Source organism: Primulina eburnea, chromosome 10, assembly GCF_022965805.1.
Source record: "Primulina eburnea isolate SZY01 chromosome 10, ASM2296580v1, whole genome shotgun sequence".
Taxonomy (NCBI): Eukaryota; Viridiplantae; Streptophyta; class Magnoliopsida; order Lamiales; family Gesneriaceae; genus Primulina; species Primulina eburnea.
This window is the reverse complement of record NC_133110.1, coordinates 7,219,605-7,339,131: the sequence shown is the minus strand read 5'-3', so window position 1 is coordinate 7,339,131 and position 119,527 is coordinate 7,219,605. Positions and strand designations below refer to the sequence as shown.

General features: G+C 36.0%; 9 protein-coding genes and 1 long non-coding RNA gene across 14 annotated transcripts; 5 read left to right on the top strand and 5 right to left on the bottom strand.

Moving 5' to 3' along the window:
• Positions 1 to 2,264: 2,264 nt before the first annotated feature.
• LOC140842842 (uncharacterized) lies at positions 2,265 to 13,820 on the top strand. The gene is made up of 3 exons (XM_073211034.1): positions 2,265 to 2,415; positions 9,949 to 11,362; positions 12,032 to 13,820. Exons 1-3 carry the CDS (start codon positions 2,265 to 2,267, stop codon positions 13,818 to 13,820), a joined length of 3,354 nt encoding a protein of 1,117 aa, XP_073067135.1.
• A 23,834-nt stretch (positions 13,821 to 37,654) lies between these two features.
• On the top strand, positions 37,655 to 40,566 carry LOC140802994 (uncharacterized). The gene has a single exon (XM_073158661.1). It carries the CDS (start codon positions 37,824 to 37,826, stop codon positions 40,350 to 40,352), a length of 2,529 nt encoding a protein of 842 aa, XP_073014762.1. The 5' UTR covers positions 37,655 to 37,823; the 3' UTR covers positions 40,353 to 40,566.
• A 613-nt stretch (positions 40,567 to 41,179) lies between these two features.
• Positions 41,180 to 43,768, bottom strand: LOC140802993 (uncharacterized). The gene is made up of 2 exons (XM_073158660.1): positions 43,421 to 43,768; positions 41,180 to 41,462 (listed from the first exon to the last, which is right to left on the bottom strand). Exons 1-2 carry the CDS (start codon positions 43,608 to 43,610, stop codon positions 41,341 to 41,343), a joined length of 312 nt encoding a protein of 103 aa, XP_073014761.1. The 5' UTR covers positions 43,611 to 43,768; the 3' UTR covers positions 41,180 to 41,340.
• An 8,001-nt stretch (positions 43,769 to 51,769) lies between these two features.
• On the top strand, positions 51,770 to 55,361 carry LOC140802992 (protein trichome birefringence-like 5). Its single transcript, XM_073158658.1, has 5 exons — positions 51,770 to 52,564; positions 53,696 to 53,888; positions 54,040 to 54,233; positions 54,424 to 54,579; positions 54,831 to 55,361. The coding sequence occupies exons 1-5, from the start codon at positions 51,825 to 51,827 to the stop codon at positions 55,168 to 55,170; spliced, it is 1,623 nt and encodes a 540-aa protein (XP_073014759.1). The 5' UTR covers positions 51,770 to 51,824; the 3' UTR covers positions 55,171 to 55,361.
• A 543-nt stretch (positions 55,362 to 55,904) lies between these two features.
• Positions 55,905 to 62,130, top strand: LOC140802991 (nucleotide-sugar uncharacterized transporter 2-like). 3 transcript variants are annotated; one of them, XM_073158657.1, is made up of 7 exons: positions 55,905 to 56,258; positions 58,236 to 58,387; positions 58,475 to 58,683; positions 58,796 to 58,857; positions 60,515 to 60,596; positions 60,694 to 60,864; positions 61,674 to 62,130. In XM_073158657.1, the coding sequence occupies exons 1-7, from the start codon at positions 56,186 to 56,188 to the stop codon at positions 61,960 to 61,962; spliced, it is 1,038 nt and encodes a 345-aa protein (XP_073014758.1). In that variant the 5' UTR covers positions 55,905 to 56,185; the 3' UTR covers positions 61,963 to 62,130. The 3 variants fall into 3 exon arrangements, with proteins under 3 accessions (XP_073014758.1, XP_073014757.1, XP_073014756.1); XM_073158656.1 differs by having other exon boundaries at positions 55,908 to 56,258; positions 58,240 to 58,387; positions 58,764 to 58,857; positions 60,430 to 60,596; XM_073158655.1 differs by having other exon boundaries at positions 55,908 to 56,258; positions 58,764 to 58,857; positions 60,430 to 60,596.
• Positions 62,131 to 65,477: 3,347 nt separating this feature from the next.
• LOC140803820 (homeobox-leucine zipper protein HOX15-like) lies at positions 65,478 to 67,113 on the bottom strand. The gene is made up of 3 exons (XM_073159691.1): positions 66,540 to 67,113; positions 66,073 to 66,152; positions 65,478 to 65,888 (listed from the first exon to the last, which is right to left on the bottom strand). The coding sequence occupies exons 1-3, from the start codon at positions 66,903 to 66,905 to the stop codon at positions 65,612 to 65,614; spliced, it is 723 nt and encodes a 240-aa protein (XP_073015792.1). The 5' UTR covers positions 66,906 to 67,113; the 3' UTR covers positions 65,478 to 65,611.
• Positions 67,114 to 78,991: 11,878 nt separating this feature from the next.
• LOC140802989 (protein LSD1-like) lies at positions 78,992 to 89,500 on the bottom strand. Of its 3 annotated transcripts, none has more exons than XM_073158653.1 (7): positions 89,344 to 89,500; positions 89,017 to 89,207; positions 81,164 to 81,274; positions 80,087 to 80,196; positions 79,808 to 79,888; positions 79,495 to 79,566; positions 78,992 to 79,405 (listed from the first exon to the last, which is right to left on the bottom strand). In XM_073158653.1, the coding sequence occupies exons 2-7, from the start codon at positions 89,126 to 89,128 to the stop codon at positions 79,364 to 79,366; spliced, it is 528 nt and encodes a 175-aa protein (XP_073014754.1). In that variant the 5' UTR covers positions 89,129 to 89,207; positions 89,344 to 89,500; the 3' UTR covers positions 78,992 to 79,363. The 3 variants fall into 3 exon arrangements, with proteins under 3 accessions (XP_073014754.1, XP_073014755.1, XP_073014753.1); XM_073158654.1 differs by having other exon boundaries at positions 89,285 to 89,491; XM_073158652.1 differs by having other exon boundaries at positions 89,017 to 89,491.
• A 4,601-nt stretch (positions 89,501 to 94,101) lies between these two features.
• LOC140802988 (uncharacterized) lies at positions 94,102 to 97,143 on the top strand. The gene is made up of 6 exons (XM_073158651.1): positions 94,102 to 94,435; positions 94,676 to 94,758; positions 95,163 to 95,324; positions 96,035 to 96,145; positions 96,481 to 96,547; positions 96,619 to 97,143. The coding sequence occupies exons 1-6, from the start codon at positions 94,318 to 94,320 to the stop codon at positions 96,894 to 96,896; spliced, it is 819 nt and encodes a 272-aa protein (XP_073014752.1). The 5' UTR covers positions 94,102 to 94,317; the 3' UTR covers positions 96,897 to 97,143.
• A 652-nt stretch (positions 97,144 to 97,795) lies between these two features.
• Positions 97,796 to 98,986, bottom strand: LOC140803780 (uncharacterized). The gene is made up of 3 exons (XR_012111927.1): positions 98,856 to 98,986; positions 97,945 to 98,769; positions 97,796 to 97,876 (listed from the first exon to the last, which is right to left on the bottom strand). It is a non-coding gene; the product is annotated as an uncharacterized lncRNA (long non-coding RNA).
• Positions 98,987 to 99,093: 107 nt separating this feature from the next.
• On the bottom strand, positions 99,094 to 101,144 carry LOC140842841 (villin-4-like). Its single transcript, XM_073211033.1, has 6 exons — positions 101,115 to 101,144; positions 100,761 to 100,898; positions 100,181 to 100,249; positions 99,859 to 100,095; positions 99,573 to 99,773; positions 99,094 to 99,141 (listed from the first exon to the last, which is right to left on the bottom strand). Exons 1-6 carry the CDS (start codon positions 101,142 to 101,144, stop codon positions 99,094 to 99,096), a joined length of 723 nt encoding a protein of 240 aa, XP_073067134.1.
• Positions 101,145 to 119,527: the final 18,383 nt, after the last annotated feature.

The window sequence follows — 119,527 nt, the reverse complement described above, 5'->3', positions numbered from 1 at the left end:
AAAAAGATTTGTTACGATTGGATTTTGAATCAGAAATCTCATTTCAAACTTAAGATCTTAATATTTGATGTGTTATAAGATATCGACGATGGTCATTGACTTTAAATGTTTTTTGAATGATATATAAGAGTAGGTTTTTGTGAGATGGTCTCACGAATCTTTATATGTGAGACGGGTCAACCCTATCGATATTCACAATAAAAAAATAATACTCTTAGCATAAAAAACAATATTTTTTCATGGATGACCCAAATAAGAGACTTGTCTCGCAAAATACGACCCGTTAGACCGTCTCATACAAGTTTTTGTCGATATATAATTAAGAGGGGTTGGTTGGTCCTTTTTTTTTTCTCCAATTATTACAATAAATCAAAAAAAAAAATATCAAACAGTCATCGTCGATTGTTTCTCTCCGAAGAACAAGCTATATTATGAAATAAATAAATATTATAATATGGGTTTTTCATTGTTTACATTTATAGATTCTTGTACATAATTCAAAACTTTTTTTTGCTTGTAATTTAAAACTTTTTGACTATCTTGTATGATTCATTATGTGTTGACACATAAAAAACCAAAATGTTAAGGAGCTCGATTCCTCGTATCAAGTTAAGTCCGATGCTTTATCTAATACATAATCAAAATAGCTGAGTTGCGGGTTCTTAATGTTAAGAGTTCGATTCCTCGTATCAAGTTAAGTCCGATTGTTTTTAATTTATTAAAAGATGATGCAATCTCTATTTTACTTATTGTATCTCAAGGCCAAGAACTCTTGATGAGAAAATCGTTGTTTATATATATATATATATATATATATATATATATATATATATATATATATATATATATATATATATATATTTATATCATTGGACCCATGATGGGATAGGATACACTTGGAAAATTAAGAGTCGACGTTGAATAAAGAAGACTTTCATTTTCAAGGCTTTCCCACTGACCCAGTTATTTGAAAATGCATGTGTTTCTATTCCTTCATTTCGACACCAATATCACCATTAATCAAAAGTGTATATTTTGTATCTCTAAATAGTCATTGCTGGAAGCCCAAGGAAGCAAGTCACCGTAAATATTTGCAACTTGTATCAAATAATGTTATTTCGGCATTCGCCAGACCTATTTTTATAGGGCGTCTCTCAGTTGTAACAAATTTTTTACTATGGATAGTTGCCGGAATCTCATTTTCTCAGATCCAACTTTGACCGGAACCGATCAAGTTACGGGCCTTCAAGCTACACCCCTGCTAGACCCCATGGCAGTTCATACATTACCATAGAAAAAACATTACCATATACAAATAAGAAACGATTTCAGAATGGAATGCCATATTAGTTGATAGTAACCTTTTCTTGGCCCAATTGAACAGTAAAAGATTGGATTCAATAAATCTTGTCCCCCAAGATATCAGGTACGTCCTATAAATATCAAGTTCCAAAGTTAAAAAAAAAATGGTCTCCAATATTTTTCAGAGCCTACCGAAAGCAGTTGCAAAAATTACTGTCTTTGCAAAGACAAAATCTGAGCAAAGAAGGTAAATTATATTTTTGGTATTGTAGTTTGCAATTTTTTCACTTTTGATCATGTTAACGATAAGTTTGCATTTTTAGTCTTGTAACTTATATATATATTTGATAATGCTCAGATGAATATGCATTTTTAGTTATGTAACATGCATGTTTGTTTCATTTTTGGTCTTTTTAACGATGTATTTACAATTATAGTATTGTAACTGACATGATTTTTTCATTTTTTTTCCTCTTTATTAATCGGATTCCCCGTATATTTTCTTTCTAAAAAATTCACGAGAAGTTTTCAACTATGACCGCTCACAAAACCAAGATCTACGTGCAATGCTGCGGCAACAACAGCAAAGATCTCTGCCATCTCTAAAGTGGTAGATGAAACAGCACAAACGTATATGGTATCACATAAATGGTAACACAAGAAAAATAATTTGATTTTTAATTAATCAGAGGACCACGCAGTCGTTAGTTCTTATTAAAAGTGCTAAATAGAAATACGTTTATTAGTATATGGTTTATACGCTTTCTTTCCTTAAGATTGTATATAAGGACATTTCGTCAGTTAATCCGAGTGAGACATTTTGCTCCACTTCTCTGTTTTTTTGTTCTCGTTTATTTTCTAATATGGTATCAGAGCAAAACTCTCGCATTCGCGCGATTCTTCTTGGTTAATCGTGTCGATTAACTCGATCGTTGCTGGATCTGCCTTCTTTGATGCACTTAATGGCGAGGGGAAATCAATCGCAGCCTCCACCTCAAGGTTCAAGTTCAAATGCTGTAGGAAACAAAGTGCTCTTCGAAGATTCGAGTAGTCAATACTACCTGCAGAATGGTGATCATCCTGGATTGGTGCTGGTTTCTCATTTACTTACAGGTAATAATTACAATACCTGGAATAGGGCGATGTCGATGGCTTTTGAAGAACCTAAAGGGGGGGTGAATAGGTTCTTTTAGGCCCTTTAGCGTTTTAAAACGAGTTTGCAAAAATTGCAAGCGGAAGACTTGAGGGACAATCACAAATAAAATGAATGCGTAAAGTAAGTGCGTAAAATAAATGCGTAGTAAAGTAAATGCGTAAAGTAAAGAGGGATAGAGATGTTTATGGAAGTTCGACGAAGAATCGTCTACGTCTCCCCTTCTCGATGAGGATCGAGGTATCACTATATCGACTTGGCTTTAGGAGCTCCAAGCTAGCTTTTACAACCACGCCTCGATGCGTCTACTTGGCCTTGAGGGCTCCAAGGATAGCCACGAACTTTACAACCCACTCGAGAGTATTACTCTTTTTCTACAACTCTTTTGATATTACAACTCTTTTAATCAACGCACACAAGAGATAGTAGAAAGCTTTGTAAGAGACAAGAGAGAGTGGAGTGGGATGATTGAAAATGCATCCTCAAAGGCCTATTTATACTAGTCTTGGACGCCAAGGTTCGGATCTTCTGTTTATGCTTCGGAACGTCCGATGTGATTGAAATCAATTTGCGTAATTCTGGGATGACTTCGGATCGTCCGTTCTTGACTTCGTAGGGTCCGAACATATGCTTCGGAGGGACCGATCCAGCTTCGTGTCTTCCGAACAGTTCTTTCAGACAGTGTATGACAGCTTCGGAAGGTCCGAACTCAAGTTCGTACCGTCCGAACATTCCCGCGTTTCCAGAGATTTGAAATCTTCAACACTTCGTAGCGTCCGATCATGTCCTTCGTAGCGTCCGAAATCTTACTCAATCAACAGTCAGATCAATTTGTCTCCGCATTCAAGTGATTTGATTGCTTGTGTTCGGAACGTCCGATCACGTCTTCGGACCGTCCGAACTGGCTCCTCGCAGCTTCCGAACAGCTTCCACTTTGCTTCTGATCGGCACCTTTTCGGAACGTCCGAATCAACTTCGGATCTTCCGAACGTAACTTTGTTCTTAGTTTCCTGCATGCCTCAATATAAAACATTAGTACATTTTTAAGCCAAGTTTTGGTATCATCAAAACAAAAACTTTGGGATATGTTACAGCATTAAAAACATTAATCTCATCCTCGAGATTTGTATGCGTTTAAGGCGTAACAATCTCCCCCTTTTTGATGATCACAAAACTTGGTTAAAAATTGAGAAACAATAATCAACATAATCTAAATTATTATTAAATAACTCCCCCTTAATCAAATAACAAGTCTAAGAGGTTGAATTAAGGCGAATTTATTTAATAACCATTTAAAAGCAATTTTAACCAAATAAATTCTCCCCCTTTTTGTGATAAGCAAAAAGACATAAGCATAAAGAGAGACAAATAAACAGGTAAAATATCCACTAATAAATGCAAGTCTTTTATACAATGATGCATAAAGATAAAATAAACAAAAATAACAAAAACATAATCTAAGAATCCGCATCCCGCGACTCTCTATGTCTCCTCATCTCAGCCTCGATGGAATGTTGAGCCATAATTATGGATAAATACAATTAATTTGTATTATCCGACATTATAATGCTCACATTAATAATACTCCCCCTCAATTTAACAAACATGTACGAGAGTATTCGACTAGTGTTTACAACTCAATCATGCCAAGTTCACCACGCAAACGAGTAAAAGTAGATTCATCTAGTGGTTTTGTAAAAATATCAGCAATTTGATTCTTGGTGTCAACATAGTGAAGTTCAACATCATTTTGCTCAATGTGATCACGAATGAAATGATGTCGAATGTCAATATGTTTAGTACGAGAATGTTGAACTGGATTCTTTGTTAGACATATGGTGCTTGTATTATCACAAAAGATTGGAATTTTTGAAAAAGTAACACCATAGTCGAGTAATTGATACTTCATCCAAAGAATTTGTGCACAACAACTACCGGCAGCCATATACTCGGCCTCGGTCGTTGAAAGTGCAACACAGTTTTGCTTTTTAGAAAACCATGACACCAAGCAATTTCCCAAAAAGAAACAAGTTCCACTAGTGCTCTTTCTATCCACCTTATATCCTCCAAAGTCGGCATCACAGTAAGCTTTTAAATCGAAAAATGAGTTCTTAGAATACCATAATCCGAGATTTGGAGTATTTGAAAGATATTTGAAAATGCGTTTTAAGGCGAATAAGTGTGATTCCTTTGGACATGATTGAAATCGTGCACACAAGCAAACACTAAACATAATGTCAGGTCTACTAGCAGTCGCATAGAGTAGGGAGCCAATCATGCTACGAAATAACTTTTGGTCAACAGGTTTACCTCCCTCATCTTTGTCGAGTCTGACTGTCGTGCTCATAGGTGTGGATGAGGCTTTGGAAGACTCCATCCCAAACTTTTTTAGCATCTCCTTGATGTACTTCCCTTGGTTGACAAAGAAACCATCCTTGCATTGCTTGATTTGGAGACCAAGGAAGTAGTTGAGTTCGCCCATCATGCTCATCTCAAAGTGATCCTGCATAAGCTTAGAAAAATCTCTACACAAGTGTTCATTAGTAGCACCAAAAATAATATCATCTACATATATTTGTACTATCAGCAAATCATTATTTTTAGTCAAGGTAAATAAGGTAATATCAACTTTACCCCTACAAAAACCATTAGACAGCAAAAAGGTAGATAATTTCTCATACCAAGCTCTAGGAGCTTGTTTCAAACCATACAAAGCCTTATCAAGTTTATACACATAATCAGATAAGTGCACATCTTCAAAACCAATAGGTTGCTCAACATACACTTCTTCTTTCAAATCACCATTAAGAAAAGCACTTTTAACATCCATTTGAAACAATTTAAAGTCTCTAGAGCAAGCAAAAGCAAGTAGCATGCGAATGGATTCTAGTCTAGCAACAGGGGCATAAGTCTCATCATAATCAATTCCCTCTTCTTGACTATATCCTTTAGCTACTAGCCTAGCTTTATTTCTAGTGATTGTACCATGCTCATCTAACTTGTTCCTAAATACCCATTTAGTTCCTATGACAGGTCTATCAGTGGGTCTAGGTACAAGATTCCAAACTTTATTCCTTCTAAATTCATTTAGTTCATCTTGCATAGCAATAATCCAAGAATCATCAAGTAAAGCTTCTTCTATGTTCTTAGGCTCTATGTGAGAAAGAAAAGCAAGATAATTGCACATATTAGAAGAGCGAGTAGATACTCCCTTCGATGGGCTACCAATGATGAGGTCCATGGGATGATCCTTGTGTGTAGTCCACTCCTTCGGAAGAGGTGCGTCCTCTTGATCTTTAGGAACATCATCTAGGCTTGTGGACTCCAACTTTTCGCCAAGGATATCTATATCATCATCATCAGAAACAACAGTTCTAGGCAAGCAAGGGTTAGTTTCATCAAATATGACATGAATAGATTCTTCAACTAGTAAAGTACGTTTATTAAAGACTCTATATGCTTTGCTAGAAGTAGAGTAACCAAGAAAGATACCTTTGTCCGATTTAGCATCGAATTTACCCAGGTTGTCCTTACCATTGTTGTGGATGAAGCATTTTGATCCAAAAGCGCGGAAGTAAGAAATGTTAGGCTTTCTCCCTCTCCATAGTTCGTATGGAGTTTTCTTGAGAATTGGCCTTATTGATACGCGATTGATGATGTAACAAGCAGAACTCATTGCTTCAGCCCAAAAATATTTTGGTAGAGAATGCTCACATAGCATGGTCCTTGCAATCTCTACTAGGGTCCTATTCTTCCTCTCAACGACACCGTTTTGTTGAGGAGTTCTAGGACAAGAAAAGTTGTGACCAATGCCTTTGCTTTGACAAAAAATTGAAAAATTTTCATTTTGAAATTCCGTTCCGTGGTCACTACGGATTTGTTTGATCAAAAGATTTTTCTCATTTTCAACCTTTTTGACAAAAATTTTGAAATGATCAAAGGCATCATTTTTGTGGGCTAAAAACAATGTCCAAGTAAAACGTGAAAAATCATCTACAATGACAAAAGCATAAGATTTTCCTCCTAGACTAGTTGTCCTCGAGGGACCACATAAATCTAGGTGAAGTAATTCAAGGGGCATAGAAGTGGATACAAAATTTTTATTTTTAAAAGATTCCTTTGTGTGTTTACCAAGTTGACAAGCATCACAAAAAGAATCTAATTTTAAATTCAGCTTTGGCATTCCGGAAACTAGGTCAAGTTTTAAAAGTTTTTCTATGGTGCTCATCCCAACATGACCAAGTCGTCTATGCCAAAGAATGTTGTCATCAACATTTAATGTTACAAGGCTTTTTATTTTTGAAAAAGATGAAATCTTTAAATCGACCTTGTAAACATTTTCACTTCTATAACCTTTGAAACTAATGGTTTTGTCAGTTGTGAGTGATACAGTGCAATCGTGTGGTGTGAATTTGACTTCATAACCCCTATCGCACAATTGACTAATGCTTAGGAGGTTATGTTTAAGCCCTTTCACAAGAAGTACATCATCAATAATAGTAGAGTTAGATATACCGATTGAGCCAATGCCTTCTATGATCCCTTTGCTGTTGTCTCCGAAGGTCACCGATCCCTTTTCTTTTGGTCGAATGGATTGTAGCAGCTTCTTTTCTCCCGTCATGTGTCGAGAGCATCCACTGTCAAGATACCAAGTGCTCGATGACTTGTCTCCCCTTTGTCCCTACAAGGTTGAGATACAGTTTGATAGTTGGTACCCGTTTCTTTGGGTCCTTTGGGGTTAGTAGTAGTTGGGGATTTGGGGATCCATTTCCAATAACTATTCTTGTTGTGTTGGTGTCTAAGTTTCTTGCATTTAGGTCTTATGTGGCCTATCTTACAACAGTAAGTGCATGTTGGTGGTGTTCTTGGTTTTGCCTTTGCGATAAGACTAGCGAAGTTGACTGATTTCTTTTCATATCCTAGACCTCCTTTGTCGAAGTTACACCTTTGCATGCTCAAGAGGTTTTCTAGTTTACCGCTACTCACATTGAACTTGTTGAAGGCTTTCTCTAAGTCTCTTAGGTTTGTCTTGAGCTTAGTGTTGTCATGCATCCTAGCTTCTAGTTCAGTTTTAAGTTGCTTATTCTCATTTCTAAGTGACTTAGCCTTATTGTACATACTAGTGTAAGCGGAGAGTAATTCATCGTAAGAGGGTACCTCGTCGTCATCCGAGTCGGTCAGATGATCTTCCTTCGCCATGAAGCATAGGGTAGACTCCTCTTCGTTGTCGCTGTCGCTCCACGTGGCTAGAAGGGCCTTTTTCTTGTCTTTGCTGGCCTTCTTCTTGGAGGGACACTCGTTTGCATAGTGACCCTTTTGTTGACAGTTGTAGCAGGTCACTTCCTTCTCAAACTTTTTGTCTTTCTTGTTGAAGTTGGAACTTCGCATGAATCTTTTGAACTTTCTAGTGAGGAGTGCCATTTCTTCATCGTCGCTATCTTCAAGTTGACTGGTCAAGGCGATCCCTTTCGCCTTTACTTTATCGTCATCTTTCTTTGTCTCCTTCCGGGTAGATACTTCAAGTTCATGGGTCTTTAGGGTCCCATGAAGTTGATCAAGGTCGTAGGATGCCGCATCTCCCTTGTTGGATTCAATGATAGCCGTGCGCTTTGCATCCCATTCCGCCGGTAATGCTCGAAGAGCTCTCCTCCACACTTGTTTAGTTGGGTAGTTCTCACCAAGTTGGGCAAGCTTATTGATGATTTGGGTGAGCCGCCGGAACATGGTGTCGATATCCTCCTTGGGTTCCATCTCAAAGGTCTCGTACTTGAGTTGGAGAAGGTCTATCTTCGTTTCTTTGACTTGATTGGTTCCCTCGTGGCAAATCTCCAATTTGTCCCAAATCTCTTTGGCGGAGGTGCAAGCCGAGATTCGGTTGTATTCATTCATATCTAGAGAACAATGAAGAATATTCATAGCTTTAGCATTTTGAGAGATAAGTTTCATATCGTCCTTAGTGAAGTCATCCATTCCCTTAGGAATTTCCTTATTATCCACCGTTTTCATGGGGATATAGGGACCTTTCACCGTTATTTTCCAAAGGTCGTAATCGACGGATTGGATGTATAGAGATATTCTATTTTTCCAATATCCGTAATTAGTACCATTGAAAAGAGGGGGACGATTTGTGGATTGTCCTTGGGCATACTCGCTTGCTAGATTGGCCATTTAAAAGATTTTGAAAAACCTGGCTCTGATACTACTTGAAGAACCTAAAGGGGGGGTGAATAGGTTCTTTTAGGCCCTTTAGCGTTTTAAAACGAGTTTGCAAAAATTGCAAGCGGAAGACTTGAGGGACAATCACAAATAAAATGAATGCGTAAAGTAAGTGCGTAAAATAAATGCGTAGTAAAGTAAATGCGTAAAGTAAAGAGGGATAGAGATGTTTATGGAAGTTCGACGAAGAATCGTCTACGTCTCCCCTTCTCGATGAGGATCGAGGTATCACTATATCGACTTGGCTTTAGGAGCTCCAAGCTAGCTTTTACAACCACGCCTCGATGCGTCTACTTGGCCTTGAGGGCTCCAAGGATAGCCACGAACTTTACAACCCACTCGAGAGTATTACTCTTTTTCTACAACTCTTTTGATATTACAACTCTTTTAATCAACGCACACAAGAGATAGTAGAAAGCTTTGTAAGAGACAAGAGAGAGTGGAGTGGGATGATTGAAAATGCATCCTCAAAGGCCTATTTATACTAGTCTTGGACGCCAAGGTTCGGATCTTCTGTTTATGCTTCGGAACGTCCGATGTGATTGAAATCAATTTGCGTAATTCTGGGATGACTTCAGATCGTCCGTTCTTGACTTCGTAGGGTCCGAACATATGCTTCGGAGGGACCGATCCAGCTTCGTGTCTTCCGAACAGTTCTTTCAGACAGTGTATGACAGCTTCGGAAGGTCCGAACTCAAGTTCGTACCGTCCGAACATTCCCGCGTTTCCAGAGATTTGAAATCTTCAACACTTCGTAGCGTCCGATCATGTCCTTCGTAGCGTCCGAAATCTTACTCAATCAACAGTCAGATCAATTTGTCTCCGCATTCAAGTGATTTGATTGCTTGTGTTCGGAACGTCCGATCACGTCTTCGGACCGTCCGAACTGGCTCCTCGCAGCTTCCGAACAGCTTCCACTTTGCTTCTGATCGGCACCTTTTCGGAACGTCCGAATCAACTTCGGATCTTCCGAACGTAACTTTGTTCTTAGTTTCCTGCATGCCTCAATATAAAACATTAGTACATTTTTAAGCCAAGTTTTGGTATCATCAAAACAAAAACTTTGGGATATGTTACAGCATTAAAAACATTAATCTCATCCTCGAGATTTGTATGCGTTTAAGGCGTAACAGCTTTGACTGCCAAAAATAAATTTTCATTTGTTGATGGCACACATTTGCGCCCTGCAACTGATGATTTGCTTTATGGAGCCTGGGTTCGATGCAATAGCATGGTGATTTCTTGGATTTTGAATTCTGTAAACCGAGAAATTGCAGATAGTCTGTTGTATATGTCTGCGGCTTATGAGATCTGGAAAGATCTACGAGATCGATTTCATCAAAGTAATGCGCCAAGAATTTTTCAGCTTAAAAAGCGTTTGAATGAGTTACAACAAGGATCGATGGATATCAGTTCATATTATACCAGGATGAGAACTTTGTGGGATGAGTTGAAGGATTTTCAGCCAATTTCTGTGTGTAATTGTGGTTCAATGAAGGAATGGTTGAATTATCACAACCAGGAGTGTGTAATGCAGTTTTTGATGGGTTTAAATGAGTCATATGCTCAGATTCGTGCTCAAATTCTGATGATGGAACCATTTCCGATAATCTCCAAGACATTTTCTTTGGTAATTCAGGAAGAAAGACAGAGGTCCATACATCATGATACTCCTGCAAGTTCATATGATCAGTCTTTGGCCATGGCTGCTGTACGAGGCACTTCTAATTTTAAAGGATATAAATCTGATAGGCCTGTATGCTCCCACTGTAACTTTCCCTATCACACTGTTGACAAATGCTACAAGCTACATGGATATCCTCCGAGTCATCCAAGATATAAACAGAAACAGAGTGAAGGGAAAGCTCAAGATCATCAAACTCGAATTACTTCTGACACTCAGGTGCCCAAAGCGGGAGAGGTTTTAAGTCAAGATCATTGTCGACAGCTTATTGCATTCTTAAGCTCACAAATTCAGCTTGGCCATGACAACACTTCGGTTTCACAACAACAGTCCAACACTTCTGCACCATGTTTCACTGGTACTTTGCACTCTACTCCCATCATTTCCTCTTCTTGGATCATAGACACAGGAGCCACACATCATATTTGTTGTGCATTAGGCCTTTTCTGCACTTTGAAGTTTTTTATTTCCAATGTCACGTTGCCAAATGGTTCAATGGTTCCTTCTACACACATAGGCTCAGTTAAGCTATCTTCTGATTTGACCCTGGAAAATGTTCTATATGTTCCTCATTTCAAGTTTAACTTGCTGTCTATTAGTTCCTTAACCAAACAAATTTCTTGTTCAGTTACTTTTCTCTCTGATTCTTGTCAAATTCAGGTTCTCAACCAGAGCAAGATGATTGGGATGGGTAAAAGAATGGGTGATTTGTATATCTTCAGTCCTCTTCCAGTTTTATCCACAGTGTGTAATGTTTCTTCCTCAAAGTCTAGTCTTTGGCATTATAGAATGGGACATGCTTCTTTTCCACAATTATCTGTATTGGGGAAAACTTTAGGGACTGATTTTATTCATAATAATGTTTCATTGGATTGTACAGTTTGTCTCTTGTCAAAACAGAAAAGATTGCCATTTAATTCCAATAACTCATTGTCCAAATATTCTTTTGATTTGATTCACATTGACATTTGGGGTCCTTTTAATCCTTTAAGTGTTGATGGTTTCAAGTTTTTTTTTCACAATTGTTGATGATCATTCTCGTTACACTTGGGTTTATTTACTCAAGTCCAAATCAGATGTGTTACACATTTTCCCATCTTACTGTCAAATGATTCATACCCAATTTGGAAAACGAGTAAAATCTGTTCGTTCAGATAATGCCCCTGAACTTCGATTCTCTGAATTTTTCAAAAAGGAAGGGATTGTTTCGTATCATTCTTGTGTTGAAAGACCACAACAGAACTCTGTTGTGGAAAGGAAACATCAACACATTCTAAATGTTGCTCGGTCCCTATTATTTCAATCTCATATTCCTTTGGTCTATTGGAGTGAGTGTATTCTTACATCGGTTTATCTTATTAACCGAACACCAACTCCTCTTCTCTCAAATAAGACTCCTTTTGAACGGCTCCTTCATAAAAGTCCTTCTTATTCTCATCTGAAGGTATTTGGTTGCTTGTGCTATGGTTCAACAATTTTAAGCACTCGTACCAAATTCTCTCCTAGAGCAATTAAGTCCGTCTTTCTTGGTTATCCTCCTGGATATAAAGCATACAAATTACTTAATCTTGTTACCCATGAGGTTTATATTTCCAGGGATGTCATTTTTCATGAGAACACTTCCCTTTTCCCGATGATTCTTTTTCTTCTTTGCCTTCTGATTTTTTTTCTCCTAGTGTCTTGCCAACACAGAAGCTTCCTTCACAGCCTTTACATACTCCCTTGCCCACTTCCAGTATTGATGTTGATGCTCGTCCACATCGGTTTACTTCTAAACCATTTCATCTCAATGATTATCACTGTTATACCACCACTTCTCATTCTTCCTCTACATCTCATCCTTTATCCATTGTCCTCGGCACTCACAAGCTTTCCTCTTCATACCGAGCCTTTGTCCATAACATTTCTTCTATTGTTGAACCACATTCCTTCTCCCAGGCTGTTGTGCAACCAGAGTGGCGTCAAGCCATGGATGCTGAATTACAGGCTTTGGAGAGCAATAAAACTTGGTCTATTGTTTCCTTGCCACCCAATAAGCGAGCCGTTGGTTGTCGTTGGGTGTATAAGGCCAAGTTTCGGGCTGATGGAACACTAGAACGGTATAAGGCGCGATTAGTTGCTAAAGGATATACGCAACAGGAGGGGATAGATTACTTTGAAACATTCTCCCCAGTTGCAAAAATTGTCACGGTTAGAACACTCCTAGCACTGGCAGCCGTTCATGGTTGGTTTCTTACTCAGCTTGATGTTAACAATGCTTTTCTTCATGGTGAATTGGCTGAAGAGGTCTACATGTTGTTGCCTCCGGGGTATCACAGTAAGGGGGTGATTTTACCCACAAATGCAGTTTGTAAACTGCACAAGTCTTTATATGGGCTCAAGCAGGCCTCACGCCAATGGTTCTCAAAATTTTCATCTACTTTACTCACTATTGGCTTCATTCAGTCACATGCCGATAGTTCTTTGTTCATTCGTTCACAAGGCAATGTGTTTCTAGCATTATTAGTTTATGTGGATGATATTGTTATAGCAACAAATGATGAGAAGGAAGCTGTGGACTTGAAAATATTTCTGGACAGCCATTTTAAATTGAAGGACTTGGGAAACTTGAAGTATTTTTTGGGAATTGAAGTTGCAAGGTCTTCTCGTGGCATTTCTATTTGCCAACGACATTATGCACTGCAACTACTCACAGAGGCGGGTCTTTTGGGTTGTAAATCTCGTTCAACACCTCTAGACACAAATCTGAAATTAAATGATGAAGATGGTGATCTGTTAACTGACCCTTTCTTGTACCGAAAGCTAATGGGCAAGCTTCTGTATTTGACCATCACAAGGCCTGATTTGGCTTACTCAGTTAACAAGCTAAGCCAGTATGTGTCTAAGCCACGAGGTCCACATTTACAAGCTGTATATTCTGTGCTCAAGTATGTTAAAGGGTCAGTTGGTCAGGGTCTCTTTTATAGTGCATCCACCACACTTAAACTTAGTTTCTTCTCGGATTCAGATTGGGCATCTTGCCAAGATACTCGGCGTTCAGTCTCTGGCTATTGTGTTCTCCTGGGTAAGTCATTAATATCATGGAAATCCAAGAAGCAACAGACTGTTTCCAGATCCTCTGCTGAAGCGGAGTATCGATCGACGGCCAATGCTACTTGTGAGGTGATTTGGCTACGATCTTTATTAACTGATTTCCAAGTTCCTTGTGATGAACCTGCTGTGTTATTCTGTGACAACCAGTCAGCTATTCACATTGCGTCCAACCCGGTGTTTCATGAACGAACGAAGCACATTGAGATTGATTGTCACATTGTGAGGGAGAAGCTTCAATGTGGACTCATTAAGATCTTGTATCTGTCAACTGTTTTGCAACTAGCAGACCTCTTCACCAAGTCTTTGCTTCCATCCAGATTTCGTATGCTGCTGTCCAAGATGGGCATTAACAACATCCATGCTCCATCTTGAGGGGGTGTATTAAAAGTGCTAAATAGAAATACGTTTATTAGTATATGGTTTATACGCTTTCTTTCCTTAAGATTGTATATAAGGACATTTCGTCAGTTAATCCGAGTGAGACATTTTGCTCCACTTCTCTGTTTTTTTGTTCTCGTTTATTTTCTAATAGTTCTCATTCTCTTCCTTCAAGAGTTGGTACAATATCCTATTAATAAATTCATCCTGCTCTTGTGCCACTAGATTGCAAAGTTTGTAATTGTTCGAAGTGTTCAATAAAAATCTTTTTGTCCTTTCTTTCTACAACGAGTTTCCAAAGTTCACAAGTACTGCTGTACTCTCTGTAAGCCCTTGGGATAAACGGGAACAAGGTTGGAGGCTTATCAATTCAGAGCCGTACCTGTGTTGAAGGGAGCCTGAAACGAAAATTGAAAAACGGGCCTTCTTGTTACAGTAATAAATATAAAATTCAATTTGCAAATAACAAATATATCTATACATATATATATATATATATATATATATATATATATATATATATATATATATATTATATATATATATGTATTATATTATATATAAAAGTGTGAATCAAGGTCAAAGTTTTTCTATTGTGTATTGCCAACTTTGTCCTTAGTTTGTACATACAGGAGAAATTTAGTGATGATGTTTATGTCAAATCAGTTATTATGATAAGGACAAAACTGTCAAACTACATTTATGTTAGATAATGATCAAGTTGCCAAAAAAGCTGAAACTTTAAAATTCTTTGATTTTTGTTTTCTTGTAGATGAATTGAACAAAATTTTTTACAAAAAATATTAATTTGAAAAGATTGAAATACCAAAATATATTGGTTTTATTTGTTTATAGATGAAGTGAAAAAGAATTTTTTCACAAAAACTTAATTTGTAGTTTTTTTCACAAAAAAAGTTAATATGCAGAAGATTAAAATAACAAAATTCTTTTGTTTTATTTGCTTGTAAATAAAGTGAAAATATTTTTTCCACAAAAACTTAATTTGTATAACTGTCACGCCCCGAGACCGGGGTTAGTCGACACCGGCGTTGTTCAACAATCACATAATCGCCAAACAACAAGCCTCGTAGTTCAGTATAAACCAAAACCAGTCTATTTCATAATTAACTCAAAATAATCTTGTCTTACAGTGATAAATTCCAAAACGAAATAAAATGTGCGGAAGCGATATACAACTTGAATCGAAACTTAGGAAGAACATAAGTAAGAAATCTTCATATCTCGAAACTTCATCTCCAACTCCAAAACACGTCTTATTCATCCTTGTCTACTTGATCTTCATTCTCATCTGGGGAGAAATGTAAGGGGTGAGTGTTTGGGAAACACTCAGCAAGTGGGGGCCGATCGATTACCACAAATACATATAAATATAATTTAAAACCCTTATTGCAACTGATTTTTTTCAAAACGTAGTATCTCATATCAGATCAGAATCGGAATTGAAATGCAAAACAGAGATTATCAGACAATTCAGAACAGAACGAATCAGAAAAAATGAAAACACTGTTATTCATCTCGTTATCCATGGTCAAATTATCCCCAATATGTTAGTCCTCTAAGGGGTGAGGCCAAAACACAGTTTTATACCCACTGATGGGGGCCAAACACAGTTTTATACCCACTGATGAGGGCCGAAACACAGTTTTATACCCACTGATGGGGGCCGAAACACAGTTTTATACCCACTGATGGGGGCCATATATAATTTACAATCGTCGTTCCATATCCCACTCGAATCATAACAGTGCACCACAAAATCAGATGTATCAAACAACATTTATCGGAATTTTTGAATGAACTCAGCAGAATCAAAGAACATCGGAAATAGAAGAACATATCGTACATCGATCGAGATTTTATAAAATATATAATAGCATTTTCCGAAAATGATTTGACACACATAGACGCATGTCATGAAATACTTATACAAAGTTTAAATTACAAAGAAATACATAGCAAAAGCCCACTTACTGTATTCTGACTGCTCAAGGAAACGTGAATGGTGAGATTGCGGCAGAGCTTCGCTACTTGAGGATGAAAGCTTCGAAAATACGGTGATGCTAGAGAGGATTTCGAGATTTGGGAGTGCAAGTTCTGAATGAAGAGTCCTCCTATTTATAGGCACGGAAAATCAGCTTACAAGGTAAGCTCTGAAGTCGCTCCACGAATGACGCTGATGGCTAATCAAATGGGTGATTGCACTAATCTCTCTCGGATGAACGTAGACTGCTTTCTTGTACAGGTTCGTGATGTATCTGGACTGTATTGCAAATTTGCTAGCTTCCTTATTGAGAAAACTTCCTTATATACAATATAATATTTCCAATTAGGTGGATATCCAGTATTAATTTACTGTGTATCTTGCACTGGATTTCGATTTCCATGTATTATTTATATTTTCAAATTTATTATAACTCGAAAATAAATTCTTATACATGTCTATATTTAATTAATTATGTGCCCAAAAATTTGGGTTCTCACATCCCTCCCTTCTTATTAGAAGTTTCGTCCTCGAAACTTGAGTCGGTTTGACTTTCAAAAAGGTAAGGATATTGCTTGCGCATTTTCTCTTCAAACTCCCAAGTAGTTTTCTCGTTCTGTGTGTTTTGACTATTGCACCTTGACGTAGGGAATGATACGTCGTCTTAGTACTTGGTCCTTGGTGTCCACAATATGAATAGAGACATCTTCATATTTCAGCTCTTCCCCCATGTTACCTTTGATCATTAGCGGTTCAATTTCCATAACATGGCTTTGGTTCGAGGTGTATTTCCTTAGTTTGGACTTGTGAAATATATTGTGGATTCTAGATATATCTGATGGCAATGCTATTCTGTAAGACAATGTGCCAATCTCTCCAGAATTTTGAATAGTCCTGCGTACCGAGATTTCACTTTTTCAGCTTTACTGAATCTAATGATTCCCTTATATAAGCTTTTTCACCCCATGTGAATTCCATTGGTCTCCTTTTAAGATCAGACTAACTCTTTTGCTAGTCTTATGCAACCTTGTGTCTATCTTTGATGATGACCATTTTTTCATTGTCTCTTGGATTAGTTCTAGCCTAGTTATGACTGTCTCCTCTATTTCTTCCATGCACAGTGATGAACGACACTTTACTTGTTGGCATACTTGTCACTTAGATATAAACTCGGTGACATCACTTTTCATTATGCTTCACTAGAAACTTACTTTCAAATCTCTGTACATCTTTGTACTACCTGGGTGGGTCGGGAATATTGACTTATGTGCCTATTACATCACTTCTTATCAAAGATTGTTGATATCTGGCACACATAATCGTCCTCTCATCCCTAGGATTCCGTCTGGGTCCACTTGAAAATCTGATGACTTTATTTTCTTGGCTTGTTCTTTGAACTTCTCTAGTGTCGTGTCTCGACTCTGATTTAACTTGACTGCTTCCCGAAGGCATGGTTGCGCGGAGAATGATGTTATGTTATCTTACCCATGTTTGAATCAAAGGATCGGCTACCTTATTTGCTTTGTTGGCGTGGTAGCTTATTGTCAAGTCACAGTCCTTGAGTAACTCTATCAACCGTCTTTGTCTCATTTTTAATTCTTTTTGAATGAACAAATATTTGAGACTTGGTGGTCAGTGAGTGAATATTTCACACTTGACATCGTAGAGATAGTGTCTCCAAATTTTCAAAGCAAAGATCACTGCTGCCAACTCGAGATCGTGAGTATGGTAGTTTTGCTCCTGTGGCTTTAGTTGACTAGCCTCTCTTCCATGAGTACGCCTCTGACATCTTCCTTTGATCCTTGTCCTCAGTAGATAATACCAACATTGGTGTAGATGCTAGCTTCTCCTTTAATGTTTGAAAGCTCTTTAACATCTCTCTCTTCAGTTGAATTCATAGTTCTTTTGTGCGAGTCTCATCAGTGATACGACTACTGAAGAGAAGCCCTCGACGAATTTCCGCTAATAGCCTGGTAATCTAAAGAAGCCTCTAATTTGGGTTCCATTCTTATGTTTCGGCTAATCTAGATTTGCCTCTAATTTCTTAGTTCCACTGATATTCCTGATTTCGATCTCACATGACCTTATTTTGAATGCTGACATTGAGGTGTCTTCTGCTCTGACCTTTAGCTGATGATAGCATGTCCTCAGGTCAAGCTTAGAGAAGATTGTAACTCCTTTACGCTGATCGACAAGACCGTATATTATTGGAAGAAGATACTTATTCCTGATTGCGATCTTATAGAGTTCTCTATAATCTATACACAATCTCATACTTTCATCTTTCTTCCATACAAATAGGACTGCAGCTCCCCAATGAGATGCACTTGACATAATATGCTTTTTGTCTAACAACTCTTAGACTTGTTCTTTTAGCTCCTTGAGTTCATCTGGAGCCATTCGGTACAGTGCATTGGAGGTTGGTGCATCATCAAGTACCGAATTTACTCGAAATCTACTTCACCATCCAAGACCATTCCAAGAAGCCTTTCTGGAAAAACGCCAGAAAATTTTCGTATTGAATATCTTCCAACTTCAGCTCATCTACTCTTGCACTTTGTTTACCATTGCTAGGTAAATTTTTTTCGCCCGATATTATGGCTTTCCAAGTCTGGAAAACAGAAAAAAATGTATTTCTGTTCCTTGGCGTTGCCATGGTACCTGATTTCTTCTTGGTTCGGGGTTCAGAGTTTGACATTCTTACTCTGGCAATCTACTATTGCATGGCTCTTAGATAATCAGTTCATCCTTAAGATGGCGTCGAAATCTATCGAAGTGAGTTGCATCAAGTTGGCACTCAATATATGCGATTGATGCTTATTTAATCTTATCTTGAAATTATCCCGATTACTATCACAAAAATTAAAACCCATATAGAATATTGAAACTTAACTCAATATCGATCTATAGCTTAAAATCCGAAATTATAACATAGTCGTTACCTCAAATAATTATTCTTTTACTAAATCTTACTTTTATCAAGATCATGAGCCTATCACAGTCTAATACAAAGGAGTTCATTAAATGTCATTCCCTTTGAATCATTCTTAGTACCATAAAAGTCAAAACTTATTGTACTATACTTTCCTTGATACCCATCAATATCTCATAACTTATTTTATTTACGTAAGGTCATAGCCTACTTGTTATCCCAAAATAATATAAATTCTTTAACCTGGAGATATTGTCTCACAAGATATTCCAAGGTTGAAGGTCCTACATATTTAAAGTTAGCGCTTAACATTCTTAATAACCCAAACTTAATACCCACACAGTTAATTGTTACTACAAAATCAACTTCTCTATTGGAATACCCAAAACTTGTGATATAGTTTTTATATCAACTTTTCTCATATTAGTTTCCATAAATAACTCATCATCCCCGAGTCAAATCTTTTATCTTAAATTATAAATTTCGGTCAACTTATCTCTTATAGGTATATTCCCAAAATAAATACAAATACTAATTGTTCTCATAATACAATTCCATAAAATTTCGACAAGTAGTTCAAGAAACACGTTGAACAGGATTTTTCGAGAAAGTTTCCAAAAGTAGAAAGTTTGGACATTGACCCATGGATAAAAATAATACGTTGAGAGAAATCTAGAACAGTTGACGGAATTAAATTCTGAGTTTTCTACGAAAAGTTATGAGTTCTACGAAACTTTCCTAAAATAACAAAAACGCAATTTCGAATATCTAAATAAAGGAATTTCGTGTTTTCAGACTATGCCTCGCAACAAGTTGTGATATTACTCGTTGGTCGTTCCGAATGGGACTGCATTGGCCGATTTTTTTAAAATTCCACCGATTTTTTTTTCCCGAATAATTTTCTTCCCCAACCGGATTATGAACCTGGCGGCTCTGATACCACTTAAATGTCACGCCCCGAGACCGGGGTTAGTCGACACCGGCGTTGTTCAACAATCACATAATCGCCAAACAACAAGCCTCGTAGTTCAGTATAAACCAAAACCAGTCTATTTCATAATTAACTCAAAATAATCTTGTCTTACAGTGATAAATTCCAAAACGAAATAAAATGTGCGGAAGCGATATACAACTTGAATCGAAACTTAGGAAGAACATAAGTAAGAAATCTTCATATCTCGAAACTTCATCTCCAACTCCAAAACACGTCTTATTCATCCTTGTCTACTTGATCTTCATTCTCATCTGGGGAGAAATATAAGGGGTGAGTGTTTGGGAAACACTCAGCAAGTGGGGGCCGATCGATTACCACAAATACATATAAATATAATTTAAAACCTTTATTGCAACTGATTTTTTTTCAAAACGTAGTATCTCATATCAGATCAGAATCGGAATTGAAATGCAAAACAAAGATTATCAGACAATTCAGAACAGAACGAATCAGAAAAAAAATGAAAACACTGTTATTCATCTCGTTATCCACGGTCAAATTATCCCCAATATGTTAGTCCTCTAAGGGGTGAGGCCAAAACACAGTTTTATACCCACTGATGGGGGCCAAACACAGTTTTATACCCACTGATGAGGGCCGAAACACAGTTTTATACCCACTGATGGGGGCCGAAACACAGTTTTATACCCACTGATGGGGGCCATATATAATTTACAATCGTCGTTCCATATCCCACTCGAATCATAACAGTGCACCACAAAATCAGATGTATCAAACAACATTTATCGGAATTTTTGAATGAACTCAGCAGAATCAAAGAACATCGGAAATAGAAGAACATATCGTACATCGATCGAGATTTTATAAAATATATAATAGCATTTTCCGAAAATGATTTGACACACATAGACGCATGTCATGAAATACTTATACAAAGTTTAAATTAATAAGATTGTATACATAGCAAAAGCCCACTTACTGTATTCTGACTGCTCAAGGAAACGTGAATGGTGAGATTGCGGCAGAGCTTCGCTACTTGAGGATGAAAGCTTCGAAAATACGGTGATGCTAGAGAGGATTTCGAGATTTGGGAGTGCAAGTTCTGAATGAAGAGTCCTCCTATTTATAGGCACGGAAAATCACCTTACAAGGTAAGCTCTGAAGTCGCTCCACGAATGACGCTGATGGCTAATCAAATGGGTGATTGCACTAATCTCTCTCGGATGAACGTAGACTGCTTTCTTGTACAGGTTCGTGACGTATCTGGACTGTATTGCAAATTTGCTAGCTTCCTTATTGAGAAAACTTCCTTATATACAATATAATATTTCCAATTAGGTGGATATCCAGTATTAATTTACTGTGTATCTTGCACTGGATTTCGATTTCCATGTATTATTTATATTTTCAAATTTATTATAACTCGAAAATAAATTCTTATACATGTCTATATTTAATTAATTATGTGCCCAAAAATTTGGGTTCTCACAATAACGATCTAATGTTAAATATATTTTATTTTACATTCATTAAGATTAATTATTTTAAAATGAAGAATTAAACTAATGAAGCCAAATAATTAAACTAATTTTCTTTTTGTTTTACCAAGGTTGGTGTTGTAATGCCCGAGATTTAATCACTGTTAATCAAGGATTATTAACTTATAATTTAACGTGATTACGAAAAGGCCACTGAGACACGATTTAAGATAATATGCGGCCATTTATTCTAAATTTTAGAATGTGTTGCCGAAGCAACACTGCACCCGCGCTCATGGTTAGACCGCACCCGCGGTCGTGCTTCGGGAAATTTTATGTATTGGTACAGTAGGGTCACCGCACCCGCGGTAAGAAACAAGACCGCACCCGCGGTCGTAGTTTCTGGAAAATGGATGTGGATCAGTACGCTGAGCGCACCCGCGGTCCGGAATGTAGCGCACCCGCGGTGCGACGTGTTTTGCGAAGGAATGGACACGTTTTGGAAATCATGCATGGTATATATATATATATATATATATATATATATATATATATATATATATATATATATATATATATATATATATATATGATAGCCATTCGTTCCTTCAGAATTAAACACCAGAAATCGAGAAAAGGGTCAGGAGAAGATTGTGGAAAATCCTTACGCCTTTTGTGGGAAATTCGTCCGTCTGATTTTGAATCCGACTTCGGTATTGAGTTCCTATCGACGTAGGCTACAACTGGACGTAAGTTTTACTACGTTTTGACATGTTTTAGAATTATGATATTGTCAGAATTGAATGGAACTCATATATGTTGTTCTTGACATATTAGACATCATAGAATCGAAGTCAGATTAAGAAACGGACTGATTATGGAATTGTTATGAATTTTTAGGGTATATTGATTTATAACAGACAGATTTGAATTGTGATTGGATCACAAATTGTATTGGATATGAGTTATGGATTGTAATTGTGATATGAGGATATTGTATTGACGGGGATATTGAAATTGTACCGTTATGCCGTTGATTTTGAATTAAATCAAGATTGATCAGATTGTTATTGATTTGAAAGGTATATTGACATGAGATTATTGATATTGTCATTGTCAGACAGACTGTGAATTCAGGACTTCGACTGAGCCAGAAACCGACGAAAGAAAGGTATAAGTCAATGTGGTATTGGGAGATCGACTTGAGTCGGTGTAGACTTGAGTTTCCCTAAATCACATACTTTACTTTATTGCATTGATTTGATTGATATACTTGTTCTCTTGAATTATAGATAGCAGGTATTAGACGAGTAATCTTGTGACAGAAGTGCCTGATAGTGGTGGGATCGCCACGGGCACATTGCACGGTGTCACAAGATAGTATAGAAATCTGGGGACGGAAGTGCCTGATAGTGGCGGGATCCCCACGGGCACATTACACGATGTCTCAAGATAAGGATATTAGCGATAGAGCTATAGTCCATGACGGTTAGGTCAGGACACCGGATGTTTGGTTATATCGAGTAAATAGGATTGGAATTCTTCTATTACGGAATTCGATATAGGAACACCGTATTTGGTTATATCGAGTAATAGGATCAGAGTTCCTTCTATTACGGAATTCGATATAGGAACACCACATTTGGAAACCGGGATCCCTAGACTAAGATTGAGTCTAGTCTGAATGATAGAGTTATGATCATTGTCGACAGTCTATGATTGTTTATGTTTCAGATTTTGATTCATATATTTGTTACCTGATTACATGCTTTATATTTGTTTATATGATTGCATGTTTCGTTGATTTATACTGGGATTTATTCTCATCGGAGTTATCCGGCTGTTGTCTTGTTTGTATGTGTACATGACAACAGGTGGGGCAGGATCAGGGTCCAGGAGATGAAGAGAGAGATCGTGATTAGAGTGGAGACTACGGACTTTGATTATGATGTATGATAGGGTTTGAACACTTGACATTAGTTGTTAAACCTTAGTTTAGTTTTAATGCATGCAGTACAGGACTTGTATTGTATTTTATAATGATATGTATATTAGTTGATTTCACTACGTTCCGCATTTTAAAAAAAAAAATTTAGACCCTGTTTTATAATTGATTAATTAGCCCCAATGATGATTAAGAACTTGATTAGCGTCCGGATCCCCACAACCATGAAGAAGGTTCGATTATTTAATTACATTTACAGAATGATACAAGAATTATCAGATATAAATATAGATAATCCTAATAATGATTTCATTGATATTTATTTTATCTATATTTCTTTATCAAAAGAAAGTCAACTAATATTGTGCAAAGCCTTGGTTTATTATGAAAATTTAACGATATAAGATTGAATAATATATTTGTATTAATTTTATCTATCTTTTCCTATTTTTAAAGGCTAGAAATTATAACAATTATTTTATGAGATATTCTTGCAATTAACGAATGATTATTTTTATAAGAGATATATATTGACAAATCATTTATAGTTTTCGTAACATTAAAAGATATATCTTTGAATGTAAATTTTTAAAATTATGATAAATAAATTTTTATAAAAATTATTCATTAATAATACTCACTACTTCTCCATAGACAATGTCAAAATTATTTGGTTTTTATTTATTTGTAGATGAAGTGAACAGATGTTTTTCACAAAAATATTTGTTTGATTGTGATTTATTTTATTTTGTAGATTTATAATTTTTTGAATGATTTTATATATGCAAGAAGTTTACCTTTAATTTGATGAGGAAATTTTTGTAAAATCAATTATTATGATGATGTCAAGATTATCAACCTACGTATGCTAGGCAAGGATCAAGTTGCCAAGAAGATTGAAACTCCAAAATTCTTTGGTTTTTATTTTCTTGTAGATAAATTGAACATATTTTTTTCCGCAAAATATTCATGTGAGAATATTAAAATACAAAAATTCATGTTATTTGTTTATAGATGAAGTGAAAATAATTTTTTCCCAAAAAAATTAGTTTGTACAATATTGAAATACCAAAATTCTTTAGTTTTATTTGGTTGTAAATATAGTGAATTTTTTCCACAAAAAAACGTGAATTTGTGTAAGGACATGATATTAAATATCCTTTATTTTGCATTAATTGAGAATGATTAATTTAAAACGACGAATTAAAATAATGAAGCCAAATAATTAAATCATGTGGGTTGGTGTTATGAAGAAGGTTCGACAGTTAATTATATTTTACAAAAATGATACGAAGCATTATTGGATATAGAAGAAAGATGACCTTATAAATATTTTGTGAGTATTTATTCTATCTATATTTCTTTATAAAAAAAATCTAACTAATATTTTTCAAAGCCTTAGTTTATTATTAAAATTTAACAATATATGATTGAATACATATAGTTTTACTAATTTTAACTAATTTTCGTCTTTGAAAAGATCAGAAACTATAACAATTACTTATTTGATGATCTTGCTATTGACGAATATGTATTTTTATAAAAGATGAATATAAGTAAATCAATTATAGTTTTATGTAATCTGAAATGACACATCTTTGAAGATAAATTTTTAAAATTATTATGAATAAATCTTTACAAAAATTATTCATTATTGCTCAATATTTCTCCTTATGATTGATAATAAGAAATATCAAAATTATTTGTTTTTATTTGCTTGTAGATGAAGTGAACATATAATTTTCACAAAATATTAAATTGAATATGATTTGTTTTATTTTGTAAATCTATAATCTTTTGAATGAGTTTATATATGCAAGAAGTTTCTCAAGATAAAAATTAATATATACAAATTTAATGCTTCCAATAATATAGTATAAATATAAAAAAAAAAATATGTTATCTTAATTTTGAATTTTTCTATTTAAATAACATATTGAATAAATATGTTATATCATTAAGAGTTGAACACTTTTTGATAAATATAATATTAATGAAATCATATTTTGTCAGTTGTCTAAAAGATAGAATAACCAAAATTCATTGGTTTTATTTGCTTGTAGATTAAGTTAAAATATTTTTTTAAAAAAAAAGAAACATACTTTGTAGAAGACTGAAATAACAAAATTCTTTGGTTTTATTTGCTTGTAGATAGAAACAAATTTTTTTTTTCTACAAAACACTTAATTTGTGTGGAGATTTGTAGAGGCATCAAATAAAGAAGAATATACATTTCTTCTCACAAAACGATTTAAGTAATTTATAATTGAAAAAATTCAAAATATAAGAAAAAATTGAACGCAAAAATATATAAGTAGAATCCGAACAACAAGAAATTAAAAAGGAAAAAAGACGATCATCAATTGTCTCAATTGTAACGATATTGAAATATAACTAATAGATGAAATATAACTAATAGAAGATGATAACAACACAAGAATAAATAATAAATATTAAGGATAATGAAAGTATTATAGGGAAAGATTTTCAGCATCAAAATTATTATAAAAAAAAGACGTCCAACAAAATAATCAAAAAATACAGATATGAAAATGCAAATGATCGATGTCGACAGCACCGTAAGATTTGCTAATGAAGATGACGAGAATATTGTTTTTTCCACAGAGAAGAAAAAACTGATGACAAAAAAAATCGTGAAAGCAATATAAATTGAAAATATAAAAGAAGAAAACATTTGACACAATAATTTAATTTAAGGTTTAGAATATATTATATATATTATATTTTTATTTTTCATAAATCGGTAACACGTGGTAAAATAAGTGGTCAACGTTATGTATTATACTTTTTTCTCTCTCAAATTTACTTTTAATAACTATTGTGATATCAATTTTATATTATATTTTCTCCAATGTCTAATTTATACAAAATTATAATATTTATTACTAACATGTTTTCCAACAATTATTAATTTATTTAGATTGTGCTTGGATAAATTGATTTCAAATTCATGGATTAGAATTATAATTTTATTGTTAACAATGAAACAATATGTCAAATCTTGAATCTACACATGACTTATTTACATATTATTATTTATATAAAGTAGAATGAATTTCAAATGACATCATTATTAGGTGGACTTGAAATATATCATAATTAACATGAAATACTACTATATAAACATGAAATGAGTGGATTTGAAGTTTACGATTTTACTTCTCTAAATAAAAAGAATACATTTGAATGTATTGAAATTCATGGATTTGAAATCCTTCCATTCAAGAATAACCTTAGATTTATAACACACAAATTTTTTAAACAAATATCTTTTGCACTCATTTTATAATACATGTAGTACAAATTATATTACATTGAATTTCCTACGGATAATGCTAAAGGTACAACCAATATATCGTAGTGCAATATTTACAACAATTATATCGTGAGATTTTGTTATTATCTAATGAGATTTTATATTTAATTTATCACGAGATTTTGATAAATGAAATTTCTGTATTATTTTTTTGTATTGTAAGAATTATTGTACAAATTTGGTTGTACATGTAGCATTACTCATTTTCTATTGACTAAAATAGCATGAAAATCATTAATCTATAATTTTTTTGTAAATTAATCTCTTCTGATCTCATTTCTTTAACAACAATTATTGATAATAGAAATGTATTTTCACTTGCGTCGTACGTGTCTTTACCTAGTACTAATAAATATATAAATACTACTCGTCTAGCTGTTTTATAGGCGAAAATATTTATCAAATTAGTGTAATCTAATTGTCGGACCATTTCTTTCTCAATTGACAACATAGCTAGCTCATTTAGTCTATCTTGCGACATTGTTGATCGAAGATAATTCTTGATTAAATTCAACTTCGAGAAGTTTCTTTATGCCGATACAACTGTTACTGGTATGGTTAACAAAATCTTATAAACAATATAAGTATTTGGAAATAAACCATGCAGTTTTGTCAAACACTGCAACATATCAATTGCTCTTTTTTCATTTGTTATATAACATCTCATGATCATCACCTCCGAACACAACTCATCACCATTAATGTCTGAATGTTCATTGTGACTCAAAATTTTTTGAACCTACATACAAGACTTTATCAAGCCAATTAAAGGCTCACTCTTTAACTTGTTCAAATTCAATAAAAACCGAAAAAACTTTTGACATTGTTTAAATTGTTCAAACCGAACTTCAAGAGAATATCGAGGTTGATCAATTATAAACAAAAAATATTCATCTCTAAAAGTCTTTTCACCTAATTGTGTCACATTATCACTATCATTTTCATCAAATTTTTTTCTTCGAAAGATGGTTCGACCCCCATTTTACTTGCCATTTGTGTAACTTCATCCATGACATTAGCAAACCTCTGTTCTCTAAACTCGTCAAAAAATTGAACAAGTCCTTGTAAAAGATCGATCGCAATATCAATATCCATTTTTTAAGATTGAATAAACTTACTCACAATATTTATTGCATGTAACAAGTTATACCAGATTATCATTCCAAGCAATAACTCAAAACTCTCAAGGTCATATAGTGCCAAGGTCGTCTCAGCATCACTCTTTGTTCTAGAATCTTCATGGTGAGAGTCATCTTCTAAGATTTCGTTCGATTCACCCAAATTGACTTCCTCATTGCCATATAAATCACCCAAATTGAATTCTTCAGTCGATTCATTTGAATTTCCAGCCTCAGACACTTCTTCATATTCATTGTGATTTTTTTTGTTCTTCAATCAACAAATTATTCACCAATTCCTCTCTTTCTGTTGTGCTAGTTCTACTAAATATTTATTAATATCTCTAGCTTGACTTTGAATTGATGACATTTCTTTTTGTTTCATTTTTCTTTTTTGAGCTCCAGACCAATATTTATGAGGCATTTTATATTTTCTTTTGTTGTATCTACAAGTGATTAAAAATGAATAATTATCAAAATTTTCAATCAACAACAAATGAAATTATGTATTAAATTTTTTAAAAACCCAAAACAAAATCAATCATTCTCAATTAACATATAAAATCAAAACAAACAGTATCACATGGAATAAAAACGTATAGTTTTGTAATTTTCATAAATTAAAGACAAGTATTTTTTGAAACAAATCACCAATCACTTACAAGTTTTAATTTCTAAAATAATATAAATAAAATTAACAAGCATCTAACCAAAATATTCCTATATTTTTAGTCTCTATAATTGTAGAAACTACAAAATCAAATAAGTCCTTTAGTCGAAATAACAAACTACAAAATCAAAGGACAAAAAATCCAAAAAATAACGAATTTCATCTTTTAAAGGTCCACACATTCAAACTCTATTCACAATTTATTTTATTTTCCTTAGACTATCCACTGATTAATTACAAAAGTTGCACATAAAATTTATATAGAACTCATAATTCAGTCATAACTATTTAAAGAATTAAAATCATGATATGTGTGCTTTAGTTATATATTTAATTAACATGATCTCTAAGCATATTACAATGCCCATATCACATGTAGTTTCATTTTCATTGATGATCATTTGGTAGATTAATCTATAAATATAAATATAAATGTGTATTTATAAAGAAGATTTGGAACAGAAATAAAGCATAATTAATGAAGAAAATTACTTATCTTCAGGCTTTAGAGAAGTACGGGACCGTAAACTTTATTTGTTGAATGGGGACAAGAATTAGAGTTGACAGAAATAAAGCATAATTAATGAAGAAAATTACTTACCTTCAGGCTTAAGAGAAGTACGGGACCGTAAACTTTATTTGTTGAATGGGGACAAAAATTAGAGTTGATATTTGGAGTGAATTAGAGAACAAATAACATATATCATACATATATATAAAAAGTTTATATATATATATATATATATATATATATATATATATATATATATTATTTTGGGCCCCTTATTGGGCCGGGCCCTGAGACAACCGCTTTGTTGGCTTCATAAGAGGTCCGTCTATGCTTATCATCTTCATGTAGTGAAGTAGGCTCTGTTCTTGCCTCGTCTGAGGATCCTGAACATCAGAAACATGTATTGTTGATGTACGGTCTACTCGAACCCAGTCGTTAAACCAACAACGACTTGTTGGTTTGTTTCCAAGGGGTTTCATCAACGGCCAAGTATTGATTTCCATGACACATTCAACCCAGTCGTTAAACCAAGAACCATTCATCTTATTCTTGCTCTTGCTTTGTCCAATGGTTGGTCGTGTCGCCAACTAAATGTCAACAATGACTTCCTCCATGGTACACTATTACAAGTTTTTAAGCAGGAATCCTGGGGGTTTGTTGCTTAACCCAAGCCAAATTTTGTGTGTCGACTTCACAATGCCATTTACAGCCTCAAACCAGGCTCGCAATTGCACAGTTCAATGAGCTAAAAGGGTTCTTGGTTACTTTCCTATGGTATTCTAAATTCCCGTTGTCACACCTCATTGTTTAACTATACATCTACTGTTACAACATACTTCCTAGTATATGTAGATGACTTGATATTTACTAGGAACATTGGTATTGAAATGGTTAGAAAAATGAGTTTCTTTGCTCATTTTGAATCGATAAAATAATTCGAACGAGTTATGTGACGAAATAAATTATTTCTCGATTATCAATTAAAGTTAATGAGAAATTAATTGAGTTTGAACTTTAACGAGTAAAAAGAATGAATCGAAGGATTATGTTGGGTGTAATAATTGTCCCTGCTTGGTAAAGCGATCGAACCGTGGTGTTTGAGTTGTTGTGCGGTTATATATATATATATATATATATATATATATATATATATATATATATATATATATATATATATATATATATATATATATATGTATAAAATGATGGCGCCATTACTTGGCCGAAACATCGTGTAATTTCACTTTAGTTAAAGGCCAAGTCCATTGATACTCGATTTAAGTGAAATGACGCATCATTTTGTGAAGATGCATGCCTTTTAATTCAAGGATTTTCATTTTCTATAAATAATACTACATTCATTTGTATTTAATACACAATTTTCTTTTATTCTCTTTTATCTCTGAGTTTAGTTTTATAAACGAATTTTTAAGCATTAAAGTTTAAAATTCAAATTTTCAAGATGTACAATCTTGAGTTTGGATTTTCTAAGCTTATACGCTTAAATTCGAACTTTTGAATTAAATTTGAGAATTGTCTTCTAGTTTTGAATTTTTTAAGCATTTGTGTTTAAATCCAAGTTTTGCAAAATTTAAACTCTTGGAATTAGATTTTTAATTTTAACGCCTAGAATTCGAAATTGAAAAATTTGTATATCATCTTGATAGCATTCTAAACATTTTCAAAGTTCTTGTGATTTTAAAATTTATAGTGCTACTATTTTGAAGCCGTAGTCATTGTATATTGGGAAACGAATTGCCAACAACTGTGAGCACCGGGGCGAGACGATATCGTTTTAAGTAAAAGAAATCAAACTCTTGTCTCGATTATTTTCTAGTAGCTATTTAATTCACTCATTTCTATCCCATGATTTCTCAAGACAAATAAAAGAACACACCAACAGAAATTCTACCGACCAACTCAGTATTGCTTCTCACATAACATGAGTACGTAGTCTTGTAGCAAAAACCAACCTGTCAGGTGCTAAAGAATGTACAACACCAACGTCTTCTTCTCAAAAACTTGTGTATACCTTCCACTAATGCTACGCAGTACCGGTAAAATATTGGTTCACTACAGTACTTATCTCTCACTAGACCGAATGTATATGTTGTTAATAGGTTAAGTCGATTTTACGCATGCTCCAACTTGCAGTTGAGGTTTTATAGATAAAACAATGTGTTGCAAAAATCACATGTTCAATGTCCTTAGCACTCACAAAATTGTTGCGACAACATTGGTACCACATATTTGTCAATCCATTCAGGAATGAAGCACATAGCCATTGACCATCACTCTATATGTGACCATGTTGCTTGAGGTCTCTTTGTTGTTTCCGGTTGAAAAAGATGACCAAATTAAATGGTCTTTGTTCGACGGGAGCTTTAATCTTTTTCCTTTTTAATTATAATTTCATATCAAAGTGTTCGAGATTAAATGTTTACAAGAACTTATTATACTTTGGAATATTTACAAGAAGATTAATCAATGTTAAACATCGGGAGAAAAGAGAAACACATCAGAGTCTTTGGGCAAACTTATGATTCAAAATAATAGGTTTTTATAAATAATCTCGGATTCCTACAACTCTCTGGAGATCTTAGAGAGATCCAAAAGACGATACAAAACTATGACAATCAGCTATACTATGTACCATATAAAATTGAAGAAATTCTTGGAATGTTAAAGAATATTTAAACAAGAACCAAACTTTAGAATAACAACCAAATTATAGTAAAATGCTCTCGAAAGGAAGGTTACCACCAAATTTTGATATTGAACCCTTACTACACCAAAAAAGGTATACCAAGGTAATGCCAAAACCTATAACCGTCGATAAAAATTATCAATCTGATTAAAAATATATCGAAAAAAAAATTAAGCTGATAACAACTATGGAAAAGATTGATCTAGAAGATCTTCAAGATCTTGCAGAAACTTTTGAGAATCTCAAGGTCCTATATCTGAAAAAACAACAAGGGGCAAACCTCCTTCCATAATATGATCATCTTCCTATGAACCACCAAGATAATATGTTGGATCTCATAATTCAAATATGAGAGGAACTCAAACAGATTTTCAAGTAGGTGGAGAAGCACAACGAGCGGGAACAAGTTCAAGGAGAAATCAAATTTTCTTGTCTTATAAGAAGTCTCTTTTAAAACAAATACCTCATTGTAGGATTATGCTTAACCTTGATGTACTGCATTTCAAAAATAGAAAAGATCTCATAGATAACTGGATATTGACTATAAGAATTGCAGAAGACACACTTGATCTCAATAAAGGAATATTCATCAAACTTTTAAAAATGAGTTTGATGGGATCAATTCAAATCGCTTGGGACATGACTTTGGTTGAAACCAAAACGTCATCCTAGCCCGAAAATATCTTTGTGAGATAGATGAGAGAATAACTACCCTATTTAAAGCATAATTTATAAAGGTAGACTATTTTACATTCAAGATACAAAGAAGAAAATGATATATACTCAAGCTCTGTAGATTTTTTAATTACATGACATCAGTTTGGTGGATGAATATATTATTTTCCTCATTAAATATAAATGAAATTCAAGGTTCGAAGAAAATATAGCAATGTGGCTTTCTTCGCCAAAATGCCAAGTCCCTGGATAGAAATGCTGATTAAGAATTATGTCACTGGCAATCCAAATACTTTGGCACAAATGACATCTTTTCTCAAAGGAAAATTGACACAATAGTGTCATATGACAACATTACAAATTAATTACATACTATTAAGGTGTATTCATAAACTCACTCATTTATATTGTAAAGAAAATGATCTTGCAACAATAATTGGAAGTAAGACACAAAAGATGAAGATGAAGAGCTTTAAATATCGTCCTTATGCCAAAAGGTGAAGAAGTGGACGTAGTTATTGGAAACTTAGAACTGAATGGTCTAGATAAAAAGTCAGATCTTACAAATCTGGACAAAGGAGTGGACCATAAAAAAATAAAATTTATCCCAAGTATCGAACTCAAATCAAAGCACAAGGGGTGCAACAAAAAATAAAACTTTCAGAAGAGCTCAAAATCGAGCTAGTGAAAGTTTTAAATATTGTAATTGATGGATATGTGGAACAAAAGGTCATATTTCAACCAACTGTCCAGAAAATGACAACAAATGAATGAAACACTTCAAAATAACTCCGGATATTGAAGAAACGGTTTATTACCAAGATCTATTTCAAGTATACTAGTTTGAAGATATTACGTCAGACGAAAGTATATATGAAAAGGAAGAAAAATCTGAAGTAAAAAAGAATCTGATAGAATAAAATCAGAATATGACTGAAGACGAGGTGTTTCGACACGAAACACATAAAGACTTGTTTATTTTCTTTAGCCCAACAATAATATCTAATAACATTGTTCAAAAGATCATGAAGAAAAATCATAGCCTACAGAGATATCAAATATTCTCTGTAGGATAGGTAGAAAAGTTCTTAAGAAATCTTGGTCTAAAAAACAGAAAGTATCATATAATCTATAAAATTTTTAGAATGGAAATGACAATCTCAATGGAACTTACAGGAAATTCGATGAAGATGCAATTAATTCTTTATGAAGAAACTAAAGAAATTAAGGAGGGACTAAAAAAACTCAAGATATAATTAGCACGAACCATCTCCTACATTCATATCAGAACAATCATAAAAGTTACTGTTAAAGAGTGAATAGATTCACCTATTAACATTTTTATATGCGATAAATGAATGGGTAATCTTCAAGATTCAATATTGGTAACAAGCTCATAGAAATATAGAATCTATGCACATGAAAAATTGTGGTATTAATTTATCTAAGAATTGTCAACAACTTAGCAAATCGAGATTTTAGCCGAGAAAAAAGGCTGATAAAAGATGGTAATAGATAGGGATGCAATCGAGTCGAGCCGAGCCGAACTCTTGAATGTTTGAGCTTGGTTCGTTTATAATCGAGCCGAGCTCGAGCTTTATTTAAAGAATATATGCATGGCTCACGAGCTTAGTCAAGCCTTTATCGAGCCTAAACAAGCTTAATAAATATGAATTATACATTTAAATTTTCATTGAATTAATTAAAAAGTAAATTATATATTTAAAGAAAAATATATTATTCTTGTTAAAATTTGTAAATTTATTATAATAAATAAATTTAATAGATTTTTCTATATATTTCATAAATAATATACAAAATCAATAAATCAAATATCAAAACTACTATTTTTTCATCTAAAAGATTACTCATGAACTTACCAACGAACATGTTCACGAGCTAACGAGCCGAATACTGTAAAGCTTGAGTTTGGTTTGTTTATCTTAATGAGACTCATTAGACGAGCTCAAACGAGCTTTTATCGAATCGAGCTTCGAATAGCTCACAAACGGTTAGGTTCGTTTACATCCCTAGTAATAGACAATATTTTATTATCTATCAAATTTTATATGTTTTATCTAATACACGTCACTCAAAATTATTTATTATAAACAAGTATATTGAAATACTAAAAATATTTGCAAAAGTTTTTAAGCAATTTATTCAAAAAGAATTGAGTTTTTTTAATACATGAAACATATATTCAGATACAAGACAAACCGATTTTACAAAGAAATCAAAGTCTTATACTGGAATAAAGAACACTATCTTTTCAAGGAGATGAAATAATAAGTCAAGGTGGGCAAAAACACATGTCCAAGAATCCCAACAAGTACTAAAAAACTTTTCGAGAATAGGAAAATTTAGATATCCAGAAGGTGAAGAGAAGTCGAAAAAGTATTTGATATTACGAAATAAAGAAATCAGTTTCCTTGTAGTACTATATACTATTTAAAATAATCAATGAGATAAACTTACCAAAGAATAATCAATATTGGTGAATTGAAAGTTCATATCAAAGGAATCCTATATAAAGAACTAGATTAATTGGTTCTTGGACTAAAGTTTCTCGATGAACACAAACATTGGAAATATCTAGAGAATGGAATGAATTTATGGTAGAGAATATAATGTGAAAAATTTAATGATCACGAGTCCATTCTTGACATACAACCCACTAGGGATATTATATAAACAATATAAAGAAAAATATTTTGCATGATTCCGAAGCGGGAATCTGTACAACAAAAAAATGAGTGTTTCAAAAAAATTAGAAAAGAATTAACTCATATTGTTGGATGAGATTTCTCCAAGAGAGTCTTTGTGGGGCCCTTAGCTCCTAATCGTTATTACAACACAATTTGATTAGGTTTAAGTAATCACAGCGGAAAACGAGTTTAAAATTTCTTTACAATGAGCCCAAAATATCTCTTCTGATATTTAAATACTAAAAATAGTATTTAAATTCAAAAACAGAAAACACGCCCACACGTAATCAAAACCAATCACATACAAACATCTCATATCCTCGGGACATGCCCCGGTATATAGATACATATACATATATACTGGGAACAAGACAAAAACATAAACCTCAGCCCAAGCTGTGGCTCCCACCAGAAGTACCCTCTCTGGTCTCCTGATATCCTGGAGTACCTGCCATTGTCCACACACAAAGACAACAACAGCCCCCCTTGGGGGTGAGCAAAGCTCCGTATGGAACAACCAATCATATATACCACAAGTATCTAAACAATGATATATGGTATGCAATGCATGTATGTCGTGGAGGTATCAGGTCAAATGCCCATCCACTGAGCACATGTCAGAATCAATCGAATTGCTATCAAATCAAATCAATGCTCGAGCTGGCACACCGGCCGATATGGGAATACACATATGACAACGTCGACGAAGCGTCGTCAATCCCACATCTCATATCCAATCATATGGGGCCACAATTGTCTATGCTTTACGGGTCATATAATACCGGCATAGCGATTGTGTTCACAAACCCCGGAATCCAATCAAATCATATCAGGGTCTCCAAGGATCATAGCTCAACGTGCATGTCATGTATCGATGTATGCATAAAATGATGTGTGTTAACAAAACATTTATTTTATACATCGATACTCCAATCTCAATGTCATGTATGCCACATCAAATCATCAAATAGGCACATAGACACGTATTCCAATCCAATCCAATCAAATCAATCCAATCATATATCATATAATACAGATACCTGTCGTATGTTACCCGGTCGCAACATACCTCAATTCTTCGTTCCAATTGATGTAGCCTGAAGATATTGATATAACACTTTATCTACATCAATAGCATATTCATTCCAATCAATAACATACTCCAAAATCATTAACATGAGTTTCAAATATCATTTGAAACTTCAAAAATTCATATCAAATCCAAATCATATCATAATTCAATTCCGACTTCGAATATACGTTTATTGTCGGTTATTCTACTACATATCAGAAATTCAACTTCAAATACATGCTATTCCAGCACCTTGATTTTTAAAGCTGCTGAAACCAGAAGAAAATTACCTCAGTAGAAGCCCTTAACGCGCAGATAACAAATATATAATTTGTTTCGCGCTTAGACAACGTCTTGAAGTCGATTTGGACGAAAGAAATCGAAAATCCCTCGACTTTCTCGAACTCTCTGTAATTAACTGACGAAGGGAAAAGAAGGAAAAAATTTATCCTTATCCCACCGCCTCTCGCGCTCGGGCGGTAGAATTCTCGCGCCCGAGCGCGAGACACTCTGCCCCCGAGTACAATTGCACCGCGCTCGGGCGGTAGGAAATTACCGCTCGGGCGCGGCATGTTCTGTCCGAGAACATGATTTACATCGCGCTCGGGCGGTAACAAACTACCGCTCGGGCGCGAAGTATTCTGCCCGAATACTCTCCAACTCAACCCTGGCGCTCGGGCGGTCATTTTCTACCGCCCGGGCGCCGCACATTCTGTACAAAATATAAAATTTGTACTAATTTGGCGTCCGGCCTTTCCAATCGAGCTCTTACAACGTCAATTCATATCCAATACTCATGGTCAAAATACACATCATATACATAATCACATATCAAATTCATTAATTATCGATAATCACATAGGATTTACGATAATACGATACACGGTCCTTACAGTCTTAATCTTACATAAAAAGATTAAGATGACATAAACATTAATCTGATGAGCATACATGCTTGGAAATAATTTCTTGTAAATTTTTAAATCCTTTACGCAAGAAAATGAGATTAGAAGATTGTTCACAACACCATGCGGTCAAAAAGTCATAGTCCAGAAACTAAGAGAGTCATTTTACAAAAAATTGACAATCTAGTTTCGCAGCGATGAAGGAAAATATCTGAATCCAAAAATGAAGGATTTTAGACAGTTTGGAGAAACAATGCTTCAATTAAGAACATATCATTATGTGTGTAATGTCTTAGTAAGCTATATTTGTTTTTTTGTGTGTGGCAATTTTCGTCTTTTTCCAACATGGTGTTGATCTGACACCAATGCAATACTAATATGATGTTAACGTTTGTAGTATCACATTATGACTACTTATAAAATGACTAAAATCGCAAAAAAAAAAAACTAGAATATACATGATTAAAACTGAAATTCGATAACATAGAAGACCAAAATTTCAAAGAAGCATGATATATCAGTACCAAAAATGTAGTTTTTTTTTTCTAATTTTAAATAGTTAAAAATAACAAAATATAAAACTAGTTATGATTATTGAATTATTTTTTATTTCCAATCTCTATGACGGAGAAAAACTAAAATTGAACATACGTATATCAACATTTCAAATTACACTTTAATTTTTCGATAATTTTTAAAATAATAATATAACTATATATATATAACTCTGATAAAAATATAATTTTTTTATAAATATAATTAATTCAAAGGATTGCTTTCATTTGTTTTTATAACTAAATAAAATTAGCGGGTGCGCTAGTTTTGAACAAGAGGAGAAGAAAAGATTTGGATGGGGTATTGTGAAGGACGAAACACCACCATAGAATAACCATTTTGCACTTAGCCTTTACAGTAACAGCTGAAACCCTCCATTCTTGCTATGTAAACCCACCAGCAAACACACAATTCACAGTGTTCAGCAATGGAAGGAACCACCCTTTTCCCCAACATACCCGCTTTAACAATCCAACCCACAAAACCAATTTCACAGCCAAGTCCTCCGCTCGTCAGATTCAACACTTCCACGCTCCCTCTCCCTCCTTTGTTACCCCAACAAAATCCTCAACAATCATCCACGCACTCACACTCCTTTCCATTTGATTCCCTCCTCCAGCACCTTCTTCACATTTCTTCTCCGGTTAAATATTCCTCGACTCAATCCCATGTAATTCTCTCTCGTAATCAAGATTCTTTGCCTGCCCGGTTCAAGAAAGATGATGGTGGTTCTGTTGCAATCCCTATACTTGGTGCAGATAGTCTGATAGATGATGGGTTGCTGGATTTTCTTCCTTTGAAGTGTAAGTTCATGCTTGAATCAATCTTGCAACAGCCCGTTTCAAGTTTGCGTTGTTTCTTTGATTCTGTTAAGTTCGAGCTGCTTCAAGATGTTGATTTGATTAGTTTACTCAAAGGGTTGGACCTTTCTGGTCATAGTGAGAAGGCGATTATGTTGTTTGAATGGGTTGTGCTTAATTTGGATGCGAGTGATGATGATTTATTAGATGATCAAGTTATTGAATTGATGGTTAAGATTCTTGGCAGGGAGTCTCGACATTTGGTTACTTCGAATTTGTTTGACGTGATTCCATTAGGAGATTTTAGGCTAGATGTTCGGGCATGGACGACTATTTTACATGCGTATTCACGTAGTGCGAAGTATGAGAAGGCGATAGCTTTATTTGGTATTATGAAGGATATAGGATCTTGTCCAACACTTGTTACTTACAATGTGATGTTGGATGTTTATGGGAAAAAGGCGCAATCTTGGGATAAAATTTTAGAGCTTTTGGATGAGATAAAGAGAGTGGGGCTTGAATTCGATGAGTTCACTTGTAGTACTGTGATATCTGCATGTGGGAGAGAAGGGTTGTTGGAGGAAGCCAAGACATTCTTTGATGATCTAAAGTTAAATGGGTATGTTCCGGGTACTGTTACCTATAATGCTTTGCTTCAAGCATTTGGGAAGGCTGGAATTTATAATGAGGCTTTGAATGTTTTTAAAGAAATGGAGGAGAATAATTGCCCTCCCGACTCGGTTACTTATAATGAACTTGTGGCTGCACATGTAAGGGCGGGCTTTCACGAGGAAGGAGCGGCTTTAATCAGCACCATGACACAAAGGGGTATAATGCCAAATGTTGTCACTTATACTACTTTGATTGATGCATATGGAAAAGCTGGAAAGGAGGACAGAGCATTGAGTTTGTTCAAATTAATGAAGGAATCTGGCTGTGTCCCTAATGTGTGTACTTATAATTCTATCCTTGCGATGCTCGGTAAGAAGTCACGAACTGAAGAGATGATGGAAATAGTAAGCAGTATGAAATCCAATGGTTGTACACCAAATCGTGTCACTTGGAACACCCTTCTTGCTTTGTGTGGCTACGGAGGGATGCACACCTATGTTAATCGTGTTTTCCAAGAGATGAAGAGTTGTGGCTTTGAGCCAGATCGAGATACTTTTAATACTCTGATAAGTGCATATGGTAGGTGTGGATCAGAAATGAATGCCGGAAAAATGTACAATGAGATGATTAAAGTGGGATATACTCCATGCATCTCCACTTATAATGCACTTCTAAATGCATTGGCTCGCAGAGGAGATTGGAGGGCTGCTGAGTCCGTCCTTCTAGACCTGAGAAAGAAGAGTTTCAAGCCCAACGGAACCTCATATTCATTGATGCTCCATTGCTACTCAAAAGGGGGAAATGTGAGAGGAATCGAAAAGATTGCTAAAGAAATTTATGATGGTCGTATATTTCCCAGCTGGATGCTTTTGAGAACTCTGATTATCACAAATTTTAAGTCTAGATCACTCTCAGGCATGGAGAGAGCATTTCAAGAATTCTTGAAAAATGGGTACAAACCTGATTTGGTGCTCTTCAATTCCATGCTTTCCATTTTTGCTCGGAACCAGATGTACGAACGAGCTCACAATATACTTCATCTGATTCAAGAAAATGGGCTGGAGCCGGATCTGGTTACCTATAACTGCTTGATGGATATGTACGCCAGGGCGGGTGACTGTTGGAGAGCACAAGAAGTCCTCAATGGACTTCAAGAATCTGGTGGGAAGCCAGATCTCGTGTCATATAACACTGTCATTAAAGGGTTTTGTAGGCAAGGGCTCATGCAGGAGGCGATGAGGACTTTTACAGAGATGACAAATAGAGGGATTCGGCCCTGTATTATCACCTTTAATACATTCATTGCTGGATTCTCTGCTCGTGGGTTTTTTGTGGAAGTGAATGAAATGATCAGTTATATGATTAAGCATAACTGCAGACCAAATGAACTAACATATAACACTGCTGTTGATGGTTATTGTAAGGCTAAAAAGTACAAAGATGCCATGGATTTCATGTCACAAATTACAGAAAAGGACACTTGTTGCGACGAGCAAATTTTGCAACGGTTAGCTGCTCGAATCAGGGAAAATATTGAATCATAATTTTCTAAGAACATTTTTCTTGAATTAATTTTGCAGGCTGATCTCTTTGCACATCTATAGAGTTTTGGCAAATATCTGCAGGCAACTTTACACTGTCCCTTTCGAAGCTTTATGTGATATACTTCTACAGAAAAGAGAGGTGATAGGCTACAATGTAATAGAATTGTAGTATGTAAAATTATTGTCATTTATGAAGTTTATTGTCATTTAATTAGAGGAGCGGCATTTGGCTGTTTTTATGCTTTTTCCATTGCCTCGTACCGTCAGAGGAAGTTCATTCCCACCAGTAGGAAAGAACATTTCTCCTTGTGCCAAAATATTATAGTACTGGATATATCTTCACTATGATTTATAGTCTATATGGTATTAACGTCTCAAATATCTTTAACTGTAAACAAAAATTAATATCTTTATATTTCACATAAAGTAGATAAAAAAATTAATTTAATGTGGTCACAATGTTTACCGAGTATATGGTATTTGTGATGGACATATCATATGCAATTCGGCAGAAACCATTTTAACATATGAACAAATTTATCGACCAAAATAATTAGATGAAACATAACCCATTATTCTAATAAAACCTCTAAAATTATATCTGTTTTGCAAGATTATTGGTTTAATTAAATAATGTTTCTCACAAACATATTAAATGTACACCCATATAGATAATTCCTTTAATGTAACAAAATTCTCACGTGGCCTCTTGTTAATAACACTACATGTACGGTCCCTAGTTGCTGTTCGATGAGCCAATCTAGTCTGTGTTTCTATATTTTTCAATGGTGTTATCCTCATTTTGAGGCTATGACTCAGTTTCTTGAGAGAAAAAAAATGATTCTTGGTATTCAGTTTAAAAGGAAACAAGTTACTCGAACGTGTAGATAATGTCCACTGCTATTTATTTACAAACACATCGACGAACATTAAAGAAACAAAGAAAATCACAGTTGAGCTTTTGAGGAAAGACTGTCCACCATCATCTCTAGACAGCAGGTATGTTGGCAAATGAAAAACCTTTGTAGCCCTTGTAAGCATAGTAGGCGATCCGTGTGTAGTAGAATCCAGGGATGAAAAGAATACCACCCAGTAGAGCGAAAAATAGCCCTGCAAACAAGTATTAGAATATTGCAAACATCGACTGGAAGCGCCATATGCAGCAAAAGAAAGATCAGTAAAGAGTAAAGATGTGCACGTCATTGCAACAAAGGGCACTAAAGCATAATATTATAACTAAAATCTATATGCAGCAAAAGAAAGATCAGTAAAGAGTAAAGATGTGCACCTCATTGCAACAAAGGGCACTAAAGCATAATATTATAACTAAAATCTAGACGTAAATAGAAAACTTTATCGCACTATATTTCTTTGACAATCCATAGAGGAACAACATGACAAATACAAATATGTTGGCCAGTACATAAAAACAAATTCTACATTACATTTTACCTTGGTGGCAAGTACATATAAACAAATAACACATTACATTTTACCTTGGTTTCACTAAGTTTATGTTCAAAGCATGTGTTTAATTCTCAAACAGCACCTTGGCATGCACTTGGACGTCGAGCTCGCACCTCCTGTGCGCCCAAGTGCATGCATTGTTAGCTTAAACATCTATAAGGCCGTTTGGACTAAGACCAATGTTAGTTCACGCAAACCAATAGAAGACAGCAAAAAGGGTACATACAATGACAAGGAGGAAGTAAACATTACTACAAAGGATAGAGCACAAAAGTTTTCATGGATTCAGCATTCTCCATTACATAGAAGAACCAGGTATATTAATTCAAGTTATAGGAAAAATCTTCTAATTTATAAGGTCGTGGACAGGAACAAAGATTATTCACTTCATTAGAGAGCTTACATGCCCAACAATCTAAGCCTCCCATATTTGTTCAATACCCTTTTTTCACCCTTAAATTCTAGTTTGCGGAAAAAATATACTTGGTACATACTTCTACATTGAGCAGGAAGTCCATCAATTGAGCCAAACTATATAGTCATGCCTAATAGTACAAGGTTCACATGGCGAAAACATCTAGTAATTAAACATAGTTTTAATAACCCCACTACGAGTTCCCAAGATTTAAGGTGTGGGGTAGCTTGAACATTATGACTAGAAGCAAGCACATCTGTCCTTCAATTTCGCACACCTTGGTCTCAAAAGTTCAAGGCACTGCAGCAAAGGGTCAAGGCATCTTCAACACCTTGAATGTAAGGATGGCGAATCTTAGATGAAATTTAAGGTGGAAATCATAGTGTTCTTTTCTAGCAATTGTTTAATCGGTTTTTTTACGAACACAAATCAATCAACTGATAATTGGAAGACTAAATGTATTTTTTTTCTTTGTTGTGTTCTACTTTAGAAATAAAGTATAGGAGATTTCTCAATTATTCAAATCATGTAAAACAATTCCATAGTTGTTTTAGTATCACTATATCTTTTTAAACCTGACACGGGGTAACTCATCAAACTTCTAAACACGAGGCTCTAGCAATTTGAAAATATCTATATCGTCGTCGTCATCCGACTGAATCTTATCTTCAATGGTCGCCAACTTAACCTTTTCACTTGTATGCCGATTGCCAATTTGAATAAAATCTATGAATCTAAGAAAAAAGCTACGAGATAGGATAAATTATGATAAAGTGAAACTTCATTATGGTTGTTCCTTTTTTAACTTCACAAACTAACCAAAGTCACAGTAAATTAGATTCAGCAGAGATAGTGTTTCTCTTAATGTATATGCAAATAAATTTCGTGTTTATTAATTAATCTTTATGTTTACTCTAACATAAATGTCACGGGTATACAGATATAATGGCATCTTGACAACAATTACTTGATTTGGCAAAGACCAGATATTACGAATAATTCAAGAATCAAGATTATCAACTCACTAAACACCAATTAATTAGCTACTGTAGGAGCCAATTGATCCAAACCCTCGAAAATATTCACCATAACAACTCCAACAGAAAACAAATCAAGTCCAAAAAAAAAAAAAAATAAACACAAGGTGACTGAATCGCAAGATGGGGAACCTCAAGAAAAAACTTACCGTGGGCTCGGTCGCCTCCAACTTCGTTGACAGCCATGACTACCCCGAGGACAATGCCTAAGGCCCCAAAAACGAGGAGAGAAACAGCAAGCGCGATCTCCTTGATCGGCGGCTTGTTATTCACAGTGTACGAGGTTCCCATCATTATGTCCTCGTCCGAAATCGAGAACGCGTGATCCACGTACGCCATCCCTTTTTCTCTACCGATCTTTAATGGGTTTCTTCAGATTCTTTGCTAGGGTTTGAGTTTGAAGAGAAGAGGTCTGGTTCGGAATAGGGGGAATCGGAGGATCCTACGCCTGTAAAAGAATCTGGGGTTGCTTCAAGGCAAAAGTGGAGTTACCAATGTTGAATACGATAACTATTTAGTTCAGATATATATAATTATTAATTAATTAATTTTGATGACTTTTTCAAATATTTTGAATTGAAAAATATGATCTTTGCTTCTAGAATCCATATTACAAATGTCATTGTAGGGATAATACCCGCTATGTGCTTGATGTTCACACAATTGACCATTTAGTCTTTTTCAGGCTGAGAGTTTAGTCTTTTTGTTTATAATTTTTTTTTTATTAAGTCTTTATCATCGTTTTACTTACCTTATATTTTTACACTTATCGAGATTACTTAAAACATAAAACTACTCATAGTTTTCATCCCACATAGTCACGAAAGATGATTCTTCTGCAACAACATTTAGCACAACTATGTACAGTTTCCTACTTCGCGATATACATTAAATAAGTTTAATTTTGAAAATAATACATGAGAGGAGAATAAAAATTGGTTATTTTATTCAAACATATATTATATTATTATGTAGTAACCTCTTATAAAATAGGAGAAACTTATTGTAGTTGTAAATATAATACACATCAACTAAAAAGACAAATATTACAAATTTATTTGAAATAAAATTGAAGAAATGATCGATGAATTCAACTTCTTTATGCCTTGTATTTATAAAAGTCTATCTAGATATGAAATTCAGACTCCAAAACTTGTAATAACTTTTGAATTATTCTTTGCCAATGGTGCTGACAATGTCTTGTAGTGGGTGTTTGAGTGGTTCATTCTTCCACTAGCTAATTGTCCAATATTTCAGTAATAAGTGAACTCGTCTTTTTGTGGTGGTTAGTCACATGTCACTTTCTTTATTTATGTCAAAGCATGGTCCAATATCTTTTGTTTTTAAGGTCTCGAAGAAAATTGTTTTTGTGTGATCTTTCACCACTTGGTCATGTCTCTGCAAGATATTTTCGATTAGTTTTTGGTCGAAAGTCTTTACGGAATTCTGGCTCCTTTGGGTTCGGCACTCTAGTAGATGCTTTATAACCATCTTTCAATATGAGTCATGTTACAGAATTTTCAGTGAGTTTCTTTGCTCTGCTCCCAGACAGCTTGTTGTTAAGATCTCGTTTCATTTCAAATATGTATTATGCAAAACTTACAGTTTTCCTGTCATAGTGTTTAATAAAAACAATCCATTTATAGAATTGTGATCAAATTTAAATGAAAAAATTTGACTTTTTTCTATCTCTGTGAGACAAACCCATAATTCTCATACTCGTCAGTGGAGATGTCATCTTCATTGAGTGATAAAAAGAGAGGTGTTTCAATTTCTAGCGGATCTTTGATGAACTTCAAAATTTTCATGTATAGTCTCCTTGTCTTGATAAAATGAAAGGCTTCGTGTGGTCATTTTCGACTGGTTCTGATGATGTACCGAAAAAATATAGTTCTAGAATATATCCCTTGACAAATAATCAATGTCTACCCATGTTCTGTGAACAAATTCCTGGATCCTCTTAGGTAGTGCTGAAATATCTGAGAAGTTGGGTGATATAGTGTAAATCGAGGCAAAAGCCCAAATTTATATCATGCTTTAATTCTTTAGGATAAGAATTTGGTTTCGTCCATATCGTAAGATATTTTCCCGTTATATCAACTTCGATTGTGGATAGATTGATACTAATTATTATTTTAATTTTTCTCAGATATGTTGATATACCAAAAATAGATAAACTCTAAATTTGTTATTTCCAACCTTATATTCCCCTTTGTCAATTTGAGATCTAAGGTTCATATCTATCTCTTATATCATTGATGTGAAGGATTGACTTGACGGCTAGAGATAAGGATCCAGAGTTTCAATTTTTACTTGAGCCAACTCATCTAAGGATGATCCCAAATTACTACTTGGGATATGGGTACTTGAATCCACTGCTACAGGTATATAGCCATGTACTCGAAAACTCTTTTTTTGAGAAGGCAGTGGTTTCTCAATAGCATCGAAGATAGGCTTTTGTAGTACAGACCATAACTGATTATAAGCCTGCAAGTAACATGTAATTCGATCAGAGACATTACTCTTATCAGCTTGTTGTAGCTCACCTGTAATTTTTGCAATTAAATGCAAGCTTGTTGAATTCGTTTTGCAGCATTTCAAAGCATCTCTCAAATGCCTCCACATTTTCATGATTGCATCAACATCATCATTGTTTATAAAAATATTTTAATGAGATTTAATAATAATAATATCGAAATTAAAATTTTGTCATAAAGCTTGTCATCTTAATAATTTCGCATTCTCGGGTTTAGATTCTATTTCTCAAGAAATCTTTTACTTTTCTGTTATCAACATTCAAAGGGAATTTCTTAGCAAGTAAAAATACTGATCATTTCTCAAAAGCATTTTTTTACTGCATATAATTCATTTTCGTTAATATGTCATCTTACGACTTCTGCATCTAAGAGTAATCAATTGGAATATCTGCATGTTTGTTCTCCCTCTGGTGAATTGTTGTCCACATGTGATCAATGATATCTCTGTATAATATCAGATCATCTTCCTCTTGTGAAATAGCAATTTTCGCGAGATTTCTTCAAATATCTTTTAGTTGGCTAAGTCTCTTACATATGAATCTTACATCATTTTTAATAATGAATTGAATATTTTCCTATGTTTTTCTAAGTTCTTAATAAACATTCTAGCAAATTTAACTATTCATAAGAAACTATGTAGTTGTTTATTTTTGTCAAGTTTATCTAGAAAATTCTATATTTTTGCACAATGTGTTATTGCAGAGTTATTCCTCACTCATCAATTTCTATTTCGATGAATTCAATATCTTTTATTGCAATGACTGTATTTTTTCAGATAAGTCTAGTCCTTTTTTCCAAATGTTTAATATTTTCATCCATATTTTTAGATGATATTAAAACATTATCAATATAAATAAACACAAAATTTAAATAATCTTTAAATATATTATCCATATTTATTTGGAATATATGAGGTGTATTAGCCTATCTCATTAGTAATACTTCCCAAATGTAATGACATTATGGTGTGGAGAAAGCTGGGAATTCTTGTTTTCTTTCTTCATCTGAATCTGACAGAATACAAGCTTACAATCAAATCTTGATATCACATATACAACTAATCAGATGATATCTGATAGGTATAAAATACACATCAAAATTCAAAATTTTATTAATCTCTTGATAATTAACAACTAATTTGGGTTTTTTTATTTTATTTTATTTCATCGTGATTTCTTACCAGAAAACCTGGACGGTTGTATAGTGATATCCTTGATTTGGTTAAATCAAGGTTTAAATGTTCATTGATAATAATCTACATTTCATTTTGATCATTTATGTTCATGGGATAGTCTTACATTTGACAAACTCATTTTTCTCGTGTTCTTTAATTTTAAGGCTAACTTGGAGTTGGTTTCTTTCCACCATACCAAAGATTTTTCATTGTAGTTCTCTTTAATCATTTTCTTGACATCTTCTAGTGACATTTTTTTTATTACTCTATATCCATCTGGTGTAGAGATATTTTGAGGAATTCTATTTCTTCTGGTTTGAGGTTTTGAATTGCTCTTAATTGGAGCATTGTTTATCCAAACAGACTAAAATATTTCATTTTTGGGTTTAGAAGTTTTCATTCATTACCATGCTTGCTGCAAAATTAGATTGACAATTTTCTATAAAATACCTATCTTAGTCTATGAACTATGACTTTGAGATCACATGATATTGTAAAAAATATTATTCTAGTCTCATTTTTTGTGCATATGATTTGAACATTTGTCGAAAATTGATTCCTAACAATATTTTAGCTCATGTACCATGAAAATAAATCAGTGGTGTTTTTAATTTGTACCAAGGTGTTTGTCTCACACCTCCGATTAGGATTTCTGCTTTCTTAACCTCTTTACATAAGATTAAGATTCGCTTTGAGAAATCTCGTCCAATTATCTGAGGTGATTCTTCTTCCAATTCTTTGGAAAGACTCCATGTTTTGCTATACATATTCCAGCTTCTGAATCTATATAAGCAACAAAGTACTCTGCTTTATTTTGTCCGCATAACATCCCTACTAGGTGTATATCGAGAATATCTCTATGGTCATTGGATTTTTCACATCCAATCTACTGCCATAAACGCAATTTTCGAGTCCATTCCAAGGTTTGTATTCCTTGAAAAACTCTAGTCCATTAACCAATTGATTTAGTTGTTTTTTTGGAATTCCTTTAATATGAACTTTCCATCCATTTATATTTATCATTCTTTGGTAAGTTCCTATTATAGGTTGTTCCAAATAGTATATGGTATTACAAAGAAATTAATTTCTCTGTCTTATAATATCGAATATTATTTCAACTTCCTTCCATCCTTCTGGACATCTAAGTTTTCCTATTGTTGAAAAAAATTTGTTACCAGTTGAATTTCTTGTACATGTATTGTTCCCTTCCCCACGTGTGACTTGTCATCGTATCTCTCTGAAAAGATATTCTCTTTGGATCTATGCAAAAACTTTGATTTCTATGTATAATTGGTTTGTCTTGGATTTGTATATCAGTGTCCTATATTAAAAACTCGTTCTTTTTGGATAAATTTTTTGAGAATTTTTTGCGAATATCGCTGAAATTTTTGTAACCTCGTTTATAATAAACAATTATGAATGTTGTGTGTTATAGAGATGAAATTTGATAGATAACATAATATGGTTTATTACATTTTTTCATTAGCCTTTTCTCTGTGAAGTTTTGATGCAACATCAACGCTCGAGTAGAATCTCAATCTGCCAAGTTGTAAACAATTTTTGGATAAATTACTCTTATAGTTTTCCCAGCACAAAGAATCTTTGTGAGGTAGTTCCTAATATTGAATCTTTAATATTATTCATTCGTTTATAGCATATATCAATGTCAATGGGTGAATATGTACAATATTTAAAAGTAGATTTTATCATAATCTGGATTGCACCGACGTGAACCCAAGACATAGTTCGTGCAACTTCTATCTTGAGTTTTTGTAATTCATCATTTATTTCTTCATAATGAATTAATTTCATCTTTATTCAGTTTTCTGTAAGCTCTATTGGGATTGTAATTTCCCTTCTAAAAGCTTTATAGATTAGATTGCGCTTTTTATTTCTTAGGTCAATTTTTTTAAGAACTTTTATATCTGTCTCGCAAAAAATCATTGATATCTTTGAGGACTATGATTTTCTTTCACGATCTTTTGGACAATGTTATTAGATATAGTTGTCTGCTAAAGAAACCAGACAAATTTTCATGTTTTTTTTTATGTCGGAACACTTCGTCTTCAGTCACATTTTGATTATGTTCCATCATATTCTTCCCGGCTCAAGATTTTTTTCTTCATATATACTTTTCATCTGAGACAATGTCCTCAAATTAGTATTCTTTGAACAAGATCTTGGTAACAAAATGTTTTTTCAATATCCAGAGTTGGTTCGAAGTGTTTTATTCCCTTCATATAATTTTCTAGATAGCTGGTCGAAATCTGACCTCTTGCTCCACAATCCAGCAATTGTAATATTTAAAATTTTCATTAGCTTGTGTGTGAACTTTTCTAGAAGTTTTCTCTGTAGGTGTAAGTCTTGTGCTTTGAGATGAGTTCGATGCTTGAGATGACATCTTAATTCTTGAATATCCACTTCTTTGCTAAGATTTTTGAGATATCACTTTTTGTCTAGACCATACTGTTCCACTTCTAGCATAAGGATGAGATCTAAAGCTCATTTTTTTTGCCTTTGTGGCTTACTTCCAATTATCGTTGGAAGATTATTTTCTTTACAATATAAAAGAGTACGTTATCGATTGTAATTCTTTTGTAATTATATCAAATGACATCGTTCTGCCAATTTTATTTTAACAAAAGAGGCTCATCCGGCTAGAGTATCTGGATTACTAGTGTCATATTATCATATTAGCATTTCTCTCCATGACTCTGCATTTTAGCGGAAATAAATTCGCATTATTATATTTTCTTTTCTCTTGAATTCCATCTATATTTAGTGAATAACATAATGTATTCATACACTAAAAATGTGTCATGTAATACAGAGCTTGAGTATAACTTTTTCATTTTTCTGTATCTTGACTGTTGAAATAATATGCATCGATAAGTTAGGCTTTAAATAAAGTAGCAATTCTTCCGGCTACCCTACTAATAGATTCTCTGGCTATAACTGAATCTTTGGTTTCTATTGAAGTCATGTCCCAAACAATTTTAACTAATCTCATATGAATCAATTCTAAAATTTTAATGAATCATTCTCTATTGAGATCAAGTGTTCTTACTGCGACTCTCATAGTCGATGTTGAATCATCTATGAAATCTTCTCTGTTTTCGAAGTCCAATAGATCAATATTAAGCATAACCCCATAAATAAATATCAATTATAAAACAAAATTCCCATATTGTTTGGTGCAAGAAAATTTGATTTCTCATTAAACTTGTTCCCGCTGGATGTGCTTTTCAACCAACCGGTAAATAATTTTGGGTCCTCTTATGTTTGTATCGTTGGATCTCACACTTTCCCTCGATGGTTTTGGTATTATACTAACTTAAGGTTGTTTCCCTAGTAGTATTCAATTTTAGATATATGAACTTTAGATTTGAAAAAAATTCCATAAGATCTTGTAGATCATCTAAACCAATCTTTTCTATAGTTCTCATCAGATTATTTTATTTCCTGAGACAGTTTTGACAAGATTGATCATTTTCTCATCGCCTGTTAAAGGTTTTTGTACCGCTTTGGCCTTCTCTCTTTGGTGTATAATGATTTAGTCCCAAAGGATAGTGACAACCTTCCTTCCAAGATCCTCTTACTAGAACTGAGTTGTTGTTCCATGGTTTGGATTCTTGTTTCATTATCCTTTAATGTTTCAAGAATTTCTTCTTGTCTTTCAAGGATTTTTTTTTTAATTTTACATGGTATATAATATAGCCAGTAGCCATAATTTTGTATCGTTTTTAGAGGAATTCAAGATTATTTTAATAACCTATAATTTAGAGGAATTCAAGACTATTTCAGTAACCTATTACTCTGAGTCATAAATTTACTTTATGATTATGATATTTTTCTCTTTACTCATGAAGTCTAACATTGATTAGATCTTCTTGTAAATATTCCAAAATATTGGAATATGTCATGTAATATTTAATCTCGAACCTAAGTTCCTATCTATAATTTTTTAGAAAATATCCTCATAAAGCATTTAATTATACAACAATAATTTTTTATGTTTGAAATACTTTTACCTATAACCTGATATTATTTTTGCTCCAATCCCCAACTCAGAGCCCAAACTTCTCCATGACAAGACGATGGATCAAATGATCAATCACAAGGCGACACACGAAAGGGTACCTATCAGTTTGCAAATCTAGAACTCTTTTTCAGAGCTTAGGTTGTCCTCTACAGAAGTCGTGCTTCGTGTCAGATCACAAGATAGAGGCTCAAAGCTCTTTATAAGCACTGATACTAGTTTCATGGTCCAATATAATAATTTCTTAATAAAATATAATAAAAGGTAATCTGAGCATTTTTTGAAAATATTTATTCTTTGAGGATCAATTGGGGTAAATTCCTTGAAATATAAATGACTAATTTGAGATAATCTAAAATTTCATAAATGTCCTAATAAATTTTTTAAAGCAAAATACATTACAAATGTAAATAAAAAATTTTAACTTCATATTTAAACTTACATCTAAATTGAACTATCGTCCCTTTTAATTCAGAGTGAGTCTCATGTGAGACCGTCTTACGGATTATAATATGTGAGACGGGTCAACCCTACCCATATTCACAATAAAAAATAATACTCTTTGCATAAAAAGTGATACTTTTTTATGGGTGACCCAAATAAAAGATCCGTCTCACAAATAATACCCGTAAGACCGTCTCACACAAATTTTTGTCTTTAATTCATCCCCCTTCCAATATACAAGCCCTATCTCATGTAATAATTAATAATAATAAAATAGAATGATTCAATAATAATAATAACGACAAAAAGGAAGAGGAGCTGAGAGGCTACGAGGATGGCTTTCTTGATTTCTTCCCCAAATGGCAACTTCCTCAACCTTTGCATTTCCTCTTAGAAGAAACCGCTATGCACTCTCCTCTGTTTCGCTATTACTTCTTCTTTTCCTCTGTCTGTTCGTCTTCAGCAGAAGAGCCCTTGAATCCAGATCATCTCTTTACGGAGAAGTTCTCTCCCAAACTCCTGTTGCTTCACTTCATCTTCCACTTCGATCCACTGCATTCCATGAGAAATTTGGTGAAATAAAGCAACCCATTTCATCAAGATCCAATCTTGACGACATCATCGATGAAAACACGCCATTTTCTTCCAGAATTTCCGACTCTGGATTTGAAGAAGGAAGCAATGAAGAAACTACAGTGCTAGCTTCGTCAGAATCTGGTTTTAATGGTGAAACTGGCCAGGAAAATACAGTTCCTGTTATTTCGGTGGAACCTCGATCTCAAGATGTTTTAGAAGGAAATTCTGAAAAGCCCATTTTGTCAAATGAGAAAACAACGATGCCCGTTTCATCAAATTCTGATCCGGAGGAGACCGTTGAATCTAACACTAAAGGTGAACAATTCATTAGCAATGCAGTGGCGGAACATTTGAAAAATTGTGATATATACAAGGGAAAATGGGTCAAAGATGAAGATTATCCACTTTACAGGCCAGGGTCTTGCCCTTATGTCGACGAAGCTTTTGATTGCCAGAGCAACGGAAGGCTTGATTCTGAGTATCTAAAATGGAGATGGAAGCCTGATGGATGTGATCTTCCAAGGTTTAGTGTCTCACAAACATTTTCTTCGAGAGATTTTTATTTAACTTTCTCTGTATTGTTATTGCACGTTAGAAACGGTATCATGGGCTGTTCCTTTTTCATAATTTTGTTCATCTGTTGACTGTGGAAATTAATACCGCTGCGCATCTTCTCGTATAATAAAGTAAGATATATTTTGTTCACCGACGTAATTAAATAGTAGTCGAAATGCAGGGAAGTAGTCAAACAAGTGGCATTAAATCTTGTTTAATGATATCAAGTTTATGCGATCAGTCACTATAATTTGTGTTGGGAATTTTGAGTTAATATTTTACTTTCTATTTATATATACCAAACATAACATTTCATGATTCCATCTTGTTGAGAAGGGAAGGTGGTGGATCACATTTTGGTTGTTGGTAATTGTTGTTGGTGAATCAACAAATTGTTGCCGAGGAAGTGATTTTACTGTTCCGAGAATACTAACTCGGCGTAATCCTTTAATTCTTAACAACCTACTTGAAAACTTTGTTCATCGAAAGCCCACGTCCATTCTCACATCTTGAAATGGTTTTTCAATTTTTAATTCAGCTCACAAATCTAAGGCAACAGCATCGAAGTGAAACTAAATCAGAACTTAAATTCCTTCAGTCTGTAGATCTTTGCAATCTGCCCTTGTTAGGTGGCCCATATGTAAGCAGATTTAGATCAACAGATTCATTTGATTATGTGAATTTCATTTTTTGTGCATTTCTGTTAAGAAAACTCGAAATTGATTTTGGAATCTGCTCATGATTGATAACCCTTAAAAATTATAGCCCTGTGACTTGCAACATTGTTTTCTCTGGAGCAATATATTTCTTTGACTATCCAGAGTATTGTTAAATGCAGGATATGGAACTTGGAATGCTGTTTGTTAAGTCTACTTTTGTTTTTCAAGGTGGTCACTTTAATTGACATGTTTCCACATGTGGTTAAAAACACTCAACCCTCATTTTTTGAATCACACGTACACAATTAGTAGCCACAATTAGTCTTTCTATCGTCAAGTTTTGAGAAATGTTATAATCTGTTTTGATTCCACAAGAACTTCTAGTTTCAGCGTCTTTTTATTGGTGTTTTCATCTTTGGTCGGCGTTCTTCTTTGTACAGATTCAATGCAACAGACTTCTTGGTGAGAATGAATGGACGGAGGCTAATGCTAGTAGGAGACTCTATGAACCGGAACCAGTTCGAATCACTCCTCTGTCTTCTACGTGACGGGCTTCCCGACAAGAACAAAATGTATGAGGTTCATGGTTACAAGATAACAAAAGGAAGAGGCTATTATATTTTCAAATTTGAGGTAGTTGCAAGAGTGGCTTTTTTCTGCTCAATTTGCTCTTAAAGAGTCCAAATGTCCAAAAACAAATTTTTCTACTAATGGCTATGGGAGATGAATCTTTCTAGTTTGGTGCAATGTTAGAAGAATCGTGAAGGTTGAAGTTCTTGTGCAGGATTACAATTGTACGGTTGAATTTGTGCGCTCACACTTCCTTGTCCGGGAAGGAATTCGTGTCAATGGACAAGGAAACTCAAATCCAACTTTATCAATAGACCGAATCGACAAGACTGCCAAACGTTGGAAGAGAGCTGACATTCTTGTGTTTAATACTGGGCACTGGTGGACCCATGGAAAGACTTCGAGAGGGTATGTAAGACAGCAACTTTTCGAGAATGAGAAGTTCCACATTCTATTTATATTTAACTTTCTTGCATGGATTCTCCATTTCATTTATCGAACTTGTAATTTATGTGGTTGGAGTAAATTTACTGTTTAATATAATCGATCCATTGGTAAAATTGATTGCTTGGATAAAATTTGGTCTGTTACATAACAGGAAAAACTACTATAAAGAAGGTGATTACGTCTATCCTCGTTTTGATGCTGTTAAAGCGTATAGAAGAGCCATCGAGACCTGGGCTAAGTGGATCAAAGAAAATGTCAGCCAAAAGAAGCTGGTGTTCTATCGTGGGTACTCATCTGCTCATTTCAGGTATCTTTTTCTGTACTCAGTTTCATCTGTCACCTGGATTCCCATAAATCAAATTGTATCATATAAAAGATTTGAGTCGTGCTGTTAACACCAATATTGCTATACAAATAATAGCACATAATATATGGTACAGTATTGTTATTCAAATAATACCACAGAATATAGATACTATAATGGAAGTGACTGCAATCAATCGTTAGCTTGTATCCAATACACAATATTTTTCATCCGCATGCATTTTTCTAAACCAGAGGTGGAGACTGGGATTCTGGTGGAACATGCAATGGTGAGACTGAACCTGTAACTCGCGGAGCCATTCTCGATAGTTATCCTCTGAAGATGAGGATTTTGGAAGAAGTCATCAACGAAATTCAAGTGCCGGTAGTTCTGCTAAACGTCTCACGTTTGACTAATTTTCGTAAAGATGGGCACCCTTCCGTTTACGGCAAAAATGTGACTGGTCAGAGGAAGGTCTCTACGAGAAGGCAAGATTGCAGTCATTGGTGTCTACCAGGAGTACCCGACGCCTGGAACGAGCTAATATACGCCACACTGGTTGCTCGTCAAACGCTTTCGAATACCCTATATTGATATCTTGGTCATAAGAAAAGGAAGCTTGGGAACTTTTGAAAGTGAAGGCATCACATTCCACATAGATTGCAGCAAGAGAAGTAAGAAGCCGAATTTCGCCTTACTTTTTTCTTCGTGTTTATTGTATTGTACGTAAAATTTTCGATAAAATATGTTCCCCTTTCGTCAAAATTCCATAATCCACCTTTCAAAGACAAATTAGCATCACCATACCATAAATGCTCGAGCTATGAGTGATTTGTCCAAGATTTTGAATTCAAATAAACTCGAGCTTCAAAGGATGAATTATTAATTGAGAATTAAATATATATAATTTTGATAAGATAAATATTTATATGAACAATTAACGTCTATATATTGGATGTACACGGAGGTTGCACGTGCCGTATAGATTTTTCAAATCTATGTAGGGGACTAAAAATAAATAAGACAAAGAAAGCAACACATGTACACTTGTTCGTAGCTTCCAATCCCATCACTCGCTTCCTCGTTCGCTACTTTTAATATTATGGCTCATGATTCTGTCGGTACGTGACTCCTGACGTATATTTCAATCTTATATAAAAAAAAAAAATAAATAAATAAATATTCATTTTTATAAATTATTTAAAAAAAATTCTATTAACTTTGTATTTTAAGTAAGTTTAATTTAATAAGGTCAATTTTTTTTTTTGAAAAAAATTAGTAATATAGTTGATAACGAATTATGGCATTTGTCAACACCACCCAAACAGGCCCTTAACCTACCTTAACACACTCAATCTCGCCGCAAGATCCTCGGACGCTCTCTCTCACACGCACTCGCACTCTCTCTAAATCTGCGTATCGCACAAAGTTTTCTTTTTTTTTGTATTTTATAATCATATTATCATGTATATCCGATAAAGAGCTGGGCTTGCGGATATGTATCCAATTAATGCATATTATCTTCTTTAATCCAGTGCTTACCCATATATATTTGGTAAGGGGAATGCTGGAATTGTGATACAGAAAGTAGCAGTTTCAGCAGAAAAAAATGTTGGGTTTTTTCGTTAGAAAAGATATAAGGAAAATTCTTAAGAGAAAGGATAGCGATGCTGGAGAAAGAGGTCAATTACTTTCACTTTCTTTTTCATTTTTTCCTTTTGATTTGGGCTGCCTCTGTTTTTTTTCCCTCTGAATTTGATATTCTGATTAAAACGTGAGCACATTTATTTTGCGATATATATTTGAAGTGTGTTTTCTTTAAGAAATCGCAAATTCCACCATTTAGTTGAAACGATGTGTTGACGATGGGAAAAAGGGTATTAACTAATCAACTCATGTTTTCATTGAAAATTTTAGTAAAAGTAACACACTGGTGAAATTTTTTTGATCCAGTATAGAAGTAGTTTTGAAATTTTTACCTTGCTTAAAGTATGCGTTTTCTTTTCCTTCTGTTTACGTGACTACTTGGCTTGGAATTTGTTTTATCTATTTCGTGAATGCTTGAGATGACTGATTTTGGAATGTAGGATTGACATAGTTCCAAGCATATGGTTTTCCGTTTGAAGCCTTGAATTGTATTTACCATTCTGAATTGTTAACAATAATGAATATTTAATTGCTTGAGAGGGGTTAAAATTTAGCAAGATTCGATTTTTTTTCTCCGTTTATTTGTTTTGATTTGGAAAAGTATCAATTTTCAATACAAAAATTACTCAAGGGAGTAAAGACAGTCGTGGATGCTAAAATATTTTGTATGATGGAATTTCTGACTAAAAAGTTGGCAGCGAACTGAAATTTGGCAGTGGATTTAACCAAACTGGTGTTTAACATGTCATTTTAGTTTAGTGGCTAGTGCTTATCTTGATGGTGTTTTTAGGAAGGTGATGATTCTGAGGATCTTCGATTGTGTTTTGGCTCTTGAAATGATTCGGGTAACCAAAATAAGGGGCCATACATTTTTCCATGCATGACGCTGAAAGCACCATATCCAAAGATGAAATTGGCATATAAAAGTAGAGTTGAAGCACCGGCATTACACATCTAAATGCTGATAATCATCCTGAGAGACTTTGAGAGACAACATTGAACTTTAAATCAGAGGAAAATCAAAACTAAAGCGTTAAGATTTTGCATAGATCCAACCTGGATCTACAAAGTCTCAGAATGGTTTACAAGTACCAGTTTTAGCCCTGTTCATGTTGTCTCGTGGACACCTTTACACTTGGCAGTCCCATTCACTTTGAGACATCTACGCTTGTTTCAGTTGTTTGCATATTCCAATCTTCCTTCTTTCACCTATCATCTAAATATAAAAAGCTTTGATCTATCTTTCGCTTCGAATTCTTATGCTAAGAGGCTATAATAAGTACTGAAATCTAATGCAACTGAAAATTTTGCCCAGGGGTAGCTGGTTTGCAACATAGCTTATTAATCCTGCGAAGGGCATGATAGAAACAAATTGACTCCGTTTTCATTTTGTATTCTGATTTTCCACTTTGGTTTATGTGATGTTATAGATCGTGCTCAAATTTATTTCACTTGGGCAAGAGTGGGATATTCCAGATTTGGATTGTTAATTTGATGCATCTCTATGGTTTTTAAAAGCTTTCTGTAATCTGTAGTATCTGTTTTCTTAGTTTTGTTATGTGTTATTTTTTCTACTCTATCCTTGCAGTCAATATCAATTTGTTTTTGTAAAATCAGTCATCATTTGTTATTTTCACCTTTCTATGAAAGGTTAGAGCATGAGCATGCATGCTGTTCAATTTTGTCTCTCTTTTATTCTTGTGTGTTTTGAGATACCATATCATGACGGACATATCCTACAATTCTTTGCTTCCTCCACTGCCAAATCTTAAAATATGGAATCTCAAGACCTGGAAATTAGGTTTAATTTGGTTTGAGTAGTTGTTATGACTCAACAGCTAACAATTTGTTGAGGCATTGCTTCTATCTATAAATCATATGTTTCAATTTTGTGTCCCAAATCTTGATTGTTTTACAACCGCCAAGGTGTTTCTTTTTTAAAATTTAAATTTATAAAGATTAGTTACCATGTTTTAAGATGCATAGCACTGATGCTTCTCCAATTCTGTTAGGTAGAGCCCTGGAGGAGTTACGGGCTTCCATGTTTAGTAAATTGCGGTCACTTACTGGGGCGAAGCGACCGCAACAATCTTTATTGGGGCCCACCATTGCACTTACGTTTAATTTCTTGGTTTCTGTCAGTATAATCTTAATGAATAAATTGGTAAGCCATATATCCCCCACACATACTTCATGCCACATGCAAATCAAATAATAATAAAGATTCTGACTATTGCTTTTTGTTTTTCAGGTTATCATAAAAGTTGGATTTAATTATCCTATTTTCTTGACTTTTATTCATTATTTCTTTAGTTGGGTGATAATGGCTCTTTTAAAAGCTCTGTCCATACTCTCGTTATCTTCTCCGCCGAAGTCAACAAAATATTTTTCATTGTTTTCTCTCGGTATTGTTATGTCGCTCTCTACCGGTCTTGCCAATGTTAGCTTAAAATATAATAGGTGAGGCGTAACGTAACTTTTGGTTTTTTTTCCTCGTGTCATCTTTACTTCTTGAATAATACAGTAGATGTATTTTCCAGTGTTGGATTTTATCAGATGGCTAAAATTGCAGTAACACCAGCTATTGTTTTAGCAGAGTTCGTGCTATTCGGGAAAAGAATCTCAGCACGGAAGGTAAAACTCTCTGGTAGTTGATCTTATTAATATTTCTTAGATCTTTTTTGATCTGGTATTTGTTTATCATATAAATTGAAATGCAAAACTTTTAAGCGACCAACATTATTATTAGTATTTTAAATTTCAACCACTGATATGACTTGAATCCAAAATTTATATTGTGATAAACTAACGGCTCTACCACTGGGTTGGTTGTTTGTTCGGTTGTTCTCAAATTAATTAAGCTATTGACCGACGATTTCAATTGGGAATAAATCTAGTAAGCGGACTAAGTCAAGTTATAGTAAATGGATGATGAGTCTAAGTATCGATCCCACAGAGACTAATATTTAGTTATTAGAATTTTTATAAGTTAACTTAAGCTAGATAAAATAAATAAAAAGATTATATATAAATTATTAATATAAACTATTAAATAAAATAATTGCAACTTAAAATGACGGATTCAAAGATCGAGGAGAGATTCAACTTCAAATAAAGAACTAAGACACATAACGATACCAAACTCTACTATGTTGACACGTGTTAAAATTCAATTAATTATTTAATTCTTGACAATGACGGTAAAATCCTCAATTTAATTATTAAACAATTCCTCGAGTTAATAAACGTATTTAAATCTAACAGCCCAATCATTTCTAATTGAATTTAATTAGATCTAAATGCATTAAATATTTGTGGAATTTCAGTTTTCACCTAAAACCGCACACTGAAACTGAATACTATTTCTAGTCAGTTTAACCATGTGCTGATGACGTCTTTGTTGCTATATTTAACCAATCATCTTCCGATTAATGATTAATCAACAAACATGTAAATAGTTGATCAGGGTATTGACAAGAAATATTAAACCAATGTCAATCAATAATTAAAACTAAAAAAAAAACATATTAAAAGTAAGCCAAATATCAAACAAAATATTGTTTGGCCTTATTGTGGTCTTAGTCTAAAGAAATTTATTCCATAAATTCAAAGCAAAAGTGAAAACTCACATTTAAATTTATAGAAGAAAACACAATAAAAAAGGAATAAGAGGCATTCTCAGTGATTTTTGGTATGTGTAGTGGTTTTCCTCCGTGTTCTTTCTTTCTATTATTGTCTTCACTGTAGTCTTCTGTTCTCTTCCTTCTCTAGCTTCCTCCCTTCACTTATGCTCCCTTTTGTTCACTTCTGTTCTCTACGTCTCTGCCTCCTCTTCTGCCATTCTCCCTCCCTCACGTCTCTGCCCTCGTCTTCTCTGTGGTCCTCTGTTCCTCCCTCCCGTTCTACTCCGTAATCTTCTCTACTTTTTTGCTTTTCTCCTTCTCCCTTCTGTGTACGCCGCCTTTTATATTTCATAATGAGCCTCATCCTTCAACTCCTTAAAGCCTATGTCAAAGTTCAAAAATTGTAGATAAGATTGTAGAGATTTTATTTATCAGCCATCACCAATATTTGTCATCATCCTGTTTATATACATGTTATTCATGTATATTTATGCATATGAAATTTGTAATTGCTGCTTAAATAAGAAAAATTGGGGCATTACGTTGGTTTTGATATGTTTGATGCTTATTACAATGTCTCTAGGTGTTTGCTCTTTCTGTCGTATCAGTTGGTGTTTCTGTGGCTACAGTAACTGATATTCAGTTTCATTTCTTCGGTGCTTGCATAGCACTAGCTTGGATTGTGCCAAGTGCAGTTAATAAAATATTGTGGTCTAATCTTCAACAACAAGAAAACTGGAATGCCCTAGCGTAAGTTATTATAGGATTTTTGAGTAAAACTGTTGATACGTTCAGAAAATGTCACTGATTGAATGTTCATGCTTGCATGCTTATGTCCTTGTGACAGGCTAATGTGGAAGACAACACCGATTACTTTGTTTTTCTTGCTGATGTTAATGCCATCACTGGACCCTCCTGGTGTCCTGTCATTTGATTGGAGCCTTCATAACTCTGCTGCCATTGGTGCTTCAGCCTTTCTTGGCTTCTTGCTTCAATGGTCTGGTGCTCTAGCACTCGGGTATGTGTTCTCTGCTTTTACAAATGGGTTGTCGCTTCTATTCTTGTAGACCATTTCTTTGCAGCTTTATAACGTTGATGCTATATTTACTTCTACAACATCTGCTGTGGCCAAACAGTTTTATTTTTTGTCCTCAACAGATTTGTTTAATTCTGAAGTAGATGACCAATAAGTTCTCGTGATTTGGTTATCATACAGTTGATTGAAGTTCTTGATTATTTTCTTGCCCACTCACGTGGAAAGAGTTGTACTAATTTATAAAAGAAAAATTATATTATTGATCTTGGAATTTGCGTTTTTTTCAGTTTTGGTTTTCTTAACAATGAATTTGGATTTTTAGTCCTATAACTTGCATTTTTTTTGGTTCTGTAACGAATGAAAATCATACAGGTTAAATGACCAAGATGAATACATTATAATAGTTAGTATGACTAAAAATAAAAATTCACTGTAATAGTACGAAAAGTGGAAAAAAGAAAGTTTAAGGATTAAAAATGAAAATTTACCGTCATTAGAACTAAAAATAAAAAATTGCAAATTACAAGACCAGATTAATAGGAATCCTCTGTGGAGCTTTAGACAGGTAAGGTGAAGAAGCAGTTGTTAAGGATTATTTCCTAGCTTCTCATGGGCTGTCTTTTTGTTCTAGTTGTCTGGACCAGAAATTGTAAAGCAACCTATGAACAGACACAGTCTTTCACTTGGGTTTATGACCAATGACCACACGGGTTCGGGTTTCGTGTTGATTTTAAAATGTCTTCGATCTGAGATTTATTGATTTTTTGTTTTTGCTCTTTCTCCTTGATCAGGGCAACTTCTGCTACGACCCACGTCGTTCTTGGACAGTTCAAAACATGTGTCATACTTCTTGGAGGGTTTCATCTTTTCGGTTCAAATCCTGGATCAACGAGCATTCTTGGAGCCGCCACGGCACTCGTCGGCATGTCTTTCTACACGTACCTCAACTTGAATTCACGGCACCAACCGGCAACCAAAATTTCTTCGAGGCAATCATCGGCATTACCAATATCAAAATCGAAGATTGGAAAAGAAAATGGTGAGAACCACCATGGAGAAGGTGGAGAGGAGCATGTGTGATGGAACTTGCATAAGAAATTGTCGAAAGCTTTTAACTAACCCTGCCGGTTTAATTATACCTTTTTCGTCCGGTTTCTAATTACTGTATCGTGTTTTTGTTTGGATTAACATTATTATATACACAAGGCTTTTAAATTCGATCTATGTAATATTTATACTATTTTCAAACTGGTCTGTGTAAATATTGTCTGTATTTTTTATTTTTTTTTGGCTTCTTTGGAGAAGTTTTAATTTTATTCATTGTTTTGATTTTAGAGAGAATTGTGTATGTAAAGCCGTCAAAATACACTACAAAAGAAACTGGAGATTTGTAATCGCATTGGAGACCGACAGTAATCTCGGTCGTTAAATTTATTTTCGTCACATTTATAATTTAAAATTATTTTTGTACCTACCGAAATTTTATTAAGGTCTCTAATTTGAGACCGAAATATTGTATCAGTCTTTAAATTGGAGATCAGATTTTTATTAGGTCTCTAACTTGAGATCGAGATATTGTGTCGGTATCTAATTTGAGACTGAAATATGAAAAGTGGTTTCTAATAAAACCTAAATTATTTTAAACTCTCCACTGGTGTTCCTCTCGCTCCAATCATCTTTCAAAACATAGAAAACTTGCGATTTCAACTCCTCAAACACCATCGGCGATCATCGGCCGCCGACTACAAGGGTGTCCTCCATTTTCTTATTAGAGGTAATTTTCTAAATTTTAAGAATTTTTCCTCCTCTTTTGAGTTCTTTCCGGATAAATTTACACACAATTCTTATAATGAAAATCCTTATTCACGTTGCCGCTTCCACGATGTATATAAAAGCCAAAGCAAGGGATCACCGTGTTTTTCTTGTAGTGATAGATATCAAATAGATGGAATGAGTTAAAAATTTCTTGTTTTCTCTCGTCCAAAAGGCGGGTTGGGTTCACAATTTTCCGACCTGCCCAAGAGTGAGTCTCATGTGAGACCGTCTCACGGATCTTAATCTGTGAGCCGGGTCAACCCTACCCATATTCACAATAAAAAGTAATACTCTTAGCATAAAAAGTAATACTTTTTCATGAATGACCCAAATAAGAGATCCGTCTCACGAATACGATCCGTGAGACCGTCTCACACAAGTTTTTGCCCCTGCCCAAATAGTCGGTTGCCTAGCTCTGGCGGTCCATTTTGACGGCTCTCTCTATACATATATGTAAGTACACCAATATTTTGGACAAATTTTTTTGTGGGAAAACAATGAAAAATGGGTTTCAAAATTATCCCCATGTAGTAAATCATTGAATAAATAAATTCATATGACAAAGAAAATCTATTTGAAAAATAAAAAATAAAAATGCAATACAAAAACATTTCGAAATTATGTACTTTATGGTTGTCCACTTGTCCCTAATTTCTTGACATTATGCTTTGTAGTACACTGACTTGCGAAATGTCCATTAAATGGAATCGATACTACAAGATTTTACCTAAAACGAAGTTCAATATTATAATGAAAATACACGGAGTATCACATGGTTTGATATAATTTGTATCAAAGGATGAGTCGATCCGATTCAATATCGATCCTTACGTCATCTCGCGTTGTTTGACTTCTGAGATGCTAATTTTTATATCGAAGTTTTTTTAAATTTTAAAAATAATATAATACTCGTGAGTTATTAAGGTAGGGGGTACTATTCACTCATTTGCCATTAATTGAGAATAATCCTATAGTATAGACACTTTATTAATAATTAACATTGATAGAGTAGTCTACATGCTTGCATTCTTTGTTCATTTTAGTTGTGCTAATTTCAATTAGAGTATAAGGTGTAAATAATGATACAAATAATAGCAATAATCATATTTAGTTTTGGTTATGGTTAGTGGACTATGGAAAGTAGATATATAATTTTGTGGAGCACAAATTTTTTCAGTTGATTAAAGTTCTAATATATTTATTTGTGTTGATTAGTTGGATTTTAATGATTTATTTATACACTAAAATTTGTTCTATAATGTTGTCATACAAGTGCAACTCAACGCGGTCTCCCTACTAACATGTTCTGGGATGAGTATGTTGCACATGTCTTATTCGGTGATGTTTACTTGGTTACTGTGATATGTAAGCTACTGCGTTAGCTTAAAAATTTACCTAGTGCATACATACCAGAAGATAGTAGCTACGGTTTTTTATGTCATAAAAAAAAGAAGAAGAATTAAAATGACATTTTGTTTCCATTTTATACTACATAAATCAATTACTTCAAAACTATTTAGTTTCTTTGCGTCTAATTTTGTATTTTAATTGTTATGCTTCGCCATTTTTGCAAAAAATTCAAATATTGATCTTTATGAATTTTTGAGTAATAAATAAATTAAATCATTCATTAATAATATTATATCGCATCACATCTATAGTACCTCAAGAAGATTTTCTTGGCCATGTAAATCCCTTTTGATGAGAATTTTTTTAAAATTAAATTTGATGTTTGGTGAAATATCTAACTTCTGCAATTAAGTTTTACAATGAAACTCATTAATGCCTAGAGAAAAAATAATTTATATATATTAGTGTCCAATGACATGCATGTGTGTACATATATGAATTTTTTTTACGTTAAATAAATTGAGTGTAAATAACTAGAGATTATAATAAAATTCAAAATGTTTAAAAATGACTTTTTGTAATAATTTTATGTTTTTTGTGATATGATCATTTTAGACTTCAAAAGTATAGATAAAAGTTATAAAAAAATTATTAGGATATGTTAGTTATAGATTAAAAAATATATATAGTATATATTTTATATATCCTGAAAAATATTTTTTCTAGAGGTTTTAAATCATCTAGAATTAGTGAATGGGGTTTTATTTGGATGTGATAATTGTGGATAATAATTGAAGCCAATTATTTATGCATATAAGTACATGATGATATGTAATTTGAAGTTTCGAGACGATGAAAGTTGAGATGATAAATTGAAAGATAAGCATAATATAAATATTTTTTAAACTCAAATTATTGTAAAATTTGAGTCAAATATGGAATGATACAATGCTTTTTCTTAAATCTAATCTTTTGTACCAAACCAGGTCTCAATTTTATAGTTTTTCTTTATCAAGTAAAGAATATAATTGTACATCTACTATCAGAAGATAGTTTTTTTTTTTTTTAAAAAAAAAATTGATATACCTATTATCTTAAATTATTATGCACAAATATTGCTGAAATCACTTATTGATGGTACTATACTACTATTGTTTGAAACCCAATTTAATTTTGATTGAAGTTGAAGCTCAAAAAATAAAATTATTATGAATTTGGAAATCGAATTCATATTAAAGATTTGATATTTATTAAAAAGCAGTACTAAGTGTTGTTAATATTCACGCGGATAACGTGTAACTCATCTGATACAAATGTCTCAAATTTGGGACGAAATGTCGATTTTGGGGTATTTTATTTTTTAACCTCGGTCAACTTTTTTTTAAGAAAATGACCTCCTCAAGTATTTTCTGTTTCTGAATTTAAAAAAAAAAAACAATCATTAATATACAATAATCCAAATTTCAGTTACTTTAATTCTTGTTAGTTCTCCCTTCCGGTTCTCAGGCTGCAAGCCCTAGCTGTTTAGGCCGTTTAAGTCATTATTTTGCTTAATCTTCATTGATCATTTCTGTGGGGCGTCTATGGCCGCCGCCTTCGTCTTCTTTCCACCGCGACTCTTCAGAATTTTCTCGCACGAGGAACACGTTCTGTAAATAGCTGACTCTTTCGGCATTTGATAGAATAGCTGCTGTAGTGATGGAGCTGTTGCCGCTGCCGATGTGGGCGGTGGAGAGCGCAATTCTAACAACTGGTTATGCAAACGCCTATTCTCCTCGCTTAATCTTTCGAATTTCTTCTTCAAGACTTCACAATCTATCTCAGTTTGCTTTAGTTTGGTCCTGCATTTGAAAGATATATATATATATATATATATATATATATATATATATATATAGTAAAAATATATTATCTGTTTGATAAATAGTTCAAGATTTTATTACAATCCCATATTAAAATGAAGAAGATTAAATTATGCATTAAATATTAATGGATATTCCAAAGAAAAGAAGAAGAAATTATTACCTTGCTCTTCGGTTTTGAAACCAAACTTCTACCTGCCTAGGTTTTAGGTTTAACTTTTCTGCAAGTGCTTGTTTCTGAGCCTGTCACCAAATATTATTTATAACTGTTCGGAAATATTTATTATTCTGTTGAAATTAAACATTAAAACTCTCTGATTATCATCTTGACATGTCAAGAAAATCAATCTTCGAGTGTCCGATGACTCATAGTTTAAATGACACAAGTTTCAAGTCTTAGACAAGATCTCAGGTTCGAGAACCAATTGTAACAAACACATGCTCCAACTAAAATAAAAAGGGAATTTTCAATGTTAAGAAATATGCAGCCTCGATTGAAAAATGGTCAGAATACTATGAATTTTTTTTGAATAAACCTTCGGTCACAATTTATCACAAAAAGAGGTTTAAAAATTATATTTTTCTACATCTTTACTCATGAATAATTGAAGTGACTAGTAATATATTTACCAAAGTGAGAGTAGAATGTTGTCCGAAACTATCTTCAAGCAAAGTAATTTGATCTTTACTGAGCCTCAGTTTTTTCCTGCTACAATTCTTGGAATAGTTCATATCATCATCCTTGCAAGCTTCGAAAATACCATTCTTTTTCGTTTGTTTTTTATCTTCTTGCATGAATCCGATGCAACTCGAGTTCGAGTACCCAGCATGACGATCACCAAGATCAGTATTTCGATGGACTGGGATTGAAAGATCAAGAGAAAATACCCTCTTATTTTTCTTCGAATTATCCATTTTAGCCGGCTCGTATTTTGTTAAACTGAGTCCCAAATCGAGCCCCAGCTTCACGTTGGAAGACACATCCGTTTCCTCCATGGAAGATTGATCAAGAAAGAATCAAGGGCAGGGATTTTTTCGATGAGAACCGGAAGGTATATATCAATAGGAGATTAATTTTGGTACTGCTTTATTGAGATAGTTAAGGCTATAAGTAAAATTTAATTGTAATTATGGATTGATTATGTAGAGTAATTATTAATGCCAAAGAAAAGAGGGCAACAATAATGGCATGCATGCGTTGGGATTATGACTCTTAGGAGGAAACCAAGTTGGAATTAGTATTCATGCAAATTGTTAGCTAGTATGCTAGAATACGCATTTTGTATTTGGAATATGTATTTTCTATATAATAAATATTTTTTAATTTATTTTATTGCATTGAATATTTTTTGTGTTTGTTTTATTTAAAATGATTTTTTATTTTATGTATTTCGAATATTTGGTTTCTACATTTCAGGGTAAGATATCTTGAATTTTCATGATTGAAATCAATAAGGTCGTCACGCTTAATATGATTTTGTAATTTTTAAATTTTTAAATAAAATTTATTTAAATTTTAATATATATTTTTTTTGTTTTAAGGCTTGGGTCTTCGTACGTGGACTTTTGAACATTAATGAGGATAATTTTGTAACAAAAATATTGACAAATTACCTTCCAGGACTTCATGAGTTCATTGACAACTCTCAATTACAAATAGTTGAAAATTTGATCGGGATATATAAATTGAAGGGACTATACTGTACGCTATAGTTATTGCAGACATTATCAGTGTTAACTATTGGATCATAAGGAAATGAGTATAATCAGTCTTGAGTTCTGACATTCTTGATCAAAAAAATTATGAAAAGAATGATGTTGATTAGTGCAAGTCCGAATAAGAACAAAAATTGTTCTGAATCACATGAAGTTTGGAACAATATCCATGAACTATTGAGAGTCCTAAAAATATTGAATTCTTTGTTATCGTTGAGATAGTCGAATTCAAGCAGTTGAATTTGACAATTATGGTAATGCCCGATAATTTTTATCCTGGCAATCTGTAATTATTGATTTATGATTTGATTTGATTACGAGGGGATTAATCGGGACACGAATTGACTCAGCATGAGAAGATGTATGTGCGAGGACAGTGCCTTTCGCGCACATGCGCGACGTGATGCGCGCTCATGCGCAAAACGGGCAGAAGACCTCGCGCATATGCGAGAGGTGAGGGCGTGCATATGCGCGAGTTGTGCGATGAACCAAGTGCAATTCCAGAGAACCTCTCGCATATGCGCCAAGCAGGGGCGCACATATGCGCGAGGTGCTGTGCAGATGACGCGCCGAGACATATGGTCTCGCGCATATGCAATTCCTCATATTCATTCGTAAGAAATTGAGAAAAGCTTCGGGAAAAGTGTGAAAAATCCTTACGTCTTTTGTGAAAGATCCGCCCGTCAGAATTTGAATCCGACTTCAGTACTGTGTTCCTATCAACGTAGGCTACAACTGGACGTAAGTTTTGTTAAGTTTTGATATGTCTTGGAATTATGATATTGTTGGAATCGAATACACTTCATATATGATGTTCTTGATATGTTAGACATCGTAGAATCGAATTCAGACTGAGAAACAGATTGATTATGGAATTGTTATGATTTTTCAGAATATATCGATTGATATTGGACAGATTTGGATTATGGATTGATTACAGATTGTATTAGATATGGGTTATAGATTGTAATTGATATATGTTGATGTAATATTGACGGGTATATTCAGACTGTTCCGTTATGCCGTTGATTTTGAGTTAAATCCAGAGTGATCAGATTGGTATTGATTTGAACAGTATATTGATATGGGATTATTTGATATTGTCATTGTCAGATCGTGTATTGACAGACTTTGAATTCCAGACAGGAACTGTCGTCAGAACTGCAACGACAGAAAGGTATAAGTCAATGTGGTATTGGGAGATCAACTCGATTATGATATACTTGAGTTTCCCTAAATCACATACTTATTATTATTATGTTCATTGTTTTGATTTGATATGTTTGTTCTATGAATGTATAGAAAGCATGTATTAGTCGAGTGATCTTGTGACATCAGTGAGTGATCTTGTGACATCAGTGCCGATAGTGATGGAATCGTCACTGACACATTGCACGTTGTCACAAGATAGTTTAATTGGATAGTGCCACAGTCTGTGACGGATATAGGAATAGATAGAATTGGATATTAGTTAATTAGTTCAAGACACCGGATGTTTGGTTATATCGAAGTAGATAGAATTGGATTTTCTTCTATTACTGATGTTCGATATAGGAATACCAACATCTGGAAATCGGGATCCTTAGACTAGGATTGAGTCTAGTCTGAGACATGGACTCACGAGTCTGATTGACATTTTTATATTGATTATGCTTTCAGATTTGACATATATTACTGATATTTGTTACATGCTTTTACATTGTTTAAATGATGGCATGTTTCATTGGTTTATACTGAGATTTTATTCTCACCGGAGTTATCCGGCTGTTGTCGTGTTTGTATGTGTGCATGACAACAGGTGGGACATGTTCAGGGTCGAGGAGATGAAGATGGATCGTGATTAGAGTGGAGACTACAGACTTGGATTAGAGATAGGGTTGGACACTTGACATTTAATTGTTAAACCTTAGTTGAATGATTGTATATATAGTACAAGACTTGTACTTTAATACTGATATGTATATTAGATTGAATCCCATTACATTCTGCATTTAAAAAAAAAATAGATCCTATTTACTATAATGGATTAAATTGTCCCAATGATGATTAAGAAAATGATTAGCGTCCGGGTCCCCACAACTATAGTATGATGAAGATCAAATATATTGCTTATAAAGGAGCTTATGAGTAGATTCTATTTTAGAAGTTGTGAAAGTTAGCTTAACTGAATTAAGTGATGAGAGTGAAAATACATGTTTTATTGAAAAACATCACAAAACTATCAGCTTTCAAATATTGATCATTGGAAAATTTTGATCTTTGAATTTTTTTTAATTAAATGAATGATATATGTATCTTCGAGACATCGACGTTGTCTGATCATCGATCAGGGCTATAATGAGTTCACAATTATTTATTTAATGAATTTAGAATGTTTTAATTAAATAATAAATTAGTAGTTAATAATTATAAAATTTTCATGAAATATTCTAGAAAAATCTAAGTATAATTAATTAATTAATAATCAATTAAGTGATTATATAATGATTATTTAATTATATATATGTGTCTATATATATGTGTATATTTGTGACACATATATATAAAATTTTTATGTTCTCGATCTTGATTTTGATGTTAACAAAACTTGTTATTTTGTTCATAATGAATTTACCTATGTGCTCAGAAAGTTGAAACTGATCAGCTTTGAACTGATCAATTAACGAGCATCATTTTAATCATATTAAGAAGTCTTGAAAATATTTATTTTTTTTGGTTGTCCCGATCTCCTTTCCCTAGTCTATTATCGAATAAAATCTTCAATCATCATGAAATCATGTCATTTAATCATACAAGCATACATTTAATCATATAATATGCATCACGTAAGCATTTAAAATCAATTAAGCAAAGCGAGTAAGCAATTTAAATCGTTTTCATGCATGTGGTTTATGTTAGACTGATTTTTCGGACGTTACATTATATGTGTGGCGACGCACTGACACTGCTCGAGAAGAAACGCCGTTCGATTGCTGATACTTTCTTGACTTGGATTATGTGTTTGTTGGGCCTCTTATTCTTGATGTTGCTCCACATCAGAAAAATCAAGATAAAAATTGTCGATACTGAATGAAGGAAAATCGCAATCATCCTCGAGATTGATAATCTTTTCCTTACCCTTACTACTTGATCCAACCATTTGTTTAAAAATAAAATTGAAGTAATTAGGAACATAAATGAGCAATTGACTATAATCGACACTTGATATTTTGAGAATGTAGAAATAAAACTTGAGAGTGAGATAGTTGAGAATGAGATATTGAGAATTGAAAGAGAATTAGTGGTGAATAAATGTAAGAGGTGAGGGAATTCATAGGAAAAAAATCAATGTTCAACCCATCAGTTTGACATGGTAAGTTGAACTAGAGGGTCGATCGTTTCACAACGGTCACTCGATCGTGACCTTTGATCATCAATGGCCACAAAATCATGCCCGTTCAGTTTTAATAGTAATAATAATAATAATAATAATAATAATAATAATAATAACGGTAGACCAACATGTTCAACCCGTCCTACCCCGCCACCCGACAATTTTTAAAATTAAAAACCACAATCGGCCTGGTTATGGTTAGGATTTTAGGTCAAAACTGTTGACTTGGTTAACCTGTCTTTGAACACCGACTGATTCTGATTCGGGTCAAACGCGGCCCATGGACAAGTCTAGTTGTGGGGTACACGAGGTTATATCCGTGATGGTGATCACATAGTTGGGTTATGGAAGCTGGCACATAGTAAGTCTAGGCACGGGCTATGTTTGCCTGGTTGCGGTTCGATGCCCGTTATGTGTAGGTTGGGACCAAGTAGAAAGATGATATGGATCTGCACGGATGAACAAAAATTAGTGAGCGTCGGAAGTGTCTTCCGACGTAGCTCTTTCGATGCTTAAGCAGTACTGGTAAAATTCTTAAGAGTACAAGATAAAAGTAGTGCTAGTAATAACAATGCGTATATGTATATAAACAATAATAAATACCTGGTATTTATAGAGTTAGAAAGATTTATATCACTTTAGAAAAACTTTCAGCGAGACAAGCCCTCGAAATACTAGATTTGTGGTGATATTTGTTCTCATATTACATAATCTTTAGAATATTATAACATTTAAATGTATCGTGATATTGTTAGAGTTTTTCTTTTATAGTAGTTTCAACAAGGTATTTTGTATTAGCATGACTGTGTATTCACCACCATAGTTACTTGATTGAGTTAGGCTCGAATGAACATGCTCTAAGATCGGTTGCTCGGTTTTTTCCCATCTTGTGGGACATATGAGAATTGGTCGGACTCTGTGTAAGATTTTGGGCTCGAGCTCGAGCTCTGATCTCAAATATATCAACAATGGCCCTTTATTTCTCGAAATGTGGTCGAGTAATAAATGCTTTGGGTGAGACCCAGGCCGGCTATAAGCTTGAGAACGCAATAATATTATAAATTTATAGATTCTCGGAGTGTCTCGTGAGATTAGTTGAATTTAAGTGTCTCGTGAGATTAGTTGAATTTATGAGTTTTTGTAAAGAATCTGAATAAGTAATATAATCAAATAGAGATTGAGCCCAATTTAATGAACGAATTGAATTGGCCACAACCCAACACAAACAAGCACATACATGTGTGTGTATATATATTATATCTTTGTATGTATATATAAAAGACCAACACATACACATATACAAAGCAGTTATTTAAAAAGTAAAATTTTGTACTTACTCTATAATTCGTAGAGTAAGTCTCTTGTGAGACGGTTTCACTAATCTTATATGTGAGACGGTTTCATGAATCTTTATCTGTGAGACGAGTCAACCATACCGATATTCACAATAAAAAGTAATACTCTTAGCATAAAAATTAATATATTTTTTTTATGAATGATCCAAATAAGATATCTGTCTTACAAAATACGATCCGTGAGACCGTCTCACACAAGTTTTTACCTAATTCGTAATAATTTTGTGGTTTTATTGTTTTGTGGTAGGAACATGTAGTCTCTTTTTCTATGTTCCTTAATTAATGATAATGTCAAATGAATATGGAAGTGATAATTATGTAGCTAACGAAGAAAAATCTAGAAGAACCGACGGCTTTATATATATATATATATATATATATATATATATATATATATATATATATATATATATATATATATATATATTTATATTATAACTTTAAAAATAAAAAAATTAATTAACCACAATATCTTATATAAAAAAGGCATTTATATTTTAAAACAAAATTTTATTTATCAAAATAGTTAATATATTTGTGTGCAAATATTTTCACAATAAAAAATGACCACAAGTTAATTTTGAAATTTAATTTATATCTACATCGATCAAATGAATATTGTTCACAATATATCTTGGAAGAAGAAGGAGGCTAAAAGAAGACAATTTCAAATGGGGAATCACATCAACTACACAGAGATCTCTTATCCTTCCTGAAGTTTATTTTTATGAATTCAAACATTGTGTTTTTTATTTGTTTTTAACTTTATGAAATAAATTTTTTTAGCTTGATACCACAATAGAGGATAGTTTGCTTGATATTTGGTTTGTTTTCAATAAATTATTTTTCTTGATTTTAATTATTGATTGGCATCGTTTTAATATTTCTTGTTAATAGTTTGATGACCTATTTATTTGTTTGATTTATTAATCAGTAATCACGAATCGGAAATGGTTAAACATATCAACAAATATGTCAATCAACACAAAGTAAAATTGATTAGGAGTATATTTGATTTCTACGTGCGATTTTGGATGAAAACTGAAATTTCACAATTATTGAATGCATCTAGATCTAAATAAATTCAATTATGAATAATCGACATCTTATATTTAAATAGATTTATTAACTCGAGTAATCGTTTGATAAATAAATTGAGACTTTCAGAGTGATTGTGCAATAATTTAATAATAAAATGGATTTTAACACATGTCAACATAGTAGAGTTTAATATCGTTATGTGTCTTATCGCCTTTTATTTGAATTTAAATTTTCCATGATTATTGAACATTGTCATCTTTAATTGAAAATTTTCCTATTTAATAATTAATTTAGATTAATAATTAAATCCTCCAGCTTTTTTTTATCCAAACTTAAATAACAAACTTAAATTAAGTAGTTAAAATTCTAGTAAGTAAATATTAATCTATATAAGATCGATTCACATTCCAATCCAACTATATTATAATTTGACCAAAATCGTCAGTTATCCATGAACTTAGACAAGCATCATGATCAAAGTTTTTATGAACCTCGTATCCTATTATTTAGGGTAAATTAAAAAGGATCTTGTTATTGAAAATCTTGAGTTTATTCTTTTTTTAGAAAGTTTTCGCATGTTAGGTTAACTAGTCTAATTTGTAGCAAGAAAAAAGTAAATATAGTGTTCATGACTCATTTTCTATAACATATGAAATTATGAGTTAAATTATAAAAAGAATTTAAATGATGACCTTGCTGTTTTCGAACTAGAGGGGGGAGAGGGTGAATAAACTCTTTTTAAAAATCGTTCATTTTAAAATTTGTTTTCAAACGTTTTAGGCGGTTGAAATTTTCTCGAACGGTTATAAATGTGAATCACCTGAAAAGTACGGAAAACGGTTCAAAATTTCTAATGATAGCTTCAATCGGTTGGCTCACTTGTTAACAAGAAAATGTTTGAAATGTAAGTGCTTGCGGAAAGTAAAGACACAAGATTTTTATGGATGTTCGGAGATAAAATTACTACGTCACATCTTCTTCCACTAAAAGACTTTGGCTTTACGAACTTATTGCAAAAGCTCACTCCAATCAGGACTTACACACTGCATGTTTTGGAATTCTTAGTGATCACTTTACACTTCTAGATTTTAAGAATCCTCGTTTCATCAGACAACACAATCAATCAAATAACTAAATGGTACTGATATAAAGAAAAACAGTATGTTTTAGTAGCACGAAGATGATCCTTGCAGGCAAAAACTTGTGTGAGACGGTCTCACGGGTCGTATTTTGTGAGACAGATATCTTATTTGAGTAATCCATGAAAAATTATTGTTTTTTATGCTAAGAGTATTACTTTTTATTGTGAATATCGGTAGAAGTATTACTTTTTATGCTAAGAATATTACTTTTATTGTGAATATCGGTAGGGTTTACCCATCTCACAGATAAAAATTCGTGAGACCGTCTCACAAAAGACCTACTGTCACGCCCCGAGCCCGGGCCCGTGCCTGCGTGACTGCACAATGGGCCCCTATAGCAACTACTTCGTATCCGTCATCGCTTTACGAAAATGATTAACCCAAGTTGCTATAAAAGTCCATTGTAGCCCTTTATAAACTCATTTTAAATCTTGATTTTTTTCGATGTGGGACAAGGGTATCACAATCACCCCTCCTTCAGAACGCGACGTCCCCGTCGCGCCTGACCACTCGATCCACCAGCACCGAGAATCTAGAGGTGGCTCCTACAGGTTCAAGAGGTGGCTCCCGTCATGTATCACTTTGCCCCGCAGGTTCAAGAGGTGGCTCCCATGCACGTAGCACTTTGCCCCGCATAGCACTTATTTCTCGGTGTTCCATGCCGGTGACCAGCTCTGATACTGTAAGGCTCGAGAATTATCGATTGTCATTAATGTGAGATTCACAGATATGAGAATGCATGTCATAAAATGAGAATTTATGGAAGCAAGGCCGAGACAATACCGCACCTGCGGTACTAACATCACCGCACCTGCGGTGTAAAGATAGAACATTTGATTTTGGGGCGAGGCCACACCGCACCTGCGGTGTTAACATGACCGCACCCGCGGTCATGCCTTTGGAAAATAATTGTGCTGCCGAGAGCACAACGCACCCGCGCTCCTGCTGTACCGCACCCGCGGTGTTGCGTGGTGTGCAAAGGATGAACCATGTGTTACATGACATGCAAGATATATATATGTATTGTTCGATTCCTCTTCATTTCAGTACATGATAGCACCGAGAAATCCCTTTAGTTCCTTCAAGCTTTCGCATATTAGAATTTAGATTGTGCAACAATTTGCCATCCGATTTGAAATCCGAGTAGAGATTCGTGTTCCTCTTGACAAGGGCTACGAAAGGACGTAAGTTTCTTATATTTTCAGCATGTTTCGAAATATACTTGTTGGGGAAATTCAGATTTGAGTTAGAATATGTGTTCTTGATATCTTGAGCTTGTTATATTTACTATCGGATTGATTTTCGGATATCGTATGCTTTTGTTCGAAATTCCAGCATGTATTATGTGAAGATTTTACAGATTCTAGCTGGTGGATTGATGTTTAGATGAGATTATGAGTTGTTGGGATTGATTATGATATTGTTATGTTGAGATTGAGTTACCGGTATCAAAGACATACGCCGTTATGCCGTCAAGTGTTACCGAGATGGAGTATTGACTTGTACAAGATTTTGATATGAGTTATATCTTGATAGAATGCATTGTTATATTGTCATTTCAGATTAGTTTTGACAGAGTGACATTCCGACTTCGAGACTTCGACCGACGATTCGACAAGAAAGGTATAATTCATGTGGTCACGGGATTGCACAACTCGATTCAGACTTGATACGAGTTTCCCTAAATCACATACTAGATTGTTATTACATTGATTATGTAATATTTTGTTTATTGATTTATATTCGAGTCCTGAGATAGGAGATATTGGCAGATTTGCCAAAACTAGACGTTTCGGTGTATCGACGCATAGGAGCAGATTTGCTATATGTGTAGACCCTCGATACAGAGTCGACCGAAGTCTAGGAATAAGACGTACCGTTGCCCCGAGTGGTTGGGTAGATAACAGACCGTCTTATTCACACCGGGATCCCTAGATTAGAAATGAGTCGAGTCAAGATTTAAATGTTGAATACAGATTTGTATTCTTCTACATGTTTAGATTTTATTCACGTTACTTGATATATGCTATGCTTTTGTACATGATTATGACATTGCATGCATTCATGTTTTATACTGGGATATGTTCTCACCGGAGTTATCCGGCTGTTGTCGTGTCTGTATGTGTGCATGGCAACAGGTGGGGCAGGATCTGGGTCTCGAGCTAGATGAGAGATTGACAATAGCGTGGAGATCACGGGCGTTGAAGATTTCTAGTGTTTTCCTTTTGACTTGTACTACTTATGTTGTAGTTGGGATTTGAACACTAGCGTATGATTTTACCAAACAGACATGTATGTATATTATGTTGTTTATTTAATATTAAGACATGATATGCTTTAGTTATACATTTAAATTAATGTTAAAAGCAAAATTTTGACCCACATTTTCGAACAAAGATCCAATTAAATCCCAAAAGAATTGAGTTAGAGCCCGGGTCACCACAGATACCATTCTGTCACGCCCCGAGCCCGGGCCCGCGCCTGCGTGACTGCACAATGGGCCCCTATAGCAACTACTTCGTATCCGTCCTCGCTTTACGAAAATGATTAACCCAAATTGCTATAAAAGTCCATTGTAGCCCTTTATAAACTCATTTTAAATCTTGATTTTTTTCGATGTGGGACAAGGATATCACACCTACTCATCCTTGAATAATCAGAGATCTTTCTGTTGAGTGTGTTCTTTGATGAGCGATGAAATGTATGAACTTTAGGTGCGTTTTAAATCTTATGCAAGTTTAATAATATAGCAATCGAGCGGTTGAAATGCTTAGATGACCGACGATTTGTTCTGCATTCTTCATCTCTTTTTTATAAGCTACCATTCCAACGATCGACAAAATGTGTAACGTAAACCTATAGCATTGGAATTATGTGTCACTATCAGCTGCAACAATATTAAATGTTCTTCAGTAAACATTTAATGTTCTCTTTGTTTGTGCAGTTTTGAATCTCGTTCCTTTGAATAGTTGTTGTTGAACATCTTTTTATAGTAAATATTAGTTTCATCAGAACTGGATGTCTAAACAATCTTTCTAGTCTTGGATATTGACATTAATGAAGATCTTTATCGGGACTGCTGCAAGACATGGTTGACTTGTAGCGGTGCAAAACCATTGAATGTCCTGAATCGCTCAGAGAATGTCTTTCATTAAGTGAACAATGAATGACTCTTTAATGAAGCGGTTGAAGGCTTTGAACAGACGGTTGGAAATCTTCTAACGGTTGAAACTTCTTCAAGTTGATGATTTGAAATCTACTCAAAAATCGAAATTTTTCTATCCAAACACCATCTTATAATAAACCTTATGATTAATCAAAATCAATTATAAATAAAAATTGAAGATTTTCAATTACAAAACAATGAGAAAAACCCAAGATTATAGTCCATTATATTACAGTATTAAATTTGATATGACACCTCAAACCGACTCAATTATAACAAACTCTTCTCTCATTTCAAATATATACTATATATACACATCTAAAAGAGATATGTGCTGGAATTTTTATAAACTTGTCTGCAATTTTGGGTAGATGAGATCCTACCTATGTGGGCACTACCCTCACTTCATTTCAACGGATAAGATCTTGCCACACATACAATTTCAAAAAAAAAAAAATAGATCCTACATATGCATGGATAAATCTTGGTCATCCATCCTATCATGTGGACAATATCCACATGGGTAGGAGTAGGATGAAATAAACCGCAATTTTGAAAGTACGTTTATATAACAAGCTCGTAAAAAAAAAGTGTCATAATAAGTAAAAAATCACAATATCCGTAATTACAGTAGTAGTGAAGTCGCAACTAGCAATAGCAATTCCTTCATATGTTGAATTTTAGCCAATGAGAAACTTATCGAGTATTTAATAATCATTGAATTATGAAAATATATGTAAAATTCATATGAAAATGGGTAGGCGTAAAATTTTATGATTAACGTTGATTCTTTACTCTTTTGAACCACATGAACTCGCCGTTTGGTTAAGCCGAGCAACCAATCGAATCGATTTAATTCAAGAAAAATTATGCCCATAACCCGCTGTCTTCTTCCCATGGAGTTTGATACTCACTCGAAGTAGTGTCTAGCTATGCAAATTCGGACCGTATCACCACATTTCACAGTTAAAATTTCAATATACTGCTGCCCCCATCGGCGCGCTTGGGTATGTTAAATTTCATGCCCTTGAAATCAGTAGAGAAATTGAAGGAGGTGGAAATATTGGCAATATTGCAAATGCATGATATGCTACTTTTGCCGCAAGGTCCACCATCTTCACACTGGGTCATATAATGAATTCAAGAACATAACGCAACACATTTTTTTTTAGAGTTCTGCATGTAAAGCAGTGCAAAAACGTAACTCATGACAAGGTTGCTACCCAACTGCAGATATACATCCCAGCACAAATCAAGGATCACTGGTAGCACAGAACTACAGATAATGATATTACAAGAAGCTCTGTTATCTTCATTTTTTATATCAAACTTCGCACAGCAAGTTCAGTCTAACAAATCTAGACATTTCGACACCACCGATCTTAGTTTCTCTCCTTCCCACTAAAATGATTTCCTTACAAATGATGAAGAAGGTAGAGCTTTCAACCCATTATATTTACAATTTTACATATATTTTCAATACACAATTTCACACAAACACTTCTGTTTTCGATAGCATAAGTACCACAACACAAAGCAGCAACATCACTAAGATATATTCCCGCCAAATATACATACCTCATATACCCAAAAAGCAAAATGGTGAATGCATTTCTTGGCTCAGTGATGGTTGCAGTAATCCACCAAAGTATCAATCAGGATCACTTCTTATCCGTAGTGACCCCAACAACAACGTTGCTAACCTGAAATTTGAGATATTGTTAAAAACTCGGTCATATAGAAAGGGAGTAATAAGTAATCATGAGACAGATGGCACAAACAGCATATCTACCAGTTTCCCACTCTTGTCAACAGACATGGGGTTTTCCACAACCACGGTTTGGTTCTGAGAATTGGACAATGCCTGCATAAAGAAAAATGAAAATGACAACGATTAAACATTCAGAAAGAAGATTTTCCAATGAAGGGTATTCTTAATCCACATATGCAGCTATAGCTTAGGTAGTGTTTGCAAATGCTTAAAAAATGTGATCATGGATTTTTCCTTTACAAATTCGCAAAATTTTGTAAAAGAAAAGTCCACAATCAAATTTCTTAAACATTTGGAAACACTGTCGTAGTAGCTAAACACATCAGGAACTTACTGCGGAACTTGAAGGTGTCGATGCCGAAGAGGGAGTTCCGTTTGGCCTATGCATGGGAATAGGTACCCTAGCATTTCCCATCTGCCAGCACAAAACAAATAGATAGTACCAGCACAGAAAAGGAACAACATACTTCTTGTCATATGACCTCAAATGAAAGTTTAACATGCTACATGGGAATCAAGCCATAGTTGAATTCAGGTAAGAAGGAGAAAACCGACACTGATCTTTTATGTGCTTTGAATCTCAACAACAAATGAAATATATTGGGATGCTTACATTGACGTGAGTGATGAATTGACATACAGCACATTTGACAGACGGAGCACCGTATGGGTACATAAGTGTTGTGCGGCAATTTCCACAATTGACATGAGCGATATTAGATGCTAAAAAACAACCAAAGTCCAAATAAACACGGGAAATTCGAAATAGTCTTGATAAAACAGCAATACATTAAGATGCTTGATAGGCAATGGACAAAATAAGCTATTTTTGTCGCGTATCTTTTATATTTACATGATGTGTTGCACATTATCTTATAATTATGAGGTTTTTGACTAATATAATCATGCTGTAAGAATAAAATAGAAATCACAAGAGATAAATAATGACAGTAAACATAAAGTAATAATTTTTATTGCACCATCTCTGCGTCATCAAGTATAAAATAAAGAGTTAACACAGATTTGGAGGCATAAAAACATATCCATCAGCCCATTATCCAGTAATTGCTATGGATTGGCCGTAAAATGTGGCTTGGGAAAAAGAAACATATTCTCTTCACACTTGCTGGAGAAGAAACAACCAAAATAAGGCTTTATTCAGGAAAGGCTTTATTCAGGAATCAAATATCAACTACTGGAGTTTCCCTTACAGTATAAAATAAATTTTACCATTTATTTGCCATGTACGTTCCTTTCTGAACTAACAATCATTGAAAGAGCAAATTTTTATACTATCCACCCACCAAAAAGATATTAATAATATGCTCGACTAAATTCTCCTGATGTAATTTTTGTCTCGAGACATGAATATCTATTTCAATGGGCGGGAAGTAAACAAATCACACGATGGATTAACAAAACCGAGTAGAGAGATAAAGTGGCAGGGAAAGCATGAATCAAATCCTTCGACGAATATAACTTGAAAGAAGATCATTGTATGTAGCACACATTTCATTGTCACCAGTAACAGAAATACAGCTAAAAATTTCCCGGATAAGCAAAGATGCCAAGATCTAACATGTATTGTAATATTTATATGCAAGGCAAAATACTCTAGATTGAAGGCATGGTCCCTAAACAGTGAAGAGTAGTCTCTAAAATAGCATCTACAATAAACAATGATTGCCACCTGGTGCAAGGTTCACCGCGTGACAACAGGAGCATCTCACACTTGTAGCTCCACGAGTATACATCAACAAGGTACGGCAACCCCCACATATCAGTTGGGCCATTTCCATTCCTGAGGAGGGACAATGTTATATTGCAAAAAACCATGAAATTGAAGCCTAAAACTAGGAAATAATGGAGAATTGCTCTGCTTTAAGCTACGTTACTGACAAAGCAGTGTAATAGCTTTGGAGTACACACACATGAAGAAATCTGAGAGCATGATTCAGAATTGACCTCATTCTTTGTTCTAGTACATAGTATCGACAAACATAAAGATCAATCTTGGCTAAAAGTTTTAGAATGTTTCCATGATATATTATATGAAACTATGAAAGAGCATAATGATTGGTGCGAAAAAGTAAAAAGTACAAAGATTTTTGTGTAACTATTAAGGTCTTAATGGTTGGTTTGATGAGCAAAATCATTTGCAAAATGTGGAGTGAAAATTAGGAAGAAAAAAATCATAATAGCAGTAACAGCTGGCTCTCGAGTTGTATCGAGAAACCAACAAACCAATTCCTTGATTCTAAAACACAGATCCAGAAATAAAAGTGCATATTCCATTACTAAACACAAACTTTTTTTTTTTTGATAAAAAACTATTATATTAGAATAATATGACTGAGTTACAATAACATGAGGATAAGAAATCCTCAATGAGCATACTGCTCTACAGACTTAACCTAATAGAAATGAGCTCGCACTAATGATATTGCAATACAAACTTCCAATCTCGAACCAAATCACTTATACATAGATGACTAAATTCTCTCAATCTGGTTGTCCATATTGCCATCCTGAATTTTACTTTATCCCAAACCTGGTCTGTCGTTTCGTGCAGATCTTCAAAAATTCTCCTATTCCTCTCGAGCCACAGTGACCAAAATACGCAGTGAACAATCATAGCCCAGAAATCATTAAGTGAAGATGGTAATGGACAATCAAAATCATCCTGTAACAGCTCTCTAGCAAAGTTAGGAAATGCCCATTGAATTCCCATTTCCCTCTGAACTTTTATCCAAATGCAGCGAGCGAATGGGCAGTGCAGCAGTAAATGGTCCTGGTTTTCTTCATCTTGCCGACATAAACATCACCATTGAGGCAGTAGAGTGCAACTCCCCCATCTTTTCTGCACGTTGTCACAAGAAGGCAACTTCCCCAGAGCAACGATCCACGAGAAAATCTTGATCTTTTGTGGGACATTAACTTTCCAAATGGTTTTGAAGCAATCGAATGTTTGAAAAGCAGAATCTGGGAAGAAAGAGTTATAGAAAGATTTGACTGAGAACAACCCCGAGGAATCCCCCAACCATACCCTACGATCCCCCAGACCCAACCGCAACGTGACTCCATCTAAGACACCTAACAAACTTGTGAACTCTTGTAACTCTTCATCATTAAAATCTCTCCTAAACCTCACATCCCAAGTATAAGAAGACACAACCCCAGTATTTGCGATTTGAATATAATGGCTGATAGGCTTATTAATTGAGGTACAAATACGAAACAATGATGGAAATCTCAGTTTGAATGACTCCCCTCCCTCCCAAACATCCTCCCAAAATCTAATGATGTTACCCTGATTAGGCAACACTCTAGTAAGTTGATGAAAAGCCCGGTAAGACCTAGAAATGAATTTCCAAGGACTCTTGAATGTTGTGCTCTCCGCCAATCCCAGGTCCCACCCGTTATCCTGTAATCCGTATTTGCTTCTAATCACATTTTTCCACAACGACTCCCCCTCTAACGAACTTCTCCACCACCATTTTCCAAGAAGAGCCTTATTTCGAAGACCGATATTCCCCAAACCCAATCCTCCCTTTCCTTTCGGTTTGCACACTTGCTTCCAACCTATCACATGACAATGTGAATCTCCTTCATCACCATCCCACAGGAAGTTCCTCATCAACCTTTCCATATGTGCCGCAACTTGTTTCGGGACTTTGAAGAGGGACATAAAATAAGATGGCATGGCGCAAAGAACCGAGTGTATCAAAATAAGGCGACCACCTCTGGATAGAAAAGCTTTTTTCCAGCTTACTAATTTCTTAGCCATCTTCGAAGTCACGGGCTCCCAAAATTCCAACTTGTTCGGATTTCCCCCCAACGGCAGACCTAAATACTTAATGGGCCATGAACCCTGCATCCCTCCGAATGATGCAGCCATTTCCGCCACCTCTTCATCCACAAAATTCAGACCAAGCACGACACTCTTACCCATGTTTATTTTCAGCCCTGATTTCATAGAAAAAGTTTTGAGTATGTTTATTATCTTCGTCACATCATTATCCGAATCCAAAAAGAACAGAGTATCGTCTGCGAACTGTAAATGTGTAATTTCCAGCTTATCCTTTCCAATATGGAAGCCTTTAACCTCTTTATCCTCCCTAGCCTTATCCACCATCCTTCCCAACACATCGGCCACAATATTGAATAGAAAAGGTGATAATGGATCGCCTTGTCTAAGCCCTTTTTCCCCTCTGATTTTCCCACACGTTCTCCCATTCACAAATATTGAGAAGGAGACATTAGAGATACATCCTCTAACCCACCTCCTCCACCTCTCACCAAATCCCTTTTGTAGTAGAGCATAGTCCAAGAATTGCCAATCCACATTATCATACGCTTTTTCTAAATCAACTTTTAGCACCCAACCCCTCTTTTTCTTTTTACGGTATTCATCCACCATTTCGTTCGCAATGAGACAACAATCGAGTATCTGCCTCCCTTTGATAAAAGCACACTGATTTTCCGCAATGGTGTTAGCCACAACCTTTTTCAATCTGTGAACCAAAACCTTTGCCAAAATTTTGTACAAACATGTAACCAAGCTTATAGGTCGGAAGTCCTTAATCTTCGTAGCATCATTTTTCTTAGGAATGAGACATATATAAGTCTCATTTGTGATTCCATTCACCACCCCCGTTTGAAAGAACTCCGCAAACACCTTTAACACATCCAATCTCACCGTGTCCCAATTTTTCTGGAAAAATTCCAAAGTGAATCCATCTGGCCCTGGTGCTTTTGATCCATCGCAACTGAACAATGCCTCTTTAATCTCATTCTCCTCAAAACTAATTTCCAACTCATCAGCTTCTACTCTCGTAATCGGTTTCCAATCCAGACCCTCAATACCCAACCCCAAGTCACTTGCCAACCCCCGTTCCCCTTCTTCCTTCTTGAACAATTTCTTATAAAAGCTTACAATTTCATTCACAATCTGTTTTTCATCTGTAAGAATGCTGCCATCTTCCACTTCCACTCTCTCAATCAGTGCTCTGCTCCTTCTGTTATTCAACACTGCATGGAAGAACTTCGTATTTTGGTCTCCTTGTTGTAACCATTTAGTTCTTGCTTTTTGGTTATTAATCTGAAAACTTGTAAATGATGCTTTTTCCAGCTCACATTTAACCAGCCTCCTCTCATCATTCAACTCCTCTGACCAATTTCCAGCTGCCTCAAGCCCATCCAGTTGATCAATCTTGTAGGTCAACTCTTTTATTTTTACCCGGGCATCTCCAAACACTGACATGTTCCATTCGGAGACTTCTTTTTTCAACAATTTCAGCTTTTGCATGAATTTATATCCTTCCCACCCCTGAACGCCCTCTTTGTTCCACCACAGCTTAACTAATTGTGTGAATTGTCGATGCGACAGCCATGCATTTTCGAATCTGAAAGGTGCTGGACCCCATCGACGATTAGATGTGTCTAGCAAGATCGGGCAATGATCCGAGGTGAGTCTTGGGAGCACCGTGTGTCTGAGATTAGGAAATATTTGCCTCCAACCTTTGGAAAATAGAAATCTGTCCAACCTACTACAAATTGGTGTAGATCTGAAGTTGGACCATGTGAATTTGGCATTGAGCAGCGGTGGGTCAACAAGCTCCAACTCCTCTAACAAAGCATCGAAACATGACATGCTTGTGGTCACTGAATTGCTATTCAATTTTTCTCCCAAATTCCGCACCACATTGAAGTCACCTCCGAGACACCAAAGATCACCACAAATTACTCTCAACCCCGCTAATTCATCCCAAAACATTTCTCGTAACCTCGGCTTTACAGGCCCATATATGGCCGAAAACCACCATCTTATTTCATCAGCCTTCGAAATCTCAATTGAAACCGAGAATTCCCCAATCAGGTTGTTGTGGACCGACACTAATCTAGGATCCCACATAACAAGAATACCTCCCGACCTACCTGCCGAAGGCAAGCAAACCCAGTCAACAAATCTTGATCTCCAAACACTGCCCACGAATTTATTGTCTATTTTTTCACGTTTTGTCTCCACAAGAATCACAATATCCGGCCTTTCCTTTTGAATTACTGATCGAACAAGTTGTCTTCTCCTCAACGCCCCCCCTCCTCTAATATTCCAAGAGAGAATCTTCATCTAAAACCTTTCGGACCCGTCGAAGTGTTTCCTCTTTCATAACTTATTCCGCATTGAAGTCTGATCAACTCTCTCTTCAATCGACTATTCTGTGGTTTTTCTGTGTCACCACCTTTGTCAGTTAAACCCACCCCTTCATTTTGTGCTACTGAACCTTCAATGTCCTCCCCCACTTTCGGCGCTGATAATTCTTTGATGTTACAGGGCTTTTCAACAACTTTTCCTACCCCACTCCCTACAAAACCTCTACCCTCACCCAAGACACTGAAAGGGGATGACAAAATGGAGTTTAACGATACGTAATGATATGGAAGTGATGAATGCTTACCATGCAATACCTGTCCCACAAAAGATCTTTCCATGTCTCGTAAACCATCGTCTGCGTTGTTATTTGAACCATCTGGGTTTTTGTGCAACGCGTCCAGTCCTGCAACGAAATCTTCCACCTGTACTTCATTAGGGATGCACCTCGTAGACTTTGGAGTTGAGAACAAGTCATCCAAATCTGCCGCAGCGTCTTCGAAAGAATCAATTTTGTCAGAACTGGTATACCCAACACTTTCTGCCTCGCTGGAGTAATGCTCCTCTTCTAACAAGTCGTCTTGAGAGTCTTCAAATTCCATGTCCTCAAATTCACCCCTGTACTCTCCGTCGTCTTTGTTGCACAAATCCGTACTATGAATTTTCTGAGTCAGGCTGTCCGGAACCACATGTGATACAATACCGTCAAATTCAATTGAATTTCTTTTACGGCGGTATGTCTTCCAGAACTGATCCGGTGTGGTGTTAAGCAATCGAGCTCCGGGCCGTTTGTCCACATCCACAGAATGTTGTTTGTTTGTGGATCCAATAGAGGATGTTGTAAACTTCGTTACATCTTTAGGATCAACATTCCTTAGTATTTTCTGCACCTTTCCTTCACACTTCCGATCAGCTGTAACGGATTCTGTTACTCGCTTCATTCCTGTGCCTTTCGAGAGCAATTGCCCCTGAGTTTCATGTAATCTGCCTTTCCCACTCTTTGGACCGAAAATTTGACTTGATTCCGCACCGTTCATGGCTTGCATCTGTGGTTCCCTCATAATTGATTTTCCTTTGTATTGATTCGTTTCTCCATCTTCATTCCTTGTAAGAGTGTTGTAGATGTTATTATTACCCCAACCCGCCAATATCTTTTTTCCATTCACCACTACTTGAGCATATGTCTGCTTTTCATACTCTTCATAACCCTTTGAGTCAAAAGTTTCGACCCTAATTCTGATCTCTGTAGGTCCACCTACCAAAGGAATGACCATCGTAGTCGGAATAAAACCACCTTCATTTCCCTTCACCTTGATCCTCGCTGCTCCGATCATTCGGAAATGTAATGTATCCGGGCTAATGGCCAACAGTCCCCCACAACGCTCCCCAATAATTTTAAACGTATTTGGCGACCATAGGTCCCAAGGTAAACCTCTTATCCAAATCCAGCTATTGCAACAATTCTCCACCGAGTCCAATGTATTAATATCTTTGGACCACTGATTAAATTCCAACTGCACTCTTGATTCGAAGTACCCTCTCTTCAAATTGATAAAGTACGTGTACTCTTCCGCATTAAATGGCCACCATAACGCTTTATTGGCTTGAAAAGGATATAGCTTAATGTTTCTGGTCGTAGCCTTCCGGAGAACCTCTTCAACAAGACTCCACTTAGATGTTACTTTGTCTCTGGTAATGATGATGGCTTCGTTCCAATTCTTGTGACCTCGCTGCTCTCTACTTTCGTCCACATCTGCCCTAAGATCTACCTTGCAACCCCTGTCCCCCAAACCCATCTTTTGATAATTATTGCAGGTGTTGTTTTGATATTTATCTGGAACGGGTAATTGCCGAGAAAACACCCTCTGAAAGTCTCCCATAAGCAGCTTATCCATGGCCTTCGTCACTCTAATCCACCCACTTGCATTAACGCCACTTGGTACAATAGTGGTGAGCTTTTTCCCTTGCTTGTTGAACTTAGACAGTTCAATGAATCTCCCGCGCTTGTTTTCAAAACGCTGTATTATGAAAACCGCATTCCTTCCTCTGAGGCGGCGAAAGGACGAACCTGCTTGCTTGGAGTAAATATACTCACCGAAAACAGAGTTAATCCACCGTGCCTCTTCGCGCTGAAAATCCAGCATATAGCAAGCATTCCTTGTTTTTTCTGACCACCAAATGGATCTACCGTCCGAGCTCAATCTCAAGGTAAATAATTTAAAATCGATCCTAATCGTCTCGTCTCCGATATGAGACCGTAATGTGACAAGTCCATCCCTGAAATTTCTACCGATGTTAAACATAATTGCGACCCGAGGTTGACGGTCGATTTTTAAAATGAAAGCGCCTGTCTGACGATAGATCGGCGGACGGCCGGAGAAGACTACCGGAAATTATGGCAATACGTCGGAAAAAGAAGGGCGACGAGCGGAGATCGGTGAAGGACCTGGAACGAGATTGCAACAGCTAAAGGGGGAAGAGAGCATTTTCATTACTAAACACAAACTAGTCCATGTATAATACTGAAAGAGATAATAATCATGATATAAAAGACAATTCCAATCAACCAAGCAAAAACAATCAGATGATGCACCTTACTTAATGACAATGAAAATGATTGTTGACACTTAAGGCCCTTTTGGATTAGAAATAACATGTATATGCTTGCCTTCTTTCTGTTAAACCTATAAATAACGATCTTATGTAATTATATTATTCAAAAGGCCCTAAATGGACAGAAGAATCTTCATCTTGGAAGCAGGGTGGACCCTGAATAAAGAGAGGGGATTGAATCATAAAATTCGGGTAGGGGAAAAACTAGAATTTCAGGAAAATTTACACGTAAAAGTTTCAATTTTCCCCCCGAAAGAGACAGCGCCTAAAAGATAGATGAATTTACATAGATCAAGTTTCAGACTTTGGAGCTTGACGCCTAATAGATGACTACCAATAGATATTCAAACAGCAGCCCTTTTATCATCGAAAATGCAGTTGTGCAGTCGCACAACGAACAAATTCTTCTAATAATTTGTGTGTGATACATTTGCGGAAATATGAATGTTCACATGTGCTACAGCAAATTCCTCCGAGACCTCATAAAAAAAAAAGAAGCAATATTTTTCCATTTGAAATTGTTTAGGACTATATAAAACGAGAAGAATTGTAACGTAACGAGTTTTCTTCTAACATATTCACCCTCTCGAACTATAGAATTAATTAAAAAGAACAAATCATGTCATAAACAACACTATTAGCACAAAGTCATACAAAAACTACAAAAAAAAACCCTTTTCTCGCATAAACAACTGAACAAATGACATCATACTCATCTTTTTACCATCCAAAAGGTTACAAATTACTGCTCAAATCATCGTGCAAACTTCAAGATTTACCTGGAGAGGGCACATTAGTGATGGCATTACACAAAGCGCAGCACACATTGGTTGCCCCGCTCGGGTACATCAGCAGACTCCTACACCCGCTGCACACGATCTGGCTTTGCATTCCTCCGCTGACACTAATATCTCTCAAGAAATAACAGGGCCAAATTAACCACCAACAGGCAAAATCAGAGCTTCAATACCTAAAAGTCAAAAGAAGAAAGAAATCGATATGCTCAAAATATACCCAAAAAAAGACAGCTCTGATCAAATAAACAACCAGCGGTGGGTGGATTCAGTGTTTATGAGGCAACAGAGGGAGGATTGAGGATAGGGCACTTGGAGTAGGAATCGGAATTGGAATCGGAATTTTCTCTTAAGTTGTCACATCCGGGGAGGTAAGCGAATGCCGTGTATTGGCAGTTTCTTGGCAACTTTATCCAGTATGGTGGTGGATGCCTGCCCCTTTCACTTATTTACTGTATGTATTAGTATAACCAGGCATTTACAGTCTCTAGACCATCATACACGGTATGGGAAAATGTGATATTATACGCCTTTGGCAAACATTAAGTTTATGACGTGATATCGAGTTTGATTCAGATTCAATTATAACTTTTTTTATATGATTATAAGAAGTTTGCGAAAACTTATATGAGATGGTCTTATGGGTATTATTTGTGAGACGGATCTCTTATTTGGGTCACCATAAAAGAGTATTACTTTTTATGCTAAGAGTACTATTTTTTATTGTGAATATGAGTATTGTTAACCCGTCTCACAGATTATGATCCGTGAGACGGTCTCATATGAGACTCACTCCAAGAAGTTTGATTATCATAAGTTTGATCTTTTTAATGATAAGAATTAAATATAGATCGATTTTTTCTGAAAAATTTGTCAAATTTTTTAACAAATAAATACACCGTCTAATTGCTTATCCGATCAGCAGATTTTCCGCTGGAATATTCTTCTCCGGCACTTGGAGTGGGACTTGTGGCTCTGTCCAAATCCCTGGCTCGAACTCATATGCTTTCAAATCTGCAAATAAATCATGCAGCTCGAGTTTTTTGATATCCTTATGTTCTTTCATTGTTATCGTTTTTACATCTAATTCTCTGGGCAGTGCTCTCATACATTCAATGTAAATTCATGGGTAGAGTATTTTTTCTAAGTGAACAAAGTTCAATCAGAATACTACTAAATCATTTATCAAACTCATTTAAGGCCTCATTGGGCTTCATCTTTGCATTGTCAAATTTTTGAATTGCCACATACAACTTTTTCTCCTTAGTTTGATCATTTCTTTCGCAAAGTTTGGTCAGATTTTTCCAGAACTCTTTGGCATTAGAACAATTCTTAATTTTTTTGAACATGTTCTTGACAAGGGTCTTGTTGAAGATGTCTTTAACCACGTTATCTTGATTTGGTTTTTTTTTGTCCTCATAGTCCCCTCTGACCTATACTTTTCTACAAGTTGTGGTGTAACTTCTGATATAGCTATGGTTGTATTGGCTTGTGGATCTTCATCGGGCCGTCAGTGATGACATATCACACGTCATAATTATCTTGTGCGACTAGATGTGTCTTCATGCATATTTTTCAACTATCTTAGTCTTCTTTGAAAAACATTGAGATTTCAATGCACGCAATTGGTTAACACAACGACTAGATAAATAAATATTGAAGTAAGAGTGTAATTTAAATGTACAATATTTTATGGATGTTTAGATATAACAACTAGTACTTCTCTTCTTCTTCCACTTAGAAAGTAATTCACTAAAAGATTTTGACTTATACAATCTTTGTACAAATCCACTTCGAGTAGGACTTCACACTGTCTAAATTGAAACTTAGTATCACCACAACAAATACATAAATGTTTGGCTTGTTTGTAGAACCCTTGGTTCAGACAAATGAAGTTACAAAAATCTTCTAACTAATAGCTTGGATGACTAGAGTTAAACTGGAGGACATATTGATCATGAAATGATCTGATAGATAGGTTCATCGTGTTCTATGGACGGATGGATATATGAACAACAAGTGTACTCGAGATCTTGTATATTGCAGATTATAAGTGCTTGAATCTTGTATTCATCATCTAGTTTTTGAAGTTCTGAATCTGTATACTTATATGCAAAATATTCCAACGGTTGAAAAACCTTTTCAAAGATCATTGGTACAGCTCCCAACAGATTGGTATTGCTAGCTGCTATTCATCATACAATCCATTAAATTTTCATTTAATGTTTTTTTATGGTTTTCGCTCTTTCAGCTTTTAAAAAGTTGATTGACTCTTGACATTTTAGAAAATATTCATGTCAATCGGGATTTGCTAGGATAATGTGATTGATACTTTATCTTGATAGCATTGAACATCATGAGTTGTTGTATACATCTGATCTACTAATGTCTGATCAGTGAAGTGCAGTTAGAGTTGAATGGTCTGACTCTGAACAATTGTTTGATAAAGTGGTCTGGTTAGAGACACCTTCAAGTGATGATCTTCTGATGATATATGTAGCTTGTGCTTATGATAGAATGATAAACGGCCTGACTTGACTAGCGGCTAGATTCCTATAATCTGTAAATACATGAAATTGACAGTCGGATTCTGAAACAAGCTTGATATTGTTTTTATTATTATCAAAACCTAGGTATTTCTCAAACTAACAAATAAATCCTAGCATTTGGTTGAAAAGTTATACCCATTACTTTTAAAAATGGGTTTCACTTGCTTACCAAGCTAGCATGCATGGTAGATATTATATTTGGAAAAGTAAATCTTTGGCAATCCAGAGACTAACTCTTGCTTGCTCAAACTAAAAATATACTTAAAATTTAAGTGATTCAAACTCTTATATCACAACCAGTATTTATTACCATTCATAGCACGAAAACATGTAGAGTTAACTAGTTGACCATCACTCGATATAACTTTATAGGTTTTTTGTTCTCTTAACTTGGTTAACATGATATATCCATTAGCATATTTGATAGTACATGTGTGTTTGTGCAATTCAATAATATCTATTATCACATAGTTCGCTAATGTTAATTAGGTTGTAACATAGATTTTCAACTAACAATATATCTCTATGAATTACATTGTTGAGTAATTTTACACTTACTCACGTATCCTTAGAATTATCTCCAAAAGTTATTCTTGGTCATTTTCAGTCAATCACTTTATATAGCAGCTTACATTTCATGCCGTGTGTCTGGAACATGAAATATCAAGATACGAGATTGATTCCTTGACAAGCTTTCTCTTCGATGCCGACAATCAATGAACTAACACACTTGGTTCACATATTAATTGGGTCTTGAACGGAATAACTCTTTCGAGACCCACACTTGAATTAGTCTAACTGACCTAGTAGTGTGTATCCAAAATATCGTGAGCATGTGCATAAATATGTGAAGTCATGTGTTGTGTTCTCTCTTTAACCGAATGTTATTTAAGCATTTTATCCTTTTCATTCATTATGTATCTCTTTTGAAGCGGCTTGCAATTATAATACCAATTAGTTTTTTCATTTTGTAGATTAATGTCTTGTTGGACTTAGATTTCCATGAGACCAATTCGACCTGGTATGTGATCATGACCAGGTTGACCATGTCTTCGTATTCTCCATGTCCATTTAGACTTAGAAGTCTCTAGTTCAACATAATTGAGTAATATATGTTTAACCTTGTTTTCAAAAGTTACAGTCTGACTAGTTTGGATTTCTACTTATCACATTCATATATTGTGTTGGACCGCATAAAGTATATAATTTTAAACTTTTTTTCTAGAAACATTTGAGCATCAGCTTCATAAGAGCTATATTCTTTGTTGACAAACCCTAAGCCAGTTCTGTCTCCATCTGGTTTTTTCATCTCATGCATGAATTGACTAATTCTGTCAATCATTTATTCTCATTGATAGTTACATGAAACACTTTTCGAAAGTCATCATTCTTAGTTTCTAACATATTGAGTTTTACCCTTAGACTATCAAGCTCTTTTTGTTGGGTGCAGCTATAGTCACTAGTCTTGTCTGTTAGAATTTTTTCTGCTTTGACTTCCTTGAATGATTGTAAAAGTATTTTAAACTCATCTACCTTGCTATGTTGTATCGTGATAAGATTCTCTCGTGTAAATTCATCTAATCAAAATCAAATACCATGTCATCAACAATTTATGGCCTGACTTTTGTGGTCTCTAGCTCGATACCTGCCATTAGAAATTGAACATTCTTTTCTTCACTTCTCTGGAAGAGGTATCTGAGAATGAATTATCTAAATCTGAATCAACTCACTTGCTTTTGCTATCCTCAGCAACAAGCATCTTTTGGTTTTTCTTATTCTTGAATGATTTTCTGTCATTTTGAACATTCTTCTTTCACGAGGAATCTTTTCATCCTTCTTTTAACTGTGGCAATCTGAAATAAAATGACCTTTATTTTCTTAGTTAAAATACGTCTGATTATCGTCATCTTGATCTTTTTTAAGATAAGAAAAGCATAAAATTCTAATAAAATTTTATTTTCTATAAAAAAAACCAAAGTTATTATTTCCTACATGGTATATTCTTTAATAAAACTATCAATAGTCTTTCCCACACCGTATATTATTTATCTGGAAATTTTATAAAATAAATTAAAATTATGAACTTTAAAAATAATTTTTGTAATAATTTTTTTTATTAAGAGTGATATGATCATTTAAAAATTTAAAATATCGATAAAAAAATATTTATTAAGATACGATTGAATATAAATTTATTAAAATATATTTTATTAAATAAATTGTGTTTTTTTAACCCTCAAATTGTGCAGATTACGAGTTCATTTGATTAAAGAAGTTCATGTGATGTGTGTAGTATTTGATTATAAAACTCGTTTTAGAAAAGCACTTAAAAAAAATAATTTTTAGAAGTTAAAATTTATATATATATTTTTACTTTAACTTCTATTTTTTAAAAAATAAAATAAATATACTTTTTAAAATTTATCCAAACTTAAAAATCACTTCATTTTTTTTTAAAATAAAAATACTTACAAAAAATGAATTTATTTGAGTGTTTTTAATTTAAGTTACAACTTCTGACCCAAATTGATTCTTAATTTTGACACCCGAGTATTTTGGGCCATTTTCTTGAGCTTAGGGTTCATATCTCAGTATACAGTTTGATGAAAGATGACTGGTTTTCAGTTTTTGCCTGCGTGTATGTTATGATTCATTCTGAAATCGTAGCTAATTCTGCTTTCGGATGATTTAATATTCCTTGGTGGACTTCTTCGAAAGATCTTGAAAACCAGAAATCATGGAGGGTTGGCGGCGGATTTTGCAATCGTTCGTGCGCCAGGCTTCCAAGAGATATCTTTGCAGTCACAGGGCCTCATTCAGTACTTTTAATCAGTCAGAGGCCTATCGGGTGTCTGGTAACTACTTTAAATTGAAGTTTTGTTTTTTTTTTAAGAATTTTAGCAGGTGGTTTATTTGAAGGCTTGAAGCTAATGGTTCTGTTGATTGCGATAGGATCCATTTTTTTTTCCATTGTTAGACCGTAGACGGATATATTATGCTTTATGCTGAAATGGTCTAAATGCTTCTGCTTTATATCGAGCTGTTTCTTATTTAAAGTGTATTAATTTCTTGGTGTTTGATGCACCGTTCTGCAGCTGAGATGTCTGATTTATCAAGACTGCGGAATTCATACTTTGCCACCATTTCAAGGCCACGACATCAATATCTACAGAAATTGGTAACTCCATGAGTGCTTTTCAATCTTTACTAAAAGGATTCTGTTACCTGCATTTTTTTGAACATTATAGACTACAATCTTCGGATCCTGTATTGAGAAATTGTTGAGAACAAATAAAGTCAGTGAGACATTATTCAACTAAAAATACTTGCGAGGTATGTGAGGATTGCAACTTTGCATCAGTGGTCAATGTGAATGCCATGTAATTGTTGGTTGGAAGTAAGCAAATTTTCTGCTGATGAATGAATTTTTTGTTTCATTCACGCATTGTATTGATTTTATAATATTTCATGATATTCATATGTGGCAGTAAATTTTTTTATGGATTAATTATCTAATTCATTGTGCTTCATCTTTGTCCTTTATCACACTTCAATTTTGGGAAATGTACGTTCTTGTTACAGGGATTCACCAGTACGAGGAGCTTACTCACAGACACATCTGATGCAATTCCTATATCTTCCCCATTACTACCGGCTTTACCTGCAAGTACTGGAAGTACTGAAACTCAAAAGACAATTTGCAAGGCTTCTAGAGTTCAAGCAGTGCTAAAGGGAATAAAACAGGTAAAGCTCTTCAAATTTTTCGGTTCACACTAGTAGCTGAGCATGATCGAAGAAAGCCAAATCTTTTTATGATTTTGAAATCTAGCAACTCACTTCTACATGATAGCATTTTTTTCGTCCTTTTAGTTTGCCGTGCCCCTCAACTGTTCTTTGAAAAATGATTGAACGGGGTGGACAAATCAATTTGAATAAGATATTTATCATAGTGCACCAAATGCACTATTGTACTGTCAATCTCTGTTCATTAACCGAGTCATCTCGTGGTGGCTATAAGCTAGAACTTCCCATCCGTTTGACCTTCATTCTTCTGTTATCGAAAGAGCGTTGCAACTTGCAAAGCAGCTTTCTGTTGATTGTCCATCCAGAGTATATCATATTCATGAAATGTGGAATCCAATAATAACATAACACAGTAATAATCTTGTAATCCACGCAATGAAAGGCATAAGAAACATATTGAAGTGGATGACTCTAATGCCAATGGAATTACTTTGTGATGAAGCGGTTCATCTTTTTTTGGTCTGGCCAGGGCAGTGACTGATATTTTGAGATTATTCATTTTGTTTTCTTTTTTTTTTCTTTATTTTAGATAAGTAGTTACCCTTTGTTCTTGCATTTTTCTTCTTCGAAGCATTGAAAAATCATGTTTATTTCTGAGGGTCTTTTTTCGTATAGATCGTTTTAATTTTTGATAGACTACTTTCTTTCAGAGTCCCAAGAAGGTAAACTTGGTTGCTGAATTTGTTCGTGGAATGCGTGTTGAAGATGCGTTGTTGCAGTTGCAAGTTACTGTCAAGCGAGCTGCCAAAACTGTCTACCAGGTCATTTTTCTTTTATAGGCCTTTAAACAATCTGAATTTTCAGTCCAATATACCAATGGAAGGTAAATTCACTTGAGTTGCAGACCAGTTTTGTTTCTTTACTTCCCCAATCTTTGCCATCGCCAAACACGTCCTAATTAACTTAACCTTTTAAAGGGTGTTTTGGTTTCATGTGACCTGTCACGGCCCCTCATTAATCGCGAATTTTGCTAAGGTAGATAGTCTACAAAAATTGCATAAAAAGTCTCCTGCTTGATTCAAACCCTTGAACGTATTCTTGTGTGAGGGTGACAATTTCCAGCTAGATGCTTTGTGACTGAAATATACATATGCAGGTTATACATTCAGCTCGTGCCAATGCAACACACAATCATGGTCTTAATGCTGACCGGCTTCTTGTTGGTAAGCAAACAATTCTGTTGTATTTTTCTTTTTTCTTTAATTAATTCCTTGTCATATCTGATATTCTGTAGCTGAGGCATTTACTGGAAAAGGATTGTTCAAGAAAAGGATATCATACCATTCCAAAGGCAGATGTGGAATAAAAGTGAGACCAGAGTGTAGACTGACTGTAGTACTCAGGGAGATGACCCCAGAAGAAGAAGCTAAGATAGCTAGGTTGAAGGTGCACAATTTCCGTAAGCTTTCTAAACGAGAGAAAAGACTCGTGCCCCATAAACTTATCGAGACCACTCCAATATGGAATCGCAAAAGCAAAACGAGTAGCCAGCAATCCAGTGTGGCTAGATAATTTGCACAAGGCAAACGACTTGTTCAAGAAAATGTGTTGCTATTCTGCTATGTTCATTTGCTTGCACCTTTTCTAGCACGGACATGCCTTTTCGAGGTGCCCTGAGCAACATTCTTTCATTTTGATGCAAGGATAGTTTATGTTTATGGTTCTCACTCGACATTCGTCATGAGATGGTGATTTTTGGCATAATTTCAGTTTCATCCTGTAGTTTATGCAAATTTAGTTTTTATTTTTTATATTTTTATTTTCTGTGTTGTCACTAGTTATCCGCTGTGCTTCGATAATTTTTCATGGTATTTCAGTTTCGGTTTTGTCAATGTTTTAACTGGTTGCAGCTTTACTCATTATTGGTTATATTTCTTTAGGTTTTTGAATTTTGAAGTCCTACCAGGATGTCTAAGATTTAAAGCATCTTTCGAGAATGGCCATTTAAAGCACTTGGAACGAATTTTTGAAAGGACTGGAATTTCTAGTCTGAGAATGAAAAATGCTTATTGTGTATTGAAAATTGTTCGATGCCCGAAAAAAATCATTTTGTCTCAATATATCATTTGGTCAAATATGTGCTTTGTGCTGTTACAATTATTAGTTGAAACAAGAGTAGGTTTTTTATGATACGATATCACGAATCTTTATCTTTGAGACAGGTCAATCTTACCGATATTCACAATAAAAAGTAATACTCTTAGCATAAAAAGTAATATTTTTTCATGGATGATCCTAATAAAAGATTCGTCTCACAAAATACGATCGTGAGACCGTCTCACATAAGTTTTTGCCTTAAAACAATTAACAACCCTGGTACGAAAAAATTGTACATACGAATACAATGCAGCAACACATGCAGTTATTATCTATATTAAATACCAAAACATGCCACTCGAAGATCAATTCAAAGTTTTCATTCTTCATCTTCTTCACGGCTCGAAAACATCTCAAACTAGTGAGCAAAGTAGAGCCCGAACAAAGTACAGTTTCTACCCCCCCCCCCCCCCCCCCACCACCCCCCCCCCCCACCACCCTCCCCCCCCCCACACACACACACACACACACACACTGGTACATACTCCATTTCGTATATACAGAAAGTAGTTCTGAGTATGTCCTTTGCATGTAAGTTTTCCAAGACAATGTCTGAACCTACATTCTTCTTCTGTGTATTGTTACAAAAAAATCCCGATTCCTACTTTCTAAAGTATGTTCTACGAACGTTAACCAGGTAACATTATACATCGGCAAGTTGAAAAGTGAGGGACTGAAACGAAAATGAGCCGGAAATAAGGATGCTAAGATAATATATTGAACAACATTAAAGTTGACTGGACTCTTTTAGCATATTCGACCACAGGATTTACAATAAATAAAAAATTCATATAAACATTTTTGCATGAAAAGAAACACACCTTTATTGAATAATCTAAATAATGAATGAACTGGCTTACACATTTTTGTACAAATTCTCCATCTACTGAAGTCTGAACTGTCATTGCACCCTAAGAACTATCCTCGGTCAAGATTCTTATAAGTCTCTCCAAATCAATAGCCTAAAACAAACTAAATGAAGAGCGATAATGCAAAACAGAACTGTAACCTCAAATCAAAATGGGACAAAAAGGAAAATCAAGAAACCAATTCTCGAAAACAAAAGATCCCAATTGAAAATCATCTCCGGAAAAAGCCGCAGGGCAGGCACAAGTAGCTAAAGTTGCATTGATGCGGAAGAATCGGACTTATCGAGTTGGTACCTCACAAAGATTTAAAACAACTGATGTGTCATTTTGATCTTGTTCTGTTTCCATTTAGGCAACTTATAGAAAGCATCCTTGGTCATCTAAAATTTCTCCTTGAACTCTTGTGAAGACAAATATTTCTGTAAAACATGATTCCTAATTAAGCGTGAGGCAAACAGTAACAGGCATCGGATTGTCAAGTAAATAACTCTTCATATGCACTTACCTCACGCTTGGTAACGTCAATATCTTCAACAGGATCAGTTGATGTAGTTGTGAGACGTTCATATGGATGTACTGGAAGTTCTCCGTCCTCTTCAGCTTCTCTTATTGTCTCTGGCTTTGGTTTCGGTGAGTTTTCTTCTGAAGCTTTTAAATTTCAATAATTGAACTTACCAGGGATTTTGTAGAGTCCCATGAGAAAAAGCGAGAAAAAAATGTTGGCTCGGATCCTTCTGTTATAATCATGGTTCGCTGTCGCGGTCGCGGAGATCGGAACGGATGATATCATTCTAGTTACAATGAAATTTCGCGGAACAGTCGCGGAACGGGTATTTTAAAAAAATATTATAAATATATAAAATTAAAAATTTTGAAAAATATTTAGAAATATGAAAATTAAAATAAATATCATTTAAATTGATTATTTGATGTAAATAAGAACTTAAAATATTTTTAAAATTTTATTAACAATTTATTGAACACAATTTATATCGTCATTATATTTAAAATATTTCCAACCATATCAAAAATTAAATATACTATTAAAAATTATTTGTATTTAATTAATTAAAACTTTAAAATATTTTCGATTGGATATATATAAGTTCGCACAAATTTGAATCAATTTAGAGTGATGGACTAATAATAAGATCAAATCTTATATAAAGCGATGTTACAAATTATTTAACATCAATTAAAATAGAAATATTTTATAATTAACTTGGTTTTTTTCACACTTTGTAATGAAAATTTCTCTTTCACATTTTCCGTCATGATAAGTATATTTAACGTATTGAACAACCTCCAAAGCTTTCGCCCTCTCTTGAATGGATGAGTTTGAACCATTAAATTGAAAACTTTTAGATTCCGTATCAAGAATAAAGATATCGTCATGACTGAGAGAGGATCGGGCAAAAGAGACCTGTCCAACCATATAAAAAGCTAATAACCAAAGTTGTCTATCAGTATTGTGTATCAGAAGTTTATGAGGAAGACGAACAGCGTGCCTCTTTTACATGAACGACGTGCTTTCCTTTGCATTCAAACAAACGAGTTTGGTGCGCTTCGTCCTCTACATGATTAAAACCTGAGGCAACACCACCTTCTTGAGGTATTATACATGGCTTAAAATAAGAAAGGAACTTTTCAGTTTCATGGCCTTGTACTTCACGATATTGAACAGCGCGTCCTCCAAGTGCTGCATCTAACTCAATAGTCTTGATAGCTGCAGCGCCGGCTTCGTCCTACATAAGGAAAAATATTTAGACAATCAGATAATAAAATGTCCAAAACCCTTCACTTTAAAAAGTTTGAAACATAGAGGCATACCTGACTGGTATCTCTACCTAGCCAATAATGAATAGCATGATGCAGAGCACCATTTTTTGTGGTAGTGGTCTAAGGAAAAAAGTTTCGAGGGTTAGAATGAAACAACCATTTCAACATCTTATAGAATTAATATCATAAAGATTGGAATTGGCCACTGGCATTCGAAAATGTTAATTGAACTTTGCCAGATACTGCCTGTTTAAATACACTTAGGCAAGGGACCAATGGTCATAACTAAGTTACGGGTTCTGGAAAACCAAACAAAGGCAAATGACATATAGTGAGTACAAAAAAAATAAAAGATGTTAGTTCCCTTTACTCTGTACATCGCAGGAAAACTCATATTTTCCAAAGCAAGCGAGACACATATAAAACAGCAGAACAGAGGAGAGGGAGTAATTGAATAACTACATTTCGACAATTGTACAATATTCTCTAAAATATATGCCCATCAAATGAATGGTCTTTGGTATTCTAGTTCATCAAAAGTTTCCAATTTGTGACCAGTCTCACTGGATTACACAGGTTCTGAATTGTTTTACTGAATCAAAATGGAAATGATAGCTGTACTGGGCTTAACAGCTGATTCTAGTTCACCCCACCCCATCAGGTATCCATATTTGTGCAGCATACTTGTTCCACAGTTATCTACAAGCAACTGTCTGAAGAATATCAAGAAGATAGCTACTGGGGACACGTGAAGTTCTAAAGGATATTGCTGGAAAAGGTAAATTGAACATGAAGCGATAAAACAGAAAGAACACAAATCACAGATAGCCTGCGTGACTGCACAATGGGCCTCTATAGCAATTACTTCGTATTTGTCTATCGCTTTACGAAAATGATTAACCCAAGTTGCTATAGAAGTCCATTGTAAGTCATTATAAACTCATTTTAAATCTTTCATTTTTAAGATGTGGGATAAGAATATCACAATCATCCCTCCTTCAGAACTCGACGTCATCGTCGCGGCCTGACCTCTCGATCCATCAGCACCGAGAATCTAGAGGTGGCTCCTACAGGTTCAAGAGGTGGCTCCCGTCATGTAGCACTTTGCCCCGCAGGTTCAAGAGGTGGCTCCCATGCACGTAGCACTTTGCCCCGCATATCACTTATTTCTTGGTGTTCCATGCCGCCTGCCGGTGATCGGCTCTGATACCATTCTGTCACGCCTCGAGCACGGGCCCGCGGCTACGTGACTGCACAATGGTCAACTATAGCAATTACTTCGTATTCGTCCTCGCTTTACGAAAATGATTAACCCAAGTTGCTATAGAAGTCCATTGTAAGCCATTATAAACTCATTTTAAATCTTTCATTTTTAAGATGTGGGACAAGAGTATCACAATCACCCCTTCTTCAGAACGCCACATCCTCGTAGCGGCCTGACCTCTCGATCCATCAGCACCGAGAATCTAGAGGTTGCTCTTACAGGTTCAAGAGGTGGCTCCTGCCATGTAGCACTTTGCTCCGCAGGTTCAAAAGGTGGCTCCCATGCACATAGCACTTTGCCCCGCATAGAACTTATTTCTCGGTGTTCCATGCCAGTGACCGGCTCTGATACCATTCTGTCACGCCTCGAGCACGGGCCCGCGGCTGTGTGACTGCACAATGGGCCCCTAGAGCAACTACTTCGTATTCGTCCTCGCTTTAAGAAAAAGATTTACCCAAGTTGCTATAGAAGTCCATTATAAGCCATTATAAACTCATTTTAAATCATATTCGTCATCGCTTTACGAAAATGATTAACCCAAGTTGCTATAGAAGTTCATTGTAAGCCATTATAAACTCATTTTAAATCTTTCATTTTAAAGATGTGAGATAAAGGTATCACACTTTTCATGTAAAGATTTTGGAATTGGGACAGCTAAAAAAGGTATACCTCTCCTATTAATATATATAGAAACAAAATTCAATAATTAAAATTACATATTTATTATCAATAAATAATTAAATATCGATACATAAATTCTTAATGATTGTCAAAATACATAAATGACATAATAATTTATAATTTCAGTCATTTGAAATAATTTAAACACAAAAGCAAGAACAGTAGAAAAAATCATTGTTAAAAAATAATAAATATCATCGATTACACAATACAGTACATTATTTATTGCAATAAATTACTTCTAAACATGTTAAGATTGAAACGTGGACTTAACTCAACCCCAAAAGCTAGCTCAAGGAGAGAGGATTGTCCAATCCCATCTATATCACTCAAATGTTATTTATCCAACCGATGTGGGAGAATTAACACACCCCTCTCACGTCCAGGAATGAACATCTGGAGCGTGGATTTTACAAATGACCCGATTATGGGCAGAACGGGTGACCTAATTATAGGCAGTCCAACACATAACGGTGGAACCCGGGCTCTGATATCATGTTAAGATTGAAACTTGGACCTAACTCAACCCCAAAAGCTAGCTCAAGAGGGGAGGATTGTCCAACATCGGTTGGATAAATAACCTTTGAGTGATATATATGGGATTGGACAATTCTCCCCTTTGAGCTAGCTTTTGAGGTTGAGTTAGGTCCAAATTCCAATCTTAACAAAGCATTTGAACTGTTCTGCAAGGTAATATTTTTTGGTATTAAAATTTATGAGATTGGAATAAAAAGAAAATGTTGTGATGTGATCCGGGTAAAATGGATGAGCAGGGTTGGGTGCTCCAACGGGTCAAATCAAGAATTTATAGTGTTGTTTAGGAAAATGAGCAAGGTAGATGGCTTCGATCGTGACCTGCAAACAATGAAAGGAACTCGTGAATAGGCGCCGGAAGGGTGTCCGGCGTGACCACTCCGATGCTTAAGTCAGCAGGGTTGTCGAGAGGGAACTTAAAGCAATATGTATGGATGCTTGAGAGTGAAGAAATTTCAGACCTGTAGAATGTCAACGATACCTGCTATTTGAAGAGAAGCTAGGGTTATCTTGATGCGCGTGCTCACCTACTACCTGTACCCTCGGACGTTGACGGCCTGTCGGGTCCCTTTCTACCCGATAGCTTCGTGGGTACTCCAAGAATAAGGGACGTTGACTGCATGTCCAGTCCCTTTCTTCTCCATATTTTCGGGGATACGTTCAGGCGGAAGACGTTGACTTCCCGCCCAGTCGCTTTCTGCCTTACAATCTGTAAGATCCTCTAAGTAAGTTACTCGAGTATTGAGCCCTCGGCTTCAGCATGAAAGCCCGGTCCCTAGTTGCTCGGGAGGTAAGTAAATACCCGGTCATGCATGAAGCGCCCAGTCGCGTGGGTAACAATCGCCCTCCCGGTCTCTATAGGGGCTACTCAATGACATTTCCCGGGTCCTCCAGGACCCGAGCCCTTATAGGGGTATCACCACCCATCCCTAAAATAGTCGGGCTAGAGTCTCACTCGCTGTCCCGATTGGTGTGAAATAATTCACGGTGTATAATAGCATCGGAGCCTTTAAATATCCCGTAGAAGAGATGTCACGCCTGGATGATTTGTCTCCCGGACCCTAATGAATTGTTATCCAGCCCCTCTGGATGTTTGCATTCGTTATAATGAGATGCACCCACAATTAATTCCTACTAGAAAACGCTCCACATCTCGAGAAATGGATAAGTCTGACACCTCGACAACTGTGCACGTCTTTTCCCCTCCCGGCACAATTTCCAAAACTTATCTCAACCGTTCAGGCATCTTGAAGATCAACGGTCATTATTAATTTGTTCTTATTATAAATAGGGCCTTACCGATCCGTCATCACACCAGCAAAGTGTTGTTAGGAAGATACCATGGCAGGTACTAGCAATCCCAGCGTCCCTGATCTGGCGGAAGAGTTCATGAATGCATCCTCAGAGAGGCATAAGACGGAAATAAAGGAGGAGGTCTTTCACAAAATTCTCGCCTTCTGGGAGGCACTGCAGGAGTTACAGCTTCTCTACTACTGCGGTGAGGCTAATACTCCTCGGCTTCTGGCGAAATTGGAGAAGTATCGGGAGTATCTAAATATTTCCGAGTTGGGGGATCCTTTTGAAGAGGACCGCATGTACGAACTGATGCTTCGAAAAGAGAGGAACACTCTCAACGATATCACTGACGCCAAGGGCTATGAAGGAAGGGCTACACGAGAAGTGAGACGTTGGATGTTCCTGTGGAAAGCCTTCGTAGAGGAGGCATATTTCGATGTAATTCGAAGTAATTTCGTTAAATAAAATTATTATCCGAGTTTACTGTCTTTTACCATTTTATCTGATGCATATCCCACGGACTGTCTGACTCGACTGACAAGATTAACTACTAATAAGTAACGAACGGAGACGTGAGGATTTCGTACTAATAAAACTAAAAGGGCGCCCGAGCTCCGCATTTCTCGGGTTTACAACAATATGCTGGGACCTCGAATCTCCCGGTCTTAAGATAAAATGTCGAGGCCTTAAACCTCCCGGACTCAAGAGAAAATGCCGGGGCCTTAAACCTCCCGGACTCAATACAAATATTACCACGCTTACCCGGATATCCCGATTGTTGCGATAACAGGTGTAAGCCTTAACTCCTTCCTGGAGACGCTTCGTATTTCGGGAAAGAAATAAGTCTAACGCCTCGATAACCACGTGCGTCCTTTCCTCTTCTGCCGATTAATACTTTAGTACCTTGATATTCGTAACAGTCCCTTCGCCTACCTCGATAATAAATGCTACGTGCCTATAAATACAGGAAGGCAATGGGAGGTAAGAGATAATACCTTCGGCATGGCAAGTTCGAGCGAATCTACGGTCTGCAGTGGCATCTACGTTCCAACGCCCAATACCCTACCTCCTCACCTGGAGGATCTGAAGAGGACCATTGAGGAGTTGGTCTTGTCGAAGGTGATGTCCACTTGGCATAAGATTCAAGATCTTAATGCCACGCTCCGAGAGGGTTTGGCCTTTACTCGGGCACAAAGAGCGGTGGCGAGGAGGTACAAAAGGGAGCTCGAAGTCAACCATGTTGCCGAGCTCGCTACTGATGAAGTCCTGCTTCATGCGATGCTGCTGAAGGAAGGGCGTCAACTGGGAAAGATTTCCTCCTCTGAGTCCTTTAACCTCGCCCAGTCTCCTGAACTAACCCACTGGATCCATGAGTGGCAACATGTCGTAGGTGTACTAATAATTGGTGCTAGGCATGAGCGATTCCTTTATGAATAAAATCTGCTTACTTGTTTCATTCTCTTCTTTGCACGTTAATTAATGATAAACCGGGTGTAATTCATAAATGCGCGATTGAATCTCCCAGAACAAAAATCTCACCTACTTTAAACAAAGCACTAGAGCTTTGTTTGGAAGAAAATGTCGGGGCCTCGAATTTCCTGGACCGAAAATAACGTGCCGGGGTCTTAAACCTCCCGAACTTAGAATAATATGCCGGGGCCTCAAACCTCCCGGACTTAGAATGATATGCCGGGGCCTCAAACCTCCCGGACTTAGAATGATATGCCGGGGCCTCAAACCTCCCGGACTTAGAATAATATGCCGGGGCCTCAAACCTCCCGGACTATTCACGTGGTATCCGGATGATATACAGCTCATCATTAAAACTCTCACCGAATGAGAACGTTCCGTATTCCCAGATGTATCAGTCGGGCGCCTTGGTAACCGTCAATGCCCCTTCACCTTCTTAGCACAATTTTCAAGGAATATCCTGACCGCCCACGTGTTTAGATTCGATGGCTTCGATTAACTTTTTCCTTTGACTCATAGAGGGGACGATTCCGCTGGCTGGGACCCTTGTATTTCCTCCACATTTAAAAACGTTCACCTATAAATAAGGGGGGATAGATGTAAAGTGACTCTCAATTCAAAATGTCGAATTCAAGCGGTTCCAGTGCCTGCAGCAGTACACATGTCCTGGTGACCCCGGAGATGCGTCCTCATGTGGAGGAACTGAAGAGGGAAATCGAGGAACATATATGGGCGAAGGTCATGGCCGTGCGGGACAAGGTTCATGACTTGGATTATACCTATCGCAATCGCTTGGCCACTACTCGAGCGCAAAGAGCCAGAGCGAGGAAGTATATCCGAGAATTCGTAGTAGACCGGGTGACCGATCTAGTTGACGATGAAGTTCTGCTGCACATGATGCTGTGGAAAGAGTGGCATGCCCTGGACAAGATAATGAAGAATGAATTCTTCATTGACCTCCGCATTCACGAATTAACTAATTGGATAACGGAGTGGCAGGATTCTGTATCTAACATAATGGATCCCATAACTTTTCGCCGCTATTTTATGTAATGGAAATTTTATCGACTTCTATCGCTTTACTCTTCTGCAAATAAATCTTGTGCGAATTTATGCGGACCGAATCAATAGACTTACAGTTATTTGTAATAACCTGATCCCCCCGAACTTAAAATATAATCCCGGGCTATCGAACCTTTTGACTATAACAAGATGTCGGGGTCTCGGATTATTCGGACTTAGAAATCTCCGTCCTGGGTCTCTAGGTTCCCGAGCTATGAAACGAACTTGCCGAGTTCTCCTAAACCTCCCGGCCTATCCACACGTTACTACAACGACACGTGTTCATCTATCCCGACGGCTAGTAATGTTTCGTATTCCGAGGAGATAAAACATCATGACATCTCGATCTGTGTAACTGTCTTTTCGTTCTGCCCGTCGCAACTTTTGAGGCGCATCGAAACCGCACACGCGTTCACTCAATCGACGGTTCCGATCATTCCCCATCTCCTATATATAGCGACCCTAGGTTTTCCCAAAAATCATTTTCAAATCAGCATTCTCGGCGAAGCCCTTGCAAATTCTCTTCTCGCAGTTCCGGCATTCAAAGTTTCCTTGCTCCGACGATCTTCCACCGCATTTGTAAGTTTTTTCTTTTCCTTATGTCTAATTCTACTTCTTCTACTTCCGGGGCCAATGCTCGAGGTTCGTCAGGGTATGAATCCGCCGCCCTTCGTTCTGATTCGTCTCCTTCTCCTACTTCTCGTCGCCCTTCTACCCAGACTGTCCAAAAACCTATAATCTTAAAACCCCAATCTTCCTCGAGACCTTCTAAACCTTCTTCTTCGGGCATATCCCGGATCTCAAAAAAGGATAAGGGTAAGGGTAAAGCCCGGGCTTCCGACCACCCTTTAACCGAGGCCCCCGAGATTCCATGGTTCTCTTCTCTGAAAAGCTCCCTGCGACCCGGAGCAGAAAAAGAACTTCGAACCCTAGGGGTCATTCCTTCTTCTTATCCTATTCTTATACCCGGACCTTCTGACCGGGCGGATCAACCCCCCTCGGGTTATATTACCTTTTTTCGAGACCAACTCCGCAACGGTCTTCGATTTCCCATTGCTCCGTTCTACATCGAGGTTGCCAAATTTTTTGGTGTACCTATCAATCAATTTCATCCCAACTCTTTCCGGATCATGGCTTCGGTTTTTGTTCTCTTCCGTACGCATGATCTGGTAATAAATTCCAAAGTTCTGCATTATTTCTTTATTTGTAGATTAGGAGATAATGCCTTTTCCCTTTCTGCTCGGCTTAATGCCCGCTTTCTTGATGACATCCCTTCCTCTCAAAAGAGGTGGAAAGGAAGATATTTTTTCATTCGTCTCCCGGGTTCTCTTGATTGTTCAACCGAGTTCCTCCCTTCTCTTCCTCAACAGCCAGAACTTCCTCAGGCGTACAAGTCTGAAGAATTTTACATCCGAAGCCTCGCCCTGGTAGAGGGTAGAAAGTTTTCTTCCTCCGTCCTTATTGCCCAAGAACAACTGGTTGCTTATCATTTAAGTGCCCGGGTTGAGGACCCGATTGACCAAGTGATTGATGAAGTTGCTGGCTCGGGCCATCAACCTGGTAACTTTCCTTTACATGTTGTGCGATTGCTCCCTGACTTTGTATTTGCATTTGGATTTTACCCTTGCCTGCTCCTTATGCAGATTTAATGGAAGAGGCTTTTGCCAAAAGATGGGCAGCCGAGAAGGCGGCCAAGGAGAAGAAAAGGGCAGCCCGAAAGGCCGCTGCTGAAAAGAGAGCGGAGGATGTGGCTGCCCGGGCGAAGGAGACGGCCCGGGTGCAATTTGAACTTAAGAGAACGGCGCCTGAATCCAGGGAAGATGATGAGGGCCTCCTCCCCCTTAGCCAAAGGCCAAGAAGAGTTACGACCATCCCGGTGGTGACTCTCAACGAGGATGATCAAGCGGGAGGCCAAGCTTCCTTTCAAGCGATTCAGTCAGACACGCCTCCCCTTATGCGCGATGACCAGGCACCCCTCCAAGAACCTTCACAGGAACCTCTCCAAGGGCCTCAACCAGAATCCTTCCAGGGGCCTCTCCCAGAATTTTTCCAGGGGCCCTTCCTCCCTTCGCAGCCCAGCGGGTCTGTCTTCTCCACCGAGGGAGCCTCCCGGGTTGGGGCAGACTTCCTCAAGCGAATGCTCCTTCCTACTGACCAGGCCTTCCTGAAGAGCATGCCGCCAACCCCTCGATGCCTGGGTGGCTTGAACAAACTTCTGGCTGTAAGCTTCTTTCTTCCCCTATCTTCTCTCCCCCTTTTTTTTTTTTTTTTTTTTTTTTTTATATGACCTTGCCAACCCTGCCTTCTCTCTGAAAAATAGGGTGCACATATGTTAATGTCAGCCTATGAAGAGGTGTCCTCCTTAGCCAACCACCAGGCTCCCCAACTCCGGGTCTTCCAAGAGACGAACGAGCTTATTCAAGCGGAGCTTGCTCAATTGAAGGGATTCCATTCGGAGACAGTGGCAACCCTTCAAGGCTCTGTGGAGTCTGCTCAGGCGGAGCTGGCCAAAGCCCGAGAGGAATTAAATGAAAGTCACATCAGGGAGGAAACTCTTCAAAGGCATCAGTCGATTCTTGATCGCAAGAACGCCTCCCTGATAGATGCCATAGAAGAACAAATGTCCCGGGCTGAAAGAGCCGAGAAGGCTCTAGCCGAGTCTGAGCGCCAAAAAGAGCAACTGCGGACTTCCTTCCTGGAATCCTCATAATTCAAGGCGGCCGTTGAGAATCGAGCTTATCCTTTCTTTAAGACTGGCTTCAAAAGATGCCTTCAACAATTCCAGGAAGCCGAGCTTATCCCCAAGGATAGAACCAACTTTCCAGACTTCGGGCTAGCCATTGCATCTCTTGCAGGAGCCGGGGTGGGAGGCAACGAGGGTACATCCGAAGAGGAGGACGGAGAGGAACCGGTAGAGGAGGAGAAACAGGAGGAGTCCGTAGAGGGGGAGGAAGAAGAAAAACCTGGAGAGGGAGAAGCAGGGCAAATAGAGAAGCCGACAGAGGAGGCGAAAGAGCCAGAAAACAGCCCTCTGCTGATATAGAATAGGCTTGTCCTCTTTTCATTTTTAAGTTCACTCCCTGCCTTCGGGCTTTGTAGTAATGGAATATTTTCTTTCCTTTTATCCTTCTTCGCAATATTTACAAAAATTCAGTACTCGTTCCTTATATGATCAGGACATTCTCGTTCTAACAAATCTAACAATTTTCCAAGTGTTGAGAACTAACTAAGATACCAAATCATGTGAACGGGTATTAGCCTTCCGCACTTTAAATGGATATCTGTGATGTGAATGCCTGGAACGAACGGACACTTAACAGGATGTAGTGCTCTGGGTTTATGAGGAGCCAAGGTGCGGAACTTTAAGCCGGGGAACAGGTCCCGGGGCTTTGGAATGGTCGAGGTACGGAGCCCCGAGCCAGGGAGTAGAACCCTGGGCTTATGTAGAACTAAGGTACGGAACCTTAGACCGGGGAACAGGTCCCGGGATTTTGGAATGGTCGAGGTACGGAGCCCCGAGCTAGGGAGTAGAACCCTGGGCTTATGTAGAACTAAGGTACGGAACCTCAGGCCGGGGAACAGGTCCCGGGACTTTGGAATGGTCGAGGTACGGAGCTCCGAGCCAGGGAGTAGAACCCTGGGCTTATGTAGAACTAAGGTACGGAACCTCAGGCCGGGGAACAGGTCCCGGGACTTTGGAATGGTCGAGGTACGGAGCCCCGAGCCAGAGAGTAGAACCCTGGGCTTATGTAGAACTAAGGTACGGAACCTTAGGCCGGGGAACAGGTCCCGGGACTTTGGAATGGTCGAGGTACGGAGCCCCGAGCCAGGGAGTAGAACCCTGGGCTTATGTAGAACTAAGGTACGGAACCTTAGGCCGGGGAACAGGTCCCGGGACTTTGGAATGGTCGAGGTACGGAGCCCCGAGCCAGGGAGTAGAACCCTGGGCTTATGTAGAACTAAGGTACGGAACCTTAGGCCGGGGAACAGGTCCCGGGACTTTGGAATGGTCGAGGTACGGAGCCCCGAGCCAGGGAGTAGAACCCTGGGCTTATGTAGAACTAAGGTACGGAACCTTAGGCCGGGGAACAGGTCCCGGGACTTTGGAATGGTCGAGGTACGGAGCCCCGAGCCAGGGAGTAGAACCCTGGGCTTATGTCTCCTCAGTTTTACACAATATCACTTATAGTAGGCAAAAGAATGAGGAAAACGATCCTTTATTATTTCTTCAAAGTGAAAATTACAGCTGTACATTGGCTAAGCGTAATATTTCTTCAAATGAAGTACATTCCAAGGTCTCTTAAGAAGTTTACCCTGAGCATCTTCTAGGTAAAAAGATCCTGAACTGACTCTCTTAATGATTTTGTAAGGCCCCTCCCATCGAGCTTCGAGCTTGCCCACGTCCCCAGCTGGATTAACCTTCTTCATCACCAAGTCCCCTATCTGCAAGTCTCGAACTCGGACCTTTTTGTTGTAGGATTTCATGACCCGGTTTCGATATGCCTCCATCCGGATAATGGCTTGGTCCCTCTTTTCTTCTAATAGATCCAGTTCCAATGCACGGCTACCCTCATTGTTGCTCGGGTAAGATTCTACCCGGGCAGATGTTTGACCGATCTCAACAGGAAGGATGGCCTCAGATCCATACACCAAGCTGAATGGAGTTTCTTGGGTAGGTGCCCGAGGAGTAGTCCTGTATGCCCATAGTACACTGGGTAATTCTTCTACCCAGTCCTTCCCTTTGCTTTGCAGTCTGGTCTTTAAAGCCTGCACAATGATTCTGTTTACAACTTCTGTCTGCCCATTGGCCTGAGGGTACGCAACGGAAGTGAAGGACTGGGTGATCTTCATTTCCTGGCACCAAGACGTTATTTCTTTTCCTTGAAACTGTCTCCCATTATCCGAGATCAATCGCCGGGGTATGCCGAAGCGACATACTATATTCTTCCATAAGAATTTCAAAACCTCTTGCTCGGTGATTTTAGCCAAGGGCTCGGCTTCCACCCATTTGGAGAAGTAATCCACAGCCACCAACAGGAATTTTTTCTGGGCCCGAGCAACTGGCAATGGGCCGACTATATCCATACCCCACTGATCAAAAGGACAAGACGCCCAAATAGGCTTCATAGGAGTGGCTGGGCTGTGCTGAAAGTTGGAATGATGTTGACAGCTTTCACAAGTCCGGACCACTCGAGCTGAATCATGGTGAAGAGTCGGCCACCAGAACCCGGCTAGCATCGCTTTCCGAGCTAAAGAGGTCCCCCCCAAATGCTCACCACAGCATCCTTCATGAATCTCTTGAAGAACATAAATCTCTTCCTTCCCGCTCAAACACTTCAATAATGGTCCCTGGAATGATCTCCTGTATAAGATATTATTTAAGAGAACAAACCTGGGGGCTTGTCTTTTTATTTTCTGTACTCGAGTTCTCTCCTCGGGCAATTCATTGTCCCGAATGAATTTGATCAGAGGGGTCATCCAAGAATCCTCGGGTATTGTCAACATTTCTTCTTCTTCAATAGTTAAAACTGCTCGGGAAAGAAATAAAACCTCCCGGGTGCTGTCTTCCGACAAAGAAGCAGCCATTTTTGCTAGGGCATCAGCCTCTCCATTTTCTTCTCGGGGTATCTGTTCGATGCTCCAATCCACAAACACTACTGCCTGGGCTTTGATGAGATGCAAATATTTGAGCATTTTGTCGTCCTTGACCTCATACGTGCCCTTGATCTGCTGAGTAATCAACTGTGAATCGGAATACAATATAATCCTAGCCGCTCCAATTTCTCGGGCAGCCCGGACGCCGGCTAGAACAGCCTCATATTCTGCTTCATTATTTGTTACCCTGGAACCAATTTTGACTGCCAATTTAATCTTCTCTCCCGATGGGGAGATTATCACGACTCCTACTCCACATCCAACCAGGCAAGAAGCCCCGTCAACAAACACCCTCCATCTTTCTTCCTCAGCAGGTTGAATCATCTCAGATAGGAAATCGGATAAAACCTGCGCTTTTATGGCCAACCGGGGCTTATACTCAATATCGTATTCCCCCAATTCCACATTCCATTTGATCATCCGCCCGGATACTTCAGAATGTGTCATAATTCTTCCAAGCGGGTTGTTAGTAAGAACGATAATAGGATGCGATAGAAAATAAGGCCGCAATTTCCGGGCAGTCACAACTAAAGCCAAGGCCATCTTCTCCATTTCACTATACCGCAGCTCGGGACCTCTTAGGGCGTGACTGACATAATAGACAGGCTTTTGATCCGAGCCTTCTTCCTTTATTAGGACAGAGCTGACAGCATATTCAGTAGTGGATAAATAGACAAACAATTTATCCCCGGGCTCAGGCTTTACCAGAACTGGAAGCTCAGCTAGATGCTTTTTAAGATCTTGGAAAGCCTGCTCGCACTTGTCATCCCATCCGAATTTTTGGGCTTTTCTGAGAACCTGAAAGAAAGGATAACTTCTGTGGGCTGACCGAGATATAAACCGAGATAGGGAGGCAATCCTCCCGGTCAGCTTCTGCACTTCTTTGACAGATCGGGGAGAAGGCATACATAAGACGGACTTCACTTTTTCTTGGTTGACCTCGATCCCCCGCTCTGTCACTATAAAGCCCAAGAACTTACCACTCTTGACTCCGAAAATACATTTAGCGGGATTGAGCTTGATCCCATAAGATGTCAGAGTGGTAAAGGTTTCTTCCAAATCATCGATAAAATTCATCACCTCTTTTGACTTTCCCAAAATATCGTCCACATAAACCTCCAGATTCCTTCCCAGCTGCTTCTCAAAGACTTTATCCATTAAACGCTGATATGTGGCCCCTGCATTTTCAACCCGAAAGGCATCACAACATAACAAAATGTACCTCCCGAGGTGATGAAACTGGCCTTATCTTGATCATTTTTTGCTAAGGGAATTTGATGATATCCCTGATAGGCGTCCATGAAACTGAGCAGCTCGAAGCCCGAGGTGGAATCCACCAACTGGTCAATCCGGGGCAATGGGTAATGATCCTTGGGACAAGCCTTATTGAGGTCCCGAAAATCAACACACATCCTCCATTTCCCGGCAGCTTTGGGTACCAGCACCACATTCGAGAGCCATGTAGGAAATTGTACCTCCCGGATGTGTCCGGCTTGCAGCAACTCTTTCACCTGCTCCTCAATAACTTTGTCTTTCTCGGGACCAAAGTGTCTCTTCTTCTGTTTGATCGGGTGAGCTCCCGGGTGGATATATCGAGGTCTCGGTCCACCCGGATCTGTCGGCCTGGTCCTATCTCCACAGCTTCCTGTTCTTCCTCTACCACAAAGTGGACTTCTCCTTTCTCCACTCCACCCTTCCAAACTTCCTCCACCCTGGGTTTCTTCCCCTCCTTTTTTGATTTGCCCTGATCTGCCCGGATACCTTCCACATAACATTTTCGGGAAGAGGGTTGATCTCCACGAACTTCTCCCACCTGGTTCCCCACTGGAAATTTGATCTTTTGATGATAAGTAGATGCTACTGCCCTCAACTCATTCATGGCCGGCCTCCCCAGAATGATATTGTAAGATGATGGGGAGTCCACCACTGTGAAGGTGGTCATGACCGTTTTCTTGATGTCCCGGGAGCCTAGAGTGAGTGGCAGAACAATTTCTCCCTCCGGATAAACTGCATGTCCCGCAAAACCAAAAAGGGCAGTCTCCACAGCTTCCAACTTAAACCCTTGCAAATCCATCTGCACTAAGGCATCTTTGAAAATCACATTGACTGAACTGCCGGAATCCACGAAGACTCTCAGGATGTCGTAATTGGCCACCCGGGCTTGGATAACCAAAGCGTCATTGTGGGGCATGTTTATTCCCTTCAGGTCCTCCGGGCCAAAACTGATCACGGCCTCGTTCCTTCTAGATCCCTCCACCTCCAGACACTCCCGCCTACTTCTTGATTTCCTGGCCCGATTTGAATATCCATCGGTGGATCCTCCCGATATCATCTTAATCACTCCAGCAACAGGGGACGAAGGGCTCCTCTTCTCAGGTTCCGGCTCCCTCTTCCTACCCATATGATTTCCCGGGTTGTTTCTTGAGTCTACTCGAGCATGAGATACTGGCGGCCGGGGGGTCCAAGGTGGACCTCTCGACCTTTTGGTGTACTGGTCATGCCCCTGGTTGGTGGGTGGGACATAACTTCTTTTCAAAGCCTTACAATTCTCGGTGTTATGCTGACACACACCATGCCTGGTGCAAAATCCACTTTTCCCGGGTTGGGACAGCTGATGACTGGGAATCGGATCCCTACTGCATTCCTGCACTTCTCTTTCTCGGATAATTTTCAAAGGCACATGCGGGGAAAAGTGCCCTGGATTACCCCGCCGTGGTCCCCTCTCCTCGGGCTTAGGTGCCCGGTCCCCTCTTTCCTTCCTGATGGCTTCCCTCTTTTGTTTCTGGGCTTCTTCCATATTGATATACTTCTCTGCCCTAGACAGCAAATCCTCAAAATCTTCAGGCACTTTTTTCGTTAATGACTTGAAGAACTCACTCTCTTTTAGGCCTTGAGTGAAGGCAGTAGTTTTTGTCTCTGCAGCACAAGTTGGCACATCCAAGGCCACTTTGTTAAACCTCTTGATATACATCCTCAAACTTTCCTCCGGTCCCTGTCTCACTTCGAACAAACTGAAAGCAGTTTTCTTATATTTATTACTGCTGCTGAAATGGTGTAAGAAGGCTTTCTGAAAATCCTCAAATGATTTAATACTCAATGGAGCCAATCCGTCAAACCATCTCTGAGCTGAGTCCACCAGCGTGGTTAAAAACACTTTACACTTGATCCTATCAGTGTAACAGTGCAGCATAGCCATATTCTCGAACCTGGCCAGGTGTTCTTCCGGGTCCTCGTTTCCATCATACGCCCTTACTTTAGCAGATTTAAAGTTTCCAGGAAGAGGTTCCCAGATGATAGCCTCAGCAAACGGGCGTCCTTTGACAGACGTCCGAGAAGAACCACGATTTTCCAGCTGTCCTTCCAGGACTTTCATTTTCTGTTTTAACTCCAGCATTTCCTCGACCATCGTTGGTGACTTAGAACCAGCAGAGGATTCCTCCACTTCTCCCCTCTTCTCCTCCTCCCTCAATTCTTGCTGCTGCTCCTGCTCTTTTTCTGGTTCTTTCTCGAGTGGTATATCATGGTGGGAAGCTTCCCGCCTGGCCATAGCTCTCTCTATGGCTTCGTTAATGCGTCTATCAAACTCCGCTGGAGTCATAGTGATAAGATCGGGAGGGGCGTCCTCTTGTCTTGAATGATTCGCGTCAACTCCCTGGACCCGGGAAGTGTTCTGGTTAGTTTTCCTCGTGTGAGCCATATCAACGCCTTAGTCTCAACTTCCCACAGACGGCGCCAATGATGTGATCCGGGTAAAATGGATGAGCAGGGTCGGGTGCTCCACCGGGTCAAATCAAGAATTTATAGTGTTGTTTAGGAAAATGAGCAAGGTAGATGGCTTCGATCGTGACCTGCAAACAATGAAAGGAACTCGTGAATGGGCGCCGGAAGGGTGTCCGGCGTGACCACTCCGATGCTTAAGTCAGCAGGGTTGTCGAGAGGGAACTTAAAGCAATATGTATGGATGCTTGAGAGTGAAGAAATTTCAGATCTGTAGAATGTCAACGATACCTGCTATTTGAAGAGAAGCTAGGGTTACCTTGATGCGCGTGCTCACCTACTACCTGTACCCTCGGACGTTGACAGCCTGTCGGGTCCCTTTCTACCCGATAGCTTCGTGGGTACTCCAAGAATAAGGGACGTTGACTGCATGTCCAGTCCCTTTCTTCTCCATATTTTCGGGGATACGTTCAGGCGGAAGACGTTGACTTCCCGCCCAGTCGCTTTCTGCCTTACAATCTGTAAGATCCTCTAAGTAAGTTACTCGAGTATTGAGCCCTCGGCTTCAGCATGAAAGCCCGGTCCCTAGTTGCTCGGGAGGTAAGTAAATACCCGGTCATGCATGAAGCGCCCAGTCGCGTGGGTAACAATCGCCCTCCCGGTCTCTATAGGGGCTACTCAATGACATTTCCCGGGTCCTCCAGGACCCGAGCCCTTATAGGGGTATCATGTTGGTTTAATTAGAAAAATAGAATTGGCTAAAATTCCATGATCAAGGAGTTAACGTTGTGAGAGAATGAAAGAGAGAGATCGGGATCCAGATGAGCGGCCACTTCCCATGCATCACACGTCGAAGTCAAAGTGGCTCTAATTACTTACTCATTGGTAAAGCCAAAGATGCTATTTCAAAAAATGGTGGGGGGCTCTCATTGATATCATTGATAAAGTATGTAAGGAATTGAATAGAACATGAAGAAAAATCTAAGTTATTCAGATTATTGTTCAAAATTTAAATCCGAAACATATTTATTTAATATATAATTATATTATGTTAATATGAGTTTTACTAATTTTCGTCCATTTTGTTTGTCGTTTTTTTTCTTCAAATCATACATATTCTGCCTCCTTAATATTTCGTAAAGTTACTGATATCAGAACATATTGTCATCTACAAATTAAAAATTAATGGAGATCGGATCCATCTTCTTTTAGATCATCTGATACACAAGCTTACTCTATATAAACCAAAATGATTGTAACCAATTAATCATTTGCTTTAATTTTGACAAGCCATTGTTTAGTGTGCATGATAAGGAGTGATTGATTTTTAATCTTTCACTTATCATATGTTAGACATGCATGATTAAGATTGTGATAGACTCGTTCAGCCAGCACCCGACACGCATTGTATGGATTATTATCCTCTTGTTGGTGATTATATAATCCTTTGGAGGAGAATGGATGATGTTTAATTAATTTAAATTTTCTTTTAATATCCTAAAGTTTAAAGTAATTATAAATTCAAAAAATTTAATAATATTTAAATATAATTTTTAATTTGACTAATATTATAAATAATTTATTATTATTGATCATATTTTTATTATTATATTATTTTTAACTATAATATTATAATCGTTATCAACCATTATTTTATATTCAAATTTGTATTAATATTTTAATTATCACAATAAATACATATTTATATTATTATCAATTTAATTATTTTCATAATATTAATCGATTTTTTAGTTTTTTTTTTGGGAAATTGGAATTGATGAAAATTTAATAATTAATATAATATTTTAATTTTATTTGTAATTTTTTAAATCAATTAATTCTAGAAATTTTATTTATTTATTCAATCATTTTAAGAATATATTACTAATTAGTATATGATGAGGGCATTTTAGTAAATAATTGACAAAAATAATCAAGCAAGTTAAAATCATGACAAATATCATATAATTTATCATAATGTATTGGTTATCTTTACTTTTTATTTGATAATCACTCTTATTATATATTATTTAATTATCATATCACACGAACCAAACGGTGTCTTGGTGCTCCCTTACTTATATGTTTAATAATCAACCCCATAAAATACGACACAATTATAAATTATAAAGTAACTAAATAAGTGGTGCAGTCAATGTGATTTTCCAAAAAAATTGGCACTGCACCATCTAATGTATTGTGAGTTTCAAATCTTGGTAATTTAAATAAATTACAAAAATCAGTGTAATACAATTCGCTTCGGGCAGTTTTTAAAAATATCTTCCGACGCCCACTTAAAAAGTGTTCGTGACGCAGGCGACGCGCCGCAAATCAATTGTATATTGCCTACGTGGATCCGTTTATCGGCCAAGTAAGCTCATTTATCGACCAATGGGACCAGCTTACTAACCAATCATATCTCGCGTCCACAGTCTATGTGACTCATTAATTTTAACTACATCAGTTTCCAATGCAAATGGATGCTTAAAGGTACTAAAGATTGAAAATGAAACACAATTCTAACGTAGAATTTTCTTGGATAAGATCATTATTACTAGCAATGTATCGATTATCAATAACAGTACATTGTGTTTGAGAATTAAAAATCAAAATAGTACCAATATATTGAACTACATAGTCTATTACGACAGACATGAAAAAAAAAATAGGACTTAAAATTCAGGATTTGGATTTTTTTATTCTAATTTAGAATTTGAGATTTGAAACAATTTAAAAAAAACTTTAAAATATTTTGTGTTTTTATTTCACTTCATTTTATTTTTATTTTAAAAATTTGTAAACAATTATTTAAAAATAAATAAATTGAGCCCCCATAACCCATTAAACAAATTTTTCAAGGGGGAGGACAGTAGCCACTAATGGCCAACCCTTGTGCTCTGTCATGTAAGAGTGTTCATTCGTTGCATCGTTTATGAATGACTAGTAAATTATCAAATAAAATAATTTGAATTCGAATTCGGTTAGGATGAAATAACATATTCGAGTTTGGATGAAATTCCATAATTTTGAATACAAATCAAGTATTTTTTTATATATTATATTTTTTAATTTTAAAAAAAAATGAAGAGGAAGACTAGAGGAAAGATTATGTGTGTAGTCGTTGGTTGTAGGAATGTCGGATTGAATATTCTTCGGAGGTTGTATTTTGAACCAGATTTTGGATCCAAATCTCTCAGATTTAGCCACTGGACCGATCGTAGAATCCAAACCCTTCAGGTCCACAAATTGGCCCAACTCTCGGATCCAGTTAGCTGTGATTCTATTTCTCGACAAAGCCCATAAGAAGATGAAATTACCAAACCACCCCTAAAATGCCAGTAGAATTTAATGCTTCGACCTCTATGTCAGATCTTCGTTGAGAAGGAACATTGTTTGTTTTTATTTCATCGTTTGATTCTAGTTTTACGATAATTAATATTAAAATAATTATATAATTTAGTTATTTTAATTTACTTAATTAAAATAATTATATAATTTAGTTATTTTAATTTACCAATCTTTGATTATGTCATCCAACGAACGAAAATATAAATTTTTTACAAGATCAAAGTCCTGTCTCCAAAATAATTTTACCGTATTTATATATATTTCATGTAACATAAAAAATAAAAGGTACTCGATATGAATGGCTTTCGAATCTCTCGGAAAATAAAAACTTGTGAAGGAATCAGTTCTGTAAAAAAATAGTTGATCAAAGT

Excerpts from the sequence above, each read along its gene's own strand:
- LOC140842842 (XM_073211034.1), top strand. The coding sequence starts at position 2,265 with ATGGCGAGGGGAAATCAATCGCAGCCTCCACCTCAAGGTTCAAGTTCA. Across the intron at positions 2,416-9,948 it reads GGTTTCTCATTTACTTACAG|ATAGTCTGTTGTATATGTCT; the intron begins GTAATAATTACA and ends GAGAAATTGCAG. Across the intron at positions 11,363-12,031 it reads TTAAGTGTTGATGGTTTCAA|TGTCTTGCCAACACAGAAGC; the intron begins GTTTTTTTTTCA and ends TTTTTCTCCTAG.
- LOC140802994 (XM_073158661.1), top strand. The coding sequence starts at position 37,824 with ATGGAAGGAACCACCCTTTTCCCCAACATACCCGCTTTAACAATCCAA.
- LOC140802993 (XM_073158660.1), bottom strand. The coding sequence starts at position 43,610 with ATGGCGTACGTGGATCACGCGTTCTCGATTTCGGACGAGGACATAATG. Across the intron at positions 41,463-43,420 it reads TGGAGGCGACCGAGCCCACG|GGCTATTTTTCGCTCTACTG; the intron begins GTAAGTTTTTTC and ends ACTTGTTTGCAG.
- LOC140802992 (XM_073158658.1), top strand. The coding sequence starts at position 51,825 with ATGGCAACTTCCTCAACCTTTGCATTTCCTCTTAGAAGAAACCGCTAT. Across the intron at positions 52,565-53,695 it reads GATGGATGTGATCTTCCAAG|ATTCAATGCAACAGACTTCT; the intron begins GTTTAGTGTCTC and ends TTCTTTGTACAG. Across the intron at positions 54,234-54,423 it reads CATGGAAAGACTTCGAGAGG|GAAAAACTACTATAAAGAAG; the intron begins GTATGTAAGACA and ends GTTACATAACAG.
- LOC140802991 (XM_073158655.1), top strand. The coding sequence starts at position 56,186 with ATGTTGGGTTTTTTCGTTAGAAAAGATATAAGGAAAATTCTTAAGAGA. Across the intron at positions 56,259-58,235 it reads TAGCGATGCTGGAGAAAGAG|GTAGAGCCCTGGAGGAGTTA; the intron begins GTCAATTACTTT and ends CAATTCTGTTAG. Across the intron at positions 60,865-61,673 it reads TCTGGTGCTCTAGCACTCGG|GGCAACTTCTGCTACGACCC; the intron begins GTATGTGTTCTC and ends CTCCTTGATCAG.
- LOC140803820 (XM_073159691.1), bottom strand. The coding sequence starts at position 66,905 with ATGGAGGAAACGGATGTGTCTTCCAACGTGAAGCTGGGGCTCGATTTG. Across the intron at positions 66,153-66,539 it reads AACATTCTACTCTCACTTTG|GCTCAGAAACAAGCACTTGC; the intron begins GTAAATATATTA and ends ATTTGGTGACAG. Across the intron at positions 65,889-66,072 it reads TTTCAAAACCGAAGAGCAAG|GACCAAACTAAAGCAAACTG; the intron begins GTAATAATTTCT and ends TTTCAAATGCAG.
- LOC140802989 (XM_073158653.1), bottom strand. The coding sequence starts at position 89,128 with ATGCAAAGCCAGATCGTGTGCAGCGGGTGTAGGAGTCTGCTGATGTAC. Across the intron at positions 79,889-80,086 it reads AATTCATCACTCACGTCAAT|ATGGGAAATGCTAGGGTACC; the intron begins GTAAGCATCCCA and ends TTGTGCTGGCAG. Across the intron at positions 79,406-79,494 it reads TTGACAAGAGTGGGAAACTG|GTTAGCAACGTTGTTGTTGG; the intron begins GTAGATATGCTG and ends CTCAAATTTCAG.
- LOC140802988 (XM_073158651.1), top strand. The coding sequence starts at position 94,318 with ATGGAGGGTTGGCGGCGGATTTTGCAATCGTTCGTGCGCCAGGCTTCC. Across the intron at positions 94,759-95,162 it reads ATCAATATCTACAGAAATTG|GGATTCACCAGTACGAGGAG; the intron begins GTAACTCCATGA and ends TTCTTGTTACAG. Across the intron at positions 96,548-96,618 it reads TGCTGACCGGCTTCTTGTTG|CTGAGGCATTTACTGGAAAA; the intron begins GTAAGCAAACAA and ends GATATTCTGTAG.
- LOC140842841 (XM_073211033.1), bottom strand. The coding sequence starts at position 101,144 with ATGACGTCGAGTTCTGAAGGAGGGATGATT. Across the intron at positions 100,250-100,760 it reads GGGGTGAACTAGAATCAGCT|ACCACTACCACAAAAAATGG; the intron begins GTTAAGCCCAGT and ends TTTTTTCCTTAG. Across the intron at positions 99,142-99,572 it reads CAAAGTGTGAAAAAAACCAA|AATGATATCATCCGTTCCGA; the intron begins GTTAATTATAAA and ends CATTGTAACTAG.